Raw genomic sequence first — 121,896 nt, 5'->3', positions numbered from 1 at the left:
TTTAATTAGATGCTGTTTTTGGAAGCATTTTTAAGAATCCACAATCCAGTCATTAGCAAATGTATCTGTTGAAACCTGTCCTGTTATTTGTGTAGAAACTGAACATTTACAAGCACAAAGCAATCATATGACTCAATTACAACGAATCAAAAGAAAGTCAGTGGAACAAGGAAATAAATTAAACAATCGCATTTTTTTCTTAAAGGGACTGCAGCTCATTTTCTCACAGCCAAGAATAAAATGAAAGAAGAAATTGAACTGGACGTAAGTAATTGTTTTTGCACAATTGCAAGATGAAAAGGGATGTGTGACACCTCTCACACATGATCTCTCATTCAGATGTGGTTATTTTTGACTGGGGATAAAGCTAGAAAAGACAGTGTACTCAGGCCTCTAGCTTTCCAGTTATTGAATCCGACTGGCCCAGCAGATGAATTTATGGTAATTCCTATTTATTTATCAGCCTCTACTAGTTAAGCAGAGCAAGCTAGTTTAGTTGTAAGGCAGGTACATATACACTTGTTTCTCCCACTCAAAGCAGGTGCATCATTATGTAGAGTAAATAAAGAAGTAATGGGAGGCAGTTTGAAGGGATGTTGTTCATATTGGTTCTGAATTTTCTGGTTGCCCTGCTTTGTTTAATTAAGTACACAGCTGACATGACTGAGGCAAAAATTTCTTTGCTAGTTCAGCAATGATGGAAGATACCCAGCTATCTGTGCTAAATGTAGATACAGTTGCTACTCCAACTAGCTTAGTATACGAAATCAAGGGAGACACAATCGTCTTTCTCATCTCAGATGTCAAAGTGGTTTAGGTGGACCTTATCTATCTAGGCTCCAATGTCAGATCTTAATTGGTGCAGATCTTAATTGGCGCAAAGAATCAGAGTCTTCTCTGAGAGAGTCAGAGAGAATCAGAGAGTCAGATAAGTGCTTAGAATATCAACTCCATGCTGCAGCTGTTCTTGAATACTTAACAGGGGTCCCCACATTGATTAGGTAACTATGGATTCTGATTTGAAGACTTCAGATTTTCTTTTTTTCCCGAGGAGTCTCCAAACTCTTCTAAAGGGTGGTTAAAATTACTACAGGCTGTCTGGTACCAGAACTCATTAGTATAAACAAACCATGGATTAGAAGGTAAAAGCCCAAAAATTCCCTTGTAAAGTAAAGAGTGAAACATTAAACATAAAAAACAATAAAATTATTTGGAAAGTATGAGGACATTGATGATGAACACTGTGCTACCAGGCAAAGAGCCATGGTGGCACAGTGGCTAAAGTGCAATATTGCAGGCTAACTTTGCCAATTGCAAGAAACTCGATCCTGACTGGCTCAAGGTTGACTCAACCTTCCATCCTTCCAAGGTTGGTAAAATGAGGACCCAGATTGTAAATTTGCAAACCGCTTAGAAAGTGCTATAAAGCACTATGAAGTGGTACAGAAGTCTTAGGTGCTATTGCTATATTTGATAAAGAATGTAGACAGTCATTGTACTGACATGTCCTTGCAGAAACAATCTTTTAATGTTTTTAGTGACATGGTCTATAAAAAAATATGTCTTGGAAGAAAGGATGAGCTTTTTTATTTTAGTGTTGTGGATCTGATGGTCCATTATAGCATACTGAGTGACTTTTCGATCATATTGTTTTTCTTACAGCCTCTAAGGAACTACAAATTACAAAGTTCTCATCAAACTTCATCTTCAGGTATATGTTCCAAGAAGCATATTCAAAGTAAAAGATAAGTTATCTTACTGAGCACAAGAATGTGGGAGTCGGGTTTACCATTTGCCATCCAAGTCCTAGATAAATCACCATGGGAAAAATACAATTCAGATCAAATGAAAATGAGTGAAATAATGGATTGTTATTCCTTAATTATATTTTGTTGTATTAGTTAAGATAAAATATTTCATCCTTATTATTTAGAATTATTTCAATCAAAGTTATCTGCTCTGCACTTTTGTCTGTGCAAGTGTCTGTGTATAGGAGTGCACAAATGCAACATATACATATATCTACTTTTAGAATAAAGCAATAGACGTGTGTAAAATAATTGTAATGTTTTGGATTTGTCTTTATTTTAATTTAAATAAATAGAGATAAGAAAAACTATTATTGTACTTGGCTAACTGATAGCCTATGCTTTATTTCTTCAGTTCACACACTGCGACCATCAGACATTCAAGTAGCTGTTGCTATAGGAAGTTTGGGAAATGTGAGTATAGCAGTGAATTCTCTTGAAAAGGGATTGTGGCATTATGCAGACGTACAGTAGTCTTTAATCAGATGGAAAAACTGTTAGTCAATTGAATCAAAGCAAAGTTGCCAACTTACAAATTGGCTCCTGGAGCCATGCTTTTACCAACTACTTGATCTGCAACATTCCTAACTTTTCACTACCTATCAATCTGATATTTTTTCTTGAGTGAATTACTGACATCTCAAGCTCCATACATCTAAATTGATTTTATTAAACTTTTTGCCTTTCTCCCATGCTTTCCTTTCTTCATACATTCTCTTTGCACTTCTTCTGCCTGCTTTTTGTTCTTCATTTCTGTTGTTGGAGTTACAGATCACAGTAGGGGATCAGGAACAGAATTCATTACTGTCACTGAATTCTCCTTCAACTCTAGACCTAGGGACCTAGGTCTCTGTCCTTTTCCTCACCCTTTCTTTCCTGGTAATAATTAAAACATCTTCCTTTTTGTCTTTATTTCCAGGTGGGAGATTTTGGAAAGGAGGAAGGAGGTCTCTTCCAAAGGTAGTACCTTTTATTAAGTTCTGAAGACAGGTTATTTTCCATTCATGTGTTCCGCAGAGTTCCAGATCTTTCCTTTAATAATAACGGAAAAAGTCTGCCTGAGGCAGGGATCAATATAAAAGGAACACAATATTACAACAGAAGAGACCATCAGCACTTTCTGCAGACCCAGTAAATGGAGCAAATATATGACCAGTCCAGCTGGTGAGCTGTTCTAATAGAGGATATCTAAATAGTCAAATATATACCATAATATTAGGATCATATTTCCTTCATTTCTGTCCCAATACTCAACAGGGATACTAATAGATATATTGGATACATTGGCATATTGGATTTATTTCTGACAATGGGATGGTGTTTTTTTTTTAAATGCAATTTACCACCAGTCCTAAGTGGATTAACTAGTAGGAAAAGAAGTGTCATGGGCTAGGTTCAGGATTCAGATTCTTGAGTTCCAACTGAATGTGTGGTATGTCAGCCTCAGAAGGAATCACATGAGGTTGATCAAACACAGGCAACACCTGAGCAGCTGGAAGAGTCATGTGAAGTGATATAAGACCTCCCAACTGATGTATCTGATGTTTTGAGAGGAGAGCAGAACACCCAAGGTCTATTAGGGTTCTTCTCACCAAACAAAGAAGTAGACCTTCGTGACAGCTGGCTGCAGTTTATATAAGAATCTGCTCTGCTTCTCTTCTCTTTGCTGGAAGCAATGTCTGACTTCTGGCTTGTGTGTGAATTCTGTTCTTGAACTTCTGACCCTCGGACCGGTTGTCAACCTTGACACAGAGCTTTGAAACTTGGACACAATTTTGGATGATTCTTCTGAATGTTCCTGTTTCAAAACAAACTTTGCTTTGTCGATACTCTTTTACTCCTTTGATAACTCTGCTCCCTTAAAGCAAAATTGATAATGTCCCAAGAGAGCATGTGTGCTGAAATTTGAAACACAACAGTGAGAATTTCTCTGACCCTTCATTAGAAGTTACATTTTCTCATCCTGAGAGCACATTGGATGATCAAAAGGTTAGGGTTACCTGACATAGTTTATGTAACATTTAATTAGTCCTCCATTTCTACATTGAATAATAGCAATTAAGATTTAAATAGTGATAAGAAGAATAGATGATTTCCGGACTCAAAAATAACCCTTTTAGGAAATATGATTCTTTCCTAAACACCCCACAATATAGATGACATAAATAGAGGGGAGAGGAAAAGACAAGGCCCAATACAAAGCTAATATACCCTAGGATCCATTATTCTGTATGAAGGAATAATTAATTGATATTTCTATTTTTAGCTCAGAACAAGACTTTATTCAGGGAAGCATGATAATACTTACAGGTATGTCTTAAGTTCTTGACAGAATTATTTTGCTACTCAATGATTAGAAATTTTTAAGAAGGGAAATGGTTCTCATTGTTTACCCTCAGGATGTTAGATAGTTAAAGCTGATGCCAGGCTTGTAGATAATCTAACCCATTCCTTTACTGTGTGCAGAAAATTTAGAACTAAACCAATATTTCAGCTATAATTCATGACCATATTGAAGACGGTTTGTGGGAAGCAAAATAACAATGCAGTAATAATATGCCATCTTATACCATAAGTAATACATGGGATTACCGGAAGTTCTCCCATGCATTACTTTTACATTATACTCAGAGTTAGATTAATTATGGTGTAGTTTGTTGTGTAGTATTCTATGAATTTAAATAGAGGTAAATCAATTGCATATGTGTGGTTAAAGGATGGGGATCCAAACAGAGATCAATGAATATGAAACCTTAAATGTTTACCATTATTTATGTGATGGTTTGTAAAAGCTTTTGATGACAATGAATAGATTATATAATGGAAAAGGCTGAGAGCCTGAGCACTTCAAACAAATATTTCTTTAGTCTTTGTTTCCAGACCTTCAGCATGGAAGAGTCATAGTCTCCCTAGAGAAATAGTTTTGCTGAAGTGTACTTGTATTTGTTCATTTGATCCAATCCTGATTTCCAGGGGTCATGGAAAACACGTCTTTGCTTACTTGTAAGTGACATTTGAAGAGGTGTAAGAAGCCGTCATGTCTGTAGGAAGAGTGAGGACCTGAGGCCAGAGTTAAAAGAGGGATCAGCATAGAATTCTTTCGTAGCCACAAGCAAACTAACTCCAACCTCCCTTGAATTCCATTGGCCCTTATTTAAACACAAACAAGTGTGACCTGTTAGTTGAGAAAGTTCTGGTGCATAAACCTGATAAGCAATAAATCAGTTTAATTGAACTTTCAAATATGACCTGATCTTTCATACCTGACGTTATCCTCCATTAAATCTTCCTTTTTTCCTGGCTGAATTTGTCTGTACCTTTTAATTTTCCTTCATAATTGTTTTATTAATTTTTGCTCACCTTTACCTTCTGTCAAATTTATCAACATTTTCATTTATATCCTTGGAAGTACAGATGAGCCACACACTACCATCCCATCCCCCAGTTTTGGGTTGTCTGTCAGGTAACAGTAATAGAGTTGGAAGGGACTTTGGAAGCCATCTAGTCAATCTCCTGCTCACACAGGAGACCTATACTAGGGATTCAAACCGCCGAACTGCCGACCTTTCTGATCGCCATTTCTTGTAGGGCCTCTGGTGGCTCAACAGACTAATGCAGTCTGTTATTAACAGCAGCTGCTTGCAATTACTGCAGGTTCAAGTCCCACCAGGCCCAAGGTTGACTCAGCCTTCCATCCTTTATAAGGTAGGTAAAATGAGGACCCAGATTGTTGGGGGCAATAAGTTGACTTTGTATATAATATACAAATGGATGAAGACTATTGCTTGACATAGTGTAAGCCGCCCTGAGTCTTTGGAGAAGGGCGGGATATAAATGCAAAAAAAAAAAAAAACTTTGGCCCTTTAGCTGTGAACTCAATTTCCAGCAACTACTCCTACTGAAAAATTGTGCACAAAATATAGCTAAATTTCATCCACTTTACTTTAATACAATGAAGAATTATTAATTAGCACTGTGAATATGAACCAATTATACTTATTTTGTCTATTGTGCAATCTTTTTCTTTTAGCATCATTAAATAATATAAATCTCAGTGTTAGCCAATGTCAAAAAGCTATGCTTAGTTAAATTTGGTTAGTACTAAAATGAGAGGTTATTTGAAAATTAAAGGATTGCAGACTAAGAAGAAAAGGATGACAAACTATTCCCAGAATAGTTTCATGGAAAATTACAAGGTAGTGGTCATTAAGTCTTCAGGGTTTAAGTTCAACTCAAAGGAAATGTTACTTTATTATAATTACAATTACTATACTATACTATACTATACTGCACTACACTACACTACACTACACTACACTACACTACACTACACTACACTACACTATAAAACAGAGTTGGAAAGGACCTTGGAGGTCTTCTAGTCCAACCCCCTGCTAAGGCAGGAAATCCTATACCACTTCAGACAAATAGTTATCCAACATCTTAAAAACTTCTGGTGTTGGAGCATTCACAACTTCTGGAGACAAGTTGTTCCAATTGTTCTAACCATCAGGAAATTTCTCCTTAGTTCTAATTTAGAGAGTCTCCACATCTTTTTTACATTGTGGTTACCAAAATTATCACTAGATTATCACTAGCCATGATGAAGTTCCCATTCTAGTCTTCCTTTGTATCTTTTTTTAAAAAACAAACAATTCCCTAATTTGTTGCCTAGTGGTTTCATTGTCACGTGTGCACAAGCAGTTCCAGAGCCTATGAATAAACTGAACCAAGTTTATGTCTTTCAGCTCTTATTAGGAAATATAATCCTTCTGTGCAATATTATTCTCCCTTGGGAAACAGTGAGATTTTATCAAGAAATGGAACTATGTAAGTTCATTTTTTATGTACTGGGCTGCTTCTTGTTCACCTGGGTGTCATTGTTGCATTGATGAACGATGCTGTAGATGAAAATTATGCAGGAAATGAAGGACATGTTTTTGAAATTGGAGTAATTACCTATTTATGTAATTGCTGCATTTCTCTAAAATGCTTTTGCTTGCTTTTCTTTTGGAAAATTATCAGTTGCATTCTATATTAAAATAATTACAGGGAAGCTAATTGAACAGGAAAAACAAAAAAGTGGTTAAAATCATTAAGGTGCTAAGATGTTAACAGTTAATTATTATTATTTTCATGATCAGGACTGTTAATAAAAAGGAAATTGTACAGAAATTGTTCAGTGGTGGGATTCAAATAATTTAACAACCAGTTCTCTGCCCTAATGATTTCTTCCAACAACCAGTTTGCCAAACTGCCCAGAAACTTAACAACCGGTTCTCCTGAAGTGGTGCGAACTGGCTGAATCCCACCACTGCCTTGATTTACAACTAGTCACTTAGCAACTGTCTGGCATTACAACTGCCTAGGCCAGGTGTCTCCAACCTTGGCAACTTTAAGCCTGGCAGACTTCAACTCCCAGAATTCCCATTAAAGCATTTCTGGCTGTCGTAAAATATCATGCTATTGGTCCTACCCATCCAATTACTGCTTTTCAGAAGCTTGGCAACCGGCTTATATTTTTAGTTGGTTGCCCACAGTCATGCGACCATAATTTGTGATTTGGCAAAAAAAAAATTCAGGAGAATGGATTCAGACTTATGGCCGTGTGATTTGCTTAATGACTGCCATAAAAATACTTGTAAAATTAGGACAGATAAGGTGGCTGCCTCAATTTATAACTGTCACAATTTACAACCAAAATTCCAATCCCAGTTGTGGTCGTAAACTGAGGACTACCTGTAATGTTATATAGGAATGACCTTGGGAATGTGGGAAGGGAAATGCTGCCTAGGGAATAATCCAATTAGAAAGGGCATAGCCCACAGCTGCATAATAGGTAGAGAAAGAGACTCATAAAGTGTCCCTCTTTAGTTCTCAGTCTGTAAAGGAAATGGTGGGATATTTGTATTTTTTGTAGATCTTGTTAAGATAGTATTACAATAAAGTGGAATAGTCTCATCTGGTCATATTTCTTATCTGCTCTTCCACCTAGGAAGGCTGACATCAGTCTCACAAGTCTGAAACTACAAATATCTCACCATCCCCTTTAGTAAAATCCTTTGGACCAGTGATCACCAACTGGTGGTCCACGAGAAAATTTTGGTGGTCCATGGAGAAATCTTCGTATTTTCGCTGGTGCACCCTGGTAGAGGAGCTGTGGCGCAAGCAGGCCAAAACAGCGATTGTGATGGCTGGAAGCTGTGCCAGCAAAACACTACTTGCACTTGCGCAGCATCAGCATTCCACCTCGGTATATTTGCCCAGCCGGTGGCGCAAAGCAGCCCTCGTTTCTTGCTGCTTGGGACTTGGAGTGGTAAATGGCAACTGGTTCAGGGAGCAGCCAGATTTTGCTCTGTATTGCGGACACCAGATCAGCCCCCTGCAAGCTCTCGTCCCTCAAGGAGTGCTCACTGAAGCGGCGCAGGAAACTTCAGCCAGGCTCCCCGAGAGATGGGAGCTTGCAGGGGGCTAATCTGGCATCCGCAATGGAGAGCAAAATCCGGCGGCTCCCCTGACCAGATAGCATTTACCGCTCTGAGTCCCAAGTGGCAGGAAACGAGAGTTGCTTTGCTCCACTGGCTGGCACAAATATACCAAGGCGGAATGCTGATGCTTCACAAAATAAAATAGAGAAAAAGAGACAGAATGAAAGAGAGAATGAGAAAGACAATGAGAGAGAGTGAGAGAATGAGAGAGAATCAGAATGAGAGAGAATGAGAGATAAAGAGATAGAGAATCAGAATGAGAGAGAGAAAGAGATTGGGGGAGAGAGAGAGAGAATGAGTGGGATAGAAAGGGGTGAGAGAGAGAAAGAGAGAATGAGAGAAAGAGTGGAAGAGAGAGAGAAAGAGAGGGGGGAGAGAGAAAGAGAGATGAGAGAATGAGAGAGAATGAGTGGGAGAGAGACAAAGAGAGGGGGAAGAGAGAGAGAAAGAGAGAATGAGAGAGAAAGAATGGGAGAGAGAGGGGAGAGAGAAAGAGAGAGGGGGAGAGAGAAAGAGGGATGAGAGAGAATGAGTGGGAGAGAGAGAGAAAGAGAGAGGGGGGAGAGAGGAAGAGAGAATGAGAGAGAAAGAGTGGGAGAGAGAGGGGAGAGAGAGAGAAAGAGAGAGGAGGGAAACTGCCTGAAGGATCCCATCCCATCATTGGGAGTCCAGGCCTTCAGCAAGTGGCATTCTGGATTCGTATTAGTGGTCCGCGGGATTTAAAATTGGTGGTCCAAAAGGTTGGGGACCCCTGCTTTAGACTTTCTAAATACTGCACACCCTACTCATTCTCTCTTCTCTTGGCTTCTGAAAACATCACTTAAGAAAGGGCCATTTTGTATTTTGGAATAATCTGGATTCTGTAGATTAAACTTCATCTTTCTAGCTGCAAAAAAAGAACATTTACCTGCTTAACAATTTCTCTCTTTGATTTGTGACACAGTAATCTTTTGGATCAAGCAAAAGAACTTGTGGAGAACATGAAAGAGATCCAGGTATGTATATTGTAACAAGTTATAGTGCGATCTACTTATATTTATAATCTCTTGAATATTTAATGTTGGGCAAAAGCATTTTCATCCTTGTAGCATATACATCTATTATGGCCAACATGTCTTTCCTGTGCATTCCTGGTTCTACCAACATTTGTTGATTTCTCGTATCGCACGTGTGTGATAGGATCAACCCTGTTGTGCCTCGTCCGCTTTCCCCGCAGCCGGGCCCGTCTTATCTGCTTCCGAACACTGAGGAATGTCCTAGCATGCCTCCCGGCCCCAGCCCTGGCTCCATGCCCAGACAGGCCAAGGAAGAAGAAGAAGTGCCTCCAGCCCCCAGCCCTGGCTCCATGCCCAGGCAAACGGAGCAACTAGACCCCTCCCCCTCCCCCACAGCATGTGAGCCTGAGGAAGGTCAATTACCAACAGCTGCAGACTGGAGTGACCCTCGCTTCAGGAGAATTGATAGGCGGCGTCAACAGAAGGAAGGGAGGGGCAGGCCTGGATAAGTGCTGAGTCATGGAGCCACACCCCATGGCCTATATAAAGGATCTGCTTTCTGGCATTCTCTGAGTCAGGCAAAGTCTACCTTATCTTGCTGAAGTCACTTTCTGGTCTCCTGCCTGCCTTGAGAACTTTGCTAGGACTTTGGCAGAGCTGCAGAGGCACGCCTGATTCGGATTTCCCTGACCCGGCCGTCAGCGGAAGAGTGGGACACGACAAACCCCAACTAATTGTAGCTTGAAATTCTGCTCTGGATGGAGACACTGACATTTTAAGTTTGAGTTAGGACACCAAAATGCTAAAGACACAAAGACACTGAAGACCACCAGTTCAGTTTATAATAATACCCTGTTGCCTTTTGCTTTGTCTTGCTTATAATATTGTGATGGTCAAACCTTAAAAAATAATATATTTATACAAAATAGCAGCATTTAATTCTTGGTCCTGTGGAACTAGGGGACACATTCATATTTTTCCTTTTAATTCTGAAAATTGTTTCGATTTTTTTAAAGGCCAGCTTTATTTATCAATTAACAAGCAAGCCAAACGACTACCTAAAATGTACTAGGTTCTAAAAAATGGATTTTAAAAAAAGTATTAGATGTATTAATATCCAGTTCTCAGATGATGGGGAATTCTGAAGACCCTCTAGCTTGGTGGAAGCCATTCAGATCATAGAAATATTTTTTATGGGAAACCCCACTCTAGGCACTCCCCTTTTATCTGGGTGTTATTCAACTTCTTTCATGACAAGAACTTTCAGATTAGAGTTCAAAAGGTGCTTTTTCAAGAGGCAAGCGGACTTTCTGGTTTTTCTTTGAAGACATTTTGCTTCTTATCCAAGAAGCTTCTTCAGCTCTGGGTAAGAAGTGAAACTTCTTCAAAGAAAAACCAGAAAGTCCAGTTGCCTCTTGAAAAAGCACCTTTTGGACAACCATGACCTGGATGACTGAGAATCTCCATAGACTTTCAGATTAGAGTTTTTTTCCCCTAACATTGAAACAGGTGCTATCTTTACAAAGTTCATATTATGATGAATCTATTTTTTTTTTTTGGTGTTAATTCTCCAAACAGATTTTGGTAAAATTGTGAAGAGGAAGCAGTACAGCCCCTCTCTGTTATTCTAACTTGAAACCTTTATCCTAGTTTAGTTCAGCTAGTAATGTGGCCCCACAAGATTTTAACAAATGTAATAAAATAAAGGAAGTTAGCCAGTGGTGGGATTCAAGTGATTTAACAACTGGTTCTCTGCCCTATTGATTTCTTCCAACAACCAGTTTGCCAAACTGCTCAGAAAGTTAACAACCGGTTTTCCCGAAGTGGTGCGAAGTTAGCTATGTGGCCCAAGACAATTCCTCTTCACTCAATGTAGTCCAAGCAAGCAAAAAGCTGGCATCCACCTGGTTTAGTGGTTAAGGCACCAGGCTAGAATCCAGGAGACAGAGGTCTAGTAACAACTTGGGCATGAAAGCCAACTAGGTGACTTTCGCCCAGCTTAGCCCAACTCACTCACAGGGTTATTGTTGTGGAAAAAATAGGTGGAGGAAAGAGTATTATGTTCACCACGTTCACTTATTTATAAAAATAATAATAGTGGGATTAAAAATATTTTTAAAAATGAAACAAACTGTTTAGGATGATTATTGTGATCTGACCATTCAAAAATATTGAGGACAAGTGTATCAGCTGCTCCCTTTAACCTCTTCAGCTTCCTTGTGATGGCTTGTGTTCTTTTCCCTTAGTTGTTTGACTATCAAAATGACTGGAAGCTAATCACAGTTTTTCACCTGTGTTCTTCGCAGAACTCTGACTCCCAGGTAAATAAGAGGAATGGCTTGTTAGGACTTATAGGTAAATAAAAGGCATGAGACTTGGAAATAGACCAGGAAATTGGATTAAAGAATAAACAAATGGTGGATTTTGATGTTTCTTGGATGGTGCCAGCTTTCTTTAGAATATATAAGCCATCCTGCAAAAAAATCAAGATCGCAGGCATGGCTATGTGGTCAAAGCCCCACAATGCCTGAAAAAAAGGGCTGGAATTTTGATTACATGGCTGCTATATTGACTTTCTGACCACTCCTACAAATAGCCTTTCATCTAGGCAGTGGCATCTTCAGGATTTCACTGTTTTTGTCTGAATGATAAAGGCTGCACTGCTCATGCAATATTGCAATGGTTGTAAAAAATGGGTTTGACTGTATTGCAATGCTGTCAGACTGATTTTCCTTTCCAAATTGCACTTTATTTTTCCGTTAGTGGTATAGTACACATAATAATTTGTATTATTAAAAATAAGTCATTTTTCTAAGAGATAAGTTTTCTCTTCTTGAAGATTCAATCAAATATCTGTAAATCAAAATGTAGTAAATATTCTTAAATATGTGTATAGTAACACTCATCTCCCACATTTTAGAAAATGGTAGGAAAACCAGTTAATCACTTAATATGGAAAAATCATTTTATTTATTCCTGCAGTCAGATAAAGTAGCAGATAAGTAGCACTAATACCACGGTGTTGAAATTCAGCAACAAATAATTTTCAGCAATATATTTGGGGGTTTGCCTTTTTCATTTCAAAAAAATGAATAATGATGTGTAAATGATATGTAAAATATATTTAAACTTATGCCTACTTGGCCCCTAAATTCTTTTATACTATTCATGTTGATCCACTTCTCAAGTTCTCATTGCATTCTTGTCATGACCTCTAAAGTACATTTTTAATTTAAAAAAAAAAAAAGTCAAGTCATGAATAGATTGCCCCTCTGCCTAATCTAACAAGTAAGACTTCACAGGACATTATGTAAACTCAATCACAAGCCTTGGAAAAGTTTATACAGTTTATGTATACATTCTATACAGTTTTTGTCTTCACAAATACATATTAAAAATATTTTCAAAATATAATAATTTTAGCACAAGAAAAACCTAACAGGGTCCCTGTAAAAAGTCTATGCCCCAGTTGGAATTAGGATTTAGTTCTAAAATTATTGAATATAGATTATTTAATGCAGGAAAGGTGACGGTTAATCCATAACCATCTTTTTATTGATTAAATTAAGAAATGGAGGATTCCCACTCTTTTCAAGACATATTTACTTGAGATTCCTTTCCACGCTGGTGAAATGACAGATACGAGAGGCAGACATTATTCTGAAATGTTTGATTTGGAGTGGAAAAAAATTGTTAACCATTTTCTCATATAACTTGCTTTATTTTGAACAGGATATTTCCCGCCGCAACAGCATAAAGAAACTTGAAAAAGTCCTGGATTTTTTATACAGAGAAGTATGAACATTTTCCCAGATTCAATAATTTTGAAACACTGAAGTTATTCATATAGACTTATGTATAGCATATGCATATACCTGTATCTGTGACAGCCAGTGTAATATAGTAGTTAAGGGAATATGAAAACTCAGTTCTTATAGGCATGGAAGGCAGCTGGGTGATTTTGGGCCAATAATTCTCCTTCTTTCAACCCTAGATTGAAAAGTACTTATCTATTTTGGACTAGCAAAATAGAATATGATCTATAACCTTCAATCAAAGCAACTTTATCCTGTAATGGATTGATTCAGGGCGATATTATTATTACTATTATTAGTAATCTTATACACACAAATAGATACAGACCTACAGATATTCTTCCCACTGTTATATTTGTCCCAAGATGGTTTATAGTGTAACAATAAATATGAGCTCCCCTCAAACTATTGAACATGAGTTATTGCTATTTTTACAATAAAAACAGATTTATAATAAATCTGTTGCCCATGCAAAACATCCCCATGGGAAAATGTCTGGTTGCCTAATTTATTCACATTGTATTACACAGGCAGTTCTTTTTCCAATGTTGCAACATGTTTTGGTGTGCATGGAACATCCTTAGGTTGGGGAAAGTTGTTTTAGAGTTTAAGGAAAGGGAATAAGATCCAGCTCACACACCTTTCTCATTATACTCATACTGTACATCACCTCTGTTGTGTCTAGTTTTGCCTACAGATAATTGCTGTTAATATTATTTTACAATCCAAAAAGCTTAGTTTCAGTTATGCCCATACATAAATGACATGTTTCAGATACTCACTTGATCCACAATACACTAAACTCACACTAATCAAACAGGTTGGGTGTATGCAACCTGCTCAGAAACCTAACCAAGAATAATACCAAACAAACTGTGGATTGGGGTGAATTTATTTGATAGGTTTTCAACCGATTTAAATTAATTGTTTGTATGAATATTGTTCTAATTCTTTCATTGACTAAATTGGTATCCATTGTGTCAGTGAAACTTCTTTTACCATTCTTTTCTATCCTGAAATAGTGAGCAAAGATGCAAGACCACAAAAGTTTATATAAACGATTGGTGGTAGAAATCCTTTTCTGTAATAGGAAACTGTTAAAGTAATTCAGCTATTCTTCTATCACTGCAGGTTCCTAAAGTCTTTGTAAATGTGGTGGATTTTACATTGCTCCCAATCTCAACTCTTTCACACACAGATCGGAATTATGTCAGGTAACCCAAATTTCTTCTATTTATAAATTGAGACATTTTCCCTCTTCCATTTTAAATATGTATTGTTGTTTTCTTTATTTTTTCCCTAGAAGTTTGTTTCAAAAATGCTCTGTATGATTTGGCAATTCACTAGTCATTTAGGCTTTGTTCCTAAAAGTTTTCCCTCTGGGCCATTTTGCCCATTTCTATATTACCTGAACAGGTACCATATGTGCATGTTGATTAGCACTTAGTAGTGGAGTCTTCCCTAGTGTGGTGCCTTTCTAGAACTCCCAGGCAGTTAAGGAGTTCCCAGGTCAGGGATGTTTATTCTACTTTCATAGACATGCCAAACAGTGGTGGGTTTCAAATTTTTTTACTACCGGTTCTGTGGATGTGGCTAGTGGGCGTAGCATGGCTTGGTGGGTGGGCTTGGTGGGCTTGGCAGGGGAAGGATACTGTAAAATCTCCATTCCCTACCCAATCCAGGGGAAGAATACTGCAAAATCCCCATTTCCTCCCAATTAGCTGGGACTTGGGAGGCAGAGAATAGATAGGGGCAGGGCCAATCAGAATTTTTACTACCGGTTCTCTGAACTACTGAAAATTTCCACTACCAGTTCTCCAGAACTGGTCAGAACCTGTTGAAACCCACCTCTGATGCCAAAGGTAAGTTGTGTAATTGTAGGCGTCCAGTAGAAGCTACAATGACTTATTGCGAATCATGATATTGCATAAATGACAACTTATGCAGTTTGCATGATAACAGATGATTTTATGTAAGCTGCTGAAAGTCTCTTTGATTACAGCATGATGGAAACATATTTAATTAATGTCATTTCCCTCCTTCTGTCCCTCTTTGCTCTGTGGTATCAGATATTGGACTAGGATTGAGTAGGTGTAGGTTCAAAGCTGCTCACAGCCATGGAAGCTTCTCCATCAAATTAGAGCTAGTCGTTTTTTCTGAAGAGGAATATTCTTGTGATGAGGGAAAATGAAAGGAGAGACAACTATTTTGCTACTTTAAGTTCCTTCTTAAAGTAAATAAATGGAATAGAATGGAACATAGCATTCCATAAATGGAATGTAAATGGAACAAACATGTATTTGTGATAGATTGCTTCATTTTAAACATTCTAAAATGTTTAAAATTCATTTTAAACATTATAAAATTCTAAAACAAAAGCAACAAAAAATGAACCCCAAAACATATTTTCTTTTAAGCAAAAATGAGTCTTAGAACCTATAAATTGACATTTATTGTGCATAATGATGCCATTTCTTATGTGTACTTAATATAGCACATTGGAACATTTTTATCAATTTTGAGCATCTTGGCATTTGGGAATCTCAGAACTTTATCTGTAAATAAATAACTACATAGGAGATATTACTAACAAATGAACTTTTATTAAGTAGTTACCATGTCAGAAAATAATATTGATCTTTTAAAGAGGAAAAGTATATGCAAAATATTTTGAATCTGAAATGTTTTGAGCTTGAAGCTTCCTATTTCAAGTTAAAAACAGTTGTTCTGAATTTCCTGGACGTGTTCCCATTCTGTTCCTGAACCCTGGAAGTATTCCAAATTGAACAGCTCTTTGAATAATTGATTAGAATCAATGAAACAGCACTGGAATATTTCCAAGAAGAACACATCATCCAATTTTGAGCTTGAGATAGTTTAAATTCAAAACATTTTGCACACTCCAAAAGAAAAGATAGACTAGCTGGTTATGCCAAGAAACTGTCTATTGAAAACACCCATTCTTCCTTTGCTACATTTCAAGAGATTTCATGTTTTAAATGGAGATTTTTATGGCCTTCCATATTTTTACTTTGCTTTCCTATTGATATATTCTAGGAATATAGTTCCTAATTCATGCATTTGTTTCAAAGACTGTTCCAAATTGGATGAGTCTGTACAGAAGTGGATGTATCAGGTGAGTAACATACCAGGTTTAGTGAAAAGAGAATGTGCCTCCCATTGTATATTACAAATAGACAACCTGTTTTTAGTGTTTCATATCCTTTTCTCATGGTATCATCCACTTCTACCAAGGAGTCTATCATGACCAGTTTGAGAGTGTTTGGAACAAGATTGTCACCAGATCACCATCAGTTACCTAATTTATGAAATCTGCTGCTAAATATTTCTAATTACTTAGAGATGGCAAGAGCATCACTGGGTTTCTTAAATGCCTCCAGGATGTGGAAAGTCTAGTGTGAAATCCAATGGTCTTACTAGGCTTTTCTTAAGAAAATGGTTTTATGTAAAACATTTCATAGCCACTGGGGGATTTTTAATGGTTATTAAGGAATAGATTATTTTACCTATTTCATTTATATTTTGACCATGTAGTTTTATTATTCAGATTTATTAAGCACAATAAATGGGTTTTATTTAAATTAGGGAGAAATATGTATATTGCACTCAATTCTCTGTAGTTTTTTAAAAAACTCTTTTTATCCCTTTCTATAGGATTCTTTGGAAAAGCTACTGGCATCTGAAAAGTATGTCCTGAGGAGAGATTTCACTGTAGTTCTCCAAATTTCATTTGAAGAAGTAAATATGCCACTCACAACAGTAAGAATTGCAAGTTTCTTATCCTTTCTGGGCCTTCTTCTTTTTCTTTCCTTTTCTTCTTTTCTTTATTTTCTTCCCTCTCTCTCTCTCTCTCTTTGAGTTTGAGTCAGGCATTGATTCCTGGCAACTGCAGTTTTCTTGGCAGGATTTCAGAACTGGTTTGCCATTGCCACCTTCTAGGGCTGAGAGAGTAGCACTGGCCTAAGGTCATCCAGCAGGCGTTGTACCTAAGGTTGGACTAGAACCACAGGTGGTATTCAGCAGGTTCTGACTAGTTCTAGAGAACCAGTAGTGGAAATTTTGAGTAGTTCGGGGAACTGGTAAATACCACCTCCATCTATTCTCTGCCTCCCGAGTTCCAGCTGATCGGGAGGAAATGGGGATTTTGCAGTAACCTTCCCCTGGAGTGGGGAGGGAATGGAGATTTTACTGTATCCTTCCCCTGCCATGCCCACCAAGCCACGCCCACCAAGCCATGTCACGCCCACCAAGCCACGCCTACAGAACTGGTAGTAAAAATTTTTGAATCCCACTCACAATCTCCCAGTTTCTAGCCTGGTGCATTAATCACTATATCCTAACCCTAAACATTCCTCCTCTGTGTGAGCACAGCACTCAGCAAATGGGTATAAAAGGTGAGGGTTTTCTCTTCCTTTCCTCTGTCTCTGCAGTAGCTGCCATCTTTATATTCCTTGCCTTGCACCTTTCTGCTGCCTGCCTGGTCTTGCACAGTATCTTTTCAGGAATCTAAGCTCATTTGGAAGAAAGTGAGTGGAGCAGACATTAAGAAACCGTAGGGCTAGCAGCTGGTGGGCAGAGCACAGGGAAGGAGTGTGGAGAAGGCTTCTACCAAGCCTCCCTTTTCTAGCAATCAGTGCAGTTTATACTGCTGCTACTGCTCGAAGACACTATGGTCCTGGTCTTTTGCAGACCAACTGTACTACTTATGAACATCCATTCTTGTTTCAAGTCAGAGGACTTAGGGTTGGAAAGTTAGATTAACCATCAGGGCAGACTTTGGAATTTGTCAGACATGGATAGTCAAATATTATTCTATGGGGTTCAATTCCTCAACCCTAGGAATTGAGTTCTCAGACCTTTGCCTTTTAGAGCAATAGCAATAGGCACTTAAACTTATATACTATTTCATAGTGCTTTACAGCCCTCGTAGAGTCAGCATATTGTCCCTAACAATCTGGGTCCTGTTTATTTTATTGACCTCAGAAGGATGGAAAGGTGAGTCAACATTGAGCTGGTCAGGATCATTTGTAGAGAACTATATATCTAGTTTTAGGACCTATAGCACTCACCTGCAAGAAGATTTGGAAAGAAGATCATGAATTCTAGGTGCCAAGTTGTCAAAACTTCACTGGGAGTACACGACATGAATATTGCAACCTTTTATCACTGCAAAAAAATCAACAACTAAAAGGCTAAAAGTGACATTGATTCTCCATATGATGGACTGAAAAGCTTCCCTTTTCCAGATAAACAATTATGCAGAAAGTTTTGTTGGAGGATTGTTTATAAATTAAAGTCATTTCCCTATTTTTCTATTATTAAGGAATATAATTTAAATGTTAATAATTTAATTGTACAAGGCAAAACACATTCAGGATATGTATAGGATATGTGTATAATTTATGTAGTTATGTAATACATATGACATGTTTGTGATTTTTTAAAAAATGTGTGTTTAATATATAGTTATACAAGCAAAACATACATCAAATAGTTGGGTTGTTTTAAAATTTAAATGCAAAAAAAGTATTCAGTTCTCTTCCATTCTTAATTATGTTGCAGGTTAATCCTGATATTGGTTGTTCAAAAAAGGAGACACTACTGAAAATCTCAGGGGGGGAAATTGCTGTTGTAGGAATAGGACTTTGGAACAATATGGTAAGAGGCATAAAAATATATGGAAGACTTCACAGTGTTTTTCATTCTAAAGAAAAGCTGCAATAGGAATGGGTATAGCCCTTTTTTCATGAGGCTTTGAGATAGTGACTAATCAGAGGCATATTGTCATGACTAAGCAAGAATTTGAATTCAGATAGCCATAAAGCAAATCTGTCATTCTGACTACCTCCTTAGGTAAAACTTCTTCAGGCTGGTTTCTTTTCAATGCATTGACTTTCAATTCAACAGCCTCATAAAACAGATATCAGTGACTTCTGCTGTAAACGATGAGCTCTAACTTTCTTTTGGATGTGGACGTCCTTCACTTTAATGACCCTATTTATCTGATATGGTAGGGCAAAAGTTAAATCCTTGAATCAAGGTTGCAATCTTGGATGACAAGAGCTGCACTTAGTTATCTTGACCGATCTCTCTTTTATCCATAAACACACATAATGATGTCAAAGTTCTTGTCTCAGCCTTCCATTTATTGCAAGTTAGATGCCTTGATAAGAGAACAAAGGGTGGTATCCTAGATTATTAAATTTTATTTCATTTTTTTTTAAAGTCACACTTGAATTTTAATTTAAAATCTGACTTACATATTACTTGAGCTGGAAAACAGATTGTTGAATCTCCCTCTCCCTTTTTTAAGCCCAATTAAACAGTTTGCAATCTACCTGTTCCAGTATTTTAAAAGAAAACCTTTATTGCTAAACTATAAACTCCACATTTCCCAAGTGGGAAATTTTCCATCTTTTGCTCAACTCTCCCTTTTAAGCCACTTCCCATTCTTCTTTTCATAATTCTTCAAAATTTCCCAATGAGCATCTCTCTGGCTGTTTCTGTATTAATGGCTTCACATGGTATTATTCAAAAGATACTGTACAGCTGTCCCATCTGTTCTTAACACAATTATTGTGGTGGGAGAAAGCCAGGGAAGCAGTGTGGAAATAAGGAAAGCAGCTGTTAGATGAAGACATTGTCCACAATATGCTACAAATAAGGCAAATTTTACAGGTCTTGAGGCTGGCCTTGAACAATTCTGAGGCAGAATACTACTTTAACATGGCCTAAGAACTGTTGTGCTTCACTATCCAGGTTCTCTTATTACCAGAAGAAATGATCAGAGGATTCCCCCCGCCACACAAACACCTTTTATGTACTGTAGTTTGCAAGGGTGTAATCCATACAAGTGAAATGTCTCATACTGCCAGAATTAAAGAAAGGGGGGAAAAAACCATAAGAAAGATGACCTTATTAGGTCAGCATCTCTAACAAGGAGGCTTGATGCTGCAGAGAAAATACTCCATAAGAAATAAAAATAACAGAAAAACCGAATCCTTGTAAATCCTTGTAGGCAGCTTGTTTTTCCTTAGTTATTTATTAAATTTCATTTACTTACTTATTTCATTTTACATCATCAGCTCCGAGAGACAAATGTCCTGTTCTATGAATATAATATAATATAGAAAAAAAGAAAATTATTTTATATCTCTCTATATTAGTGGTTCTTAAACTGGGGTTAACATTCATTCATGTTAGGAGCAGTTAGTCAAGTGCTTCAACCAGGAAACTGATCAACTGAGCAAACCTCACCTATGGTTTTCTTTCTATTTTTTTTTTAATTTTAGTTGACTCCAACTGGTCAGAAGAAGCCCTATTACTTCACAAAAGTACCTGATCCAAAGTGTCCTTCTCAGGTAGGAGAACAATATTTTCTACACACAGCTTGAATAGTATCTCTTTTTCCAGAGAAATGCTTTCTCTCACTGTGGTGGGCAACATATGTGGCTCTGGTTGTTGGTGAACTACAATGTCTTGTAATTCCAGCTAAGACAGCTGATTGCAAAGGCTATCTGATTTTTCTGTTTCAGCAGCACTTATAAGATTGGTTTCCATTCTTGCTTCAAACCAAGATTTATATCTAGTACCTTCCAGATTGTGGATAATGGAAATTATTCTCCGACACATCTGATGGACATAAGTTCAGGAAAGTTGGTTAAAGAAATTTAATGCAGTCTTTAAAATCTGCATTATTTCTACATATTGCAGCTAATGTTAGATTGCCCAGAGTTACCCTGTAGTAAGAATTCATTTTCTGTAAATTTCTGTAGGCCCAATATGTATACCCAAAGTGATATACAGGTAAGATTTTGTTTCTTTCTCCATTTCACATTACACTATCCATTAAAAAGTATTGCACTATGCCCATAAAACATGTAGCAAAATATGTTATAAATGTATATTTAGAGGCTTTTTTAAAAAGTAAATCTGAATAGATTTGCATGTGTTTTTAGTGCATTTTAGTGCATTTTTAAATAAAAATCTAGGTTAAGCCAAAAAAAAAAATGGACAAGATACAATTCCCCAAAAAGAGAGATGCATCTATAAATTATGAGTACCTATTCTGTAACATAATTTCCTTTTTGGAACAAGTAAATTTGTACATTATGTCCTTTGACCAGCATGACTTAATAACACTTCAGTATAGTCCAAAAGCTAATGAACAGTTATAATTAATCCTAAGGGTTAAAGGAAAGCAATAATTTTCAAAAAATATACCCCTTGCTGGGGAGCAATAACAGGAGAAAGGTGCTATGTTTAAATCTTGATCCCATTTTTTTCAGAGACATCTGATTGGCCACTGTGGTGATATGATGCTCTCTTGTTCTGTGAAAAAACTCCATAACAACCATTTTGAGCATATACAGTTCTGGAGCCATTTTGGACTAGCAATCCTCTGCAGATAGTCCTCAATTTACAACCACAATTGAGCCAAAATTTCTGTTGCTAAGTGAAATAGTTGTCAAGGGCGTTTTGGCCCATTTTACAATCTTTCTTGCCACAATTCTTAAGTGAATCGCAGCAGTTGTCAGGTTAGTAACACGGTTGTTAAGTGGCTTCCCCATTGATTTAGCTTGTCAGAAGGTCATAAAAGGTGACCACATAACCCCATCTCACTTCAGCTATCATAAATATAAATCAGTTGCCAATCAGTATCCAAATTTTGATCATGAGGCCATGGGCATACTGCAACAGTCGTGACTGTGAAAAGTGAAAAAATCAGTCATGACTGAAAAAAATGACTTTTTTCAGTGCCACTGATACTTCAAACAGTCACTAAAGCAACGGTTGTAAGTTGAAAACTACCAGCAGTGATACAACCATGACAGGTCCCCTCTGTCTTTGCACTTTCTTGTGTTTTGTGTCAGCCTGACACAAAACACACTACAGAAAAAAACCCAGGTAGGGTTGGTTAGTCATGACCTGAAGGTGAGACAAGGCCAGCATCACTGGGGCATGGGGTAGAATTGGGGCTTTTTGGTTATTCTAGTCATGCTGCAAATAGCTAATGAAACAGAGTGGCAATCATCACTAAGTGTTGTGATGAACAAACCTTCCAGAAGAGGATCAATGAATTCCAAAGTCTAATTCAGGACAACTGAACTTTAATGTTGTGTCATTAAACACTGCAAGAACCCAAATTTTGACACCCAAGGTTGTAGCAGTTTCATTTAAACAAAAAAGCATTTTGTATGAGAACGTAGGAAGTTAGACAATTGCCTGCCTTGCCCAGAGTATTTATTTATTTATTTATTTATTTTATTTTATTTATTTAAATTTTAATCTACAATAACTGGCAGGATTCTCCAGAGTTTCAGTCAGGACTTTTCCAACCTGCAAAGAGATCCTGAGTTCTTTGTCTGCAGAGCCTATCCTTTACAATTGAGCTCTGCTTCTCTCCAGCCATTATGGTCAGAATCGCAGCAACTGAGTAGACAGGAAAAGCATGTTCCAGACTCTGACTGGTGGGCTTTCAAATGCTGGGGTGGGTTTCACAGGTTCTGACCAGTTCTGGAGAACTGGTAGTGGAAATTTTGAGTAGTTCAGAGAACCAGTAGTAAAAATTCTGACTGGCCCCGTCCCCATCTATTCGCTGCCTCCCAAGTCCCAGCTCCCAAGTCCCAGGGAGGAAATGGGGATTTTGCAGTAACCTTCCCCTGGAGTGGGGTGGGAATGGAGATTTTACAGTATCCTTCCTCTGCCACGCTGACCAAGCCACTCTCACAGAACTGTTAGTAAAGATTTTTGAAACCCACCACTGTTCAAATGTGTCCCCAAGGACATTTATTCATCAACAGGCATCGCTTCTTCATGGTATTAGTGTGCTATTGAAAATGGAAGAAAGATCTTTTAAGCTTCCCTGTTAATGTATATTTTACATTTGCTATTCAATTCAAGGAAAAACAAAACTGTAGCCTAATTGCGTCTGAAAATTTATTATAGTTGCTTGTTTTAGCAAACGTGTCTTTTAGGAATAGTGTTCTTTTAAAAAAATAGAATAATAATGCAATAAAATAGAAACAAACTTACACAATTTTATTAGCACAATAAAATTACAAATTCGAGATCCCACATGATAAAAATTAAATGCTGAGTCAAAGTAGTAAATATGAGGCTCTAAGCTCAGTCATGGAATAAAATAGCAGTTAAGCCACTAATGGTAGGTTAAATGGTAAAGAGATGAAATGATAAGCTTACAAAACACACCTTGAATTTCCTGGTGGGAAGGGTTCCACAATCTCAGGACCATCAGCAGAAAGCATTTTCTCTCAAAGTCTTCCCTCTGAGCTTTGAAATGAAGGTGGTCACCTGAGAAATTACCTCCTTGCATGGCTGTTGTGCTTCAGCAAGCACAAGAAGCACATAGAGATAGTTTTCGACTTACTATCACAATTGAGCCCAACATTTCTGTTGCTAAGTGAGACGGTTGTTTAGTGAGTTTTGCCCCATTTTGCAACCTTTCTTGCCACAGTTGTTAAGTGGATCACTGAAGTTGTTAAATTAGTAACGTTTTTTTTTAAGTGCCTTTGTAACTTTGGTCACTAAACAAAATGTTGTAAGTCAAGGACTATCTGTATTGAAATCTAACCCATAAAGAGCTTTGGAGATCCAAACTACCACTTAGGCAATGCTTGGAAATAAACCAAGTGTCGCTACAAGTCACAGAGGATATTATGATAGAGCACCTGGTGCCAGTTAAAATCTTGCCATCAGATCCTGCATTCATAGGGGCGTGTCAAATTTGTCAGCTTTCAATTTCCAAACATTAGGGGTACTCAAAAGTTGTGACATACCTTGGGGATTGTAAATATATTTTGGTTACTTTAATATAATTGAGATGTGCTTGGTAAGTAACTACATAAATATCATAACTTTTTAACATTTTGTTTGTTGCGTTAACCATAATTCCTACTTATTCTGAGGAAGAGATGGGCAATGCCATCTCTTTGACAAACAAGCTGACAAAATATTCCTACTACAGCCCTGTGTACAAAGGCTGCTGGCAAGTCAATCAGCAGCTGCACTTTCCTAGTCTCTTTCTGAGAAATAATAATCCTGTAGTAGGGTAACAAGCCTCTTTCATAGCCAGATTCAAGAACAAACTCCATTTCATTCAAGAAAGTTTAGTTGACAATACATCTTGCATAAAAAGGTCACAAGGCTAATTTCAGTTACAACCGCATTTTGATTACAATTTAGCAATTTTTCCTAATCCATATGAACTACTCTATTTCACAGGTAAGGCAAAGAATTGTGGTTTAGAGAGTTACATGTGTAAGAGAAGCATTCTCTATGTTATATTATACCCATCTGAGTTTTATATGGCATGCTCTGTCCCTTCCTAAGTGTATCTCTTCGGTGTCTGGGTTCCTCTTATTGATCAGTAGCCCTGATTTTCTCAAAGATCTTGATCATCCATGGAGAAGTCAGATTGTAATATACTTCTAGTACTTGGACCTCTCTCTGTGGATTGACCATAGAGATTTTCCATCAGTTGAAAAGATTGCTCTCATGACTTCATCTCTGGTGCCAAATGATTACTGCTTTCACTATCTTATCTTTTCAGGAGTACCCGTACATCTTCACATACAAGAATAGTAATTACTCACCTTTTCATGTGGTGTCATGGACTGAAGCACAGCCTCAAGTACGGAAAGCATTGGTTGCACAATATTTTATTATTACTGATTGGAGATGAAAGGAGGTTTGGCACAACAAGTTTCATGCCTCATTCTTTCCTAAAAAGGAACTCTACTTCTCCTATCTGTTCAACACATTCATCTTTCCCAGTACTGGAATACTGGAAACTGTGTACAATTCATTGTTCTGTGTCTCTTTTCAGGAAATGAACCTTGGAACTAATATTCCATGTTCTGACCGTAGCCCCTCTAACACTGTTCCTATCTCAGGTACATTTTCTGTTTATGCAGTTATTTTAGTCTGTAAGGTCTGGAATCTCTCAATATTTATTAAGACAAAGATGGGAATCTTATTTATCTGTGAACTTGAGCTCAAGCTGAATATGTTGGGACTTTACCATCCAAACTTAGCAGAATTATAAGCAAAAATACAAGATCTTTTGATACACTTTATAAGAGTGGCTGTGGAAATTGAATAAATGAATAAATTGAATAGTCAAGACAGAGTCAATGATTTTTTGCTTATCTGTGGAACATTTGAAATCACAATAAAGCTAATTGTTAAGGTTCAATTTTTAAGACAAGCAGTAGTGATATCAGGCCTTTCAAAGTAGCTGGAAGACTTTGGGGCGAATTTTTTGCAGGGATTGCAACTAACGGCAGGAATATATACATATATAAATACTTGTCCAGGCATGGGATAGTGCAAGCCATTTATTTTATTTCTTTCTCTTTTTTTTTGCATGGGTGAGGTTGCCAAATCAAAGTACTCTTGCTTTTTGGTTGAGGAATGTTCAGAAAGCTGAAGGATGGAGGTTGATCCAAAGTTAAATAGATGGTCAGCTCAAGATGCCCCCCCCCCCATCACACATTCATCATATTGCATAGGAAGATTTCTGTGTTTTGATTTTGGAAAGAGTTAACCAAGGATCACTGCAAAGAGATAAGAAGCTTCAAAGTTAGGTGACCTCTTCCAACTATTGGGGGTAGGGTCATCATGGGAATCCTGTACTGTAAAGTATTAGAATAGAATAACAGAGTTGGAAGGGACCTTGGAGGTCTTCTAGTCCAACCCCCTGTTTAGGCAGGAAATCCTATACCATTTCAGACAAATGGTTATCAAATCTCTTCTTAAAAACATCTAGTGTTGAAGCATTTACAACTTCTGGAGGCAAGTTGTTCCACTGATTAATTGTTCTAACTGTCAGGAAATTTCTCCTTAGTTCTAGGTTGCTTCTTTCCTTGATTAGTTTCTTCCATTGCGTCTTGTCCTGCCTTCAGATGCTTTGGAGAATAGGTTGACTCCCTCTTCTTTGTGGCAACCCCTGAGATATTGGAACAATGCTTTCATATCTCCCCTAGTCCTTCTTTTTATCAAACTAGACATACCCAGTTTCACCAACCATTCTTTATATGTTTTAGCCTCCAGTCCCCTAATCAACTAAGGAATATAAGATGGCTTCCTTTGATATATTTTAGGAATCTAAGCATTTGTAGGAATTTTCCCTTCCAGTTCACTTATTCTTTACTTGTTGAATTGCTAATTATTCAAATGTGTTCCTTGCTTTATGTTATATATTGGTTTTCCAATTATTTTTATATAGAAAAAGAGAACTAAAAGGGTAATTTGTGTAAAAATGTAGCTTTTAAAGGACAATCTGGCTTCCTGTGAAAAATTTCTAAATCATTTGATAACAACCGCTAGAAACAAAAACCATTTAATTGACTTGTTTTGTAAAAAAAAAAATACAACATGCAAATTGTTTTTTGAGAAATAGCTAGGAAATAATGTTGCATTAATTTCTTTGGAAGAAGAATTGGGGAGAATATGGTGTTCTTATTAGAAGGCTGAATTTCAAAGTTTAGCTGAACATGACTTTTTATGTTCTTACAAATTCTCCAAAGAAGTATATTCCAAATCCTAAAGATTTTCTAAAACTTATATCGTTCTCTTTCTTTTTTATAGTTCACAATTTGAGGCCAGGAGACATAAAAGTTATAGGTGCCCTTGGGGACTCATTAACAGTAAGTGTGGATCACCAAATGTACAGTCGTCTATTCTAATTTGAAAAAGGAAGAACAAATGATCTTCAAGGCCAACTGAATTTTCAATGTTTCCTTCTGCTATAGTCCCAATGATACTGGGTTATTAATCACCTTTAGATTAGAAATGCCATCTCTCTTGGCATTGTTTCCTATTTCCACATGGTAGCTAATACAGCATAATGGACAGTGCAAACATTTTTCTAGCAATGAAAAGTAAGCATCCTGACTGTGTAGTAGATAACCTGTCCAGTATAATTTTATCCTCAGTAAGTGGCAACTCTGCAAGCAAGAAACAGGTAGTAGTCCTCAACTTACAACCACAATTGAGCCCAAACTTTATGTTGTTAAGTGAGAAATTTTTTAAGCAAGTTTTGCCGCATTTTAAGACTTTCCTTGCCACATTTGTTAAGTGAATCACTGCAATTTTTAAATTAGTTACACCGTTGTTAAGTGAATCTGGTTTCCCCATTAACTTTGCTTGTCAGCTTACAAAAGGCGATCACATGATCCCAGGACACTGCAACCGTCATAAATGTGAGTGAATTGTCAAGCATCTGAATGTAAATCATGTGACCATGGAGGTGTTACAATGGTGCTGTTTTTCAGTCCCGTTGTAACTTTGAACAGTCGTTAAATGAACTGTTGTACGTCAAGGACTACCTGTATTTTGCTGAAAAGCTCTGTGAAGGTCAGTTTAGACGTGCTGCTACTTTTGTATGCAGTACAGATCTTACCTGTGAAAGCTCTATGTGTATGTGATAACACTAAAAAAGTCTGACATGAGCCAGCCCAGGTACTTATCTCCCACTGGTGTGTAATCCAGACAGTAGCAATGCCAGTTTATGGGTATTGAATATAACCCTTATTATTTCTTCTATTTCACCATCTCTTCTAGGGAGCTTAGAGTAGTCTGTAGGATTACTCCCAATCTAGTGCCAGAGGTTACACTTAAAGAGATGGTAAATCCACAGTAAGTTGTTTAGCTTTATCATTGATGGGACTATGAACCTGGACATTATGTCAATTTTGGACTGAGTTGGATCTTTGTAAGCATTATTACAGTACTTAAACCCACATTATGGGTTTCTTCTTTAAATTCATTCATTTCACTTTGCATCCATTAATTTTAGGCTAGTGGAAGCATTTATTAGTTGGATCAAAATGGGTTACAATTTTGCATTTCTGTGCAATTAGTATTCTTGAGAGTAGAATACTATTGTATTTCTTGAAAGATTTATTTCTAATTTATTTGATTCATAACCAGCTCTTCACTTATTTTATTTTAACTAAGGATTCTTATATTGTGCCAATTTGTTTGTCCTTCTACTTCAACCCATTATGAAGAGGCAAAATACTTTTGGATTTCTGAAAAGCAAACGTTGGGAACGTGTTCTTTGGATCATACTAGGTCACCCTCTAATCATTAATTCTATTTGTTCTCTTGATTATCAGGCAGCAAATGGGGCTGGAGCTTCACCAAATAATATTATTGATGTGCTGATAGAATATCGAGGTCTTTCATGGAGGTGAGTGCTCTAACCGAAATACTTTTGATTATCCAAAATCTGCTGTCTGTTTTGTTTCCATGGGTGTTAAAAGTCAGTTTGCTACCTGCTATCTGTAAACTATCAGAAATATATTTCTAATCTGTTTTGGAGTAATCCTCAAATTTTTATGCTTACAATTTGGGTTAATCTCCTCAGTAACAATTTAGTAGTGTTCATAATAATAGGTCAGCATAGGTCTACTGGCAATAGCAGACAAATGCTTAAAGAGGGCTATAAATTAGTTCTGTTCAGAAAGGTTGCTATGGGTTATAGATTGAAATGGTAAAATAGGTACTAGTTTTTAATGTACAACTTCGCAAAACTGTTGGAAAGTCTATCCTCTATGTTCCTTAGATCCCCCCACCTGCTATTTCTATTTCTTTGCATTGGGGGGGGCTTTTGATTAAGCTTCATATGAGATTATTCGGGTGATTTGCCTTACTATAATCTATATACTAAGCAAAGCTGGCTGGGGAATTCTGGGAGTTGAAGTCCACCAGACTTAAAGTTGCTAAGGTTGGAGACCCCTGCCTTAGATAAATGGGGAGTTGAGTCTTAGGCCCGATTTCACAGTTCAAATAAAAAGAGATTGTTAAATGTTTGAAACATCACCAGACTGATTCCAAATAAACCCTTCTTGTTTGCTTTCTTTTTCTTGTTTTCCTTACCCCGTTCCCAACTCTGCAGCATTGGTGGAGATGAAAATCTAAGAACGGTCACAACGTTAGCAAGTAAGTATCTCTTATTTATAGGTTGGTCTATTTGCAAAACTCTTCCATAATTTAGGGAGCAGACTTGAGAAAATGTTTTGCAAGTTGTCAGATGAAACCACTGTGCATTCCAGGATCCAGGACCAGCAGGAATATAGGAAGCAGAAAGCTGCTGAACCTCAAGCTCTAATTTGCTGTTGTGGTTCTTAGTAGATTCTATACAATTATTCCAGAGAAACCTGCAAAGAAGGTACCCTAATGACCAATGCCACTTAGGCCTCCAGGAATATGTTAGACTAGGAGCAGTCCTTTTAAAGCAGCGGTTCTCAACCTGTGGGTCGGGACCCCATTGGGGGTCGAATGACGATTTGCCAGGGGTCGCCTAAGACCATCGGAAATATGGGAAGTATACTTGCGAATGGAAGAATTGCGCTCCAATGGTTGACTTCACAAGCCAGCTGCAGGCTCTTCAAATCGCTAGCCGAATTCGGCTTCAGGCGTGATGAATTAAAAAAGAGAGAAATCTTTGCTCTGATGTCTCCCTCTCAAGCCAGCTGCAATCACTCCCAATCGCTAGCCTAATCTGGCTTCAGGTGCCATAAACTTAATAGGGGAGGAGTCTCCGCTTTAATGCCTCCGTCCTCAAGGCAATCGCAAGCAGTTCAGATCGCTAGCCACAATGGCTTCAGGCGCGATAAATTCAAAACGAAAATAATTTTACGGTTGGGGTCGCCACATCATGGGGAATTGTATTAAAGGGGTCGCAGCACTATAAAGGTTGAGAACCACTGTTTTAAAGGTATTGCAACCTGTCACCATAACGCATTGTAACAGTGTCCCAGTTTCTGAGCAGGAGTTGTGTTTCTTTGCAAAGGTGGCAGCAGACACATGCTTTACTATATAAGGTGATTTACAACAGATATTTATAACAGGGCTAAACAGTGCAGTCCTGGTGTCAAGGTTTCCTTCCACGTCTCCCTCCCAGAGATGCTCTCTCGCTCTATCCCTCCTGCTTCCTTCCCTTTCTCTTCTTTTTCTTCCCTCCCCATTTCTGGGCTTGACAAGAGAAAAAAGTGAAAAGTAAGGAAAGGCCTCGGAATTACTGTAGTGTGCTCAGTGTGGCTTCATCTTGTCCAAGTCAGCCAAAATACCAAATGCTTCTCTGTTGAAGGAACAACTTCTCAGGTTCTTTGGCCCAGTTTCTTTCCCCAAAACCAGGGCTTCTTTGCCAGCAACCATCTTTTTCCACCCCACCCCACCCCACCTCATCTTTGGAGAAGTTGCCATCTGCAGCCAGATGGGGCACTTCTTCCCATTCTTGGACTTTGCATGAAGTTATTGTCCCTCTGGGTCTTCATTTCCTTTCTTCCAAGGAACACCCCCACCCCTGGAACCTTTTATTTATTTATTTATTTATTTTGTCACACAGTATATATAAGCATAAGCATGAAATAACTATACAATATATAAGCATATATATAAGCATGAGTATGTAATAACTATATTAATTGGATATAATGAAAGGAAACAATAGGACAGGAATGGTAGGCACGCTTGTGCTCTTATGCACACCCCTTACAGACCTCTTAGGAATGGGGTGAGGTCAATAGTAGACAGTTTTTGGTTGAAGCTTTGGGAATTTTCCTGTCCTTAAAAAGAACCGATAACTAATCTGCATGCTTATCTTTTCTCTTCAACTTCCTCCAGCTCTTCCATTCACTTACAGTCTTTTACTAACTACACTATACTTTTTCTCTCCTTCTCTCCACTTCTCCCTCCCTCCCTCCTTCCAATTTTTGGTTAGATCAGCAGTATGCCCCACAGGAATTGAGGAAGTGGGTGCCCCACTAGGGCTCTAGTCCCCACTTATATTCTTATTTCCACCAATCTCCCCATGCCAGACCTGGCTAGTGGCCAGGTCAAGGCCATTAGGCCTGTCAGAGCAGCTGCCCTTCAAGACCAGAAATGAATTGCTCTCTTCTCTTTTTCTTCACTCCAATAGCTGGCTCACACCAGCAGAACAGCAGACATGAGAGAACATTAAAACCCATATGCCACTCTTCCCTTTCTTAAATAAATTGCATGCCCAATTTCCAGTGATGATAGCTCCCATCTTTATTTGTTCATCTAATTCAGGGCTGTCAACTCCCAGCCCACAGGCCGGATGCATCACGCACTGGCCATGCCCACGCCCGGTTTAGCGAAGGGGGGAAACGTCCCGATACGTCACATGATGCCGCCATGACGATGTGAGCTTGACACCTCTGATGTCTAATCCATGACTGAATCCAGACACTAATGCAGCACCTGCATGGCTATGTAACCAGATAATGAGCACATATCGATTTGGATATTATCAGCTTTTTAACAGACCCTCTTAACATTCCTTGATAGCTTTTACCACCAGTTTCATAAAAATACCCAAAAGCATGATGGATAAGACAAAGACTACAAATGACAGAATCAAGCAGAAAATTATTCCCAATGCTATTTTCAACAAATGTCTGATCACAATCATTATATAATGATATACAGTAGTTGAAATCTTCAGAATTGGTACTGCAAGACATCTTGAAAATTGAGATACATTCCCCTATGTCCTTAAACTTTTTTGCATCAAACCAGGCTAAACCCAAACTGACATGTATCCAGCTAGAGCAGTGATGATGAACCTTTTCGGTACCAAGTTCCCCTACTGGAATATGTGTGTGCATGCATGCCGGAGCCCTGGAAACTCGAAGACCAGCTGGCCAGTGTGCATGCATGCGCCGGCCACCTGGTCTTCTGGTTTCCGGCATGCGCATGAGTGCCAGCCATCTGGGCTTCGCACTTGCAGGAGCCCCGGAAACTGGAAGACCAGTTGGCCAGTGCACATGCATGCCAGCCAGCTGGTCTTTGCGTGCGCCGGAACCCAGTAGAGTAGCTGCTGATAGCATGCGTGCCTACAGAGAGGGCTCTGCGTGCCACCTCTGGCACGCATGCCTTAGGTTTGCCATCATGGAGCTAGGGTATACCACCAATCTAATTTTGGGGGTGTTTGTTGCTGTTGCATCCAAGTGAAAAAGTAATGTATACATTTGCCTTTCATTCTTTCCTAGACATTATTCGTGAGTTCAATCCTTCTCTAGTGGGCTTTTCTATTGGCAAAGGAGATGAGGACACACCTAACTCTTACTTCAACCAGGCTGTGGCAGGAGCGACGTCTGAGTAAGAAACCAGAAATGTTTTTTTGGGGGGTGGGGGGTCAGTTTATTTGTGTGTCTTGTGCGAGTAATTTATTATTTTAATATCAAAAGTACTATTTTAATAACAACTGAATAAGCAGAGATAGAACTTTGTTTTTATTAGAACTTTGTTTTTATTACTTTATTATTTTACTAAATAATTGTCCATATTTGAAGAGCTGGGGCAGCTTAGTGAGTATCAAGTTTACAGCTCGGGAAAGGGTAGTTTTAGCTACTTTGCTTTTTTAAATTTGGCTCTAATTTATCACTGTAATTTTTCTGCTAGGGCAAATAATTTCTTTTTCATTTTTATTTCATCAACCCTACCATTCTTTCCTAGGACTTGTGTTGCAAAGATATATATTTCCAGCACAGTTATAGTTCTGGGCCCATTTCTTCTTACCCTGCATTTTACTCGGACTCTTGATCTGTCATCGGAACCGTTATATTAGCTAAAGCGACCTATGCTCCTCTCAGTGGCATCTGCATTGGGCAGGGTTGGTGGTGCGTTCAAATGGGTCAGTTTCACAAAAGCAGCATTGTGCCATCATGACATAGGGTCAGCTTCCTTTGACAGCACATGCACATCCAAAAGTGGTATGCTGACACTGTTTTTTTAAAGCTCATCATCCCCAATTTGGACAGCAGCAGTAGTTCCACAAACCTCATGAGAGCTAAAGAATTGCCCAGAATTTCTGGGGGTCAGGTGGCATATTATTATTGCTATGGTTGGTTGCATAGCCAGTCAGATGTTTTTTTCCCCCACCAATTGAATCCTTAACTCTGGGAAACAGTGGAGAACTGGGGGGCTAGTGTGCTGTCGTCCATGAGATTACAAAGAGTTGGACATACCTTAATGACTGAACAACAATTGAGCCCTTCCCAAGACTTGTTTAGTTTCAAAACTTAATCAATTTAGTCTCTCCAGTACTCATTAAACATTCCTGGTATACTAGCTTCAGTGCATCTTCTTCACTATCCTTCAGTTATTCCTCTAATGCCTTTATTTCTTCTTCAACCTTCTACCGCACTTGCAACATTCCACACAGACCTATTTTCCTTGGTAAGTAGAGTCTTTTACCATTGCTGTGTGGATGAAGAGTATGATTCATTATCATTATTTTCCTCATCTTCCTATCCAGGGCTTTTAGTTCTGCTTGAGTTCAGTCCACTATTCTAGCTGTGTATTGTCCAAGTGTTAATTGCCTTGATGGTATTTCCTTCACTGAGTTTGGATTTTAAGATATTATTTACTCTCATGAGATGTTCATTTTTAAACGTCTTGATTTCTGTCTGCTTGATATTGTCAGCCTGAAGGAGGTCCAGGTATTTGCAGTGATCTTCTTCATCTAGACCAGTGGTTCCCAATGTGGGGCCTACGCCCCACAGGGGGGCAATTTGGAACCTGGTTTAAACCAAGTTAATGGCCTTTTAGGCTTCCTCTGCATGAGTAGAGTTCACTTTTTGAATAGTAAGAATTATATGTCACGGGACCGGGGGTGGGGGGGCATCAGGATTTTAGAGATGCTTAGATGGGGCATGGCCAAAAAAAGGTTGGGAACCACTGCTATAGACTCCTGATGTCACTTCCATAGGGCATCATGATTCTTTCAGTTTTCACTATTCTACTCCTGTTGATGGTGAAAGTGGAACATTTGTTCAGTCTAACTCCATTGCAATATCTTGCCTATATATATGGGCAGTGTTAAGCAGCTATTCTATTTCTGGGGGTTGTTTTTCCATACAGTTTTAGACCGTCCATATAAAATAAGTGGGATAGCTTGGTATATGATTTTGATGTTTGACAGCCATGGGCTGATTTGTTCAGTATTGTTGACAGAGGAATCAGAGCATGATAAATAGTAATGGTGATAGTCAGTCTCCTTGAAAGATTTTTCTTTTGATATTCACTTGTTGCAGTCCATCACCATTGACCAGCAACTATATCTTCCATTGTGCCACTGATCTTTGCACAAAGCTTCTGATGTTTCTACTGTTATTTCTAGGTATTTGATTAGCCAGTCATGTGGCAGGTAATCACTTGTGTAGTGACACAAAACCATTGCAGGGAGGCTACTAAATGTGTGGAACTGCTCTATGAAACCTATTTGTTTAGCGCCAGTATATTTCAACAAAGAGCTTTACATTTCCATCTTTTAAATTTGCTTTACTGTCAGCCTCCACTCCAATCTTCACATCTTTTTGTACTCCTTATATTCAGTTGTTAGATAGCATGGGGTTTTATTTCTAATGTAAATAGCTCTTGGATTCAAGTTAAGTAGAGAGGGCCCTTTAAGAGTGTCGGTCTGACATAATTAAGGGGGGAGGGGAGATTAATGTTTTTAATTCAACAGGAATGTTTGAGCACGAACTCTAACGGACATTGCATTCCTGATATGATTGACAGCCAGAGACCTGCGGAAGAAGATTACCACGGGGCCCCGAGAAGGAGCTGGCATTGGACCAGACCTGATGACCTCTTGGGGAAGAGGAGGGAGTAACAGGGGGGATATAGATTGTTAACCATATTTTGTCTCAGATTCAACTTTATACTGCTGCAGTCAAGATGTATCTAATAAAAGTACTTTTCTTTATTTGCAAATGAAGTCTAGGAAAGATTATATCTTTCCTAGATATAATCAGAGGCAGCCTGACATTTACTATTTCTGCAGATAAACATAACAAAGTTCTATTCCCAGTACCTTTACAACATGCAATTCTGTTTCTCCCATCTTCTTATTCCATGACACTAGAGACTCCCTGAGCTGTTTTAGCCAGATTGGAGGTATGTCTGTGAAAAGAGCAAAAAAAAAAAAAAAACACAGCAAATTTTAAAACCACAGGCTTAAGGAGCTATGGGACCAGTGCTTCCATGCCACTTGATCAAAAGGTTTTTAGCTGATTAGATGAATCAGTTCTCAAGTTGCTCCTGATTAATGTAACAATAAATTTCAAACCCAAGTATAAATAGGTATTTTAATACTTATATTTCAACTTCCAGTTGTCTAGTGCCATTTTAGAAGGGGAGTTGATCAAACAGAAGGTGTATTATGGTGTCTGCTAATTCAATTCTGAGAGGGAACATAGATTTCCTACTTTAAGAACTGAGCCATAGTGAGATCTGGAGTTTGTAATTTCTTTTTACCTTACTTTATCTCCAGAAAAGGTGATTAGAAACAACCAGGATGTAGATCTATTGTGAATATGCCTTCCTTTATGCTATTTAAGCTGCTGTTGGAGATATCAAAGTGACCAATCATTTAAAATAGCTCTAAACCAAGATCTGCTGAATTGAATTCTGGAAGGCCAGAATTCAATTCAGATTAAAATAAACATTAATACAGCTCGACTGTTTGGAACCCATACCACATTTCTGACATCAATACAATTGAACGTGTCCAGAAATATTTTACAAGAGGAGTACTCCACTCCTCCGAATACAACAAAATACCTTATGCCACCAGACTTGAAATCCTGGGTTTAGAAAATTTAGAACTACGCCGCCTTCGACATGACCTGAGTTTAACTCATAGAATCATCTATTACAATGTCCTTCCTGTAAAAGACTACTTCAGCTTCAATTATAACAATACACGAGCACACAATAGATTTAAGCTTAATGTTAACCGCTCCAATCTTGATTGCAGAAGATATGACTTCAGTAACAGAGTTGTTAATGCTTGGAATACACTACCTGACTCTGTGGTCTCTTCCCAAAATCTCCAAAGCTTCAACCAAAAACTATCTACCGTTGACCTCACCCCATTCCTAAGAGGTCTGTAAGGGGTGTGCATAAGAGCACAAGCGTGCCTACCGTTCCTGTCCTATTGTTTCCTTTCGTTATATCCAATTAATATAGTTATTACATACTCATACTCATATATATGCTTATATATTGTAGAATTATTTCATGCTTATGCTTATATATACTGTGTGACAAAATTAATTAATTAATTAATTCTAAAACCATGGTTTGTTTAAAAGAGGTTTTTAATCTCTAGTGAAGCAGAAATGAGGATGTCAGAGCAGAAGGGCATTGGACCCTATAGTCTATCATAGTTTATAACAAGACTAAACCCTCCCCCATAATTTCCTCTTACAACTGGACCACAACAACATGTGGGTACACCATATAACATTTAAACATAGGACATAAGAAGGAGGGAGGAATGTTTAGAAATCATGCATCATTTATCTGAAAATTAATTCAAATTTAATCGGTTGCCAAAGTTTAAACGATTAATATTCTAAAATATATTTGGTCAGATAACAGTTCTATTTCAGATCTTCTTTGAGGAAAGCAAGGTCCCAGTAGTCTGTCCAAATTATAGCTCCTTTAATTACATTCTGCCCTTGGGAGTAGTGCCACAATCAGTCCATAAGCATCTTGGAATATATGGGATGATAATTAAAATTTATCACAGAATTGTGTTGTGGAATACCAGTTCTGTGCCTGACAAGTACAAGAGACAATAGGTAAAAAGAACTTCTTCATAAGTGATTGTTGGATCTGTCCTACAGGAGGAGATATTAATACTAAACTGCATAATTCCATGGATACATTTCTTACTGGCTTAAAGCATGCTTTTGCCCTATGTAGTTAAACTTTATGGTTTTTTGTATCAGGGCACTTTGTTTCCTATTCATTCTTAAAAACACTGAGTGTTCACTTCCCTATCCTAGAATATCCTGATACGCCTACTCATTTAATTCCCTGGTTTCTTGTATGCGACCTGTCCAGTTACAGATAATAAAGAAGGGTCTTTATGTCTCTCTACAACTATTAAGAATACATCATCTTAAACCAGCTGTGTCCAATTTTGGAATAACATACAATACTGGCATTACCAGTGCTTTTTAGCTGAATTTTATGTGACATTTTGCATAGGTAAAATATGAGAAACCCAATTTATATGATTGTCATGTAGTTTGTATAAAATTTAGAAAATTCAGTCTCAAATAAACATAACTGTTTTAGCCAGTGGCAAAATATAACAAATATTGTACTAAGGCAGATTTTCTTACAGTTTATAATAGTATTTCTTACTATTCATAACCTGTTCTTCCCATAAAGAACTAAGAGAGCATATAAGTATTCATCCTCCAGCAATTTACCATCTCAGCTTTTGATCAGAATGGGAGATATAGAATATGACCCAAAACTAGGTATAAGTAGTAAAAATCCAGATGGCTACTAGATTGTAGCAATAAGAATTTTCTTTACTTCTTTGAATAGAATAGAATAGAATAGAATAGAATAGAATAGAATAGAATAGAATAGAATAGAATAGAATAGAATAGAATAGAATTTATTGGCCAAGTATGATTGGACACACAAGGAATTTGTCTTGGTGCACAAGGAATTTATCTTTTTATTTGTGCATCATGTTAATGCAAGAAAATTTATATTTTGAATGCTCTAATGATACTGTCACTCTAGAATAGAATAGAATAGAATAGAATAGAATAGAATAGAATTTATTGGCCAAGTGTGATTGGACACACAAGGAATTTGTCTTGGTGCACAAGGAATTTGTCTTTTCATTTGTGCATCAAGTTAATGCGAGAAAATTTATATTTTGAATGCTCTAATGATACTGTCACTCTAGAATAGAATAGAATAGAATAGAATAGAATAGAATAGAATAGAATAGAATAGAATAGAATAGAATTCTATTCTACTTATCTCTTTGCTGCCATCTAGTGGAATGCTAGAATTTTGAAGCTCATATCTGGTAGGTAATCCAAATGACTAAAACCACCAATGAGCTTTGTAGCAAAGTGAGGGTATGAATCCTATCTCCCAATCATACATTATATTCTAATTTAGAAATGGGAAACATGCCATTCCAGAAGCTAACAAACTTGGTGCCTTCTCTTTGAAGCTCAGCCAGAAAATGTATCTCTAACAGTTAAACACTATGCTACAGTCTCAGTTGCTACTTGTAAGCTTCTAACTGGTTACTAGAAGGAGTTGGCACAGTGCTGATCAGCTCCAAAGTTTATACAAAAGACATACTGTAAATGTATCGAGTACAAGCTGATTTTAATAATTATTTGCAGCATTATCTTCATGTGAAGTTCTGCATTTTAAAAAAAAGTAAATTCTAATAGAATTTATTTGAAGGGTAGATGGGGGAGATAGCTGAAGACATAGTATATAATAGATATGATAGTAATAAGAAGAAGTAGCTACAATATTGGTGAGAAACTGTCAAGAGATATGTGAACCATGAGTATATGAGAGTCAGTTTTTATGACTGTCTTAAGCAGTATTTGATCATATATTTTTTTCATTTGTGCATCATGTTAATGCGAGAAAATTTATATTTTGAATGCTCTAATGATACTGTCACTCTACAATCACTGTTGCTGCGTATAATAATGGGCAGCTTCTGATGAGCATTATTCAATATCGGCTATCATAGCATAGTTTAACTATCTTTTGAAAACAAAACAAAATAGTCCCTTTCTTAAAAAGTTCCATAAACATGTTTTGGCCAGTATGTACAGTATCATTGACAAAGAATCTTGTCTGAAACACATCACATTTTGAACCATAACGTATTTATTCTGGCATTTGGATTATTTTTCATTTTTCCTTTGTATATAGCACTACAAGCAAAACACAGGCTGCAATAAATCTACTTTATTTGGCAGAGACATTTTACAGAATCCTGTTGCAATCTCTCATGTAGTAACAAAAAGCAGACTCATTGCTCTGTATTCTATATGTAGAAGCACATAAGGGCTATTCACCAGACCAGAGGTCTCCAACCTTGGTCCCTTTAAGACTTGTAGACTTCAGCTCCCAGAGTCCCTCAGCCAGCTGGCCGAGGAACTCTGGGAGTTGAAGTCCACAAGTCTTAAAGGGACCAAGGTTGGAGACCCCTGCACCAGACTATCTCTTTGTACACTGAGAGATCCAATCTGTAGGTGCATTGCATGCAAGGTGTCAGTTACCATGTTGCACAATCAAAAATCTGGTTACATAAGTTTATGTTGAATGAAGTAACCTTTTATGGATCATTTATATTATTCTCCTTTCCATTATTCATTCTTGTCCATGCATTCCAAATTGCTTTATTGTGTTCTTGCAAAATTCATCTGTGAAATAGGCTCTATGTCACTTGAATTATTATTTCTGCTTTGTGTTTTCAGAATGATAGTCTGAATTGCTGTGTTGCTCCTAATACTAGTTTGCCTTCCTTATTTTCCTTTTAGTGATATCATACACCAGACCAGAAGGCTAATAAATTTGATGAAGCATGATTCTGTGAGTTTCTGCTGATATGAACATTTTTTTCAACAAGCAATTGTGACTTTTTATTGTTGACAAATAGTTTATACAAATACACTAATTGTATCTAATTAGTGGTTGCTATCTTTAATTGTTTCACTGAGAAATGAAATAGATTTGATCCTGTTTAACAATTTAAGATTTTATCTTACCAACTTCGGCTGATCTCAAAAAGCTAATTAGAGTTGGACTTGAATGGCAGACTGTAGGAGATCCTAAGCTCATAAGAAAATTACAGAATAAAAAAAAACCTATTCTGGAAAAAGACAATGGCAAACACCTGCCATAAACTATGTGATGTGTCCATGAAGTCATCTGGAGCGGAGTTTGGTTTGAAAGAGAATTTATTTGAAATAGATTAAATATGCTTCATGAGCTTTTGGAATTCCCAATTAATCAGGCAACATATATTTTTGCAAAATTATGCAAGGTAGCAAAACTACAGGAGGCCACTAGATGTCATCTCACAAGAAGTACCCCACTTTTGCTCTTGTACAAAAGAAAATGTTCCTTCTAGCACAGTGGTAGTCAACCTGGTCCTAGCTTTCATGGTGGGCGGTAGGGGTTTTGTCAAATACTGAAGCACTTTCCTTTTTTTTTAATTTAAATGACTTTTTTTAAAAAAATCATAGCATTATTTAAAAACATTTTCATTAAATTTTCATAAAATTACCCATGACAAATTTCTGAAAATATACTATTTGTATCACCCGTGCATAAGTTTAGTTCACATTACCTAAGTGAAACTAAATGGCGCTACAGTGCGACCACAAACAAAAGAGCCTCGTTCATCTCGCGCATCTCCCCCCCACCATCCAGCTGTAACAGACAAGCAGAGCTGGTAGCCGGCGCCTCCCCCCCCAAACCCAATCCACAATGTGCAAGAGGCATGTGCAGATGATGATACACAGCGCATTACTGTGGAACTGGTGGGCGGTTAGAAAATTTTACTACTAACAGAGATACAAAAGTGGGCGGTAGGTATAAAAAGGTTGACTACCCCTGTTCTAGCACATAGAAGCAAAATATACTTTCCTTTTTATTGTAAGTTTTCAAATTATCTATCATCGGTCTCTCTGTCTGTCTCATCTATCTATCTATCTATCTATCTATCTATCTATCTATCTATCTATCTATCTATCTATCTATCTCTATATGATATTATCTATGTCCAAATTTATGCAAAACTAATTTGTTTAATTAATATTTATTGAATTAGAGGTACTTGCTACTCCTCCTGGTCACCTGCTTTGCCATATACTGCAGGAACCCTAATTAGATTTGAAAACATACATGAAGTCCCCACGCCCCTTAGTAGTTTTGTTCCCTCTGACCATTGGACAGGCAATATAGAAAAGTGAGCCCTAGATTTCCATAGGCAAAAACTAATCTTTAATATTACAGTGTTGGTTCAATACACTGATATACTAATTACCATCAAATCAATTCAATGTCCTTCTTAAGTAGAACCAATTTCATAATGAAATAGCATCCTAATGAACCAGGCAGGATGGTAACATTCTTAGAGCAGCAGTACTTCGTAGCAATTGGATTTCAAAGAGGCTTCTGTAAAAGAAATCTGTGATTTTTCATTTTACATAATTGATTAGTATATTAAAACTACATTTAAGATTGCTGCCTTGTTTTCCTAGCTACATGCTGGTCTAAAAAAACAAACTGACCGTCCCCCTAATAATTATTCTATTAACTCTTTCTAAGATGTTAACTCAAGTATTTTTCTTTATTTTTCTTCCTTTTCCTCCTAATACAGAACATAAATTTCCAAAAAGATTGGAAGCTCATAACCCTTTTAATAGGAGGAAATGACCTTTGTGATTACTGTGATGATTCTGTAAGTTTCCGTATATTTTACAGTTATTTCTAATATATTTTCTCATTTTTCCCTCCCCCATATTTTTTTTAAAAAATGTGTGTGATCTAAATGTATAGATATGCAAGTAGGAATTTTCCAAGTGCTCTGTGATATACGTAAGAATATGATGTGCATAGAATCTGTCCTTCACATGGCTTCATTTAATATTAGAATTGTTCCATGTTGTATCATGCCTGCTGAATAACATTCATGTTGACAGTAGGAGATGAGAAGATATTCATTCATTTCACAGGAAGCTATTGCAAACATGGCAAAAAGAAATCAGAAAGATTCTGGTAGTATCTTTTCCAACTTTTATTAAATGGCATGAGCTTTCATGAGCTAACTCGGCTTGATCCCCACAGGAGCACGAACAGGCAAACTCTCTGTCCTAATAAGAAATTGAGGCTTAGACATTGCACTTCCACCCAAGAAGAATTACCCTGGGATTGACTCAAAACCTGCTACTGACCCTTTCTTATATCCTTTGTAGCTAACTCAGTGAAAACACTACCTTGAACGGCAGCTATTCTCCCTTGGCACCATGGGCATTTTAGAGAGGGTGATAGTGGGTCTTTGCTGAATCAGTATTTTAAAGAAAAACAAGTATTATGTCTCCATGCAGGGCCTTGAGGTCATTCAACCTGAAGGTGTTTTTTATCTCCTGTAATTTCATATCTTTGAGAACTTCCACTGATTAGTATATCAGTGCTACTTCATTTTATAGATAATTTTCTGTTGATAAAGGCAGATGGCAACAGAGCTGATAATAAACAGGCCAGGTTTGTACCTTTCTTACTTAATGACAGTTTGGATCTCTAGAAAATCTGCCATTTGTGTAACTTGGATCAAAACATTGACATTATTTTCCCTTTTTTATAGTTAATCATGATAAGATGGTAGTAAAGTGCTTATTTATGAATGCCTCCAAGTGATAAACTTTTTTCTTTTGGTTCTTATCAACATACTGAAAAAGTAATTAAATATGTATTTCTGGGTTGGGTTTCACAGTCTACTTTTGGAATGGTTAGATAGTATTTAAATGCTACTTCTAATTATTATTTTTTAAAAAAATTTGGAGTTCCTACGTGAAAGAGATTTTATGCTTATTTAGGTCTCCTGAGTTCTCCAATCTTTCAGTCTCCCTTGGGTTACAGGTTTAATTCTATTTTGGTCATGATCCATGGCATGTGCAAACTGCAGCAAGGTTGGTAGCACGGTACATATTTATATGAAAGTTTTGCTCAGAGTCTAATTTTTGAGTATTTTTATGCTTTAGTTTCAGGATAAGTCAATTAAACAAATAAGAATAAGTTCTACACTTAACCTTAGCCAAAAGGCCAAGTAAAATGAAGTAACTAAAATAATCTTATTTTAAGAACAACCCAATATTATAGTAGATCATATTTTGATCTGGTATCCTGGAAATTCAATCCAAGCTGGTTTCCCTGCATAGTAAATTTTGAGTAGTTCTCATAAGTTCCATGTCATGTTTTGAAAACTGCACATCTGGCATAAATGACATGGAAAGGGGTCTGTTTTTGGAGCCGGCTGGTGTACCTTCTCCCTCTCCTTCCTTTCAGGACTTGTAGCTAGCATTGGTTTTCCCTTTTGCTGAAATGGTGTCAAGAGCTAGTCAGGCATGAACAGTCAGGTGAAGGTGAAGGATCCAAAAGCCTTTTCACTTCTTTCCCTCACAGTTTGATTTTTGTACTCTGTGAGGGAGGTGGGCAGAAGAGAGGCAGGTGATGCTGGGCAGGAAATAGCAAAGTAGATGTGGTGCAGTTTTTATATCTGGGCTGCAAAAATGTGGCTGACCACTAGATCAGGGGTCTCCAACCTTGGCAACTTTAAGACTTGTGGACTTCAACTCCCAGAATTCCTCAGCCAGCAAAGTCCACAAGTCTTAAAGTTGCCAAGGTTGGAGACCCCTGCACTAGATGACAAAGAGATATGGACAGTTCAGTTTTCTGCCATCTAATGGTCATACATTTTTTTAAATAATCCAGATATGGCAGCAATAGAATGGCTGAATGGAAGGACAACAGAAAATCCAGAGAAGCCTAAGTGAGTGAGAGATGGGTTAGTTTACAGCTGTACCAGCTTTCCTTCTCTGTCCCCTCTCTTTCTTTCCATACTCACTGCTGTACAGCCTGATGCCATGGAGACTCTTCTATAGTTTCTAGGCAGGAAAGCTCATGGAACATAAGAAACAATCTGGGCAGGGATTCTCTATTTACAAAATAGTCATGTTTGACTTACTATTTAGAAAATGCTGTTTGTCTCCAGACCATGTTGTTCTTCAGACCATTCTTTTCAGAGGGTGCAGTTTAATGGTTTCCTGAGGTAAACCCTCTGAAATGAAAGTGTTGTGAGGTGTTCCAGGGATGCTCCAGTTGCAAAACAAGTTTCATTTGGAATGTTATGTTCAAAACACTTCGAACTGCTCCCATTCTCTGCCATGGTTCATACTCAGATTGAAGCTCATTACTACTTTTGATCCAATTACTGGGTCTGGGTGCTCCAAAACAATTGGATTATGTCAAACATATTGTGGAAAGGCAGCCATTATGTCATTTGTGAAAGGTGCACATTAGTATAAATTGCAACTTTCAATTGCCAAATGTGCAGAAATAGTGATGTGATAAGGAAGAGCTACGAGCAGCTTATTTTGCACAAAATTCATTGTTTGTTATCCTTTTCTTTCATAGATACGTAGTTCTCCGGAGTACTACATGACGAATATACAATCAGCTCTGGATATACTCCATAAAGAGGTATCAAAGGACTCGCTGTTAAAAGGGGAAATGATTGGGTGAATTATTAGAATCAATAGTTTAAGACGATGGTTTCCAGTTATGAATTGCAAGAGCTGCCTGCAAGAATACTTCAGGGGAGTATTGTAACTGTATTGTAACTGCAAACATTTTTTTTAAAAAAAATTAAACACCCAGATCTCATAGGGTCATCAAACATTGCAAAAAATGTCCCTACTCAAAATCTGGTGAAATTTTGGCGTTCTTTATTTCCATAATTTTAAATACATATACCTTATATATATGACAATGAGAACAATAAATTAATGGGACAGCTTAGCTCCAGAAATTCTCATTTCACCTCACTGTAAGTTTTTAAGAAGAGACTGGATAGCCATTTGTCCAGAACATTATAGAATCTCCTACTGTGGGCAGGGGCTTGAACTAGAAGACCTCCAAATCTGTGTTCCAACACTCTATCTTAGCATTTGCTTTTGTAAGCTAAGGGCCTGAGTGGAGAAAATTTCAGGGTGTGGCTCAGTTATTGCAGTCAGCTGCAAACACCAGTTTGGATGCTTGTAAGTAAAGTTGTGAGTTAGTGAATGAATGGATGGGGAAAAGGGGTGAGAAGTGTTTCTGCCTGGTTATAGTTATGTTTTCGAACTTCACTGCCTCATAGTCATCTGGCAGTTCTTATGTATTACATGTGTAAATGAACCACCTGGCTTGTAAATTCCTACTACCTATTCTGTTTTACATGTACCTCTTTGCAGGTCCCTCATACATTTGTGAACCTGATAACAATACTTGATGTGATACCTGTGAGGAAACTGTATGAGGAGAAGAGCATTTATTGCCCAAGATTGATTATGAGGTTTGAAATGAATTGATATGGTGCTGGAACTGGGAAAAATACCCAATATCTGTGCTGATTGTGGCTCCTCATAAACTTAAGCAATTGCTTTTTACTAATTCTGATTGTTGCAATATGGAAATATAAACCAAGTTTATATTTGTATAGAAATAGACTTGGAAGGGTCATAGATGATGTGGGGGGGATTGTCATCAAATCTGCTCCATAGAGTAGGGGTGTCAAACTCGTGACCCATGGGCCACATACATCATGCCCTGGCCATGCCCACACCCATTTTAGTGAAGGTGGAAAAAAATTCGTGATATGTCACGTGACAACATGACGCCACAAGTTTGATACCCCTGCCGTAGAAGATACAAAGGTTTGCAATGGAAGAGAGATAGGTAAAAAATGCATTTCCCCATTCTTTTTCTAGTGGTGTTGTGACCAAGGCCCAAGTAGTGATTACTAAACACAATTCAGTCCTCAACAAACTTATTTTATTAAAACAGCTGAGAATTAATTCATTCTCAGCTTCGTCCAAAACAAAATTCTTAATAACCCGTCGGTAAGCCTTATCACCAACCTTTGATGTCTTTGGCAACCTGCCAAAGTCTTTTCTTGGCAAAAACCCCACAAAGTTCAAGAGATGCTGACAAGAAGCATGGAAATCAATTTTGCTTTCCTACAAAGAACCCAATGGCTCGTTGTTGCTCTTTTAAGCCTTATGGGAGTGGCCAATCATCTTCTGGGCTTACTCCTGAGTTGTCCTTTTTTTCTTCAACTGCTCTTGCCTTCTGGCAGCTCTTCGCATGCGTGCACTAGGAACAGGGTCCTCCTGTTCCTCTGCCTCTCTGCTGTCCACCTCTGGAGGCTCCGGAGTTCGTGCATCGCTCCCAGATGGCCCTGGCCCTATCTCTGCCTCCGATGCAGAGCCTTCGTCCAGGCCTTCCCCTGACCCCAGGACTGGCCCATTGTCCTCCCCAGCCTCCTCACTCTCCAACTCTGCTGCCAGGTCCGCAGACTGCTGGCAGACCACAACAAGTAGCAGGACTATTCTGAACAATCCACTGTGAGGCTTCTATTCATAGAAAAGAACAATGACTCAAATCCAAGAAGTAGAACATATTACAGAAAAATCTTTCTCCATGAAATCATGTGTGATACTTAAGCAATTCATTTGGAGGAGTCAATATTGTTAGACCCAAAGGTGCTTTTTCAAAAGGCAACTGGACTTTGTTTTTTCTTGAAGTCATTTCACTTCACATCCAAGAAGCTTCTTCAGCTCTGACCAAATGGTGGAGGATGGAAAGATTTATATTTCTTGCAGTTATCTACTCATTAGGATTCTTTCTGAGAGTTATGGAGGCCAGTTAAAGGTTTATCTGTAATGCAAATGGGTGGGGTACCTTCTTGGAACTACTGAGAGGACTATGTTGTAGACAGGAGATAGGTGGTGTTGTATTGCTCCCCCTTTGTTGGGAACGGGCTGTTCAATCTTAATGTAGATAGTCTCTTTGACCCCTCTTCCAAGCCAGTGGTCCTTTCTGTTGAGAATGTGGACTTTGCTGTCTTCAAAAGAATGTCTTTCAAATGCAGATGGACTGCTGAATCTTGTACTGATGGATTTGTTCTGTTGTGCCATGCATTTGTAAAGTGGTTGTTTTGTTTCTCCAATGTACAGATCTGTACATGTCTCACTGCATTGTACTATAGTACTTTCAGCCATTCCAAGAAAGTTCCAGACCCATTTGCATTATTCAGGTGACCCTGAGGGTACAGAAAAACCTTCAAGTGGCCTCAATAACTCTCAGAAAGAATGCTACCAAGCAGATGACTGCAAGCAATATAAATCCTTCCATCCTCCACCAGACCTGAAGAAGCTTCTTGGATGAAAAGTGAAATATCTTCAAGGAAAAACAAAGTCTAGTTGTCTTTTGAAAAACTACCTTTTGGGCAACCATGACTTGCATGATTGAGAATCTCTATAGAAATATTGTTTGACCATAACATGCTTTTCACAGCATGTGTCACATGAAACATAGTTATGGGACATGAAAAGTGAAAAGTTTTCCATTTTTTAAAATGTCTGAGATAAGAAAATACGGTCAACATGTGCCATTTTTCCCCTCTAGGTCAGTGTGTCCATGCATTTTCAAACCTAATGATAATTCCTCTGAAATTGAGAAGTTGGCGTTTTTAAATCGAAGGTATCAGGTAAGGAAAATGCATTATAAATAACATACAGCAATGTTCTACACCTCATCCTTTTAAAAACATTAAAGCATGAACATATTGCATATTCAATAAGCATGAATATATTAGGTATTTTTGCAATTTTACTAACTCCGCTTCTGGATTTGGTTTTAACAATGAAAAGCAAGTTAGTTTAAAAATAATAAGTAGTGACTTAAAATATCAAAATTACATTTGGTCTTTTTCACACCTTCATTTAAAAGCTTCTTTGCATTCCTGGGCCAGCTTTAGAAAATAATCAGCTATTTTTTAATCAATGAAACACACAGCCCAATCCTATGCACATTTACTTACAAGTTCAAAAAGGTTTGACATAAATGGAAATACATCATAATTCCATTAAACGCAAGTGACTGAAATCTGCAATTATACACTTAACAGGAAAATAAGCTCCATCAAACTTGTTTAAAAATATTTTGTGGTATATAATTGGCCAATAAAATACTGGCTCTCTTGAGAAAAGTGTTTTTCTGACTGAAATTATCTTAACCTGTTTTAAAGCCTGTAAGTCCACTGCTTCATTTTGGTACATTACATATTTAAACAAAGAATAATGCAACAATCCATCCAATGTTAGATAGAACAAATAGACTTGAAAAGGCTGCTGTGTGCTCAGTAAATATCAGATGCCTGTTAGAAGCAAAGCCCAGTGACTTGGGCTTTGAAATGTGACTCAGTTTGACAGTCAGCAAAGAAAAATCTGCGGTGGAAGTAAACATGCCGTGGACTACTGTTTTGAAGGTACAGTTTCATCTATTATTGGGAATCTGAGGAAAAGATCCTGTAGCAGAAATGAGAAGTTAAAGTTGTGAAAAGTAGAACCTCGAGTCCATATCACCAGTGGTGGGATTCAAAAATTTTTTACTACCTGTTCTGTGGGCGTGGCTTGGTGGGTGTGGCAGGGGAAGGATACTGTAAAATCTCCATTCCCACCCCACTCCAGGGGAAGGTTACTGCAAATCAGCAGTAACTGATTTGCTCCCAATCAGCTGGGACTCAGGAGGCGGAGAATAGATGGGGGTGAGGCAAGTCAGAAGTGATATTTATCGGTTCTCCGAACTACTCATAATTTCTGCTACCAGTTCTCCAGAACTGGTCAGAACCTGCTGAATATCATCTCTGCATATCACATATTACATGGAGATTTGTGACTGAACCTCCCTTTCAGATAAAAAAAAATAGGGATTCTAATTGTTTTGCAGAACAACAGGTATGTGAAATTTTGTGGGCAATTTTAATCAAAAAAACCAGACTTTCTTTCTTTTCTCCCTTTGAACTCCTGCAATTCCATAGGTCTTGACTATTTTCTATTGGAACAAACTCTTGCTTCCTCCTTCCTCTCTGGCTTCTACTTTCAACGCTGCCATTACTCTCCTTTCCTTTCATCTCAGAGCTCCTTTCATTTAATATCAAATAAAATTCCACTTTTGAGTTTTTGGTTTTTCATGGATGTATGTTTGGAATTCATCTCAAGTCGAAGGCAACAATGAAATGACAGATTGGGGATCATCTGGAGGACTTCAAATGAACCCGTAGATAGCTTTTCATCTTAGCAACTTTTATGTGTGTCAATGCATGAGTGTGCAAGAGAAAGACAAATTGTAAATCACTAAATGTATATAATACGCATGTACTGAAAAAACATGGATCAGATTAATTGTGGGATGGAAAAGGATTTATTTTTACTCCATGACCTTTGGTAGTTCAACCGATGGGTAACCATGCTTATAGGTCAGCTGGAGGGGAAAAAGGCACTAATGGGCTTATGATGTTTATTGTGTAGTTTTGAGTTTCAAGGCCCATAAGAATGTAGACAATTAGGGGTCTGATTCAGATGCTCTGAAAAATTGGCATTTTCCCCCACATAAACCAAAGAAATGGTTGAACTTTATTCCTGTCTTTGACATCTCTTTGATAGACATATCAGCTTGTCATTTCACTGTTTAGCAGCTCTAAAAGGAGCATTATAATGGGTTTTTGTTTTGCTAGGAAGAAACTCATCGCTTAGTCGAGAGTGGAAGGTATGACACAAGAGAAGATTTCACTGTGGTTGTGCAGCCACTACTCGAAAAAGCAGAGATGCCTGTGACTCCGGTAATTGCAAATGTATACATGTACTACATTTTCGAGAACTGTAAATAATAGATGGGGCCTAGCTAACTTAAATACCATTGAGTTCAATGATTTCCTTTACATTTGGCTGTGTCTGAATCCAACTCATAGCATAGTGAGATTGGGAATTACTTGGGCAGGAGAAGGAAAGCAAAGCCATGATGGTTGCAAGCAACTATGACTTAATGGTCAGCAGACTAAATTGACAAGCGTAACCTTAATTAGCTAACCCTCAGGTAAATTAAGTTATAGTCCTATGAAATTATTTATCTTGTTTTTTCCCTTTAATATGAGATAGTCAACTCTCATGGGTCAAATAAGGAAAAATAAGGGACTATATTTTGAGTAATGAATGAATGAACAGATTGAAAATCATTCCAACAGAGATAGCACATGGTATGCCTAACAATGAGTTCTCCAGATTATTAGCAACATCAAGGGAAGATTATTTGGGCCAATGTAGCATTTCTGATGTGAATCGTAAATTGATAACCTGAAGAGGAGAGTTTTCCCTACGTACAAATGGTAAGTACAAATTACAAGCATTCAGTCATCTCTTTTCAAAGCAAGAGAAGCAACTTCTGACAAAACAAAAACTGCCACCCAGCATCTTAACCTTTTGGAAGGCTGCAGGAGGCTATCTGGTGATGCTTTGATATTCATGAGAAGGAACATGGACAAAATACTCTAGCCTGTTTTGGGGCAGTTAAGGATGGGAATAGAACCTGGAACCAACTGGAAAGAAAATACAGTAGAGTGCTTTCCACCTTTCCCACCAGGAATCCAACTCCCACTAGGGTGAGTTTCCTTTCACCCTAGAACAGGGCTCTTCAACCTTGGCAACTTTAAGACTTGTGGACTTCAACTCCCAGAGTTCCTCAGCCAGCTTTGCTGGCTGAGGATCTCTGGGAGTTGAAGTCCACAAGTCTTAAAGTTGCCAAGGTTGGAGACCCCTGCCCTATAAAACTCCCCAGATTGGCCTGAGATTACTATTGCATTTGTCTATTTGGAACCGAATTCTGACAGCTTGATCTCAAGGTCCTAAAGGACTACATGCATCCTATTGTCCACTCCTGTTTTAAAAGCATGTAAAAACAATCTGAGATTTCTTTTCTGAAATATTTTCACCTACTCACCTGAGCATTACAATACTATACTGGATTTGTCCAGTAGTCCTTGCTTTTATTCTAGGGAAAGAGTTGCTTAGGATTTTTACAATAGAAACTTACAGCATCATTCATCTACTGTTATGAAATAAATTCACCAAGCACAGAGTGTTCACATCAACTCAGTTGTGGCTGTGAGATATTACTATTCTTTGGAAGATATGATTCCATATTCAACACATAAGAACATTGTCTTCTAGTTCATGTGGAAACTAATGTATGACCACAGAGAGTCCTGACTGAAGATAATCATGTTGTATCCATTGACACTGGTTTTTCAATGATATATACTTAAGTGTCGAATTTGCATGGAAATTTATCACCTGTACAGAGCCTGTACTGTAAATTGCTCCTAAAACAATTGAAAAAGGCATGGACAATACCTTCATTTTGAAAAGGTTCTTTAGTAGTGTTCAGACAGAAATTATTCCTCTTTTGTTTGTTTGTTTTGTTTCCCTATTTTCATCCTAAGCCAAACTTTATAAGAAATAGACTTTTCATTAAAATGCACAAACTAGCAACTTTAAAAGTTTAAAAGTTTTCTTGTAAAAATATGGTATATGCTTTGCAGGACTCTGCCAGCTATATATCAAAGATCACTATTCTGCTTTCCATCTCTTCAAAATAAAATTAGATACATTAATCATTTTTTAAAAATGCACACATTTCTTGGCATGTATGGACTGGATTTCAATTTGCTATATCTAGATAACCTGTAGGATATAGTGGTTAAAATATAGGACCTGACCATGAAAATTCTGATTCAAATTCATCTTCAAACATCAAAGATAATTAAGTGATTTTGGGTAAGTCACACTGTCAGGCCAATCTCTTTATTTCTAGTTGTAGAGATGAAAGTGGAAAAGGGAGCACAATATATCACCTTTAGCTTCAAGAAGAAAGATGGGATATACTAGAATACTGCATCCAGTTTTGGTCACTATACTAGAAAAAGGATATTGAGACTCTAGAAAGAGTGCAGAGAAGACCAACCAAGATGATTAGGAGACCAGAGGCTAAAACATATGAAGAACGGTTGCAGGAACTAGGCATGGCTAGTCTAGTGAACAGAAGGACCAGGGGAGACATGATAGCAGTGTTCCAATATTTGAGGGGCTTCCACAGAGAGGAAGGGGTCAACCCAAGGGTGAAATCCTACCGGTTTAGACCAGTTCGGGCAAACCACTAGGGATTATGGGCATCAGTTCGCCGAACCGGTAGTAATTACCCCTTCTTGGCCCCACCCACACCTGGCTGGTCGCCACTCACCTCTTCCAGCCGCTCGATATTCCACAGAATTCAATGTTAAATGCAGCAGAGAGAATGGTAACTTTTCTCCCTCCATTCAGAACAGAGCTGCTGCAGCCTGTCCCTGTAAGAGAGTCCCCAGGAGAGAGGGGGACAGGAGGAAACCATAAAGGGAGCAGCAGCTCTGTTCTGAATGGAGAGAGAAAAGTTAGCATTCTCTCTGCCACAGAATTCAATGTTAAATGCAGGAGAGAGAATGCTAACTTTTCTCCCTCCATTCACAACGGAGCTGCTGCAGCCTGTCCCTTTTAAGGTAGTCCCCAGAAGGGAGGGGGATGGGGTGGGAGGGAGCAGCTGGAATGGAGCTGTTTTTGTGAAATACAGGAAAATGGGGAAGGAAATTTTTCTGCCTGTCATTCATTTCTTAATCTCAGCACAGACTGAGGGAACGATGGTAGGCAGAAATATTCCCCTTCCCATTTTCCTGCCATTCCTGACAAGGAGGGGCTGGGAGGGGAGGGGCAGGTGAAGAGCCCCTCGATGTGAATGATGTTGAGTTGGCCACACCCACCCAGTCACATGACCTCCCCCCAAACAAGCCACACCCACAGAATCGGTAGGGAAAATTTTTTAATTTCGCCCTTGGGTCAACCCTTTTTCCAAAGTGTCTGAAGGTCAGACAAAGAATAATGGATGGAAACTGAACAAGGAGAGAATGAACCTGGAAATAAGGAGTAATTTTCTGACAGTGAGAGCAATCAACCAATGGAACAGCTTGCCTTCAGAAGTTGTGGGAGCTTCATCACTGGAAGCTTTCAAAAAGGGACTAGACTGGCATCTGTCAGAAATGGTGTAGGGCAGTAGCGGATTTCAAATCCCATTGCTACTAGTCTGATTGTGGATGTGCACACGCAATGCTTCTGCACATGCGCAGAGATGTCTTGGCAGGTGGGCGGAGCCTCTCGCCACTGCCACTATCAGTTTGCCCGATCCAGGGTGAACCGGTAGCAACCCACCATTGGTGTAGGGTCTCCTGCTTGGGTGGGGAGTTGAACTAGATTATCTACAAGATCCCTTCCAACTCTGTTAATCTGTTGTTGCTATGTAATCTAACAATCAAATTATTCAAAGCTTTTTGTGTACAGCATATATTTGGACTTTATTCTGTATATATAGACTGAATATCTTGAACTGGATAGTCATTTGTTTCCATTTTTACAGGTTTTTTCTGTCCCTCAAGTGAAGTGGGCTCTAGTTCTTGAAAATTCAGCAACACATTTTCGCTTTGCTTGAACAAGTCAAACTCTTGTGGAAATAATAATGTCTGATTCTTACTTTAGGATGGGCTGCCAGATAGTTCGTATTTTGCCCCAGACTGTTTTCATTTCCACCAGAAGACTCACACCCAGGCTGCTCGGGGGCTGTGGAACAACATGGTAAGAGATTGCGCTAGATGATTTTTCTCTTAGTCCCGTTCATAAATCTCAGAAGGTGGACATTTTGTACTAACAACATAGTCTAAGAATTTAAAAGCTAAGAAAAGAAAAAAACTGAATGAGAACCTGATATATATTTTTCACATCTATAGAACTGGCATTTGTTTTATCCTATAGGCAGGAAAAGTGAGAAGATTATACACTGAGAACTGAAGAAAATCTGCTAGTAAAAGGCACTGAAACTTTATAATGTCCACAATACAAAAACTAACAGGAGATACCCATCCTGAAAATCATTGTTTTCTGATTATGGAACGATGTTGATGAATCACATTCATTGCATAGGTAGTGTCACAATGGATTTTTAACTGGCTGTCCACTTGCAGATTATTAGGAACACAAGACATAGGAAGCCTGTGTTAAGATGCTTCCATGCTACTTTTGACAGCCATTGTTATTGCCACCCAAACCCTCCTAATTGCATGCATACCACCATTGTGAGAGGGTGGGCTGCCAAGAATCCTCTTAAGTTAGGTGCTTCTTCCCTCTGGAATGGAATAACTCTCCACAGCCAATTCATCACAGCCAACTTGCTGTGACTATTTTGAGACAACCCAGTAGCAAAATACAGTAAACAGGTTTGTATTTCAAATAGTGGTTTATCTACAAGGAATATATACATACACAGTCTAGGCAAAGTCAGGCAATCAATCATCAACTACAGCACGAAAGCACACATGGAAAGAGAGATACGCCTTCACAGGGCCTCTCTTATATTACAGCTTCTTAAAATGGTAGCAGTCAAATAACCCTACTGACTCATTGCTACCATTGAATCATTGTTACAGCATTACAGTATTACAACATTACAGCAGTTGGTCAGTTATTAAATCGTCATTATCCTGACAAACTCACTGTGGGACAATTCAACAATTCAATTTAATTATTTAAAATAATTTTAAAAATATTTAAATTTTTCACCTTTCACCTTTTATTTTGTCCTTCATTTGGCATCCTTTCTTTAATGAATCTATTGGATTATTTCTTCAATATTACCGTGTTTCCCCAAAAATACAACCAATTCAGAAAATAAGTCCTAGTTTGATCTTTTCGGGTGAGCCTAATATACACCCTATCCCAAAAATAAGCCCTAGGGGTAGGTGTGGCCAGCACAGGAGGCAGCCCTTCCCTTCCCCAGTCAGCTAATGGCAGCTGGGCTTAATCGTGACCCGTGGATCAGCTGAGCTGATTGGGAGCTGCCTCTCATTCTATGTCTCTGGGTGCTGGAGGTGTTTCTTGCATAGTCTTGCCAGCCCGAGCCCTGCCGCGGCACCAGGCAGCCTCGCAACTGAGGTCCCCTTGTTGAGTCCTGATCCAGGGCTCGTCATACCTGAAGGGGGGGCACGGAGCTGCAACCATCGGAGCTGGTGAGTCCAATGATAAGTAAGGCTGTGGCAGCGGCAGGATATGTCAGTACAGCGCCAACCAGCCACTCGTTAACAGGCTACTCTCCTGGCTGGGTCTGCTCATGAGCAGCACCGGCAGGCAATGAGGTGTGTGGCTGGTGTGAAGAACTGGGAGGTGACAGCAGTGGCAGGACTTCTGGCGGCAGGACAACACAGCCGCTCATCAGCTATTCACCCCTGCAGCCATGTATGTGCTTCCAGCCATGCTTCCCAGGACTCTGCACCCTGCTGTCAGCCCAGCCTCACCACTGAGACTGGATGTCTTTGCACTCCTGGCTGCACTGCTTGTGGCCGCCCTGCAGCTTTGGTGGGCTCAGTGGTGGCCCTGTATCAGGATGGAGGAGGGAAGGGGAGATTGCCGCTTTCTCCTCCATCCAACTGTTCCTGCCTTTTTGGAGCCCAAAGGAGGAAGGGGTGATCTCCCCTCCCTCTTCCATTTGTCTGTCCTGCTGCAGGGACACCTGCAGGGATGTGCAGGGCTGCCACGGAGCTGCTGCCCACTGAAGCGGTAGCTAACCCAACCAACTTTCTGCCAGTGTGTAGATATGCAGCTAGACTGAATGGATTTGCTTTGTTCTCACATAAATTATCCCCAAGGAAAGGAGGATCAGCAGGAAAATCCCCGTCCCCATTTTCCTGCCGATCCTCCTTTCCTTGGGAATGATTTATGCTGAAACCATGAATATGCCTGTGTGCAGGGAACCCCTAGGAAAGGAGGTTACCTGAATTCAAGAAAGAGCTCCTACCAAGTCAGCATCAGCACCTGAATCAAAACAAAGCACTGCAAGTCCAGGCGCCCTTCCCGTTTGTTGCCCCCCTTTCAGGAAGCATTCACTGCCACTGGTGTTAAATCCTGGTGTGGTCTGGATTTGCTATTGCCTGTGCTGTGGTTTGCATGTCAGCAGTGAGAGACTGCAGGATTCATTTTTATGAATTCCAAAACATGCCAGGAAGGCACCAGCAGCAGTTAGAGGCATGGAGCTACCCACTCCATGTCCAGCAGCTGCTGCAAGCACGTTTCAGGAAAGGCCCGAGTCCTGCTTTTCACTTTTGATGCGCTCGCCACTCACTTGCAGCAACTAGCATGAGCAACTGCCTGTACTGCTGCTGGCCTCATGGGAAGTCTTCGCCCTCCTGGCAGAACTGCTCTGGGCTGCCCTGTTGGGCTGCTCCTGCCTGGCATGGGGTGAGTCGGCCAAGATCTACAATCTTCTGAGCGCCTCCCCCCCGCTGGCCTGCCAGGGTCCTTTCATCAGAGGCCACCAGTGCAACCATGCCACCTCACCTGCCACTGCCTTCGGGCTGCTGAGAGCCTTCCTGCAGGTCTACTTGGTGCTGCTTGCACTGGGCTATGAGCTACTCTTTGGAACCTGGCCCTATTGAGTGCTAGCTCTCGTGCCGGCTGTGTGATCTGGGGCGCTCCAGAGGTCATGGTAGATCTGGGACAATTTGCCTCATACAGGCAGGAGCAGCCCAGCAGGATGACCAAAAGCAGCACTGCCAGGAAGGCAAAGAGGCCAGCAGCAGCACAGGGAGCCACTCAGCTGCCAGTGGCCAAAAGTGTCCCAGCAGCAGCAGGGCCAGAAAGCAGGGCAGGTGGAAACTGGGGCACACCAAGAACTTAGGCCATTGCATCGATTGAGGTAAGACTGTTCTTGACGGGGGCACAAGGTGCATGGAGCCTTCTGCTGCTTTTGCAGCCTCAATCGGCTATGAGAGCAGCTGGGATTCTTCAAGGTGGCAGCAGGAGGTCACCCGCTGATCAGCTGTTTTGCAGACTAAGCTGCTGGTAAGAGGGGCAGCTTCCCCCACTTCCCGGTACATGGGGAAAAAATAAGACCACCCTGAAAATAAGGCCAAGCGCTTATTTGGGAGTTAAAAGAAAATAAGAGGCAGTCTTATTTTTGGGGAAATACAGTAGTGTAACTCTTTTCCCACGACAAGTTGTCCTACAACAAGTTGGCCATGGCGAGTTGTTCCACAGTGAACAGTTGGCTGTGGCAAATTGGCTGTGGTGAATTAGCTGTGGCGAGTTGACCATGGTGAGTTGAATACAGCAAGTTGGCTGGGGCAAGTTGTCATAGAACCTCTTCCCTCTTCCCCAACTAGTAAATTGCAGAGTATAAAAATTAACACTCCATCTACCCTGTTTCCCCCCAAATAAGACATCCCCTGATAATAAGCCCAATTGGGCTTTTGAGCGCATGGCAATAAGGCCAAGCGCTTATTTCAGGGTTCAAAAAATATAAGACAAGGTCTTAATTTGGGGGAAACACAGTAATGGTTCCAAGAGGTGAATGAGGTGAACTTCGCACAAATGGGTAACTGGTTGCACTGCAATTTTGGAGGAAACACAGCAAAATATTTGCAATATTTCTTCTGGACTAATAGTTCAGCTACTTAATTTTGTCCCACTTTGTTAAGCTTTACCTAAGGAGTGCAGCATCTGTTATCAATGCAATCCTTTTATCTTTGCCTTTTCTGCTGCAATATTATTTCCCCTGTGCATTATATCTTTAATATACTAAAAATTGCAGAATTAGATAATTATAGTTCAAACATCAATTATATATTGATTATCTAATTCTCTGAAGGCTCTGTGGATTGCACTTTGTAATGATTTATGGCATCCATTCCTGCATCTTTTGTTTTTCATCTCCTTTTCCATGCCCTATACCTTTTCTAATTATTTGTTATAGTTGGAACCCATTGCAGAAAAGACAATAATACAAAGAATTGAACCTGAGATAACACTCAAATGTCCAAACCAGGTAAATGAATTTTCTTAGGACTCTCTGTAATTTCCAGTATTATTTTCTTTCCCATCCTTGCTGTGCATGTGAGATTAATATTGCCACCCCCATCCTATTTCTTTTCTGTGAACTGTATAAATCCTACAAAATAGAAAGAAATATTCAATTGCAAAATGATCTGGGTTAGCCTTGACTGGATGCTGACACTAACATACTGTATGTAATAGAAGTGAGAATTGTCTCCCTTTTATAAAACCAGACTGTCAGTATGAATCCTTTGTTGTACAATTTCCATTAACCTATTTGCCATTATTTTCGCAAAAATCTTATAATCATTATTCAAGAGTGAAATTGGTCTATAATTCCCAGGCTTAGTACAATCCTGATCCTCTTTTGGTATCAATGAAATAAAAGTAGTCCTCCATGATGGTGGCACTCCTCCTCCCATCAGTATCTGATTAAATAACTCCATAAGTGGACCAACTATCTCATCCTGTAACTTTTTATAATATATTGCTGTAAGTCCATCTGTGCCCGGGGATTTCCCTATTTTTAATTGCTTTATTACCAAAATAATTTCCTCAGAAGTTATAGGCCGATTCAACTCTTCCCTTTGTTCATTAGTTAAACCTTTAACCTTATATTCTTTCAAATATTTATCAATATCCATATTCAATATTGTATCTCTGGCATATAAATTTGTATAATATTCCAAGAAAGCTTTTTTAATTTTATCCTGTTGAAATCGCACTTTACCCTTGTATTCAATTCTTTCAATAGTACATGCTTTCTGTCTTTTCCTTAACATATAAGCCAACCACCTCCCTGATTTATTGGCATTACAAAAAGTATTATGTTTAGCATATTGTATATTGGTTGCCACCTGATCTGCCATTAACATATTAAATTGACTCTGTAATATCTTTATTGCCTCAATAGTTTTTAAATCATGTGGATTATATACCAATAATTGTTGTTTCCTCTGAATTTCCTCTTCTAAATCCCTACGCTGTTTTTGTAATTTTCTCCTCTGTCTACTATTAATATATATCAAATTTCCTCTCATAAAGGCCTTTCTAGCGTCCCACACCATTTCTATCGAAGTTCCCTTACCCAAATTATAAACAAAAAATTCTTTCATTTGTTTTTTACATTGATTTACATTATCCTCATATCTAAACAAATTTTCATTTATTCTCCATGATCTTCTTCCACCTTCATATTGCAACTCCATCCATATCGGACTATGATCAGTTAAACACCTTGGAAATATCTTTGTTTTCCTAACCCTAGAAAGCAAATCATTGGTAATTAATATAAAATCAATACGTGAAAAAGATTGATGCCTATCCGAAAAATAAGTATAATCTCTATCATCAAAATTCTGCCTTCTCCATATATCTTTCAACTCAAAATCTTCCATCAAATCAAAAAAAGATTTAGGCAGTTTTGCATGCATAGGAATTTTCTTAGAAAGAGTTCTTTTATCTTTTCTAATATCCATTACACCATTCCAATCCCCTAATATAATAAATGTTTTATAATCCCAAAGAGTCAATTTTTCATGTAACAGTTTATAAAATTTTTCTTGTTGTTGATTAGGTGCATATATGCCAATCACAAGTGTCTTTTTTCCTTCTAAAATCAATTCAATAGCAATATATCTTCCTTGAATGTCCGTTTCAATTAATTTAGCTGATATATTTTTCTTCAAATATATAACTATACCATTTTTCTTATTCGAGCAGAAGAAACAAAATGTTTACCTAATTTGAATTAATCAAATATTTCTGATCTGATAATTTTATATGTGTCTCTTGCAAACATATCACATCATTTTAAATTGTTTCAAATAATGGAATATTTTTTCTTTTCTGTGCTGAATTTAAACCATTAACATTCCATGTCAAAATTTATTTGCCATCACTGGCCTCTTGAAGCTTCTGAGCAATTAGCTGAAGACTCTCACTCTTGACTTAGCTCCTCCCACAGCTTCAGTAGTAGAATCCTGTTCCTGTCTTTGAAGTCGTTCCTCTATCTCCTTACGCCTAATAGCTCCCCTTGTCACTCTTTGTTCTTGAGGTTGTTCTTGAGGTACTGACATCACAGGTGCAGTTTCAACTTCCCCACTCTGTTTCTCTTGAAGACTTTTATCCACTGTTTCTACATCCACTTTCAATACATTAAAAAGAAAATCTTTTGCTTTCAACTCAGTATCAATTCGATATCTCCTGCCTTGAAAAAATACTGTTAAGCCAATTGGAACCTCCCATCTATATTGAATCTGATGCTTCTTAAGCTCTTGTGTAAAAAACCTAAAATCCCTTCTATCCTTTAACATTTTAGCAGGGATCTCTTTCAAAACCAACACCTCCTGTTCTGCTATTTGCAATTTCTTTTGGTATGTAGCTTGCAAAATCTGATTTCTTATTGTAGAAGTCAAAAAATAAATTACAATGTCTCTTGGGAGCTTTTTCTGCCTCGCTACCCAAGAATTAACCCTATATGCCTTATCAATTTGAAAATCAACTTCGAGGGTCCATTCCTAACATTTCAGCTAAGGCTTCTGATATAACTTTTTTAAGATCTTCTTCCTTCCGATCTTGAAGACCCCTAATTCTCAAAGCCTTCTCCAACGCTCTATATTGCAATACCACCACATGGTCCTCATTTTTATCCACTTTATTTTGGAGCTCTCCAACTTTATTATCCAAATACTGATTTGCTTGACTAATTATTTCCACTTTATCCTCCATTACTTCCAAATTTTTTGCCAAACCTTGAAAAACCATCAATAAATCTTCTCTAATTTTTTTATTAGTCTCTTTAATTTCTTCCCTAAGTTGATCCTTCACACCATGAATATTATTCATAATTTCTTTAAATCGCTCTTCAGAAACTCTGTTCTGTTACTTTAACATATCTTCCAAGTTAGTTTCAGACCCCCTTCTCGTCATGGGAGCTTTTGGTGGCTTAAAAGCCATTTTAATTTAAGTAAAGTCTCTAATTAGAATTGTAAAATCTCAAAGTCTCAAAAAGACTCAAATTAAAGTTGTAAAATAAAAACTTTCACCTTGCTTCCTATGGAGAGCTTCTATTCAGCCAAAATCCACAGAACAGAATTAACAGAATTGTTAATGCCTGGAATAAACTACCAGACTCTGTGGTCTCTTCTCAAAATCCCCAAAGCTTTAACCAAAAACTGTCTACTATTGACCTCACCCCATTCCTAAGAGGTCTGTAAGGGATGTGCATAAGAGCACAAATGTGCCTACCATTCCTGTCCTATTGTTTCCTTTCATTATATCCAATTAATATAGTTGCTACATACTTATACTTATATATATATGCTTATATATTATGCACTGGTTGCCGGTGGTCTTCCGGGAGCAATTCAAGGTGTTGGTTATCACCTTTAAAGCGCTCCATGGCATAGGACCAGGTTATTTACGAGACCGCCTACTGCCACCAATAGCCTCCCATCGACCTGTGCGCTCCCACTGGGAGGGTCTCCTCAGGGTGCCGTCAGTCAAACAATGCCGACTGGCGACCCCCAGGGGGAGGGCCTTCTCTGTGGGGGCTCCTGCTCTTTAGAATGAGCTCCCTCCGGGGTTGCGTCAATTCCCTGACCTCCGGACCTTTAAACGCGAACTTAAAACCTTTTTGTTCCATCGTGCGGGTCTGGCCTAACACAATTTTTTAGATGTGGGGATTTTTAAGTGGGTTTTATGATAGTTTTAAATATTGTGGCCAAATTTTAGAATCAGTTTTTTAAAAATGTTTTAATTTTTATTTATATTGTTTTATCCTGGCTGTAAACCGCCCTGAGTCCTTCGGGAGAAGGGCGGTATAGAAATCAAATTAATAAAATAAAATAAATAAATAAAATAAATAAATATATAGTTACTTTCATGCTTATGCTTATATATACTGTTGTGACAAAATAAATAAATAAATAAACAAACAAACAAACGGTAGTAAAACAGGTGGGAGGCTCCGTCCACCCACCATGACATCATCATGGGTGATCTGCGCATGCGCAGAAACTTCTGCACATCTGCAGAAGTGCATGCGCTCCCATTGCGAACTGGTAGTAAAGGTAAGTAGAACCCACCCCGAACCTCACTAATCTCAGTGAGGAACTTCTGTGCATAAAATGAGACATCAGAAAAAGTATCTGTATCTGGAAAGTGAGAGATGGCTTGAGGGGAAATGTTGATTTGGCTCCATCTGAATTCAGTAGAATCCCTTACTCACTCCAAGGACCTAATACATCACTAGTGCCTACCATTGTAATGTCTGAACTCCTGGAAGGCAGATAGATGAGAAACAATAGTGAGTTCCACTTACCTTCGTTATCAGTTTGGAACGCTTGCTTTGCTCGCGTGTGGCACTTCTGCGAATGCGCAGAGCATCCGTGATGACATCTGGGTGGGTGGGCGGAGCCTCCCGCTGCCTCCACTACCGATTCGCCCGAACTGGGGCGAACCAGTAGAAACCCACCACTGATGAGAAGGTATTCTCATGTTGGTCTTTAGGTGTTGCACCCGCATTGACTGCCTAAAAATTGGTGGCTTTCTATATTGGCTCTTGAAGAATATACTGATCTAGGGAATCATGATGATTTTTAGAAGAAAGTACCACCCAGAGTTCTTGGGTTAATAAAACAAGATATCAGGAGCTGCATGATTTGCTCTCTGGATTTTGTGTGTGTGTGTGTGTGTGTGTGTGTGTGTGTGTATTTAATAGAAGCTCCTCTTATCAGACTAATCAAATCAGTTTGTGATTCTGAAGAGCAGATAATTGGCATGCCTCCCCCCTCTGAATCCCATACTTAAGCAGTTATTCATCCCACCAAATATCTGTGTATTTTCTTCTGAAGATCAACAGTAATTGAGATGGTAGGGTAAATGTGAGACAGATTTAGATATAAAGACCAATATGAGGGCAGTTGACTTCTTCTGCTTGAGAAACAATGCCTGCTGTTAAAATTGCTGAGCTCTCATAATCTCTTCCTATCTCATCTGGTCGATCCCTAATCAGAGGTATAGAGGACTACAGTATCTGGGTTATTTGTAAAACAAGATTTGCCTCTGGAGGGCGCTTTGGGATCATCTTTTCACTTTGACTTGGCTATCCCCATTCTGTAGGACCAGCCATATTTAATGACATACAAAAACAGCAACTATACTTACCACAAGGAAAATACTACAGTTTATGGAAGCCAGATGCTGTGCAAGGATAAAACACCATCCATCGAATATCCTACTTCAGGTAATCTTAACTGTTTGACACCAAATCATCAAGAGAAATAACTAAGGACAAATTTAAATGTTGCTTCTCCTGCCAAAAGATAATATGAAGTATCAACTGTTTCACAATTTCTGAACATATTTTGCTGTATTTTCAGCAGTCACCCATACTTTTTATTAGATAAAGTTGCAGCTATGATCCATGGCAATGACCATTAACATGGTTAAGATATTATAGAAAGCCAATATGATCTAGTGGTGAAGGCACCAGCCTAGGAAGCAGGAGAGTGTGAATTCTTGCCCTCCCTTAAGCACAAAGCCAGTTAGGTGACTTTGAGCCAGTTATTCTCTCTCACCCAACCCACCTCACAGGGTTGTTGTTGAGGGGAAAATAGGAGAAAGACATACTCCTTTGTAGATAACTGGGGGTGAAACAAAGGTGACATTGTGAAGACATGTCTTACAAAAATTATGAGTAAGTTTTTTAATGCTGAAATTAGCAAGAATTGAATTCTGCTTCCTGCAAGAGGTTTAATTACAATGTTTATTTTCTTTGTTCTTTTTTATTTTTGTTTCCTAGTGCATAGCCTAAAACCAGCTGATGTGCAAGTAATAGCTTCCTTGGGAGATTCCTTGACTGTAAGAAGCCTGCTTTTTTGCCATTCTTTTCCTAGGAAAGCTGCAGTTCCCATTGTTTATTTAAATACAGAGTACAGGTCCATGTGTTGGCTCCTGGGAGAGGCAATGGCCGCTCCCACTGTGGAAATATAGCCGTAGGTTCATCGTAATTCTCAGCCCTAATGAGATTTTTTCCCCCTCTGACTCAATATGAATCAAATCATTAGGTCTCAAGTTTTCATGTAAATCCAGCCTGGCTTTTTCAACAAACCTGACAGCCTTAATAACTTCATTAAATAATTTAATCAGGCATTGATAGCAGCTGTTTTGAGTTCTAAAGGAAAACATCACCCTTGTTATTTTATTCCTGACTGCCTGAACTTGAGCAAAGTTGGGCTATTGGTAAGAGTGGCAAAAGACTTCTAACTTACTGTTTTTTTAATATAAAGCATGACAGAAGCTGACAGTGAGGAAAAAACCAAAATCAAGTTGTTGGTTTTGGGGAGGGGTTTGCTTGTTTGCTTTTGGGAAATGCACCAATTTTAAAAGTTGATTGTTCATAGCAAGAGTTGAGATTTCAGATGAAGGATCGCGGCCCTTAGAATGTCAGGTATTAAAGCTTTAGGAAGAGGTGTAGTTGTTTTGGACTCATTCTAAGTGCTCATTTTGTGAAGGTAGGATGGGAGGGAGAATTAAAGTGGCAGGATTTCCTGATTGTTCCAGAATAGGATGGAAACACAGTACAGAAGATGTCTGGGTGTGGCCTAAATGAGGGATATTCATATCTAAATTGTGCCATTGCTCCTCCCAGTCATCTTCATTTTGTCTCTTTGTTGCATTTAATGGACTACCAAGCAGTAATCTGTTTTTGTTGCACCTTTACACATATGCATCAACCTCATTCTGACTTTCCTCCATTCAGTTTCACTTGAATAAATAATGGGACAACAGTAGTACAGTAGTTCAGTGAACTGATAGTGTATCATTTCTCCATGAATTTCTCACTATATTGCTCCATTAATCTTGCCTCCTGCTCATAACAGTTCAAAACACCACTTTGTGCATCCATAAATCTTGTTGATGGGGCATGGTGTATGCCTCCCCTATTTCAAACCTTTCAAAATGCCATGCAAGGGAGGGCTATAATAGCGATGGGTGGATACAAATGCCAAATCCAGCTAAACATCTGGCCTACTGTGTGTCCAATTATAATAATAAATTTTGGGCTGCCCTTAGAAAATAGTGGGTTTGACAAAATTTCTATCTCATTTACCAAAATGCCACACTGCTTGGATTCTCATATGTGCTATGTGGATACATTACGACAGTTTAGATTTTTGGGAAGAATGTGATGCATATGAAGGCTAACAATAGTTAAAGAGCTGGCATCTGTGATCTCACATTTTTAAGTATATAATTATTATATAATAATGACTAAAAGAGTCAGATGCATATTTTCTGTTATGGATTGCACCAGTAGAGGCTAAACCAATTTCGTTGTATATATGATGTACAATGACAATAAAGGCTATTATTATGTTGTTGTTGTTGTAAGCGCCAAAGACTTAAGGGGATAGTTTTATTTAAACAATAAAAAAGGAAAAGAAAACACAAAATACATAAATGATGAAATTGTTCTTTCTGTTCTTTCTGAGATAGGCTGGTATTGGAATAGGATCAGCACCAAATGATATGTGGGATATGCATACACAATATCGGGGCCTGGCTTGGAGGTGAGTCTGCTGTCTTTGGGCTCAAGACATGGCTGGTTAAAAGTGTTATTCATCCGTCCTTGAGTCAGCAGAAAAGTCTGCTACAATATTCTGCTATAATATTCTGCTACAATAACAAGCACAGCAGATGGCGCTGTCCTTGTTTGCTTACTGCCAGTTTAGGAACTGATGGGAGTCCTTTGGGTTAATTTCACAGCTGGTGGGGAAAACAAGTACTTGTCCTTCTCTTTTTCTGGACTGGGGCCAGTTTAGATAAACGCTTAGAACAGCAGGTTTATCCACCTGTCAAGTTACCCAGCTAACAAATGGTAGCACCTAAGAGAGACCCAGAGTATAATGGGAGAGAAATCTCCCAATGCTTCTTGTAACACTGCCTTCATCCTGGTTTTATAACTTTTATTATTGCAATGGATTCACAGATGAGTGCTAAAATTACTGTATGGCCTTGATCAGATCACTGCCAGGACATGTCTGAAGCCATTGCAATTGTCAGGCTGTGTGTTTCTTATGAACTAGACTCCATTTCCTTTCAACCATGGTTGGGAATGCAACTCACTCATCATGGATTTGCTCCTCCTGACCCCCCCCCCCAGAGGTGGGTTTGGTTCTGACCAGTTCTGGAGAACCGGTAGTGGAAATTTTGAATAGTTCGGAGAATCGGTAGTAAAAATTCTGACTGGCCCCACCCCCAACTATTCTCTGCCTCCCAAGTCCCAGATATTCGGGAGGAAATGGAGATTTTGCAGTAACCTTCCCCTGGAGTTGGGTGGGAATGGAGATTTTACAGTATCCTTCCCCTGCCAAGCCCACCAAGCCATGCCACGCCCACCAAGCCACACCCACAGAACCAGTAGAAATTTTTTTTGAAACCCACCACTGCCCCCCCCCCCCCGCTTTACCCCATATTCCTTTCTATGAGTGTTACCTGTCAGCTGGGTTCACATTCTTTCAGAAGAGCTTTGCACCCATGTTTAGAAATAGCCCATCAGCCAACAGATGCAGAGCAAGAAGTTTGCAAGAGCCCTGTGGCATTTCCCTCTGTGCTGCTTTTGTGTGCCTGTGACCTATTAAAGGAATTGTTGCTGAACATTAGGTTGAGCACTGTTTCAGAAGACCAAAGTACACTCAACTAGTCTATTTCTGAACATTTTGTAAAAAAAAAAACATTAACATCCATTCAGCAGGAAGGCCATTTTATTCATTTTGCATTTTTAAAGTTTCACCATGTATTCTATATCTATGGAGCAAAATCAGTGGTGGGTTTCAAAAATTTTTACTACTGGTTCTGTGGGTGAGGCTTGGTGGGCGTGGTGTGGCTTGGTGGGCATGGTTTGGTGGACAGGGCAAGGGAAGACTACTGTAAAATCTCCATTCCCACCCCACTCCAGGGGAAGGATACTGTAAAATCTCCATTCCCTCCCCACTCCAGGGGAAGGATACTGCAAATTCCCCATTTCCTCCCGATCAGCTGGGACTTGGGAGGCAGAGAATAGATGGGGGCGGGGCCAGTCAGAATTTTTACTACCAATTCTCCAGACTACTCAAAATTTCCGCTACCGGTTCTCCAAACTGGTCAGAACCTGCTGAAACCCACCTGTGGGAAAAATAATGCCAGTTTTAAGGGTTTTACCTGAAATGACACCTCAAAAATCTAGAGAGCTGTTATTTGCTGATATGCTAAGAATACTATGGGTCCGTATTACTTTCCCTGTTGGGTTACAGTTTTCAGAATTTTTGGGAGGTCTAACGCCTGAATCTCTTTAAAATTGCTATGCTGGATTTGCTAAAGTTTAAAACTTGCGCATTTCTTCAAAATAAAGGTTGCCTTTGTTCTATAGAAATCAGGGTATATTTAGAATAAGAAACACTGGTCATATTATGTGAAGGTTTCTATTGGTCAAGTTGTTCTTGCTCAGATCATTCAATCATTAATATCCCATAAACACTTATTCATTTATTGTCAGAGAGGGCTTGGCCATGCCAGGAGGAAGAGTCAAGTGGGGAATTAGTCTGGAATCATTATGTAGGCACTAGATGGCAAGGTCCACAACCACCACCCTCCAAATGCTATTGAACCTTATCTAGTCTAGCTCAACTGTCAGTCTGGGAAGTTTGCTGTGAAACAGGCATTGAGCAATAAAATAACTAATGTAAATACTTTACATGTGGGTCTGGTTGTTTGTGTCTGACATTAACATAACATAACATAACATAACATAACATAACATCAGAGTTGGAAGGGACCTTGGAGGCCTTCTAGTCCAACCCCCTGCCCAGGCAGGAAACCCTACACCATCTCAGTCAGATGGTTATCCAACATTTTCTTAAAAATTTCCAGTGTTGGAGCATTCACAACTTCTGAAGGCAAGTCGTTCCACTTATTAATTGTTCTAACTGTCAGGAAATTTCTCCTACACCTTGTCCTGTCTATCCTTTCCTTTCCCTGCTATTTATATCAGCATGTCTTGGTTCCAGTTATCATTCTACTTAAATTGCATTTTTCCTGAAAAAGAAGTTCTCTTTTATACTAATAGGGACTTAGTGTCTTCTTCTGTTTTTCTCATTGCAGCATTGGAGGAGATGCTTCATTAAAGAATGTAACAACTTTACCAAGTAAGTCAAACCTGCTCCTGCAATTGTGCTATGAGAAAATAGCAGTTGCTCCCTCTGTGTGTTGCTATTAAGAATGAGTGATTCAGTAAGGATGGAATCCATGACACAGTGCAGCACAGAACTCAATATTGCAGTTGATATCAGAGTTATTCTTAAAATTAGGTATTGCTTCCTGACTTGAATGTTTGAATAATCAAAATATCATCTTATCTGTAGATAGGAATAAGACAGTTTTGGGTTTTTTAAAGGCTTTTATTATAGATGGTCAATTTATTTGGAGGATTTGAATTTAATAATAAATTATAATGAGCAAATAATTTATTAGTAAATTGAACTCCTCCAATATTTGTCCTGCTTTGTTACCCTACAAAACATCTGAATTCCCACTGAATGCAATAATATATTATTATTTCCAAAAGTAGTGAATAAGATGGGTAATATTAAAAAGCCTACAATAATTGCTCAAAACAAAGCCATTTTTTAATTTAGAATGACACTTCAACAAGAAGAGTAAATATAAAAAAAAATTAAAATCCTGTGCAATATCAGCTTCTCTACTTTGGCAACCTCAGATTACCAGCTCCAGGTTAAGTTAATCCTGAAATGTCCATATCAATAATGTGTGTATAATATATGTGTATGCTTTGTATATGTATCTGCTAGAAGACACACCAAAACCAGGTAGAGCTGTATGCAGTTATTGCCTTTAAAATGAAAATACAATGTTTTAATTTATAAAAAGGCATTAATTTCTCATCTATTATTCTTCCTTTCACTTACATTGAAACCCTCTACACACACACCAACGTATAAAATCCCTTTCTCTTTCCAACATGAACAGCAAAATAAGGGAAGCAAACCTTTCCAAATATACAAATTTTCTAAAATTGCAGTTGAAGACATATGGGATACCCATTGGCCTTTCTTTGCATCAGCATCTCACATTTCACCCGCCATATATTCATGTTTTGCTGATCCTGTTGTTCACTTTAGGAAACATAGAAGAAAAGCTGTAATTCAATAGTGCAGCACACGTTTTACATGGAAACCACCTCAGATTCAATCTCTGGCATGTCCAGTAAAATTGGGAAAGAACTGGAGTATTCCTGCTGATCAGTGATCTCTAAAGCGGTTTTGATGTTCAGACATACCCCAAGAGGTGCTACTAGTCATATACTGGTAAGAAGGCCTTGTCCTTCTTACCAGTATATTCTTGAAAAGACTTTGAGGACTTATGACAAGATGTTTAGGTCAAGAACATCATAGTGAGCTAATTTATAGTTAACTCGCTATGTTACAACTGTTGAACGAATTTTCCTCTAAAGAGATCCTTTGATTTTCTTTCTTTCTTCCATGGTTTGCCATTTCTTCCAGATATCCTTCGTGAATTCAATGCTAACCTCACAGGCTATTCAATTGGTATTGGTGAATTTACTGAGGTAAATGCCATTCTCAATCAAGCAGTTCCAGGAGCACAAGCTAGGTAAGTATAGTTTTTTGGGTTTTTTAAAAAATTGTACACACACAAAATTTGCAAAATGTTGCATTCTAGAATGTTTATATCTTCTTCAAGACTGCTTGATTTAAACAGTCTGCCCCAGCAGTTTTCCAGCAGCAAATTTTCCAGAACAGCTAATAGTTCATAGTGTTCTTGATACAATCTAGGAACTTCTAACATGGATGGCTGTTTCATTAGCCAGAAATTGGCAACCTCTATGGCCCCAAGGGCTGAATTAATTTTGAAACTGTGTATTTATTTTTTATTTATCCATTATGCTGCAATATTGACATACAAATCCATGTACTGCACATATAGATTAAATCTGTTTTCTTCTCTCCCAGTGTTCCTGTGAGATTTGCTGGGAATAAGGCACTTTCTGTCCAATTTTGCTGTTTGCTAATTTATGGTTTTTATTCTAGCATTCTTTAGAAAGGTTGGTAGGTCCTGGAGAGCACTCATACTCATTTTCGTTTCCCGTAATTCTGCTTTCCTCATTGATTTCTCTGTTGATCAGAGAAGAACAGAATGTGCTGTTCCTGCTGCTAATGATAGAAAATATATGATCTGCTTATCTCGATCAGCTTTCTAGTACAAAAAATAGGCGAAACTCCTTGTGGATCCCTGACATGCTGATAGCTCATCTTTGCAGGATTACTTTCCTAGGCGATGTAGCCAAAGTGATAAATTGAAAATGTCATAAAATGTCAGAAAATTATTTTTTATTAAAATGTTGACTATTGTATTATTAATGCTAGGGATTATGAGAGGTGTTTGCAGAAAATTCTGCTTCATATCCCTTCAGTTTTGGGTGATGTTCATCCACTTTGGGATGGAAATTGTCTTGGGATAGTACAAAAAGACATAAAAGGAATAGCACATCAATATTATCCAACACTTTTATCTTGGAATTATAATATAAAAGTTTGTTCCTTTGACATCTCTTGGCTTCCCTTAAATGTATTCACTTGAGAAAGAAGTGGAGAAAAATAAGTATTCCCTCTCCCCGTTTTCCAAAAGCTGCCAATATGTTCACTGATATTATTACAGTGTCCATGAATTCTTAAATACTTTTCCTAGAAGTTATTTGCACACTAGGTTATCTACTAAGGATAAAACACAGATGGATATATATCCTGGATTTTCACCCAATAGCCATATAAATCAAGGAATTATCTTATCAAAGTTAATTATTTATCTCCACCGATATGAAGCTGTTTCAGGAAATATCAGGACATCCTTATGTATGGGAAATCTATGAAACAGAACAAACGAAGGAACAGACCAATAATTCACTTCAGATTCTGAGACCAAGGGTTAACTCCTCTATATATTTTTCATCACTATTAAGATGCTTCTATATAATAGCTTTAGGCAGTAACTAATAATTCAAGAATGGGGTGGCAGCATGCTGCCTTCCTTCCTTCCTTCCTTCCTTCCTTCCTTCCTTCCTTCCTTCCTTCCTTCCTTCCTTCCTTCCTTTTCTTCCCTTCCTCCCTCCTTCCCTCCCTCCCCAAAATACAGTAATTTCTAATACTATTACATTTTATGCACAACTGAAAGCAAAATGCTACTGTGTATATTTCTGCAGAGGCAGATGTGATTGGATAGATTCTGAAGCTCCTAGCTGTTAGACATGAGTCATCAACCACTTTTGCTGATGAATCACTCCCTTTTTCTAAGTGCTATTTTACTTATCCCATTGTAAACAAAAGCAATATACGATAGTCCTATGATTAAAGTGTTCCCTGGGGGACTTCCAGACAATACTTGTATTGTGCAATTATCCTAGTCTTTTCACAATGCTTTATTGAGGGAGCCACAGTGATACTTGTATTTCTGATTTTACTGTTGCTTTTTAACAGAGTTGTATTTTTAGGTATGTTTTCAGGTATTAGTTCTCTATCAACTTGATCCACCTTTTTTTCTTATGTTTTTCCATAGGGATCTACCAGATCAAGTAAAGCGCCTAGTAAAAATCATGAAAAATGATTTGGTAGGTTGGCAACATTTAAGGAACTAATTTATTTGTCACTGTTGTGCCCATATGGTGGAAAGTGGAGTATCAAATAGTTCCACAAACCTTCTGGCTTTTCACACCTCGTTCTACTTTCTATTTAAGTTTTCAGCTTGGTAGAATCTGCTATTTCCACCTATCAGGGACTTCTTGCCTGGCGTTCACCCTCTTCGGCCGAAGAGTTGTAAAAAAATTGCTTTTAAAAGGCTCTGATGATCCCAGCTGAGCCACGCGATTGTCAGAGCCTTTTTTTTACTTTTAAAAGCATTTTTTTACAACCTATTTGGCCGAAGAGGTTGTAGAAAAAATGCTTTTAAAAATAAACAAAAAAGCCTTTGATGATTGTGTGGCTCAGCTGTGATAGTCAGAGCCTTTTTTTACCTTTTAAAAGCATTTTTTACAATCTATTCAGCTGAATAGGTTGTAAAAAAATGCTTTTAAAAGTTAAAAAAAAAGTCTTCGCAATCGTGTGATTCAGCTAGACATGGGTGGGGGCTGGGCAGAGATTTTTGCTACTGGTTCTTCGAACCACCCACCGCCATCACTACTGGATCGGCCGATCCAGTCCAAACCGGGAGCATTTCACCCCTGAGACAACTACAAAGAAATAGGATTAGGATTCAAATCACACATATCAAAAGTACATGTCAAAGAGGTAGTATCTGTCTCTCATGAGGCTATGGATTATAAACTTAGCAAGTAGCCCCTAATTTGGTGAACAGTCAAAAATCATAACAATTTTGTGATTTATTCAGAATCACAATAAATTGCATTTTAAATGTATAGGATGATATCCTTATATTTGCATGGATAAACCAGAAATGATATACAGTATTATTTTATTCTTTTCATTCAGAAAGCCAAATTCTACACTGACTGGAAGGTCATAACAATATTTATTGGAATCCAAGATCTCTGCAACTATTGCAAGGATATTGTAAGTTTTGGGAATGTTTATAAGCCAATATTTTAGTAGTGGGCAATTATTAACATTGCAACTTTGTACTAGAAAAAACACAGTTCCATAACTGAACATCATATTGACAACTATAGAGCTCAATTGGAAGTTGTGACAATATTTGCATATTAATACCAGAGAGATTAGTTATGTAATCTGAAGTAATTTTCTGGAGTGAAGATAAAGCTTCAGGTGTAAACTGAAAGGTGATCATTTTTTTCTCCCACCTACTTTATTCCGTCCATGGTTTGATTGTAATTTTTTATAAACTCATGGCAATTAACTGATAAACTCTCTGTTCACTCTGTAATTCTCCTGGGCTAATTTAATGCTTCAAAATGCCAGATTTGCATAGGGGGAAAAAAATTAGGACAGCTGTCCTTAGTATGCTATCTCAGATTAGTTCCAGAAATATTAGAACAAGAAAAGAAAATTAGGGAATCTCATAGATTTTCAGAAGTTGCATAATGTAGTTCCTGGTATCAAGCCAATGTTTCTGACACTGGTATTCATTTACCATGAGAACAACTGACATTTTCTTCTTTAAACTTTGGAAAAATTCAATAATGACTTTATTTGTTTCCTTGTTAGAAAATATAGTAAATGTATTTAGCTTACAAATATACAAACTGAGCATTTAAAAAAAATGTAGACAGTTAATCTCTAAAAGTATACTGGCTGAAGTCAGTTAAAAATAATATTGCCCAACCTTTGACTCATTTTTTTTCTCTTAGTTAAGAACTGCCAAGTTGGTATATCTGGTATACAGCTCTTTCTATAAACTGAAGTCTCTGACCTTACAAAAAGTAGCAACAGCTCTAACCTTTGAGGATTGAGTAGAAATTAGCTTAAGTGATTTATTCGTTCCATTCGCTGCCTGAAGACCTAATATAACATTTTAACCCTGCTAAACTGAATGCAGTTACATCCCCCACTCCCCAGTATGAAAACCTGTACAATCAGGTGTCCTCTTATGGAAAATATTCTGTTGAAAGTAGTTATAATTGTTCTTTCAAAAATTTTGGACGGGCAAATCTAGCATTTAAATGCTTGAGGGCTCCCTATAAGCCCTACAGGTAGTCCTTGACTTATGACAATTGGGCCCAAAATTTCTGTTGCTAAGTGAGGCATGTGTTAAGTGAATTTTGCACCATTTTACGACCAGGGTTGTTAAATGAATCACTGTAGTTGTTAAGTTAATAACACGGCTGTTAAGTGAATCTGGTTTCCTTACTAACTTTGCTTGTCAGAAGGTTGCAAAAGATGATCACATGACTGGGACACTGCAACCATCATAAATATGAGTCAATTGCCGAGCATTTGAATTTTGATCACATGACCATAGCGATGCTGCAAAAATCATAAGTGTGAAAAATGACCATAAATCACTTTTTTCAGTGCCAGTGTAATTTTGAATGGTTATGAAATGAACTGTTGTAAGTTGAGAATTTTGTTGAGGTATCCAGATGACTAAGATTGAGCATTGTCTTTCTAGCACAGCTTGTAGTTAGGTCATACTAGTTCATTATTGCCTGCATCATTGTCTGATTTAGTTACAGCATAGTACTGTACATGGATCCCGTGTTATGTTTTCCAGTAGAGAGCCAACTTTCAAGAACAATCACATATTTTAATTCCTAGAATCTGCAACAATTCACTTAACCTTTTCTTTTCTATAATCAGTAACAGCCTCTTTCTATGTCTCCTCCCAATTAGAACCACTATTCAGCGGTAAACTTTTCGAATCATGTTCAAGAAGCGCTTGACTTGCTTCATACAGAGGTAGGTAGATGGTTGTTGCTCATAGAACATCTGTTCATTTTGTCTTGCACAATTGTCCATTTTTTGTTGATTCTCATTCAAAAGCCATATGTCACACACTTTCAAGTGAGGTCACATCTCACTCCATCTGCAAGGGGATTGCATTTTCTCAATACTCAATGGGCATTATTTTATTGCTGTTAATAAAATAATGTAATTCTTCTTCCTTGTATTGTCAACTGCAAAATGAGTATTATAAATACATGTATCACAGGAACTTTTCAGACCTAGTATAAAAATCCTAATGTTTTATTTTTACAGTCTCCTTTACACTGGGTTACCCTATGGCATTTTTATGGAGCAGCCTGCAAATTAGAGAGGATTTGGAAATGTGGTTTTGTAGTTGCAATAATAAAAGAATATCTTTCATACAGGCAAAAAAAACAAAGCCAAGGAATCATATGTTTCAGTGTTTAATGGAATGTAATTAAATGTAAATAGGGAGACAGATTTTTTTTTTAAGTGAATACTGTCATTCGCTAAAATCAATAGAAGTGAACTTAGCATATTCTCTTTGACCTGAATCATTACTTTCTGGTCCCAATCTTTCCCAACCAGGCCATCTAGATAAATTGGACTGTAACTCCATTATCTGTGATATAATGGAGTAAAAAACATGTCCGTGCAGAGATAGGAATGTGAAGGGAATGCAAAGGGAATCTAGTGAAACTTGATAGGAGGCAAATTAAATTTGACAGCAGCTTTGAAACTACTATAGAAGAGATGCAAGCTCTGTGTTACATGTAATGCAATTTGTATAATTAACTTCTTTCCTTTTCAGGTACCTAAAGCTCTGGTTAACCTGGTGGAGGTGATGGATCTTCTCCCTTTAAGACAACTGTTTCTAGATAGCAGATTACCATGTGCTGTGCACTTAGCAGAGTAAGGCCCTCTTGCATCCAAGATATTAATTTATATAAAGACCACTAAGTATCCAATGACTAGTTCTGAAATTTAATGATTAAAAGAGAATTAAAAAAGAGAACTAAGGCTTACACATAGACTTTACGACCAATATAACACAGAAAAATATCCCACATAAGTACATTAAAATTCAACGACATCTCATTTTGCTGATATATTTTCTCTGCTAAATCATGATTCAGCATCTATCTTTAAAAATATACTTGAGATATTACAGTACTTGGGTCTTCCTTGTGATTAAACTGGCTATTTTGGATCCAATACAATCTGGTCATTTACTCATTCAGATTTCTCTTGCATAAGTGAGACCTGCATGCTAAGTGTTGCTGTTTTGCATTTCATTATTTTACGTTTTCCCTCTTCCCCATTTTTCTTTTGGCTTTACTTCTCCTTAGCATTCAATGGCCACTGAACACATCTGGTTCTCGTTGAATTGATTTGAGATCCTCTCCCCGTTAGATTGTTATTTCTCAACCTCAGCAATTTTAAGCTGTGTGGACTTCAACTCTGACAATTCCCCAGCCAGAGTTGAAGCCGACACAGCTTAAAGTATTGCTGAGGTTGAAAAACACTGTTCTAAAGAATTGGTGGGGGGGAGGGAAGTGATTTTGGATTGCAGCAGACCTGCTGACGTCTCCTCTCGAGCTTTTGCTATGTAAATTATAGAAATTGCAGCCTTATTCCAGAATAGAGGGAAATTTCGAACTCTAGATTTCAATTAATAAGCAAAATGTCAATAATGATACTCAAGAGGCTGACGTATCTTTTCTTTTACAGTATGTACACTGAGAGCATATGCACCAAGGCAAATTCCTTGTGTGTCCAATCACACTTGGCCGATAAAAATTCTATTTTATTCTATCAAGAGGCTAACCTACAGCTAAATAACAGAAATTCAGATACTTTTGTTGAACCAAAGACAGGGATAACCTTCTGGGGAATTGTCTGTGTTTGCAGCATGATGCTCCCTGGCTTTCCCCACATCTTGCCCCTAGAAAATAACTAGCACACAACAAGGTCTTCAATGTGTTGGGAAAGAGAAGGAAGGTGGATTGTGTACTTATTCTGTGAGCATATTGCTTTCCTGACAACTCTTGCTTCATAATAGGATAAACCCAGAAATAAAAATGGCTAGAATCGAAACCTTCTGCATTTTTAATAACAGTTTATCCACATTCATCGTTAAGGAGAGACCACTACTAAAAACCTCATATTTCTTTGAAGAAATGAAATATATAGATATCTGCTTTCTTACTAAAGAAACTGTTTACTTTATGACTGTATCAGTCTTTTTTTTGTATGTTTGTTCCATATATGCCTTTTCTTCCTATATTTTCATATGCAGAGATCAATGCAGTTGCCTTCTTTCCCTTAAAGAAGGCTCATTAGATCTCCTGATGATGGAGGAAACTATCAAAGTTTATCAGGTAGGAGTGCCATGAAACAATACTGCCATTTTGTGGATTGCCTATTATACATCCTAATATAACATTATACATTACATTTGAAGGTTATGCTACATAATGTAAAGCTACTATGTCCCTTAATATGCTGTGTTATAATCAAAAAATCCAGTTTCTGGATCTTTTAGATCAGGGGTGTCAAACTCAAGGCCCATAGGGTGCTTAGATCTGGCTGGGGCTGCCCTGGAAACAGCAAAAGACCAGCCCATGGTGCCTCTGTCAGTGAAAACGGAGCTTTGGAGGGCTGCGTGCGACCCTCCCAGGCTCCATTTTCGGCTGTGACAGCCTCCTGCAGCCCTCTGCCAGTGAAAACGGAGCCTCAATGAGTGACTTCACTCGATGAGTGACATTGAGCTGGCCACAGCCATGCCTAGCCCCCGGCCCCTTGAGGTCAAACACAATCCTCATGCGGCCCTCAGTGAAATCAAGTTTGACACCTCTATTTTAGATCATGAATTGTTTTGATTCAAAAGCAAAAGATTGATCTCCTCTTGTTTGATTAATGGGAATAAGCCAAGGAATTGAAGGATGGATCTTTATATTTTTATATTTCTTTCACAGAGCAAAATACAGAAACTTATTAAGAGTCACAAGTATGATACTCGAGAAGATTTTACAGTTGTACTACAGCCATTCCTCCAAAATATTTCATTACCTGTTTTACAGGTATGTCCCAAATTCCCATTTACTTATTTTATTTAAAAAAAAATTTTGCTCTTCTGTACAAGAACAATTCTCCCAAGGTAGGTACAAAACAATAATACTAGCAACAACAGCAACAATAATATCTTCATTTTGTACAATTTAAGGTGTTGTACATAATGTTCCCATTCCTTATTTTCCTATGATTATCCATAGAGTCAAATTAAATTTAATGTGGATGCATATATCTATGAGATCCTGAAAAGGCAAATATAACATTATTTTGATATGTTTGGACTGAGTTACAGACTCTGGGAAACATGCTTTATGAAATCGTTCAACCATACATAGAAAATAGCCTGTAGAAACAAATCTGACCTGTAGACGCATTGCCTAAATTTCAGCCATTGCTACAATACAAACTCATAGATCAGTCATAATATAATCAGAGCAGAATCACATAACTGTTTTCTAAAATATTGAATAGCTGGTGTGCTTTGGATCAATTTCCTGTTTTTCTTTGCATTATATTTCATTGTATTAGATATATTAGTTATATATAATTATATATTATATTATTTGCGGACTGAAATTCACAGCATAGATTCCTAGCATCACTTATACTAGGTTGGATTGAGATAGATTTCAATACATAGAATTGAGATTAGATATATCAACACTGGACAAAGAAGACTGATAGCATATTGATAGGAATAAAAAGATATCCTGTTATAAATTTGACAGGCACATTCTTACATATATTACTTTCATATTTCAAAAAATTACAACAATAATGATTTTTCCATTTTATGTAAAAATGTTCATGCTTTCATCATGTGCTTTAACACTTTATGCATATGAAGTCATTCATGCTATTTTTTTAAGACTTTTGGTGATTGATTTTTCAATATATAGCTTTCATAAAATAAAAAAAGAACATCTATTCTGCCAAAGTTAAAATTCAAACATGTTTGAAAGAGTTCACATTAAAACTCATTTCATAATGTATATTAGGGAATGTAATCAATCTTGGCTGTAAAAACTGAGGTATTACAAGATATAGATAGATAGATAGATAGATAGATAGATAGATAGATAGATAGATAGATAGATAGATAGATAGATCTTGCAAGATTTATATTAGGTTTAAGAGAATGTTTATTTAGAACATTGAGCGTCTTTAGTGCTTTGTGATCTGAAGTCTTTTCACCTTTCAAATCTGTAATGGATCAGACCAATAATTTATCCAATATTGTACCCATAGTGGTCATTCCAGCACCTACTGAAAACCCACAAGCAGAAAAATGATTGTAACTTTACTCATATAAACACTGGTACTCAGAGCATACTGTCTAACATTTCCTCAGATTAGCCAGAATTTTGCATCAGTTTGCCTAATCCTCTATTAAAGTTGCTAGAGCTGGGGTCCATCACCATACCTTTTGATGAGGAATTTCACAGTTTGATTCTGTACAGTGTAAACTTTTGTCAATCTGTCTGAATCTCTCATTGTCCACTTCAATGAATGACTCTGGTTTATGACAAAGGTAGGATAAAGTATTTACGTTAAAATTCTAGTTCTCTTTGAAAAAAATAAATATGGGTTATATTTGGCTTTGTTATTTTTGCATCTTTAAAAGCATAATAATAACAATGATATTTTCCTCATTTTCAGGATGGGCGACTAGATACCTCCTTCTTTGCACCAGACTGTTTTCATTTTAGCCAAAAAACACATTCCCAACTTTCTAGAGCTCTCTGGAACAATATGGTGAGGCACCTACTTCAGGGAATAATTTGGTTTTGAAATGGCTGTATTGTTTTATTTGGACATTACTACCAAAATCCCTAGTTTTATTTCTGATAGTAAGCTGATAACTTACTATCAAGACTAGTGACTCCGATTGAATGTCAATGCTAAGCTCTATAACTTTCTCTCCATCCCATTATGTCTGGACTCCTTTTTCTACTTCTTTGATCTTGAATTAGGTAACTGCAGTATTTTGTTCTCAGAATTTTATAGGATATCCTGCAAGAAGATATTCTATTTATAACCTTTATATTTGCCCATTGCTTTTCTCTTTTTCTTATTACACAAAATCTGTGAAAGCAGTAAATCAAATAGTTGCATGAGATCTTAAATAAATAGCTACATAATCATATTTTTCTTTTACCCTCTAGCTTCAACCTGTTGGAAAAAAAGATGTTTCCTTCAGTTTTATGGATAACATAACACTGAGTTGCCCAACTCCGGTAAACATAATACTGTCTTCTTCTAGTGCAAAGGTTTTGTGGGAATGAACAATTTGGGTATCAAAGCAACAGCCAATAATGTTTGAATGCAGCAGCTTAACAGTTCATGCTTAATTATGAACAGATGTCCTTTGATGATCTTGATTTTTAAGGACCAAGCAAATTTCCAAGTAACTTTTCTGTTGAAGGTGGAAACCCTTGGTCCTATTCCTCAACTGAAATTCTAGACAATTTTACCACAAAGTGTAATGCAGCTTAGTTCTGATTCTAAATAGCATGTATAGGATTACACTGTTAATCTATAAATAAATTTATATCCTGTAGATCTCTGGTCCATGTACTAGATAAAATAGAAATCTTTCCAAAATAAGCTTAAAGATTTCATATGGGTCTGCCAATTCTTACGTGTTTCACATCTCCTAGGAGGAACTAGTGGTTTTAGTTCTGGAAAATTCTTACATCACTCATATATTTTAGAGGCATAATTATACAGATTAACATCACTACTATCCTGCTCAGAAAAAAAGATCCATCGTATCTTATTCATAGTAAATAGGCATAACTGCAGCATAATACAGATATTTAAAATTAGGGTTTTTATTTTATTCGATCTTACCAGCTAATTTATGGAATTTTCCCATCTTCTTTAATCTATGGGATTTCATGATCAGAACTGAAAAATACATGTAAAATTATGAAGATCTGCTGTGGACCTTTGTGGGATAAGGCAGTTCTGCTTAATGTCAATGGAAAATATCCTTGAATTATTTTTTTTTAATTTGAATTTATATCCCACCCTTCTCCGAAGACTCAGGGTGGCTTACACTGTGTTAAGCAATAGTCTTCATCCATTTGTATATTATATACAAAGTCAACTTTATTGCCCCCAACAATCTGGGTCCTCATTTTACCTACCTTATAAAGAATTTTCTAGCCGAAACTATATGCAAGATGGCCAAACACTTTATGGTTGAGCAACATAATGGTTAAATATCATAGCATTTCTCAATGTTGGCAATTTTAACATACATGGACTCATACTCCCAAAATTCCCAAAGCAGATGGGGAAATTCATCTTAAAGTTACCAAGGTTGAGAAGCATCAGACTAGGACTATAGATAATTAGCTTCATTCTGACTCATGAAAGATGTCTGGATGCCTTTGAGCCTCACATACCTCTCAGCCTCAACTACCTCTCCAGTTGTTGCTGTCAGGAAATAAAAATAGAGGGAAAATGCATTGAGCTCTTGAAGATACAACAAAGCCAACAAATAATAAATAGCCTCCTACACAACATGAGGCAAATGGACCAAGCAATATTTTTTCTATCTATCTGCATGTTAGGTGTAAATGCAATTACTTCTACATCTGTTAAAATTTGTGATGTGCTTTTTTTTCTGTGAGACATGTTGTAGTTTAAAACACAACACAGTAAAAACAATGAAGATAAACTGGTTTGTACTGTATTTCTTTTTTAAAAAAAATGGGTGGGGGAATAGCACTTTTTGGGTTACAACATGTGGTGGCGTAGGATAATCTGGAAAGTGTCTCTGTAGTCTTTACAAGGCAAGAGTGTTTGAGTGAGATTTACAGATTTGTTTGCATCTGTGCAGTGCCTACATTTGAACTTTGGAAAGAGCCGTGGGAGACGTCATTTAAAATACTTCATGCACAAAGCAACAAATCTGTTCTGAACAAACACTCATATCTGACCTTTGATAAGTGTTTAGGGAAATGGGATTCTCTATACTCGTAGCAGCAGAAAGTGAGCATAGCTTGGGACACAGATTTTTCTGTTGTGAAATTAATGGGAAATTCAAGGCCTGTTATAGCATGTAAGAAGTTCTAACATAGATGGCAAAATATTATAAGAATTTGGATTATTAAACTGCCTGTAATTCTAATTTTCCTCTCTGCCCAATTTTATGTGTCAAATAAACCAGCTATCACCCTTTTGCATTATTTGTGCATTATCTCTTTCTGTCACCAAACAGCCAATTTACAGCATTGTGCAATATGTTGGATTGGCTGACAAGCGATATGATGAAACGATATATACATTTTTTCACACACAAGATTCCAGACAATTGCATTTTGCATCTTAATACTTATTTGAAGTAGTCTCATTATGGAAGCTTATCTCAGTTCAAAATTTCCAGTTTGCCTCCATTATGCAATTAGGCTGGTCCTCTTTTTTGTGAGAGAACCATTGTTTGCAGCATTTCCATTGCTAGACTTACAGACCTAGCTGCAATCAAGGGGCTGATCTAGTGGTTTAAATCTATGCTTCTGTTCTTCTGTATTGAAATTTTGAAGCTTGGCATTCATGTTCTTTCTCTATTAGCAACAACCTTTCCTGGGTACCTTCAAAAACAGCAATGCCACAAATCCATCAGAAAACCCTACCAAGTTGCCAGACCAGGTAAACCCTTTATTATTTACTGTGCATTATTTTTCTTAGCATATTCAAGTTTTCGGGTATCCACAGGATACTTTCACATCCATACAGTTTTGTAACAACATTTTTGGAAGTGGTAGGCCAGGATCTCAAAAGTAATTCAGCTGGCTTCATGCCTAACAGAGGCCTAGAATTCAGGTTGCCAAGCTCTTATTTCAGTATCTTTAACCAATACACCAAACTTTTCTTCAGTTGTGGGCAATGGGGATGAACAGTGCTGGATATTATTCTGTTCCTGACAACCCAAGTAGTGGTGGGTTGCTCCGGGTTCGGTCCAGTTCTATAGAACTGGTAGTAAAACTGGCGGGAGGCTCCACCCACCCACCCCGATGTCATCATGGGTGATCTGCACATGTGCAGAAGTGCACGCGCAAGCGCGAGTGAAGCATGTGTGCATGCGTGCGCCCGTTGCGAACTGATAGTAAAGGTAAGTGGAACCCACCCCTGACCCCAAGGATGAATCAGTAATTTCAAGTTGCTCTCTTAAAGCATAGAAATAAGATGTAGATGTCCCTTTAAAACACAAGTTACTTGTAGATTTCTTGTCATTTCAATATGTTACAACCTATAGGAACAATTTCCAGTGATTTGCTGACTGCATTTTGTTTTTAAGAACTGGGGTAGCAATCTGCCATGTTCTGTACAGACTGAATCCAAAGAAGTCCCCACATCAGGTGAGAAATAACTGCTCATGCAGCGATAATAATAATAAAAAATAATGTATTTTCCTCCTCTCTCAGTGCACATTTATTTAAAATGCTGGGGTTTGAGGAGAAAGTGACAACAAACACCTGTAGTTTTCTATTTTCTTTTTCTATTTTTATAAACTTAAGCAATCTGTATTTTTCAGCTCATATTTAGCTATCAATGAATGTTTAAAATTTATTTTATCTTAGCTATATAGTAATACTCTATGTTCAGGGTTGGTATGGGTGAAAGTAGAGCATACAATGAGAATCCTTAAATCCCATTGACTGTGGAATTTCAGCTGCCTAATAATATGCAGGATGGTCCCCAAAGAGAAAATTAATTGCCAAATTGGGCAACAAAGATAATGAAGAATCTGCAGAACATAAGGCATATTTAGGTTATAGTTTAGCAAACTAGGCCAGTGCTCAGTATTGTTGATCTACCTGTTATATTCTTCTCTTTTTTTACAACTCAGTCCTATGCAAGATTAAATACAGATAGGCCCAAATTCTGTTTAGTAAGACTTATGCCCTGATAAAGATATTGGAACTAGAAGCTTTAGAAGTGCTTAACTTACCTTTTAAGTTATACCTATTGCTACAACTTGTTAAGCCTATCAGGATATAGAACTGGATATGTCTAGTCTAATAGAGAGAAGAACTAACAGGGTGACATGATAGCAGTCTTCTAATATTTGAGGGACTGTCACAAAGAAGAGGGGATCAACCTATTCTCCAAAGTACCTGAGGGCAGGACAAGAAGTAATGGATGGAAACTCATAAAAAAGAGATCCAATCTAATCCAAATTTCCTGACAGTGAAAACAATTAATCAGTCAAATGATTTGCCCCGGAAGTTGTAGGTGCTCCATTACTGGAGATTTTTAAGAGGAGATTGGAAAGTCATTTGTTTGAAATAATGTAGGATCTCCTGCTTGAGCAGGTGATTGGACTAGAAGATTTTCAAGGTCGCTTCGAACTCTGTTATTTTTCATTCTGTGTATGATATTCTGCCTCAATGTTATTTCTATTTTTTTAGTGCACAGGCTGCAGCCTGCTGACATTCGAGTGATAGCAGCACTTGGTGATTCAATGATGGTAAGTATGTCCACATTTTCAGTAATGCTTTATTCCTAAGAATCTGAGAATGTCAGCTTATTAAAATGACATCAAGCAGAATGTTAATTCTGAGTGTTTATTAAATGAAATTTTGTAATTGATCATTATAGCTGGAGCTATGAAATGTGATGTGCAACATTTCAGAAAACTGATTCTTTCAGTAGCCAGGTCAAATGGTGAATACCTGTCCACTTTCTTTAGTAAATGAAGGTTTTCTAGAATATTCCTCTAAGTTGCTTTTGGTAGATTGATAGTGGTTGCTCATCAGCAACCATTACCCAGATGTTAATGTTTTGATTCTGTAAGAAATCATAAATTCCTGTTGATTGCATTTTATTTTTTTCTATTTTTAACAGATTGCTGAAGGCGCTAAAGCAATTGGTTTGAATGATATCAAAACAGCTTGGAGAGGACTTTCCTGGAGGTAAGTGTTTTTCCCAAAATTTCATCCACGTTCTATTAAAAGTCTTCTCCAATACTGCACCTCTCAGGTGTGTTAGGACAGCAAGGCCTAGAATTCCCAACTGATAGTTCTATTATCTGGAGGGTAAAGTTAGATAAAACAGAAGTAGAATATAAAACTAAAGGTTCATGGTTGAAAAGTTCAGGTAATTAGAGATCTGAAAGAAATGAAAAAAGGCTGCATTATGGGAAAGTTCTTCCTACATCATATTTTCATGCCGAAACATGCTGTTTGATCTTCCTCAACCACTTATTGAGGGATCTTTTAACAATGTGCTACCATATGGCAATCTTTAGTGTGGCTTACATTTCTATCAGAAATTGAATAAATAGCTCCTGAATTTGAGATAATTCCTAAGTCATTAAGCCTCCACTAGGAGTAGCGCAAAGCAACAGGAAGCTTACCTGATGCTTATATGTGTGTAACAATGATTACATTAGGAATATTAGAATAGAATAGAATAGAATAGAATAGAATTTTATTGGCCAAGTGTGATTGGACACACAAGGAATTTGTCTTGGTGCATATGCTCTCAGTGTACATAAAAGAAAAGATACGTTCATCAAGGTACAACATTTACAACACAATTGATGATCAATATTATCAATATTATCACCAATTCTCATTTTCTTCCTTGCATATCTTTGTGAAATGCTGCTCATTTTGTCAAAAAAGCTCAATTCTTAAGAGAACAATTGTTATTATGCTGGCATTTGGAATAAAAATACAATGAAATAATGCCTGTTATTAAATTGGGACCTTGATATATTTTGGTACACCGAATACACAAAAATAAATGGGGCTATATTTTGCTATTTAGGCTAGTTGTATGTGTTCTCCAATTGTTTCTTCAGAAATTATCACAAATATTTGTTATTTAAAACTTTGAAAACAGAATTCATACATGTCTAATAGTTAATTTTGGAAAATATTTGTTTTTTCAAAATCTATCCTCCCCTTTCCACAGTTGTTCTCTTTGACTGATGGTATGTGCTGGATGTAGTATTAACACTACTGACCAATTTTTTTTATTATTTTTCAAGCACTGGAAGTGATGGAAGCTTAGAGACTCATACAACATTACCTAGTGAGTAGCCTGAAATACATCAAAATACAAAATAGGAATAGACATTAAATCTGAAGTGTATTTGAAAATGTGAATTATTGCTTTCCACATCTTTTCCCTTTTTAATCCTTCTTTCTTTTAGTCAAACCAATGTTCAACATGCCATTCAAAGACATTATTATTAAAGTGATCTCTCTATGTATGATTTGATAATGGTTTGAAAAGCACTTATAATATAGTTGGCCAACAGTTGTGATTTAATTCCAAAAGTAAAGAAAACTTAATTTCACCGTATAAAGAGGTATGTCAGCTTTATTCTGGCACACTGAACTGGATAGTGAGTGGAATTAATCAGTTGTAAGCAGTGGTGAAATCCAATTTTTTTTTACTACCGGTTCTGTGGGCATGGCTTGGTGGGCATGGTGTGGCTTGGTGGATGTGACAGGGGAAGGATACTGCAAAATCTCCATTCCCACCCCACTCCAGGGGAAGGATATTGCAAAATCTCCATTCTCACCCCACTCTGGGGTCAGCCAAAGATGGTATTTGTTGGTTCTCCAAACTACTCAAAATTTCCACTACCGGTTCTCTGAACTGCTCAAAATTTCCACTACTGGTTCTCCAGAACCTGTCAGAACCTGCTAGATTTCATCCCTGGTTGTAAGGTTAGGGAAGAATAGATTTAACCTGTGGTGGAATTCAGCCAGTTCGCACCACTTCAGGAGAACCGGTTGTTAACTGTCTGAACAGTTTGGCAAACTGGTTGTTGGAAGAAATCATTAGAGCAGAGAACCCGTTGTTAAATTACTTGAATCCCACTACTGGATTTAACCTAAAACAGATTAGTGATTGTTTGGAATAAAATGCCTTCTCTGGTCAGCCATCAGGGGAACAACATATTCCAGACAGCTGCCCTGCCTGCCTACTCAGCTCCAAAATATAAAGCTGGATCTATTATGTGGGTAGAAAAGATAAGGTCTCTGCTTGGTAGAACATACTGCAATCATTTGCTCCATTGGTTACAAAGGAAACTAATCCCTTACAAATTAGGTTAGTGTCGTCAAAAAGGTTCTTTCTGTAAGCATGTACACCCTGCAGTGAGTCCAAATGAAAAAGGGGAGAAACCCAGTCAGTGCCAAAACATTAACATACTTTCCTACAGTTCCAAATGAAAATAAACTCCATGCAATGCTATTTGGTAGCAGATACTGTATAGCACATACTGTATGTATGATGGGGTTAGACTTGTGTGCCCTGACTTCCAGGATATGCTCTGAGTTACTTCCCAATGTTACTCTTCATTCTCTACCTGCCAAGTTGTCTTATGCCATGTTATGGGCTTGTCACTTGTATTTGTCTTTTCCCCTCCCTCACTTAGGTTGGCACAGGCCCTGTAAGGCTGTGTCCTTTGCTGTTATTTTTCTTCCTCATGGAAAGCTTTATTTTCCATGCAGAGTATAAGTGTGTCTTCATGGGCAATTTGGGAGGGAAAGATTGACAGGACCTGGGGAACCTGTCTATTCTTATGGTAGCCTATTTATTTCCCTCTGCGGTTGCATTGCATTTGTGTGAATTGTTGCTGCCCATTTCCCTTGTTCTCTCTTCCATATAATCACAATGTCTCACTCTGTAGGAATTCTGAGAGCTGTAAATTTCAGGGCAAAGATGGAGGAATTGGTACCATTCAGTAAAATTTTGAAGAACTATCTCACGAGTATCCCTTAGAATTTTATATTTTATATTTTTGGACTTTCAAAACTAATCAACACAAAGAGGTTTTCAATAAAAGATTGGACAGCTATTTGTTCAGGATGGAAAAAGATCACCTGCCTTGGGCAAGGGACTAGAATAGAAGACCTCTTTCAGCCCCATGATTCTAGGGAATTTGGTGGAGATACATGGCTTTCTCTCACGTTCTAATAATTCCAATCCTATTTTTCTCTATCTGTGAGGATGTTTATGCATTCTTACCTATTTCTACCAGTTAAATTTAATAGATACCATTATTTGTAATATGAAGAGACCATGTTCTATCTGCTTACCATATAGCCATTCAAATGAATTGCCTATCTGAAAAAGAGGTGACCCTTCTCATTTAGTAGTGTAGTGGTAGATAAAGACATAGCAATTCAAACGTAAGAGTTTTTACAAACTAGGTACTCATAGCTATCTAACATCAACTAGCAATCAGAAGACATGATGAAAGTCCTTAATTTCACAATACATGAGCAGGTTTCACCATAGTTTCAACTGGGAAACTGTGAACCTCCTAGACCAAGTCAAGTCCAAAACCTCTAGAGAATTCCTAGAAACCTGGCTTTTGGACAAATCAGTCATCAACAGGCACATAGAGATGAACAAGATCTACACACCATTCAAAAGAGGCAAGCAAAAAGCAAAAAAAAAAAAGGAAACTAAAACACCACCTTACTAGTAATCAATAGCCAACTAAACAAAGATTAACCAAGATTAACACTAGACCAACAATCAAGAAGCAAATAATACCCCAATCAAGAAACTACCAACTCAGACAAACAGTAAACAATAACCTGACAAGGAACTACCAAGAACACTACTATCTACACTGACAGGGAAGCCACTAGTATATAAATAGAGACCAAACCCCACTCCTTTCCAGCACTGATCATGATACCTAATTTAGTAATGAAACATCTGCAAGAAAATAACCAAGTTCAGAGAGCATTAAGAACCCCATAGCTATATTTTTTCTAATAATTGTCCAGAATAATTAGGAAAACTTTTGTCAAATGTGAACTAACTTTCAATGATTATAAGGATTCAGAACCCTAGAAAGCTTTAAAAACCAACACTGGGAATGAGATGCTGATTCTTATTTACTGCAGAAACACTGATGTTGAATTTCTCCTTCTCTGTCAGATATTTTGAAGAAATTTAATCCAGGCCTCATTGGTTTCTCCACTGGCACCCAGAAGGAAACTGCTGGGTTCAATGTAGCTGTGGGAGAAGCCACAACCTGGTAAGTTCCTGTGGGAGATATTTGGTCAAGGAAGTCCATGACTTGAAATAGTACTGGAATGTTTAGCCTCACTAAACCAAAGCATATTCCAAAGTTGAGGGCTTTTCTTAAGATTAATCATCACACTAGTTGTTGGTTATAATCAGTTCTCCAGAATTCGGCATGCAAAAGTATCACCCGAATAAGATTTTGGATGAACTTGCTGGGGAATTAAAAGATTGCAAAAATCCAGGGAGCCAGTTACCCTCAGCATGAACTCATTTAACAATTGATGAAATAATGTCCGAATATATTATATAGCAAAGTGATTTAAAATTCATTTAGACTCCTATTTTCTGTTCTTCATCAGAGTTCTGTACCTACAGTACCTCTGACACTATTTAGTAAATCATCCTGAAAACTTTGAAGAATACAGAATAAAAGTCTTAATACATTTTTAAAACTCTTATATAACATACTTGGAAGATACATTACCAGATTGTTCAACAAACTGACTGCCATTAACCCAGTTCTTTCTAAAGTTTTTCTATAAGGAACACAACAGTAGTTGCTGTCTTCTTGTTTTTATTTTTTTAAGAGATCTGATGATACCAAAATGACTATGCAGAAGGCAACATCATCATACAAATATCACAGTTATTGTTCTGATGTATAAAACAAATACATATGTATGTTTGATCATTTGCTTTCCTGTCTTCCCTACTGCCAGTGTCTATGATCTCATACTATGGGCTAACAGTTTCTCAGATTTTTCCGATCTTATCATTCCCATCCTTGAGGCAGCTCTGTGTTGTCCCAAATGTATTTCTATTCTCTCTGTTGATTTCTTAACTACTTCATTTGGTAAAAGCTGAATCCTGGCCAAACTCAACTGATTTCTATAATTCTGTCTGCCTTGGAAACATTTGACCCAGTAGATGCCAGTTCAGGTCTTCTAAGCGGTCATCCATTGCTGGGCTGAGAGTCAAGAAAAGTGGAATTAATTCTCGGCAGACTCATGAACCTATATTCTGTTGGTATAGCACTGCAGTTTTAAGATGTGAGTCTCACCTCATTAAGTCCATAACTGCATTTGTTTTTCATAGACAATTTAACTAAATTATTCCCCCATACTTTTTCTGCGTTTCATCTAAACCCTCCTAGATTTTCTAACCATAATCTATACCGTTCAATCTTTTACAGCGTTATACCTGTTTGCATGCATTTGGCAACTCTAGAAAATGAGATCCCCATTTGATCACATTTTGCCAAACACTAAATTGACTGCAGAGGGAGTTAGAGGTTAGACAGCATGACTGTGAAAAAGTCACTGCTTCCAGGTACAGCCTTGAGAATGTAAAGCTTTACATTTCTGTACAGAGCCAATCCTTCCACAGAATAATTGATCAAAGCTTCTCTGCTCTTTGACAAGGAAAGAAGGCTGGTTGACAGGTGGATGCTGTCTTGCAACATGACTGTTCACCGTGACATCCGCTGTTTCAGGGAATATATATTGCTTGCTGGTTTTGTCCATGAAGAGTTTCTTTCCCTATACACACTGACAAATATTGCTCTTGGGATGATAGTTCATAAAATAAAGGGAAGAAGCAAAACCACCAAAGTGAATGACCTTTGAGGAACTTGATTTTTTTGCAAATTCCCAGTATACAAAATGATCTGGTCCCCTTAATTCATTGATTCATTAAAGGAATTTATCTCCTGGCTTTCCTTTGGGAAATTAAGATGATATGTCGTCCTGCTCTTTTTCTCCCAACAGCATTTCTATACACCAGATTGGGCTGAAAAAGTGTTTAGTCCAAAGGTTCCCAAAGCCCTCTGTGGCACTCAAAATGGAATTACCTTTTAACCACTCTTAATGTTGTAATACACTTCTTCGACAGTTTAAGCAAATGCATATCATCTTTTAAATAAAATATACCTTTAAAATATGATATAATATTATCACTTAAAAGAATGGGGGCACTCATTGATTTTTCTGTTATCAATCATTAGTGGTGGTTTTCACACAGCCAGTTAGAGCAGTATAACAGACATACATTCATTATAGTCCCTCTAAGCCAGGGGTCTCCAACCTTGGTCCCTTTAAGACTTTTGGACTTCAATCCTAGAGTTCCTCAGCCAGCAAAGCAAAGCTGGCTGAGGAACTCTGGGAGTTGAAGTCCACAAGTCTTAAAGGGACCAAGATTGGAGACCCCTGCTCTAAGCCATGCCTACCTGTATCCTTAGCCTGGTTCACAGGTAATGCTAAACATGAATGTGTTTTGTGCTTCTAGCTTAGCACACAAGTAATGCATCTGTTATGGCATTGCTGTATGTAAAAACCCAAAAGCTGGTTCAACAAACCATAGTTTGAAGCCCTTGCTTTGTACTTCATGGAGTAAAAGTTAAAAGTTGGAGAAGAAAAGCATCATGAAAATATATTTCAAGGTTTGGAATCTGAAGCAGAGCTAGATTCAATTTTCAACCAGGGCTGCGGTAGACCTCAGGGCCAATTCTAATCAGTGATGGAAAATTACATAATTCTGATCATTCAAATGCCTAAGTAATATATGTTAAAACAGAGAAATCATGCAAAAGTAAAGCTTCTATTTTGTTAAGTGAAAAACAGCTTCCTGCCATTTTTCATTTCATGCAAGAGGACTCACAACTTTCATGAATTACGGACTCCCCAGATGCATTGCTTATTTCAGTGTGTTGGTTGCACAAGAAGGTGATTTATTTTCATCTTTGTTGTTTTGGTAATGACTGTTGACAGCTGGAGAATGATTAGAAGTAACTCTTCAAGTCAGACTATGAACTTCCTTTGGGAAATCCCAGTTCATTCTCATGATACAGCTCAGTCACAGTTTATTGGTTTCATTGAGGCTGCAATTTCAGGGTGTGTGTTAGACATTTTTTCTTCTTTGTTTCTCTAGGAATATTTCAGCCCAAGCACATGAATTGGTAGAGCTAATGAAAAGGAACCCAGTAAGTCTATGCATTTTGGAAGCCTGAAGAAAAATCTAGGCTCTTCTATGTTAAGTAGTCTTCCACATCATTGTACAGTTCAAGATAATAGTTATGGTCAAGATTCTGAAATCATTATTAAAAAGATTCTAATTCCCTTTTCATGATTATTGCATGATCAATATCAGCAGATTATCCTACATTATGATACTAAGATTGTATTTACTGCTGAAAATATCCACAGAGCAAATAGTCCCAGAAGATGGTAACAAATAGGCAACATTATCTTATTTATTTTTATTTAATGTTATCCTACTTTTATTATTTTTATAAATAACTCAAGAGGAAAGCATACCTAATACTCTTTCTTTCTCCTATTTTCCTCACAACAACCTTGTGTGGTGAATTGGGCTGAGAGAGAATGACTGGACCAAAGTCACTCAGCTGACTTTCATGGCTAAGGCAGGAAACAGGTCTCCTGTTTCTAGGCCTGCACCTTATCAAACTGACTGTCCCAAGTTAATATATCTGCTACTTAGTTATTTTTATTATACTGTACACCAGTCCTAACTTTCACCTTAATCAAAATCTGATTACATTTAAGGCGTCCCTTTTTTCCAAGTTTTATTTTTTGAATTCTACCTTTTTTTACACAATAAATACACAATAGGTATTTAAAAATTAATACTGTATAATAATATAGTTTCTAGCCTGGTGCCTTAAACACTAGACCAAACTTGATTTATTGGAAGAATCCTGTCTCCTAATGTAAGATGGAAAGAGACAAGGAATAATGCCTTTCTTAACCCAGATATTAGAATATGTTTCTGAATGAAAATAAAGCTTCTCATGTATGTCAATTTAACACATTACAAAAGTGCAAAATATATTTATTCCTACTACACTCCCAAGAATGGTGTAGTGGGATCTCTAGATGTGGTTTGGCTGTGGAAAGCAGCCGGGATGCCAATGTATCAATGAAATCAGTGAGCACCAAAAATTTACTTTTGCTCTTTGGATCCAAACCTGTATCTCTAATTATGAGAGTTTTTAATGCCAACATGTAAAAAGGCCGATAGATAGATAGATAGATAGATAGATAGATAGATAGATAGATAGATAGATAGATAGATAGATAGATAGATAGATATCCAGGGTGTGGGGGAGAAGAGGGAAAATTCTGGCCCATCCTTCTAACATCAGTTCTTACTGCATGACATGGCAGGATCTTTGTCAATCATCATAAGCACTACCTTCCTACCTGTGTCTGATTGCAGTTTTACATTATGGAAAAGTAATAATGCAGCTGCAGGCACATCAGAAACTGAAGTAATAATATTGTTTTATGTAAGCCAGGTGCAAACTGAGTTTGCTTACTGTAGAAACATGCCCTCTCTACAGTATTCAGCGGTGGAAGACAGCAGTTTATCTTGCTTTTCATGTTGTTGCTTATTCTCTGTGCTTCTTTGAAATCTTACTTTCTTCAGCCACTCTGCCTATTGCTACCCACATACCAATCTTTTATACTCTGTACATTTCACATGTATCCATTACACTCAGAGGTCTTAGAACCTGGTCAAAACTTCTGAGCAAGTCTTTACATTTAGATTAGGCCTGGTTTCTTTTCTGGCTAATATCAGGCACTTAGGAAATGTAGCAGAAAGGGAGGAAAAAGAAAGCTACAGGACTGCTGGAAGCTTTGCTTTTTGTAAGTCTGACGGTTGGGGAAGGTGTGGTTGACTGATTTTTATTTTCTGATGTAATTTGAATTCCATCTTAGTTTGTCCTTGTGAAATTAATCCTATCTGAACAGAACACACATATGCTTAATATTATCTGCAGATAAAGGGTGCTACAAATCTATTCTTTGTATAGAGATATTAAGAAATGGGGCACTTTAAAATGTCTGACATTGTGCTGGAATCCATGAGGGAGTTGACTCCTTCAAGATTTTCAGTGCAGTAACACGACTTTCAACTCTGCCTAGACAAGTAGTTTCAGTACTTATCAATGAGGTAGCTGAGATACAAGGGACATAGGACACCACAAGCATGTAAAGCAATGTTTTAGTGCCAAAAACCCCCCCCATAACTAATTCACCTTGAGCATAGAATTATCTCAACCTTGATTTCTCAAGTTTAGAAAGTTCTTAATTCTATTATGCATGCATTAAATGAGAACACGAAGCACAGATAAGAAACATGCTCTTATGTTGGTTGTCCAAAATTCATACAACTTGTTTTCCCTAGATCTCTGAACGTCAGAGGCATTGCCAGTTTTTTTTTTAATACAAACTATTTAGGGCTGATTGGAGAAAGAGGAAGTTGAGAAATATTCTGCCCCTCATCCTTTTACTTTGAGAAAGGAACCTGGGAAGGCTTCCAAGAGGGGAAAATGGCAGAGAATGCCATTTAGATGCCTCTCCAAAAAAAGGGGGGACAGTGGTGGATTTCAAAAAGTTTTATTACCAGTTCTGTGGGTGTGGCTTGGTGGGTGTGGCAGGGGAAGGATACTGCAAGATCTCTATTCCTACCCCACTCCAGGGGAAGGTTACTGCAAAAATCCCCATTTCCTCCTGATCAGCTGGGAACTGGGAGGCTGAGAATAGTTGGGGATTGGGCCAGTCACAATTTTTACTACCGGTTCTCCGAACTACTCAAAATATCCGCTACCGGTTCTCCAGAACTGGTCAGAACCTGCTGAAACCCACCTCTGGGTTGATGCTAAAATAGAGAATTGAGACTGGGTGGTAAACCTGGATCAGCAGAGCTTTTCTGGACAAAGAGAAGCTGGAGAAAATCCCATCGGTGCTCTGGAAGGCAATCCCTTCCAAGGAAATCTCCAGGTACCTCATGAATAGAGTGCCAAGATCCAAGGAAAAAAGATCAAACTGACAAACTTAAGCAAAGCCTGTAAAGGACACTGGTCCACCCAAACACCACTTTTGAGAAAGGCATCTGGGCTTGGGGCCTCACTATATTTGCACATCATTTTGTGAAGCTCTGAAACCAAAAGCAGAGCATTTCAAAACTCAGGACTTGGTTAACAGATGTTGAGAACTTTCTACATAATTGTACATTTGGTTGTACATATGGCAGCATCTATCCCATCTGGGCTGAGCTCAAAAAGCTGAGCAGGATCAGTTTGGGATAGCACCTAGGTGGAAAATATTAGGCAAGAGTGGAATGATGAAAAAACATTCCCAGAGGAAGGCAATAACAAATCATTTCCATATTGTTATCCACCTCCCTCCCTAAAATTACATGCAATGTGTCCAAGTTGTCAGAAGGAGTTGAGCTAGTTGGAAGGAGGCTTTAATCATGACTTTTGGACTAGCAAAGATATGTAGAAAAAGGGAAATAATTTTCCTTTTCTCATTTCCATGTCTCCTTTCATCTCTCTCTTTCTCCCTCACTCCACCTCCCTTTCTTCCCCCTCTGCGTCTGATTATTCCTGGGAGCAGCTGAGTGGAAATATTGACATTTGAAGAAAAGTCAGAATAACTGCTGGGTTTCCAGAGATCATGATCCCTGATTACAAAACAGAAAGAAGTGATGTCAAACACTGCAGGCATCCTTTGAAGTAAATGCGAGACAAAGGAACAGGCCAAGGAAAGAAATTCAATTAATGAGACAAGAAATCAGCAACATTAGTGATTTCCAGGCCAGGACAGATTCTCCAGCACTGCTTGTGATATAAACTTGTTGCTCTAAAAATAGCTCTGTCCATTCCTTTTTGTCTTGCATATTACAAAATGTTTTCCACAGAATTACAGCCCTCAGCATTTCCAATGGTTGGCTGGTCCATGATGTAGGCTAAGCCCCAATCTCAGGAATACAAATGTACCCTCCACAACAAAGCATTTCCCTTCCTTCTTTCTAGCATTCCTGGCAAGAATTCTCAGTTTTCATTACCAAAGAAATGTTTCTGCCTCTCCTTCCTTTATTTGTAGGCTAACATGAAAGTACTACAATCTTTACAAACCCAATCTCTCATATCCATTGTGAATTAAAGCCTCTAGTATGGACGAACCCAGAGAAGCCGTCTGGGTTTTTTTCTCTTTCAAGTGCATTGCCATTTGTCAAATATACGGAAAACAAATCTGGCATTATTTCTTCTTTGATGACTCTTGGCTTCTTTCTTCAATGTTCAAGCAGACCACCCTCCTCCAGACAAAAGAATAGACTTCAGCCTGTTTATTTCTGTAAGATCCAATCAAAGCATGTTAATTTCATGGATTTTATAATAGCCAGTGACAGCCATGTTATTATGTTTATAGCCAGAACTCATGATTTCCCCCTTCGCCCATGCTTATAAGTTCTATTTTACATATTTTGCTAATCTATATCAATTTATATAAGTTTAGGGAAATGTTGCAGTTTCATTCAATCCATCCTGTTCCACATGCATTGCCTCCATTTCATATGGAGGATTTCCCAGAAAGAGAAATGTAGTCAGCCAACGGGGAACAATTGAACGGTTCATTTGACTAAATGAAAATATTTGAGGTTGGCCTAGTCCAGGGATCGCCAATCTTGGCAACTTTAAGCCTGACGGACTTCAATTCCCAGAATTCCCCAGCCAGCAAAGGCTTAAAGTTGCCAAGGTTGGAGACCCCTGGACTAGAAGACCTCCAAGGTCCCTTCCAACTCTGTTATTCTGTTCTGTTAATGGATGTTTGGAAAAGTAAGAAGGCTTGAAAGCAATATGTGTTACTGATACTATTAAATTGAAACAGATAAGTTTTAGAATCTCCTTGAAATAATTCCTATTTCCATGAAATAGTCTTGAGGCCACAAATTCTAAACATTACCAATAGCAATCTCTACAGTTCCAAGGAACAGATTTGAGGGCATCAGGACAAAAACACTTATCTCTTATTATTTCCAAAGAAACTCTAATATTTATAATATTGGATTCCATTTCTTTTATTCTTCATTAGAACCTCAACTATAAGGAGGACTGGAAATTAGTCACCATCTTCATCGGAGTCAATGATCTCTGTCAACACTGTTTAGATAAGGTACAAGCAGAATACTCATAGGTAAACCTATTAAAACCGAGCCTTACTAATCCTACAATAGTATCATTCTTCAAATTCTAGCTATTCAGTAAAATAACTGCTAAAATTCACTTTGAGAGGGAACTGATAATTTATTAATTATTTTATTTATTAGTTTTTAAATCTCACTTTTATTACTTTATAAGTCACTCAAGGCAGCAAACATGCATAACACTCCCTCCTATTTTCCTTGCAACAACTACCCTGCAAGTTGGTTTGGGCTGAGGGAAAATGACTGGCCTGAAGTCACCCAGTTGGCTTTTCATGCCTAATGTGGGACTAGAACTAAGAGCCCCCTGGTTTCTAGGCCAGCACACTCAGTAGTGGGTTTCAAAAATTTTTACTACCAGTTCTGTGGGTGTGGCTTGGTGGGCATGGCAGCGGAAGGATACTGTAAAATCTCCATTTCTTCCCAATCAGCTTGGACTTGGGAGGCAGAGAATAGATGGGGGCAGGCCAGTCAGAGGTGGTATTTACCGGTTCTCCGAACTACTCAAAATTTCCACTACCGGTTCTCCAGACCTGGTCTGAATCTGATGAAACCCACCTCTGAGCATGCTAATCACTACACCAAGCTGATTTAGCTATTTTCAGGCATTCACAAGAATCCTCCGTTTATTTGAAAAGTAAAATTTGAAAACTGAGAAATCAAAACTTATGAGATACTTTTTTAAAAAAAAATTCTCTGAAAAAAATTAAGAAAAGTAGTAGCAGTAGTTCTGCTACAAAACAGAAGAATCTTCTACAATGTTGAAAACCAATTTGGATTAATCATTTTTGTACATGTATCATGGGATATTGAGATTCTTAGAATAAAAGTACAAATTTACAGATTTATTTTAACAAAGATCATTTTAACAAAAATCATTTATTTTAACAAACAACATATTGGAAAAGACCAGCAGAGATTCAGATAATAATACTTAAATTTTCTGTTTGTGAACTTTATTTTAAATTTGTAAAATATATTTTTGCACATTTCTGAATAATTGTGGAACCATATTTCAGATTTTGAATATTATTGTAAATTATACTTTCCTGACATACACAAACCTGATTTTGTTTTCATATAAAGACTCTAAATTGGCTTACATTCCTTCTAATTGGTTGAGACAACTAAACTGCTTTCTAGCAATTTTATATAGCATTAAAATATTCTTCCCATCTCTGTTCCCTCCAGATGTGTTTTGCTGATTGGCTAAGGCTGCATGAAACCAATTAAACAAACTACCATGTTTTTTGGAGTATAAGACGCACTTTTCCCCCTTAAAAGAGGGTGAAAATTTGGGTGCATCTTATACACTGAATGTAGCCCTGCCCACCCACTGGCCCCCACCCTTTGGCCTCTGCCTCCCACCAATTTACTTCCTTGCAGCAATCAGCAAACATCCCATTTCAGCTTCAACACATCCTGATTAGTACAAACAGCTGATCGTCGGTTGGATCGGCTTCCCAACCCTCAGCTGTTTCAAGCTGCAGGAATTGCCATTGCCTATTGCCATGCAGGCCTCTGCTGTTTGCTGCAAGGAGGCAAATTGCTGGGAGGCAGATTTTTTTTTCAGGTACTAATCAGGCTGTGCTGAAAATGAAAATGAAACTAAAGCAGACTGTTTGCTGTAAGGAGGCAAATTGCTGGGAGGCAGAGGCAGATTTTTTTTCTCCCCAAAAAAGGTAGGTGTGTCTTATAGTTCGGACCATCTTATACTCCAAAAAATAAGGTATATAACCAATATTGAAGAAAAGAATAAGAGCAAAAATGAAAAGTGAATCAAACAGCAAAAATTACACTGTCAATATTCCTATTGAGCACTACTGAAATTCAAATTAAATAATATTTTTACTCTGCCTAGAAAGGATAGGGGTACAATACAGCATACCCTGTATACGAGTACATTCCTTTAGGAAGGAGTTTTAAAAGGAAAGATTATTGTGAAAGGAATGCTTTATCTTGAATTGATAGTACTTTAACATTTTTAAGGAGATAGGTAAAAACCAGTTTCTCAGATTGTTACGGTCTGTGATAATTATACTAATGCCTCATAAATACGTGACATTTTTGTGAATATAAAATATACCCTATATATAGAACTGAGGCAATTCAAGCTGTTTCATGGACATTCCATATGGGTGAGCATTAGAGATTGTCAAAGATAGCATGAATAATGTGGTATTCTATCTTCTGCAGAAGGCATATTCAGTGGAGAAATATGTAAACCACCTCCAGGAAGCTCTTGATATCCTCTACAAGGAGGTAAGAGTTTGAGACATTCTAGACGGCTGAATTCTTGCCACCTCTATTAAATGTTGCTTACTTCCCTTGGCATTTCCATGATTATTTTTCATTCCCATCATTCTATCCAAGTAGCTGGCATCAATACAAACATCATTGAAGGGTCATCCGGTGAATATGAAAACTAATGGTCAAGAACATGGGTGGAATTGTAATATGAGGAAAATGACACCATGTTACTATATTTTCTTCACCTCAGATAACATGGAACTGGTTCTCTAAAGTGTACTGTAAAAAGGAAGACCTGCTTGAGACAGCAGATGGCAAGTTGTCATGCTGGTTTTGTGAATTTTCAGTATCCCAAATTGTTTACTGGTTCTGAGTTATATTGGTGAAATAATTCAGGAAAGGATGAAGTAGAGTTTGTTCAGTAATACTGAGGTCATGGTCAGTCTGAAATTCCCCAATTTCATCTGTCGTTATCTTTTAATTCAACTTAAAATCATGAGCAAAAAAGAACATCAAAGTATAGAGGTCCAGTTCAGCCTGAAAGGAGGCACCATGCAGCTTATTTCCCAGTAGTTCTGTTTTCCCTTTCCCTTCCCTTAGCCAAAATAGGTGGCTTAACTGTGTGGTCTGTTATGTCTATTAAAAAAAGCTTTGAGTTGCCAAAATTATACAGTCATCATTAATGCCTGTGGAAAAAGCATTGCATCTTAGCAGAGCTTACGTTCTGGTTGCCTCAGTTTTAGCTATAATGTAAATATCATGCATAACGTATTAGTGAAGTGCAAATAGCTCACTGCTGTTCATCTTTTCCTACTTCCTGGTCTGTGGGTTACACAAAGGCCAGGTACTTTCAGAATTAATTTGTGTATAACTTTTCTGTGTTGTTTGTTGACTAGCTTGTGCTTTGGGGAATCAATAATGCTAGTTATTGTAATTCCTGCAGCTCCCTCGGGCCTTTGTCAACATGGTGGAAATAATAGAACTCACTGGACTGCGCCAGATAGAAAGGGAAGAATCCAAATGCATCCTTCCAGGGGTGTAAGTAAGCCGATCATGCATAGCAGTCTGTACTGAATTCTATTTTTAGGGCTAATCTGTATCTTCTTCATTCATAAAGCAGCCACAAAGAACTTTAAAATCTGTCAGATACTATTGGATTTGGGAGCTGTGAAGCAGCAGATGCTCCAAATATAACACTGGGTTCAGTTTTTCTGTAACTCACATGGGAAGCAGCTTCTATTGATTTCCTTTAGAGATGCAGCTACTTCAGAGAGATAACTTTGAGTTCCGGGTTTTTTGCTCAGATAATAACAAAACTGAACACAATCTACAAAATCAGAACAGCACCAAAACATAGACTTTAAAACTATCTTAAGATATTTTCCACTTATCTCAATAACCATGTCACAACAAACTCATTTTTCTTTGGTGCAGTGAAGTGTTTTGTTTATATTGCTAGTTTTATTCTTCAAGGTAAGAACAATGTGGAGTTTCAATATTTTTCTTGGAAACATGCCTGGAATTTGGACATGCCTGGAACCAATCCATTGAGGGATCAATGGTTTTCCATATATTGATGGCCAACTCTACGTAGCATTAACCAATCTATCAAGTAATGAAGAATTCTGGAAACTGTAGTTCAGCAACTGTTAAAGGGCCATAAGCTAGTTAGCCTCAAATGCCAATTCAATAAGTCACACAAAATTCATATAAGACCACAATAGATTTATGTGCTAAATTTGTTACATGTAAACTGGCATCCTTAAATTATAGTAACTATAATTAGTTACTATATGTGCTATCTTTAGCCTAGAATAGAAGCATATTATTCTGGTCATTGTCATCCAAACACAGAAAATGATATTGAAACTGACATAGATCAGCAAATCTTAGTATTTTTTTCTAAACTCTTTAAAATTAAATTGGTTCATACTCATCTTCACTTTCAATGTTGCTCACTTTTAGGAGCCTTTGTCCATGTTTTCTAAATGCTTGGGATAACTCTTCTGATGTGCAAGAAATGGAGATAATTAACAGAGATTTTCAGGTAAAAAAGTTATTTACTTGATTCCAAGACCTCAGCCATGCATTCTTTTAAGCAAACATCATAAGGATGAAACGAAATCTGTTATGGACTTTTTAAAAAGTGATAAGTGTGATCTACCAAAATAAAACTTGTCATAGCCAGATGTAAATAAAATTCACAGAGAATGAGATTATTAAAACATTTCTCAGATCAATATCACTGCAAACAGGGTGTATCTGGAAAGATTACATGGGGGAGGAGTGAATTTGGGAATGTTGACTTTAAAGACAATTGTGTGTGTGTTGGCTTTATTTGCAATCTAAGAAAATGTAGAACATTTGATAGAACAAAGTAGTCTTTGAAAATGGTACTCATATGGAATGGGTTTAGATCAGGGGTCTGGACTAAAATGCCCAGAATACCTCAGCTAGAAAATCTGGCTGAGGAATTCTGGGAGTTGAAGTCCACAAGTCTTAAAGTTGTCAAGGTTGGAGACCCTTGGTTTAGACTGAGGGTGAAGGTTCATTCTCCGAACTGATCAATTGGTTTCTGAACGTTTCATTACCAGCCTAGGTAACATCTTCAATGGAGTTTAGGGGATGTCCGTGTCAATGTACTTTTGTTTATAAGAGCTTGAGGTGTGGATGTGTCAAGTGAGGGTCTTGTGATGGGTCAGCTGTGAGTCTTCAATGAGTCTTGTGATTGGTCTTGTGATAAGGAGATTATATCAGGTCAGGGTCATTGAGAAGTGAACTTGGGGGGGTTGCGTGGGTTGGTTGAGAATTGGCTGTGTGGTTGGTTTGGATTCTGAGGGGTTTATAGGCTGGTTGTAGGTCAACGTGTCAATTGATGGAATTGCTTGTGTAGTGCCAGGCTTCAATGGATTTATGAGTATGGTGGGTGGTAGCATGGCCAATGATTTTTGTGTTGCTCCAATTGAGTGTGGATACTAGAAAGCAAAAAGACACCATTTGTAAATGAATGACTCTGGAAAACCTTGAGTTCATCAAAACAAACAAACAAACAAACACACTTTAGAAAGAAATCTAAATAATCTAATTACCACTGAACATGCACTGAATACTGATCAACTGCTTTAAGAGATGGGAAAACTAACCAGGAAGATCCAAAGGTGCTTTTTCAAGAGGCAGCTGGATTTTCTGGTTTTTCTTTGACATTTTCTTTGAAACCATAACCTGGATGACTGAGAATCTTCATAGACATTTAACCAGGAGGACAAAACAGACAATCCTGGGAAAAGGCAAGGTATGGTTGCAATAGAAGCACTCTGCAATGCATGTATTGTTTTAGGTTACGTTTGTAGCTTGAAGTTGGAAATTCTCAAGAGTGATGATCAGCCAAGGTTTCTTGTTTCAGCAGTTGCATTCTTCTTCCACATACATTCGCTCGTGACTCAGATCAATCCCCAGAGTCTCTCTTTCCCATTATCTTTATTTTGTGTACTAATTTCTATGTTTTTAATTTTTCTAAACACTCAACTTGCAGTATGATTTATGCCAGAAAGTTAATGCGACATGGCATCCGATAACACACTTATGGAAAGTCTTACTTTGAGAATATCAAAAGCAGTGTCTTTCCACTTGTCAGAGAATTATAAGGAAAGATAACCTTTGACATTCAGGATTATAACTGAAAAGACAGCAGCTGAATAGAGCTGAAAATACAGTAATTAGGCAAAACATGTTTTCTATGATATTACTCTGTTTATACCACCGGGTTTTTTTTTCTTTTCTGAGAAGCTGCAAAACAGAGGAACAAGTAAGTAGAACCATCATTTCCAACCAATGTCTCAGAGTACAATTTATTTCTGTTGATCAGAGTTGAAACCCCAGAGAATCTGTATGAACGGAGTTTAAGTGTATAGTTTCTAAAAGGCAAGTCCTGTTTGAGTTAACATTTGTAAACTGGAGGGGGAAAAAAATGACCTTGAAATTTACTACTGTTCATTTCCAAACAGATTAGAAGTGCAATGCTATTCAACGGTGGCCGTTACGATCAACGGGAGGATTTCGCCATTGTTGTGCAACCATTTTTCCGAAACACCTTCTTACCACTAGACAGTGTAAGTTGCCGTGTGTTGCTGAAGCATTCATTATCACATCTGAATTTGTTTTACTGTGTACAAGACAGATACAAAGGGTGAGGATTACATCTTCTTTATAACCACATTATCTGCCTTGTCTGCAAGGGAAACTGCAAAACAGAGGAGCAAGTAAGCAAAACCATCATTTCCCACCATTGTCCCAGAAACAAGGCACTTTAATTCTGTTGATCAGGTTTGAGGCCACAGAGAATCTGTAACAATTAAGTTTATAGATTCTATAAGGCAGGAATTAACCGATTCTGGATTTCAGACACAAGGAACAGTGTCTAAAGATAATGTTACACTTTGCAGGAGCGCGCGCACACACACAGAAACTACCATGTTTAATTATAAGAATTAACTAGGTAGCCTGAAATATAAGCAGTTGAATTAAAAGGAATATTTAAAAATTAAAAAAAATACTGACCTAATATGCAAGGACTTGTGTGTGAAGAATTAGGGCAATGCATATTAAAATATTTTAACAGACCCATGAAAATGATAATTGGGTTTAAGACATACATTTTTTTATCCAAGTGCATACAATTAACTATCTAAAATAACTCTTTCCAGTTTTAGCATCACATCAGTTTAGCCCTGCTTTGTATCTCTTCACTATTATTCCATCATTTCTCAGTTGATGAATTGGAACTGGAAAGTTGAATTGCTGAAATAGATTATAAGAAGATGTCAGGTGACAGGAAACCTTAGTGTTGGTAATTAGCCTGTGATAACAAGTTTCTATCTAGTATTCACTTCATGTTGCAGTAATTGGAAGGAATTCTCAAAATTAACAATTTTTTAGGCTTCAGAAATTATCCTTTAAAATAATTGAGGTTTGTCATCATATATATTTAACATCTTCATTATGATATAATTTTTTGTGGATTTAAGAGCCGTGGTGGTGCAGTGGTTAAAATGCAGTGCTGTAGGCTACTTCTGCTGACTGCAGTTCGGCAGTTCAATTCTCATTGGCTCAAGGTTGAGTCAGCTTTCCATCCTTCTGAGGTCAGTAAAATGAGGACCCCGATTTTGGGGGGCAATATGCTGACTGTAAACTGCTTAGAGAGGGTTGTTTTTATTTTTTATTTTTTTTATTTATTTGTCAAGCATATATAAGATAACAGATAAGATATGAACATGATTTTGAATACATGAAAAGGATATGAGTAAAAAGGGATATTAGGACAGGGATGGCAGGCATGTTGGTGTACTTATGCACGCCCCTTACAGACCTGTTAGGAATGGGGTGAGGTCAACAGTAGACAGTCTAAGGTTAAAGTTTTTGGGATTAAGGGAAGAAACTACAGTCAGATAGTGCATTCCAGGCTTTGACCACTCTGTTGCTGAAGTCATATTTTCTGCAATCGAGTTTAGTTTAATTTACCTTGAGTTTGTATCTATTGTAAAGCATTGTGAAGCGATATATAAGTCTAAGTGCTATTGCTATTGCTAAGTCCACCAGATTTAAAGCAAGAACTTATTAGCAAGAAATATTATTTCACACAATTTTAAATTTTCTCTCATCTTTTCATTTTTGAACAGGTACCATATTTGCTTTCTATCCTTAGGCACTGAGAGCCTCTGATTACCAAAGTGTCCCAGTGGATTAAAATAGGGCAAAACATTTTAATTAAAACCAAAAATATTGAAAACATATTTAAAACAACAGTTAAAAGTTTATATTAAAAGCTTTTTAGAAGTGAACAAAGCAGTTAGACCTATTTATTCGGGAAGGAGTGCATTCCGAAGAGTTTGACCCCCTTCACCTGAAAAGCTTACTGTAACAGGAAGGACAATTCTTCAACCCACCTCTAATGACTGTGTGCGTGTTTGCGTCTGCTGGGAGTGGGAATCATACAATATGAGGCAATATTTCAAAAGCCTACGACTAAATTGTAGTCAGTTTTAGAGACAGCTATACCAGTGCTTTATCCTAATCGTGAAGGTCTACCTATGTAATTTGTGAGAATTGATGCTGACTTGCAACACACAATCAATCAAATATCAGTGCTAAATTTTCAGTCAGAAGAAAGATAAATGCAGAGGACTGGATAAGGATTTTAATCCTGTGTTAGGAGCTGGAGGGAAAATACCCTCCATCTTAATATAGACATCCCACCCTTTTTTTTCAAAGTAAGAAAAAACACTGTAGTAGTTGCATCCTGTCTATTAAAATAAATATTTATCAAAATTACCAATTGGAAAAAATGGTCCCCTGGAATTGAAGCATTATAGCCCTACAAATTTCAGATGAGGGGTGTGTGTGTGGGTGTGTGGGTGTTTAAACACACACACACATACACACACACACCCCTCACCATTATAAATGAAAAAAGCCAATTGATAATTGGTGATTGCTAGAACAGCTATATTTATAATTCTGTAACTTCTCTTGGTAAGTAAGATTTGACTAGCAAATCTTGGCTCAGAAACAGAAGACAAGGAGCCAAAACATACATGAGAAATGCCAGAGACTTACTAACAAGGAATAAATGATTACCTGAAATGGAATAATGTTTTGTATTAAACCGTAGGAAGGGAAACCAGACCTGAGTTTCTTTGCAGTGGATTGCTTTCATTTCTCTGAGAGAGCTCATGCTGAGATGGCTGTGGCACTCTGGAATAATATGGTAAGTGAATCATAGAATCCCTGAATTCAAAAGGACCTCAGAACTCATCTAAGGCTTAGCCTCACAGCCATCTTAATGTGTTTGCCTCCTCAGTTTATATTGCTTCCTAACAGCCTGTATATTATTGCACCTCAACAGTGAGCCTGCTCAGTGTTGCTGCTCTTACACAATTCAGTGGGGGTTGTTTCGGAACAGGGATTGATGGAATTCCTTTCATTTTTTTCCCTTCCACCCAGCATCTGGCTGATCTTTAATTTTGCCAAAAAATATTCTGAATGGATAGGACCCACATTTCATCTGGGGAACAGGTGACCTGCCTTTCCACATGTCTTCTCCTTTCCCAAGTCTGGGCTGGAAAAAACAGCTCCATATCTGGAGAGTTTCCCCACCATTCCCACTGGCCAATCACAAAAAGGGATGGGTTTGATGTAATAATTATTTCCACTCTTTTGGGGACACATCATGATGGATTAAAAGTTCAAGTCATAGAATATTGGTCTGATTGAACTTCTGGATAGAACTTTTGAAAACAATATATTCCAGAGGAATTTTCTTAAATTTCAGTGGTAGTATTGCGATAAGTAAAGTTAGAATATCAATATGACTATGAAAGAAATATAATATGAAAGAATATCAATATGACTATGATGATCACTGACTGTTGTATCTTACAATTTATGATTGTATTTTATGATCATGATTTAACACTTGTTCCTTGTATGTATACTGAGAATTTATGCACAGAGGCAAATTCCTTGTGTCTAATAACACTTGGCCAATAAAGAAATGCTATCCTATCCTATCCTATCCCATCCCATCCCATCCCATCCCATCCCATCCCATCCCATCCCATCCCATCCCATCCCATCCCATCCCATCCCACCCTATCCTCAAATACCAATCCTTTAATATAAATTAGTGTCAGCCTTCACCAACATGGTGTTGTTTGGATGTGCTTCTCTTTAGTTCCCATTATCTCTAGACAATATAGCATTTAGATGCAAGTATAATCCTTTTCATGACCATACCTGGAAGTAGACCATTACTTTTTTTTCTTTGCAAGACCTTTTCGGTATGAAAAGATGATCTTCCTTGCAACCTCTTCTGAAATTGCTGAAAACTGTGACATCATAGTTTCCCACCATTCTGAGACAGGAAATGTATGGAAGTATTTTTGTAAAAAAAAAAAAAACCAAGAGAGAAAGAATGAGAAATACTCCTGCTCATTGATGTGGCATCATTCATTTGTTTTGGCCTTCAGCCTCACAAGTATGTTAAATGTAGCCCTTGGCCAGTACAAATGATTGCCTATTCCAGCTGTAAAAAAGTCAGAATATACCAATAGAATAGAATAGAATAGAATAGAATAGAATAGAATAGAATAGAATAGAATAGAATAGAATAGAATAGAATAGAATAGATTTTTTTTATTGGCCAAGTGTGATTGGACACACAAGAAATTTGTCTTGGTGCATATGCTCTCAGTGTACATAAAAGAAAAGATACGTTCATCAAGGTACAACATTTACAACACAATTGATGGTCAATATATCAATATAAATCATAAGGATTGCCAGCAAAAAGTTACAGTCATACAGTCATAAGTGGAAAGAGATTGGTGATGGGAACAATGAGAAGATTAATAGTAGTGCAGATTTAGTAAATAGTTTGACAGTGTTGAAGGAATTATTTGTTTAGCAGAGTGATGGCCTTCGGGGAAAAAACTGTTCTTGTGTCTAGTTGTTTAGAGAATAATTAGGAATGTCAATAATTTCAGAAGGCTTTAAGTGTAATAAAAAAGTCCCAGTAATATGATTATACTGTATTATATAATTACTGTATATTCTATAATACGTTTATAATATAAGAAGCCATGACCAGATTACAGAAATGGCCCAAGGTGCTTTTTTTTGCTTTTTGAGGATGTTATGATCCAAGAAACTGTTATTTTCCAACCTAATCTAGGCCAACTCAGGCAGAGAAACATTTCTCTTTTCCACCTAACCACAATACCAACATGCCCTGAGATCTTGTTTCTGCTTTGTCCTCAGCCAACGAATAACAGAATAAAGTTGAAAGGGTCCTTGGAGGTCTTCTAGTTCAACCCCTGCTCAAATAGGAAACCCTATACCATTTCAAATACTTGTCCAATCTCTTCTTAAAAACCTCCTGTGTTGGAGCATCTCCAACTTCTGGAGGCAAGTTGTTCCACTCATATGAATGAGACAATCATCCTTAGAAGCAAAATTTCCCTCTTATTCTGATACCATCCAATGACAACTTCAAAGTATGTAATATCTGTTAGACTTTGACACCAGTGGTGGTATTCAGCCCGTTCTATCCGGTTCAAGCGAACCGGTAGCGGTGGCTGTGGGAAGCTCTGCCCACCCACCCAGATATTATCACGTCCCATTTTTGATGCTCTGTGCATGCGCAGAAGGTCCTGCCCATGTGCAGAGGTGTTGAGCGCATGCTCACATTTGCAAACTGATAGTGAAGGGAAGTCAATATCACCCCTATTTGACATTCATTACTCTGGAGAGAAGTAAGCCATCGCCAGTAACTGGAAAGAGATGGAGCATATGAATCAGTGACGAAGACAGCAAATGTAAATAAGAAATGTCAGTATAGTTTTCTACCAACTCAAATCATTAATGAGGAGTGACCCAGAATGGTTGCTACATATTCTTGAATTACTAGAGTGTTATAGAGTGACTAGAATGACTTTTCTAACTTTGTGCAAGAAGAAAGAACAGAAGTTCTTTTTAAAATAATTATTCCCTCTCAAGGTTTTTCTGGGTCAGGCAATGTTAGAATATCTGGTGGAATTCTCTCTGAAGTCCTTCCAGTAAAGACTGCAGAGTGAGTATGCCAAATCAGCACATTCTCAGCTGCTTTTGCCAGCCAGTTTTGTAAGCTTCCCATGATTTTTTAAAAAGGTTGCTCTGGTCTGTGTCAATGAATGGTATTGTTTTCCCAGGAAAGCACAGGTTCCCTGAAGCAAACACAGGGATAATAATTACATAGTAATTGTATTAAATATTACAATAAAAGATAAAAACTAATACGATTTTTTTACAAAATACAAAAATACAAAATGCAAATAATATAAACTAAAAGGGAAAAAAATGAGAAGACAAAGATAAGAAATATATAAATGATTTCCCATTTCATCACAATTGTGGTAACTTAACACTTTCTTTTACAATACAGCAAATAATCTCTTTTTCCCATATTTCATCTCTTATCTAATAAATAATAATAAATATCTATAAATAAATCTATAAATAATAATAAATAATAATAAATAATAATAATAATTATCTATAAACAATCCTTCAAACAGCCTCCTCGCTCAATTCTGATCAGCAAAAATGAATTAAGAATTACATAGACAATACATCTATTTTAACCTAGATCAGATAAACCAAGTTTATATTCCTTCAGTTTATGTTGATTAGTAGGGCTGGGAAATACTTTGAATTTCATTATGGAAAAGTCTTTCGTAGTGTTTGGGAGCACAAATGCATCATCTATCTATGAGTCATTAAAGAAGCAGCCTTTAATGAGGTTTTGCATTCACTACTGTTTCCCATGCAATCCAAAGCATTGCACAATTCTTTTGTTTGTTAACTTCCACAATAATGATGAGAATCAGCATGACCCAATAAAGAGATGATATAACGTAGATTAGTATTATGTTGTTGCATCTAATTAGATACTGCCTACTTTCACTTCCAATATTTTGTAAGACTTTTGCCAAGAATGGAATTAGGGAGTGGTGGTTTTTTTTTTAATGAAAAGGATGCATTCTGTTACAGAGTTATGGAGTTTAGGATAACACCCTAAGGAATCAGTAGTTTGGGTCTAGGGGCTATACTTCTGTCTGTCTCCTATACAATATGAATCATAACCCAAGCTGAATGGGAGGAAAACAAAGTTAAGGGGAAAAAAGTTATTAATAACCTGTTCTTTAGTCTTAGCCAACCAATGACAAATGAGGATTATGAAAATTAGAGTAAAACTTCATAGCAATATCTCAAAAGTGCTTCTTGGATGAGAAGCAAAATGTCTTCAAGGAAAAATAAAGTCCAGTTGCCTTTTGAAAAAGCACTTTTGAGATAACCATGATCTGGATGGCTGAGAATCTCCATAGACATCATAGCAATATGACTATATTAAGAAACTATTTTGCCGAAAAGAAGTGAGGATATATACCTGGTCACAGTGGAGTTCCCTGATTTTAAGTTCATTGTGACAATGAGAACCAAGAAATGGATTGATTGCATCACACAAGCAGTTCAGGAAATAGAGGCAGAGCAAAATTTCCATGATTTCATAGCTTCTTTTGATGCTGCAGCCCATCCAAGCGAAAGTCTAGCCTGTAGGGCTGTTGATAAATGTGTGCTAAAATTGTTCTCTCTTTAAGAAGAGGAAGCAATTAAACTCTCTCCAGATCAGTAGGGAGATGGAAATGAGAGTGGGTTGCAGACTACCTGAAGGCCTTATCATTTTTCTTGCTCTCATCCCTGTCAGGGATTCTAATCAGGTAGTTGGGATTCCATATAAATAAAACTGAAACAACAACAATAAAGCCATATTTATTGCCTGTTGGCATTGCCAATTTCATTCCTCCTTTACGTTGCACTTCTTTTGAAGACGGGTGCTGAATCACTTTTTGGCTAGCAGCCAGCTAATTCCTGTATTTCTGGCTATCTTTGGGAAGCTAGGATACTACGCTGGCAACTTATGCTCACTTATCCTCAAGTGAATCCAGTAAAATAAGGGTCAGGTTTCACAGGTTTGACTTCTTTCCATTCATCTCTAGCCAAAGAGGCTCAACTATAGATACTTCTTGTCACAGAGAAGCTGACAGTGTTATAGGGGACATATATTCTAGCCCTCCCACATTCATTTATTATTTCGCCTTGTTAATTTGCTATTTAACATGAGCTTCACAGTTGCTTGTAACAAGCTATTTTTATTCCTTTGATGTAGATTTCTCTTCTGTAGGCTTTTAGTGTCCTGCTTTCAGGGGGTTTGTACGATTACTCAAGTATAAAAAGTTTTGCCTTTATCCATAACAGGGAGCCTTGCTAACATTTTAATCTCATAATTATGTAAGTACGGTCATATATTAAGAATTCAGGAAAGGCCAAAGCAAGAATTACTGAGTGCTGCAATATAAAGGAGCAATATATTATTTTTTAAATGTGACTTTACAGTGTTAGTATGTGCCCATATAAAGATTATAGGGTTCAGTTTCAGTTGGAAACTCTTTGTCTCTCTTTCAGCTGGAGCCAGTTGGTTATAAGCAGTCATATAAACATTTCACGAAAAGGCTGAAGCTCAAGTGTCCAACCTCAGTAAGTAGCAAGTTAGCTCCTACAAAGCTCTAACTCTGTAACACGAACATAGAAGCACAAGAAAAATCCTTCTGGGTGAAAAACTAAAAACCATCTGGTCCAATATCCAGACAAAGCAGATGCTTCTTGGAAGCTGATAAGCAGGACTTAAGCCTTTTTCCCACATGGAGCCATTAATACCAAAGGTAGTACATATTTACCATATCCTGGCAACTATTAGACTCAGTAACTATGTTTTCACCTCACAATTTGAATCTGCCCAACAATCCCGTTGAAAACTTTCTAAATGATAAACCAGATCTGATGTTTCTTGTGCAGGATTTTAAACAGTCGAATCAGGCTATTTTCTTCTTTTTTCTCCTCCTTAAAATGCCAAGGATATTTGCTGAAGATCCAGACCAAATCTCCCATTTTTTTTAAAAAAAGTTCCATTTTTATTGTTTTTAATAAACAAGAAAGAAAAAAAGAGCAAAACACACAAAAAAATGATGATAGAAATACACACACTGTCAAAGAAAAGAACAAAAGCTCATATAAAAAGTGCTTTTAACAAAAAAGTAAAAGAAATATGTCAGGCAAAAACAATATATGTCATTATAACAAACAGCTGCAATTCTATATATACTTATCTAATGCAAATATTCAAGTACAATATGTATATATTTTAATTTATGTAACTTCTTTTTTGACCTATTGTACACTGTATAAATGACTCCCAGATTTCCTAATACTTGTCCATATAAAATTTCCATCCGTTCATAGGCAATCCATTCATAAGTGGCAAAGCCAATTGTCTTAATCCATTCATTTTTTTTTCATTTTTAACAGCCTCCAGCAATTATTAAATTGGGACAAATTATTAACACTTTCCAGTCATATTTTCCCACTTAATATTATCATGCCTGTCTTTATTTTTTTATTTTTTATTTTATTATTCGAATTTATATACCGCCCTATCTCCCAAAGGACTCAGGGCGGTTCACAGGCATATAAAACATCAATATCAATATACAAATTAAAATAATCCTTAAAAAACTTATTCTAGCGCCCGAATTATTAAAAATAGAAATATAAATATAAAATATAAATATTAAAATCAATTTAAAACCCTCTAAATTTAAAATCTAAGCCAGTCCTGCACAGATGAATAAATGTGTCTTGAGCTCATGACGGAAGGTTGAAGGTCAGGAAGTTGGCGGAGTCCTGGGGAGTTCGTTCCAGAGGTGGGAGCCCCACAGAAGGCCCTTCCTGGGCGTCGCCAAGCGACACTGCCTAGCTGGCGGCACCCTGAGGTCCCTCTCTGTGAGAGCGCACGGGTCGGTGAGAGGTATCTGGTCGCAGTAGGCGGTCCCGTAGATAACCCGGCCCTATGCCATGGGCGCTTTAAAGGTGGTCACCAAAACCTTGAAGCGCACCGGAAGGCCACAGGTAGCCAGTGCAGCCTGCGCAGGATGGGTGTTATCACGGGAGCCACGAGGGCTCCTCTATCACCAGCGCAGCCGCATTCTGAACTAACTGCAGCCTCCGGATGCCCTTCAAGGAAGCCCCATGTAGAGGCGTTGCAGTAATCCAGGCGAGGCGTCACAAGGCGTGAGTGACCGTGCATAGGGCCTCCCGGTCCAGAAAGGCGCAACTGGCGCACCAGGCGAACCTGGTAGAACGCTCTCCTGGAGCGGCCGTCAAATGATCTTCTAGAGACAGCCGTTCATCCAGGAGGCGCCTAAGTTGCGCACCCTCTCCGCCGGGGCCAATGACTCGCCACCGATGGTCAGCCGCTGATTTAGCTGACTGTACCGGGATGCCGGCATCCACAGCCACTCTGTCTTGGAGGATTGAGCTTGAGCCTGTTTCTCCCCATCCAGACCCGTCGGCCTCCAGGCACCGGGACAGCACTTGATAACCGTTGGGGTGGTCCGGTGTGGAAAAGTACAGCTGGGTGTCATCCGCGTACAGCTGGTACCTCACACGAACCCACTGATGATCTCACCCAGCGGCTTCATGTAGATGTTGAACAGAAGGCGAGAGGATCGATCCCTGCGGCACCCACAAGTGAGGCGCCTCGGGGCCGACCTCTGCCCCCTGTCAACACCGACTGCGACCGGTCGGAGAGATAGGAGGAGAACCACCGATAAACGGTGCCTCCCACTCCCAATCCCTCCAACGGCGCAGCAGGATACCATGGTCGATGGTATCGAAAGCCGCTGAGAGGTCTAATAGGACCAGGGCAGAGGAACAACCCCTATCCTGGCCTCAGAGATCATCCACCAACGCGACCAAAGCCGTCTCCGTGCTGTAACCGGGCGGAAACCGGACTGGAGCAGGTCTAGATAGACAGTTTCATCCAGGTGTAAGGAAACTGATATGCCACCATACTCTCAACAACCTTCGCGGCGGGTTGGAGACGACGATAATTACCTAAAACAGCGGGTCAGGAAGGCTTCTTGAGGAGGGCCTCACCACCGCCTCTTTCAAGGCGGCGGAAGACACCCTCCACCAAAGAAGCGCTCGTAATCGCCTGGAGCCAGCCTCGTGTCACCTCCTGCGTGGCCAGCACCAACCAGGAGGGCACGGGTCCAGTAAACATGTGGTGGCATTCAGCCTCCCCAACAACCTGTCCATGTCCTCGGAGCAACAGGGTCAAACTCATCCCATAAAATGTCACCAAGACCACCCTCAGCCGTCTCACCCGTATCACGCAATCTTGGTCCAAACCATCCCGAAGCTGAGCGATTTTATCGTATAGATAACCGTTAAACTCCTCAGCACGTCCCTGCAACGGGTCATCCGCTCCCCTGGTGTAGGAGGAGGCGGGTCACCCAAACAGGGCGGCTGGGCGGTTATCTGCCGATGCAATGAGGGAGGCGTAGCTACGCCTCGCTTCCCTCAATGCCACTAGGTAAGTCCTAGTATAGGACTTCACTAGTGTCGATCAGCTTCTGAGCGGCTGAACCTCCAGGAACTCTCTAGGCGTCTTCTCCGGCGCTTCATCCTCTCAGCTCCTCGGAGAACCAAGGGCGGTTGGGACCTGCGCGGGTCAGAGGCCGCAAAGGCACGACACGGTCTAAGGCCCCGCGCGGCCCGTTCCCAGGCCGCAACAAGTTCCTCAACCGAGCCGTGAGCCAGACCCTCAGGAAATGGCCCAAGCTCCGTCCGGAACCCCTCCGGGTCCATCAGGCGCCTGGGGCGGAACCAGCGTGTCGGCTCCGTCTCCCTGCGGTGGTGAATGGCGGTCAGAAAGTCCAGGCGAAGAAGAGTGATCTCACCATGACAAAGGTTCAGTGACTATTTCCTTTAAGTCCAGATCTCTCAACCACTGACCAGAGACAAAAATCAGGTCCAGAGTGCCACCCCCAATGTGAGTAGGGCCATCAACTACTTGGGTCAGGTCCAAGGCCGTCATGGAAGCCATGAACTCCCGAGCTGCTGTCGATGACGAGCCGGACGATGGCAAGTTAAAGTCCCCCATGACTAAAAGTCTGGGGGTCTCAACTGCCACCCTGGCCAGCACCTCCAGGAGCTCGGGCAGGGCAGCTGTCACGCAGCAAGGAGCCAGGTACGTGATCAGCAGACCCATCTGGCACCTATGACCCCATCTCACAAGAGGATTCGCACCCGGCAATCTGAGGTACAGTGGTCTCCCTCGGCTCTAGGCTCTCTCTAATCACAACCGCCACCCCCCCACCCCTACCCTGGGCCCTCGGCTGATGGAATGCACGGGAACCCGGTGGGCACATCTCAACAAGGGGCACACCCCCTTCCGTGCCCAGCCAGGTTTCCGTAACGCCTATAAGGTCCGCAGCGCCCCCCTGGATAAGGTCGTATATTAGGGGGGCCTTATTAACTACGGACCGTGCGTTGCATAACATCAGCCGAAGGCCCAGGCTCTGGGGGTCTTGACCATCCGGGGAACGGGAAAAGGACGGGGGATCGGGGCGCGCGACCGCTTGCACACATCGGGCGCGCGCCCCCCCAGAACGATATGAATGTTTCTATCCCATATAGAAGTATTACATACTATAAAATTTCCCCAAAGTTGTAAATCTGTCTGAATGAGAGAGGAAGAGACCGTCTGAGTTCACAGATTACAGCAAATAGTCTAAAAACAGATGTCAGAAATATATTTCAAGGAACTGGTTATAACAATGTATAACAAAATGGGAAAAGAAGTCTGGGCAGAAGCATGAGTAGAGCATCAAGGAGAGAATAATGGCAGTAAGCAGAGTTAAGACAGTAGTGAAAAGAATGGACCATCTCCAGGCATCAGTAATAAAAACTCTCCTTACCTGTATTTCATTTGGGCTAAAGTAAATTGTAAGTTTATTAAAAAGTGCCAAACCAACATGAGATTTATGCAGTATATAAACCACCTGATTGCCTAAAAAAATTAGACAGTATCAAGACTAGTATAACCTCTTCAAGCCATACTTGAATACTTCTAGTGGAGCCACAGATAGGTGGTCTTTTCAGAAATAAAACATCAGGAAAGGAAGAGCTGGGAAGGATTAATGAAAAAAGGCCTGCGATTTACTTGTAAGCAGGATACCAGTAAGGCCTGGTAGAGATAGAGAAATCTGCTACAGTAACGAATGAAGGATGAAGGATGACAGCTGAAGGGCAAGTGAAGAATAGATCTCTTGGAACCGAAAGGATTTAAGGAATTCTGTATACCGTTACGCTGACATAAGTACAGGGATTGAGGATAATAAACTTTTTTGCTCTAAAATCTTTTTCTTAATAGATTTAATGATGTTCACTTAAATTTGCACTGATGTTTACTTAAATTCACAATAGTGTTTACTTAAATTTGCATAAGTCTCACCTGGACAGGAGAAGATCCATCCCCATTTTATTGCTTCTCTCTTGAGAAGAAATGTTTATTCTCTCATACCCTCAGAATAGAGCAACCTGTGGTAACAGATCGTTCTCTAAAGGTTCCGTAAATGTTTTCTTTCTGCTGCAGGAATACCCATATCTTTTCACATCGAGAAACAGCCAAATGTACAATTCAGGACTTGCAACAAAGTCCAATGGAGACAGCGTGCCTTACTGGATTGTGATTATAGCGACCACAACTGGAATTTTGGTAGGATCCCTGATTGTTTGGGGTCTGATGACTCATAAAATCAACAAACACTCAAGGGCAAGAGATGCAGCAGCTGAAGAGAAGACAACATTTTAAATGTGCATCTGAGCCAAAGAGGTTTAACATATGCTACCTCTAGTGACATGAAAAAAGCAACATGGAAGCTTTGCACATGCTATTTTTAACTAAAGTTTTCCATCTAAAAATGGAAGAAATGACCTCATCCCATCTTGAATAGCCAGACCTAGTGAAAGCTTTAGCAGTTATTAAACGGAAATATAAAGAGATCTTTCCTGGCAAATAGAAATAATTATATGTACCAGCAATCTCTTTTTCTCATTAACACCTTTCCATAACATTGTAATTATCCAGTTCTGTGCCATTTATCATGTGTCTAGATCACATTGGCTCCCCTTTGTGATCCTCTTGCCATCTCTCTAGTTGTAATCTTCTGTCTTTTCTCTTTGTTCGGAAGGTAAACCTGAAATAACTGCACAATGGATTTGGAATGGTAGTTCACAGGTGCTCTCAACATGGAAGCATCTATATATTTTGTTGGTGTAATGGAGATGCCAAGTTTCCAATGTTAATAATTTCTCCAGTGTGACAGGGTCTTCCACTGGATTCATAAGATTCAATAAATGCTATCATGCAACCCTTCTGTATTCTCCACCCCGCCCCCCGGTCATTTATTACAGATATAGGTAGAAGCATCATTTCATTTTGTTTTCCCCAGCCTAGCTCTATTAGCAAAATTCCCAATTGGATAATGGCACTCCAGTGCTCGCTTTCATTTCTTCACCTGTTGATAATGCTGCTGCTTGCCTTTCTAAACTGCCTTCAAGAGAAAACATTTTTCCTTCTTCTCTTGAATATCATATCTAAGGCAAGGGTGTCAAACTTGCAGCAGATGCGTCATGCACTGGCCATGCCCATTCCCGGTTTTGTGAAGGGGGTGGGGGGAAATTGTGATACACAACATGACAATGTGAGTTTGACACCCCGGTCTAAGGTTTCATGATCTGCTTATGTGTTTGAAAGCTACAGTTTTGCTGTAACATGTTCACTGACATAGCTATTTCTAATAGCTTTATTCTGTATTTAGCAATGGCACTTAGATTTATATACCGCTTGATAATGCTTTTACAGCCCTCTCTAAGCAGTTAACAGAGTCAGCATATTGCCCCCAACAATCTGGGTCCTCATTATACCCACCTTGGAAGGATGGAAGGCTGAGTCAACCTTGAGCCGATAAGATCTGAACTGCCGAACTGCAGCTAGCAGTCAGCTAAAGTAGCCTGCAGTGCTGCACTCTAACCACTGTGCCATCTCAGCTCCCATTTACATCCTATGTTAGAGATAAGGAAAGGGCTAAATATATATTAGTAGCCAACTTTCTTAGACTGGCACAGGATTTCTTGCTGGAAAAACGAACATGTTGCAAAACAGGCTTTCTTTTTCTTTGAAATGTAATACTAGGGTACCTAGAGAAGACATAGTAAGCTGAGCTGGAATGGGCTAACTTGCTGTGGCCAACTCACTGTGGTCAACTTGTCATGGGACAATTTGTCATGGCCAGTCACAATGGGACAACTCGTGTAGGACAACAAATACAATTTTGAAGGAACTGTGGCCAATAATAATAAAATAAAATAAATCCAAAAATACAAGACTAACTATAATTTCAATGAAAATTAGGTCACCAATAATAAAAGTAATCATGAAATGATTAACACAGGGTTGAGTTGTCCTGTGGCAAGTTGGTCACAGTGAGTTGGCTGTGACAAGTTGTTCTTGCAAATAGAGACATGAGTTGCCCACAAACTTCACTTAACTGCAATTCTGCAAATAAAATAGTTTTATTGCAATTTGGAATATATTGCAGTTGATGCCAATAAATCTTAACACCATTAATATGGTAAGATCACAAAGAGTTGCTGATGTTTTTAATCTGGCATAGACTAAAAAATAACTGCTTGAGTGCTCTATTTGTGTATGTACTATTCGATTTCACAACTGGGCTATAAATACAGCTGTTTTTAGCAACTCATTCCCAGCTTAATTTGCCTTGCAAAAGCATGTGCTACTCTTAGATTAAAGGAGGAAAAACAGTGTAAAAATATAAATGTATTCTGTAAACTTGGATTTATAGAAATTCAGCATAGAGATGCACTGTGCTGATTGGAGGTTAACATTCAATTACAGGTTATAGCTAGCCAGGAGACAGCAACTATTCAATTTTGACTGATCTAGAAAAGTTATGCACAGTGCACCTAGGATGGGGAGTTACCTGAAATCCCAAATTGTAGGTTGGACTGGGAAATTGAAAAAAGACCATGACAAATCTCTTCCACACTTTTTTGCCGAGAAAATGAGTCTTCGGACATTTAACTTAACTTGGAATGTTTAGAAGATAGAATGAACATTTTCAGGATGGAAAGATGGATTTGACTGGAAGTGTTGCGGCAAGAAAGTCGGTGAATAGTGAACTCTGATGAGCTTCGTGAAATCCTGGGCTGATGAACTGATGCCGAGGGGTCTTCGGACCAGATCTGACCTGTAGGGACGGGGAAGAAAGAGAGGCATCTCGGAAGACCAAGAGGAAAATTGAAATTGGATGAACTAGGAACTGTGTTGGAATATACCCAAGAAGACATGGAAACTACGAAGAAGCAAGAGAGTGTTATTGAAGATAAAGCAAAAAATACTAATTGTGAAAAATTAAATGATTGTGTGGGGAGTAATGATGAAAATATTAATGATGATAAAAACAGAAAGATTGGAAAGAGACAAAGGGAGAAAGAAGGGGGGAAGAGAAAAAACACAAAAAAACTTAAATGATTACACTGGGATTAACAGTGGTAAAAGAAGAATAATTAAAAGGGGAATAAGGAGAGCAGTTGGAAACATATTGCAAACTAGGAGAACAGACAAAAATAGAGGGCAGAAAGAGACAAGGAGGAAAAAAGGGGGGGAGGAAATAAATGCAAAGTTAAAGGACCACTTTGGGAATAACAGTGAGAATATAGGAACAAGGGAAAGGGGAAAGAGGAGAGTGGATAGAAATACAGGCAAATAAAGAGAGTAAAGGACTTTAAGAGAAAGAAGAAAAATATGAGAAAGAGAGAAAAGAAGAAAATTTAAAAAAATAGCTGACAATATGTTGAATGGTTTAAATAATAATGGAATTTGAAAATATAAAAGGTCTTTAATTGTAATTATGGAATTCACAAAGCATTAGAAATGATATTATGTTATGAAGATTAACTAACAGTTGAATATTATATGAATTGTTTTGAATTGCAAATATATGAATGATTTTAATGCTTGATAAGTAGTATATATAAAATTTTACAAATATCAAATTTGATAACAATTGATTTGGAAATAAAAGGTTTAATTTAGAGGGAGTAATGAAAAAGGGGGGACAAAAAGAGGGAAGTTGATAAATTATTAGAATTCAGGGTGAAGGGTAAGATTAGATATACAATATAAATAAAGGAAAGAAAACAAAAATGAGAGAGAAAAGGAAAAAATATATTAATATAAACAGACAAAATGTGTTGGAAGAGAACTAAAAGTTGTATAAATCTGAAACCTGGCCAATATTCTGTACAGAAAAAATGCATTGTATGTTTGTGTGTGTGTTAAAAAAAATAAAAAAACTTTTTACAAAAAAAAGAACATTTTCAGGATAAAAAATAAGTTACACATGCTAAAATAATTAGGGGATGGGGGAACAAAAATTTTGTAAAAAATATTTGGAAAAACTATTTTGAAACTTAGCTTCTATCTTTACTATGTACTAGGTAAAGCACTTTCTTTTAACCATCCTGCAACTCTGATTATTCACTGCTGAATAACTTTAGATTCTAATTTTAGAATGCAGGAGGCAAAACACAGGATTAAGTTGTATATTCTAAGACCATAGACAAATTTGCACTTGTCTTTTCTCTTATCATGAAAGAGAGATTTCAATGCAGGAGTGCTTAGATTCACAATCCAACACACCGACCATCTTTTATGCATCAATTATAGAGCAACAAACATCTAGACAGCATCATGAATTTGGGAAGAGGTTTTAATCAGTGGTGGGATTCAGCCAGTTCGCACCACTTCGGGAGGACCAGTTGTTAACTTTCTGAGCAGTTTGGTGAACTGCTTGTCAGAAGAAATCATTAGGGCAGAGAACCGGTTGTTAAATTATTTGAATCCCACCACTGGTTTTAATCTGTTCCAATTACTGGGCTAGAGAATCTTTTCCTCCAAAATAGCCTAGCTCCGTATAGCACACAGATATGCCTCCTGCAGTACATACCAAATGTACTGCAAGAGGCATACTAAGGTTGTCTATGAGCAGATATAAAATCAGCTCATATGTGAGTACTAAACAAAAAATCCTGCCAATCTTGAATGCATTTTTCTCTTGTCCTAGCATACATACACAGACACACACACACACACACACTGTGCCTTGGCTTGCAGTCTCTCATTCTGGCAATACTGCTAGGAGGCAATATTAAGTGGACTTCTATTGATCTCAAAAAAATAAACAGGGTTAAACTTGGGTATTATCTGGATAGGAGATCATCAGGAAATTCTAGAGCTATAGCCGAGACTGGGACATTAAAAAGCCTCCAGAAAGTAGGCAGGAACAGTCGACTTCTGTACTACAGCCAGGAAAAGGAGATGGATGTGCCCTTGCAGTCAATAGGAGCTAAGCACAATCCCAATGAGAGTTTGCATTATCTCCATTATTATCATCATCATCATCTTTATTCTGGCAGGTGATCAAGTCTCTTTCCATCTGGCCCATAAAATTTTACAAAAAGCACAGAAGCCTGGTTATTTAATAAATACTTATATCTCACCCCAAATGGCATGTTAAAATATGAGGCAATAAATAGAATGCAGCATTCGGTTGATGGAAAGGTGACAATTTACCCCAAAATAGATTCAGCTTTTCCACCAGGCAGCCCTGGCTGGTGGATGGCCAGAGGTCCTTGAGTCTGATGCCTTCCCTCTGCAGTCATCATTAAGGAAAAATAATGTCATGAGTGAGACTGCCAATTAAACTGTGTAGCTGAGCTGCATTTCACGGGCTGTCTTTGTTTACAGTCAACAATTAACAATATAATTGCTTTTGGCTTTTCTATCCAGTCTTTGTCAGTTGGTTTCCAAAACACTTTTGCAAATGTTGTTGACCTTTCTGTTGGGGCTTCTCACTATTTTGCCTTCTTTCTAGCATACAAAGTAAGAAAGAATGTCAACCTTAAATCAGCAGAAGCAACCCTTACTCTTTGCAAGTATGCCCTACTGCCTATTGTAATGAGTTTGCTTTAGGAGGGATTTGGTTTACTCACCTGCGGGGGTGGGGGAGTGGGGGGCAAGATTCTTTGAAAGGAGAGGGAACTGCCTCCTTTCCTTGCAGTTGCTGTTTATGTATGGTAGTAGCATGAATGAATGAATTCAGCATGACTCCTGGCAGTTTACAAATAAGAGTAAAAAGAGATTTAAGTTTGCCAAGTAATAATAAGGCTGATATTCTCACCCACCCACCTGCACCCAGTGGTGAGGAAGGGTGTATTGAACAATATGGTTTTTAAAGGCTTTTCCAAACGGAAGCAAAAAGGTTGCCAGCCAAACTTCTGAAGAGGCTATTTCGAGCGCCAAGGAAGAGAAACTGAGAGGTTCTGCCTCTGGACTTTCATGGTATCAATGTCTTTCATGGTAGGACTTTCTACTTGCTGGCAGAAGTATAAATTATGGAGTGATTCTACGTGAAGGAGGCAGTCCAAAAATATCAAAGAGCCAAACTATATATGTTAAAAACAGCACTTTTGAATAATACCTGGACCTTATCAAAAGCCCATGAGGTGACTGGAACTAGTTTACAGAGCTAAAATGTTTTTGATTAATGTTTCCTTTATTAAAATAATCCCTATTGAAACTGAAGTTATGATAGTGGAAGGCCTTTTATTCAGCCCCTTCATATAAATATATTTTCATAAGTTGGTCCAATAGAACTGGGAAAGCACTTAAAGCTGTCCTAATTCTGATCCCTCCCCCATGCCCTTGGGTTTACTGTATGTTAAACATATCCAGCAGGGGTACCATTTAGAAAAAGCAGTTGGGAGAAGTCATTGCTCCATGAAGTTTTCTATGTTTAGTTGACTGTAATTTTTCCTTTATAATGCTTATGTTTCCAGCCAACTTCCAGCTTAAGTTGACTGAAAGGGAATTACAATAAATTGGCAAGGTAGAAAAGGGATGTGACAGAAATCCCTTTGCTTGTACCAAAAGCTAGATATATGAGGTATAAATATTAACCGAAA

General features: G+C 38.1%; 1 protein-coding gene across 1 annotated transcript; it reads left to right on the top strand.

Moving 5' to 3' along the window:
* Positions 1-214: 214 nt before the first annotated feature.
* On the top strand, positions 215-119,157 carry PLB1 (phospholipase B1). The gene is made up of 56 exons (XM_058162534.1): positions 215-264; positions 1,663-1,711; positions 2,164-2,222; positions 2,728-2,768; positions 4,075-4,118; positions 6,557-6,638; positions 9,240-9,291; positions 11,538-11,612; positions 13,024-13,086; positions 14,238-14,320; positions 16,164-16,242; positions 16,782-16,886; positions 18,690-18,785; positions 20,420-20,488; positions 24,700-24,780; positions 24,976-25,042; positions 26,739-26,797; positions 28,271-28,344; positions 29,053-29,096; positions 32,174-32,282; positions 39,524-39,575; positions 41,371-41,451; positions 44,184-44,249; positions 45,002-45,102; positions 47,217-47,298; positions 49,327-49,431; positions 53,204-53,299; positions 57,465-57,536; positions 62,669-62,792; positions 63,351-63,409; positions 65,048-65,121; positions 67,691-67,734; positions 69,109-69,217; positions 71,177-71,228; positions 72,106-72,186; positions 73,924-73,989; positions 74,810-74,910; positions 76,298-76,379; positions 76,977-77,081; positions 78,733-78,828; positions 79,239-79,310; positions 81,655-81,732; positions 82,382-82,442; positions 83,496-83,554; positions 83,932-83,999; positions 85,082-85,125; positions 88,003-88,102; positions 91,018-91,069; positions 95,991-96,071; positions 98,296-98,361; positions 99,293-99,387; positions 100,315-100,396; positions 102,354-102,458; positions 105,017-105,112; positions 110,407-110,478; positions 115,439-119,157. Exons 1-56 carry the CDS (start codon positions 241-243, stop codon positions 115,655-115,657), a joined length of 4,353 nt encoding a protein of 1,450 aa, XP_058018517.1. The 5' UTR covers positions 215-240; the 3' UTR covers positions 115,658-119,157.
* Positions 119,158-121,896: the final 2,739 nt, after the last annotated feature.

Source organism: Ahaetulla prasina, chromosome 1 (assembly GCF_028640845.1).
Source record: "Ahaetulla prasina isolate Xishuangbanna chromosome 1, ASM2864084v1, whole genome shotgun sequence".
NCBI lineage: Eukaryota > Metazoa > Chordata > Lepidosauria > Squamata > Colubridae > Ahaetulla > Ahaetulla prasina.
This window is presented reverse-complemented; position numbering and strand designations above follow the sequence as displayed.

Excerpts from the sequence above, each read along its gene's own strand:
- PLB1 (XM_058162534.1), top strand. The coding sequence starts at position 241 with ATGAAAGAAGAAATTGAACTGGAC. Across the intron at positions 2,769-4,074 it reads GAAGGAGGTCTCTTCCAAAG|CTCAGAACAAGACTTTATTC; the intron begins GTAGTACCTTTT and ends TTCTATTTTTAG. Across the intron at positions 65,122-67,690 it reads TATCGGGGCCTGGCTTGGAG|CATTGGAGGAGATGCTTCAT; the intron begins GTGAGTCTGCTG and ends TTCTCATTGCAG.